This window comes from Sinohyriopsis cumingii, chromosome 4, assembly GCF_028554795.1.
Source record: "Sinohyriopsis cumingii isolate HCF-2022 chromosome 4, ASM2855479v2, whole genome shotgun sequence".
NCBI classification, from domain to species: Eukaryota; Metazoa; Mollusca; class Bivalvia; order Unionida; family Unionidae; genus Sinohyriopsis; species Sinohyriopsis cumingii.
In genome coordinates this window covers 22,586,568-22,730,746 of record NC_142964.1, presented here as the reverse complement: position 1 = coordinate 22,730,746, position 144,179 = coordinate 22,586,568, and the positions used below count along the sequence as shown (strand labels likewise).

The following is a 144,179-nucleotide window of genomic DNA, read 5'->3' as shown; positions in this document are numbered from 1 at the left end:
GAAAAAAATTAAAATTCCCAAAAACCGTAGCGACGATAACAGGGGAGATTTTGTATGAATCAAAATATAAATCAAAAGGAGCTTCGATTAAAATTAATGATGATAACGCGCATGCGTGGACTAACGCAGCAACAATATTTCCACGAGATCGAACTGTTAAATACTATCGCGGAGATATGTTTGATTTTATTAACGAAATAAGTAAAAATGATCCTGTGTCAGTATGGTTGTTTCAAAGTTCTGAAAACGACGAATCAGATATGGAAGAAAAAAGTAAATTTGATCAATTTGTAAGACCGAATGGTGTTATTTATCGAACAGATCTTCTCCACGAGAAAATTAAAAATCTTGCGCTGCAATATACTGATGATACTGACGAACTATTAAGTAACTGTTTTACTGTTCCGTCAGTTGCGGCTCATTTTGCTAGAAAGAAAAATTCGTGGAAGCCAACTAGATTTGATTTTCTCAATGATATAATATCGAGTTTTGTCGAATACGGGCACGGTGGACTATGGGATATTAAATACGATCATAAAGACGTTATTTCAGTTGATATCGTTGCATGTTATCCAGGAATTTTTCTCAGATACGGAGATTGTTCTGTATACTTTAAAATATTCGGTCATCCGACACACGAAATGACGTGAGTATCGATAAATGGACCATTACCGGATTTTGACCTGACTGGATTTGCTTGTGTCGAATCATTCGAGTTTGCTAAAGATCTTCATACGATTTGTTATGTTTGGTTCCGTAGGCATTTTTCAGAAAAAATGTGGGCACCAATAGTACTATTACGGTATATGCTTGATTGTGCGATTTTAATATCGCTGATTGTAAGTGAAGCAATTATATCATATCGAAAACAAACCGAAGTTTGGTTACCACAACAAAAGGAATATTCCGATGATGAAAACCCCGATAAAACAGATTACGAGAATAAAATCGCAAAAGATCTTGGCAGAAAAATAATTGGCAAGTTCACCCAAGGAGGATCATATGATCATAAAAGACATTGTACAAGATTGATCATGGACGATGCTAAGTTAGATTTCATAATCGCTGATACAACGAATACAAACACGTTTATAAGTCTAGAAATAGCTTTCTTGCCAAATGGAAATAAACTAGGTACAATTGTGGGCTATATGGACAGTGAGTCACCTCAATATACTCATTTAACATCTTCATTGTTAGCATACGTTTCGATAAATTTATTATTGATGATAAATAAGGTTTCTAAGTTTGCTGTCAGAGTCGCTACAGATTCGTTTTATATCAATAAAAAATATTCAGGACTGTTAGAAAAATTAAATATAGACACTTGTGCATCGTGGGGTTCGTGGAGAACAAAAAAGGAAAATATATTTAATTATTTCGAATCCGCTGATGTTGCGGTTAAAGATATTTATCTGATAAAATCAGGCAGAAATAATAAGATATCTTCTGCACCATCAGTATACGATCCAATAATTAGAAATAAAACGGTTTATCTAAACGGACCTGGAAGTTCTGGTAAAACCACTCGAGCGATCGAAGTATTTCAGAATTCAGATATGATCGTGCTAACACCTACACACAGACTCGCGCGAGAAATGAAACAACGAGGAGTACAATCATGTACTTATCACAGCTTTTTTCGATACAAGGGTGACGCATGGACACCTGATAGAATGGGAGAAAAATATATTCCGAGGATTATCGTTTCGGATGAAATATGTACTGTGTCGTTGGAAGTATTAAAAACATTTCCCGATTGGTTATTAACAAGAAATACTGCTGTGATAATGTGCGGCGATCACGGTCAACCACCACCTATATACGGACCATCTCCACATGATTGGCTGAGAAATGTTGTTGCTTATTACGAAGAAATAAATGATGATCATAGAGCACTTGATGCAGAATTAAAGGAATTAAAAAATTAATCAGACTACAACCGAATAAAATTAAGTGTGAGGTAATGCGCGAGATAATTTCAGAAACACCCATGAACGACTTTCTACATACGTGGAGACCAAACGATTTGATAGTTGCAAGTAGAAAGATAGTTCGTGATACACTTCAACGGGAGTTGTTTCAGTTACAACGAGAGAAATTTCCAACGTTGCCAGTTTCGTTATGTTATCGACCAGCAGATACGCGACGGGAAAATATTGACTTTGATATACCAGGACAGGGGAAACAGAATCTTGTGTTGAATCATATTGTCGCAGTTGATATTGATTTCGTTGAAGATGCTCTACGTGCTCATAAATCCCAGTGGACGCTTGGATACGCGATGACGATTCATTCATCTCAAGGATTAACTATCACTAATACAGTTGTTTGGATCGTTGATGATCGTATCGAATGGTCGAACTTAGTTTATCTTGCAGTGTCTCGAGTTAGAAAAATATCTCAACTGCGAAGAATCGTCATGGACTCGTCAATGATCAATGATGACCTCGACGGTGATATAATAAGAACAAAATTGGCTGGTTATAAACAAAGTGAAAAAAAAACGCGATTTTGATCTTGATGTTGAATTTATTAATGCGCTGAAACAACAACAGAATAATCATTGTGTAAGTTGTAATTGTCTAATGTTATGGCGGTATCTGAAAAATGATCCAAGACAATTTACCGTAGATAGAAAAAATAACAATCTTGGTGGTACACGAGAAAATACTATGTTGACCTGTCTTGAGTGTAATCGACGTCAGGGTGCTAGTTAAGTGATTTGGGTGGTAACTGTGTGTCATCGGGAATTATTTGTAATTGTTCACGTACAAATCCACATTGAGGAACAGTTCAATCCAGTCTGTAGATTGCGGGTCTACCAGTGGATCTTGTTACGCTAGATATCTTGTGCGTCGTAATACTCCAAATAGGATCAGTCGCTCTTTTTTTACCACCTTCAAATTCATTATTTAATGCAGTTATCACATTTGGTAATATTGCAACCTATTCACGAGATCTCTTGTCTTGAATAAATTCCTTCGCATACTGATATCCAAATAACCGCTCAGCGAGTGTTCGATTAAATCGTTCAACAATTGCCTGATCACGATGAATTGCAATATGTCCTCGTCGTATTTTGACATTATGTTGTTTCATCAACGATGATACTGCACCAAGAAATTCTTTACCAGGATCAACCTGTAATAATTGTGGCCATCGTAAACCACCTCGCTGATAAATTCGTTCAAACGCATCGGCTATTTCAGATGCTGTCTTTGCTGATAATGGTTCTGCATCTTTATATCTACTTGCAACATCAACAACAGTTAGCACGTATTTGTATGTTATTTGACGTCGACCAATTTTAACGGTATCATGTGGTAAAAATAATATATCAGCCTGATGAACTTCATAACGAACACTAACATCAAAATGTGCAAAGTGAATTTGCTTAGGTGGCGGTAGATAAATTTGCCATATTGCTTGTTTGGATAACCATTTTGCGCCTGTAGAGTACTTGACTTTTGTTGCATTAGCGAGTTTATTAATTGCTGCTTTACCCCTCCAGTATGCAATTGGGGAATAATAAATCGATTCCATTTATACATTACCAGCCCCTAGCGCTAATTTACCTTTCATCGCGGATCTTAATAACCAGTTAGCTAATGATTTTGTTATATTTTTATTTTTATAGAATTTAATGAATGAATCAATTTCACATCTGCAATATGTCTGTCTTGTAGGTTTTTGCTTTTATAAGCTACATCATGAACATGACACGCTTTATCAATAGCATTTATTGGTTCCTCGCCTGGTTTTGGTTGATCCTGATTATCAAGCCTGATATCAAGTCGGGTTCCAGGGCCACAGTAATTATATCCTGGTAGATGTTTTTCTCCAGAGTATTTAGCCCAGAGAGTGCCTGGAAACATTGACATTAATTTAGCAATACCACTTTTTTCTGTTACGTACTGCACATTTTCCACCATGTGCTATTCTCTCATTTTTTGTTGTAACCGTGGATAGATCATTAGTTGGGGTTTTAGTTCTACAGCGTAAACAATATAGATTCATATGTTTATATAATATGGATATAATGGATTTCTCAGCGACTCGAAAACGAGAATCTGTCAAACATCATCCTGCGTTACCGAACTCGATTAGGATGATAATAATAGGACCATCTGGAAGTGGAAAGACACAGCTGTTACTTAATCTTATAATGAGATGGCTAAAATGGGATAAGTTGTATTTGGTAGCCCCGTCTGTAGATGATCAACGATGTTACTTAAAGATTTTAATGAAAACGCAAGATTACTGGACAAAGATAACGATGTTATCAGGTTTATAACCGATATTGATGAAGCACCATCTGTCGATTCTATTGATGGATTTATTAATAATTTGGTTGTATATGATGATATGATGCTGGATAAACAATCAAATCCAGCTAGAATTTTTTCTCGAGGTAGGCATAAAAACACAGATGTGATTTATGTTACTCATCGATACACACAAATACCAAAAGTGATCAGAGACAACTGTAATATTTTAGTTGTGTTTAATGGAGTTGATACACATACGTTGCGAAATATTCATCAAACTTGGTGTGGCGGTGACATGGATATAAATAAATCTAGAAACTTTCTTTCACGAGCGCAAGCTACTCCGCATGGATTTATGACAATAAATTTACATGATCCCAGAACACGATATCGAATCGGGCTTGATAAAATATTTGGATAAATTAATAGCAGCAGGAAGGGCGCGACCACATATATGTTAACAAAGTACAAACTTTTTTGTATGATGTTTTGTTTTAAGCAAATTATATTTCAACCAAGTGGTCTGTTCGCCTTCCTGCTGCTGACCCAGTGGAAGCGATGCGCCCTACATCCGGTATCGATGTTTGTGCCCCAATATCCGAATAGTAAATAGCGTCGTTTGCCGTATTTATAATTTGGAAAATCATTTGTGCTCTTTGTAGAAAAGATATAAATATAGATCGCAAGATGAATCTCATAGTCTATTTTAGGGAAAAAATTATTTAATCGAATAATATTTGGTGTTTCTATTCTAAAAATAAATATTTCCGCCTTGTTCGGGGTGCCTGATGACTGGGTTTTAGTCACCTTATAGATCAATATTTTAAGGACATATTTCCTAATTATATAATATGGTGTCACCTTGTGTGGCTGGTCCTGATGGCATTGGGTTTTTAGCCACCTTATAGATCTAATTTTGGGTTGTTACTCTAGTTTCTAGTTAGTTTATGAGTCAATTTGTTGCTGCATTGTGCAGCGGGCCCTGATGGCTAGGATTTATGCCACCTTGTAATTTTTAATTTTGTTGGCCAGTCATAATTAGTATATTTTGAGCTGATTCGTCATGTCTTAAGTAATGATAGAACAGACAGATGTTAGTATGAATGATCGTTTCTTAATTACCGATCACTTATTGCATTGCTTAACAGTTTGTACATTTGGACAGATCAAGGCGGCGAAGTGGGTGATAGGTGCAAGTGTAGCATCAGCCCGCGCACTGGCGGTACTCGCCCCTATTCGGGCTGTAAACCGTATGCTACTCCCGCCCCCAATTTCCCGCCCAGCCGCACTAAGAGGGATGTCCGATAATGCACAATCTAATGTTGTATGAATATTTATTGATTTGTCCTGTTTCTGAAACTGTGTCTTAAACTATATTGCTTGTGTAATCGCCCTAAGTGTCCGGGCTGTCTGAGTATATGGATTTGGTTGGCTTATAATTTATTGATTTTGTCAATTTCCTTAAGGAAGATTAACATGGCATCAATTGTTTGATTGGGGTTTGGGTTGGTTTGGTAAAGAAGTTCGGGGTAGGTATATGACGGATTAATTTTCTTTAATGTATTGACCAATTTTTTAATTTGTTCGTTATATTTCGGGCATATATTGAAAACATGCCGGAGGTCTTCATCAACGACGCAATTGGGGCATTTTGCTCAAAATCCACAATTAGCCAGGACATATTTCCCCATACTGCTTGCAAGTAAGATTTTTTTCCTGTGTTGATTCGGTTAATGATCCGTTGATGATGTTTGATGTTGGTTTTCGGTGCTTTGGTATTGTGACTCACTGTTCTTTTAATCGAGTATAGCGTACGTCTTTTGAGGTATGTATCCCACTGTGTTTGCCATTTAGAGACAATTGTTTTGGTTATCATGCTGTTCAATTATGGGAAGCTGTAATCGATGTGGGCTGGTTCAAGTTCGCTCAGTGCGTTATTTGCTGCTTGATTGGCCTTCTCGTTGCCTGGGATGTTTATCTGTGATATAACCCACATGAATTCTACAATTTGGTCTTGTTTTTCCATGTTGTTAATTAGCAAGTAGGTTTCTTTAAGGAGGTTTTTACGCCGCTTTGAGTTGCCTGTTTCCAGTGTTTTAAGTACACTAAGTGAGTCGCTTATTATTAGCATTTTCTGAATTTTCTGTTGATATGCTATCTTTACTGCTTCGAATATAGCCCTGAATTCTGCTGTGTATATTGAACATTCATCCTGAAGTCGGCTTCCTATTTCGTTATTTAGTTCCTGGATAGTGATTGCAGCAGCAGTTATGTCTGGGTTATTTGATTTAGACCCGTCTGTGTATGTTTTGACAAATCTTTTGTAAGAATTGTCTAGTATAGTGAGGATCTTTGATCTTATTTCTAAGGGATGTTCTTCTTTGGATCTGAAGGTTGTTGCTAGGGTGTTAACAATTAGTTGTTTCCTTGACCATGGAGTAGGGTCTGGGTATCGTATTATTTCATATATTATATTTTTTAAGGGGTGGGGGGAGGAGAATATTATTCCCATTGTTTTTCCTTTTGCTAGTTTGAACCCCCATTTGTCGGCCCATTTGCCAATGTTAGTTTGGCTGACTTGTAGTTCAGTTAATAGTTGTTGGCTGCGTGGGTTGCCCACTTTCCATAAGCCGCTGTCGTCAGCAAATTGCGAAATATCTATTTTGCTGAGATCGACAGAGCGTTCTAGATCGTTTATCATGATGTTAAATAGGGTCGGACTCAGGACACTTCCTTGTGATGTGCCATTCTCTAGCACATATTCTTCTGAATAATGCGCCCCTATTCTGGTTCTGCTGTGTCTGTCTTTTAAAAAAGTTTTATTACATTTATGCATGTTGCCATTGATTCCATAATTGTTCAATTTGGCAATGAGATCATCAGCCCAAACCAAATCGAAGGCTTTCTCAGGGTCTAAGAAGATAGCTATGAGGTGTTTATCACATTTTCTTTTAGCATTAAAAGCTAGTTTGATACGAGACTCGAGCCTTATTAGTTGATCTAGGGTGGATCTTTTATTGCGGAAGCCACTTTGGTTTTGTGAGAGAAGATTGTTACTTTCAAGGTGATGTTTGAATCTGTTGTTTATCATAGGCTCCATCACCTTGCATATGGTATCAGTAAGGGAGATTGGTCTGTAGGCCGAATGACCTGTATGGCGAAATTTATTGAGGGCTTTCTTTTTTTCCTTGATTATATTTTTGCAGTCGTCGTTCCACCATGGGATTGGTTGTTTAGCATTAGCGGTGCTTTTGGTTCCAGTAGTGGGAATACTTTGAGGGACGGCTGCATTGATTTTTGGTTGTATAGCTGTTCCGGCGAGCAAGGAATTGAATGAATGCCAGTTGGCTTTGTCCAGTCTCCACTTGGAGACTTTGGAGGAAGTGGCAACAGGATTGGTGAAATTAATAGTAATAATTATGGTGAAATGGTCACTGCCCAACGTGGAATCTCTATCTACTTCCCAATTAGATATATATGCTAATCTGGGTGTGCAAAGTGTAAGATCAATTGCCGATAGTGATCCATCCTCTGGTGAAATTCTGGTTTTAGTACCATCATTAAGTACGAATAGATTATTGTTGGTGATCCATTCTTCGGTTAATTTGCCTCTCTTGTTTTGATGCATTCCTCCCCATCTTTTGCTATGTGCGTTGAAGTCACAGGATATCATGTATTCATTTGTTGTGCTGATGAGCTGGGCATAGTTAAGGGGGGAGACGTGAGGCATTAAAAAAATTGAATACAAACTGTCCACTAAGGTCGAGTACCGGTTGATACTCAAGGGGTGTACGGGTCGTTTGTGGCTACAGGGTGTTGTTGAAATGATGTATTTGGGAGTGAGTCACTGACAAAGATGGCTAGACCACCACCTTTTAGCTCATTATCTCTCATAGTGAAGTTGCTGGCTGAATAACTTGCGATTTTTGGTATATTTTGTTTTATTTTTTTATATGGATAACTGTTTCTTGAATGACTATCAAATCATTAATTCCGGTTTATTAATATTTAATCCCCGGCTCTTCCATTGCCAGCTTACTAAATTCTTTTTCCTAGTTGTATCCATTTCTGTTGTTATAGTTAATTATGTTAGAATGTCCAGACTGGAGACCGCACCGCTTTATATGGCACAAGCGCGGACGCAAAAGTAAACATCCCTGTGGTGTTTAGGGTTGGAACGCTATAGCTTATCTCATCGTGAGAGAGAGAGAGAGAGAGAGAGAGAGAGAGAGAGAGAGAGAGAGAGAGAAAGAGAGAGGTCAAAGAGCATAAATTCACAGGGTTCATTTTTAAAACTAACCACCAACAATTATTTTTTCATAATATTTTTTTTTCAACCAAGCATTAACCAACACATAACATAACAATTCATACAATATAAAAAAAAACTATTTTTGACAAGGTTGACAACGTTGTGAAGTCAAATTAGACTTCCACTGATGGAGTTCATTTGGCCTTGATGTTGGTCATAAAACTGTCTATCTACTTTGTCATCGTTTCTAGAAGAGTCACGATCAAGTCTTCCATAGCTTTCAATAGTCAAGAATGACTTCTCTCAAACTGTTGACTTCAAGAGTGTTATCGAATTCGGCATACAAGTTGACGTTCACCGTCTCGGTTAGAGCTTCTGCAAACTGAAGTTCCACACGAAGTTGGCCAGAATTTATAGGGTGGAAATGTACCTCGTCGCTGCTTTGGTCTGGAGCGAAATCAAAGGCCCACAAAGCGTAGCCTCCTGCATAATCATCGTACGAAATGCCGTAACTAGTGTTGGTCCCTAACCGTCCTGTTTCTCGTAGGCCCTAAATCTCTGCTATTTTGAACAATACATTTATGCCTGTTCTCAGGAAGGCTTCTTTTGGTTATATTTATCGCTGAATATATTTTGGAGAAATCTTCTCCGTGCGTCAAAGCGGCATCTTTCAAGGCATGCATTCCTCGCAACACCATGGGTTTCAAAAAGGGGGCTACCAAACGAAACACCGATTTCAGCACATCTCTTAAACCATGTCTTCGCGGTCGAGCGAATCCTCGGTACAAAGGATACATGGCTTACAAGTCGTTAATGGTGGGGCTTTCCCTTTGGTGGATTTTTTTTTTCTTCTTTCCCAGATATCCTTTTCTAGGAATGTTGACACTGTCGAAATATGACTTGCTGACGGTTAAATAACGAGGATATACAAATACGCGGTGAACATGATAGATGTTTCGACATCCTTCGTCATTAGCCCCGACAGAATCCACTTTGAAAGGAATGATTCGCAGTAACGTTACGCAGGTGTTTCCCATCACGTTGTACCTCACCATATCGGAGTACACAAAGATCAAATTTAGTCCTTGGTTCAGTTCTACAGGGCTCGAAAAAAACTCGCAAAAGTCAAGATGTTGGCGATGGGTGGCATGAGTGGACTCTTGATCATCTTGAGGTCTCCACCCAAAATGTCAAACAATTCAGGACAAAATGTAAAGGACAACGTTTTGGCATCCTGAAATTTCATCAGCAGGCGACGAGCAACTTTATGATACTCGAGGGTGACACTTCGTTGGGATTTGTTTAAGGCTTTGCCAGAAAGCGCCTTGAATATGTCAGCAATCGTGTCCACCAGATGTTGACGCGAAAATAATAGCCTCAGATAGTTGTACCGCTATCGCTGGACACTTGTCGTTTCATAGAGGCATCTACAGCTTCGTTTTCATTCAAGTATTGTTGCACTTGGTCATTCAGAACTTCGACCTCAAAAGTGTTTTGATTTGTGTAGGGTGAACCATTTCCATCAAAGCCACTTCCCAATGGGCTTCTTGATCCATTTGGATGGTCTGAGGTAATTTGGCCGTGAAACAGCACAAAGTATTGTGGGGAAACACATCCATGGAACTGTCACTGGGTAAAGTTAAGAAAAATTGGTTAATCATAATTGCAGAGTTCTGCTGTCCGACGAGTCACTGGATGTCAGAGGAGTGTCCAAAAGAGGATTATGGTGGTTGTTTTTTTGGTGACTGACGTTGGACGCAAGGCTCCCGTTGTTACCGTTAGAGTAGTTCATGGAAGGATTGGGGAAAAGGGAACCGATGCAGCTGCTCAGCAAAATGGTTGACAATTGTTTGTCTCCTTGTTGCAAACTTAAATTGGCAATGACAGCACCAATGACACAATATACCACAAAGATATGGCAGAAAAAGACGATTTTTATTTTAGCCACACGTTCTCCACACTACACCAACAAGGGTTGCTTTTGTAGATCTTGTAGTGAAGAACTGGGAGAAGGAGTGGTCGCTGTGCTAGTCCAGGTTGTATTGAAGGGCATTCTGTTCACTTCTTTTTAAAGTCGATGACTTGCGAAGCGTCGATCCAAGAATCAAAACTGGGAAGATATTCTTTCCAACGTACTTTCTTTGTTCGAGAATGATTTCGATGTCGTACACTTCGTCTTCTTTTTTGATCACGCGTTGTAACTCGGAAAACAAAAAGGTTCCTTTTAATACTTCTCCGTTCATGTCTTCAAATTTATAGGAGGCAGGATTTCGGCCATGCACTCGTCCAGTGACACGAACCAATTCTGTGGTCCAGTTGGGTAAGTAACCTTTATCGAAAGTGCGTTTGTTTCTGCCAATGCGTACCCGATATCCCGTCGTGAATACTTTACTTTTCTTTGGAATAGCCAGTCAGAAACAAACCAAACAGGCGCTCAATGGCGGTCACTTCGTTGTCAGGAGTCACTTGGAAGGTGGGGGGGGGGCATATCCGATGATCCGATGGTAATATTGATTGTACGCTTTGACCAGGTGCGGTAAGACGTCGATGTACTTGAGAGTTATTTGATGCGTAAAATATTTCCACATGCGTCCTTTCAAGGTGCGTTGAAAACGTTCCACGATGCTGGCTTTGGTTTTGGGATTCTCGGTGGAGAAAATATTAATGTCTCGTTTCTTTAATTCTTTTTGAAAAACTTAGTTCAGAAATTCTATGCCTTTCTCTGTTTGCCATCGTACAGATTGACGAAAACTTTCTTTCAACACCAGTTTGAGGGCTCGCACTAACTCATTGCTCGATTTGGAAGTCAAAGGCACCACCCAAGCAAATTAGGAAAAGACGTCGATAACACAAAACAAATATTTGTAGCCACGATCGTAGGTGGCCAAATGACAGACATCGGCTAAATCGGCTTGCCATTGATGATCGATGTCCTCCACTCGGGTGCGATTTTTGAAAAACTTTCGTCGAATGGATTTGTATAAGGTGTACGTGGCTTGTTCTTGTAACCATCGTTGCACGTGAGGTAAATGGACATTTTTAAGTCGGGTTATAGCAGCACGATACAATTTCTGAACTCCTCCGTATCCCGCTGGATGGATCGTAGTAAATGCTGGCTAACACATTTTTCATCGCCCTTTTTGTTACCCACTGTTCACTGATGCTACTCTGGATGGGAGAGGTGGTGTTGGTTTGGAAGCGGCCTTTTTAACTTCTGTCGAAGGAGGAGTAGACAGCATCTTTTTAACCAAAGCTTTGAGTTCTTCTCGTTGATGTGTGGGAGAAGGGGTCAGCAACGATCCTAAAACCTTACTAGGGATGGGAGCCGCTGACGGTGTTTGAAAGACTTCTCGTACGTCTTCTTCCTCTAGCATCCATGTGGCTGCATCTGTCTAGGTCACTATGGGTAGTGGTGGAGGTGATGGAATTTTCATTAGGGTCATAAAATCTTTCAGAGTCGGTCGATCTGTTTTCGTCTAAAGCTTTCTGGTGAAAAAGTTGAAGTCGTTGAAACACTTGAGGTACCATTGAGCTTTTTCCGTGTCTGACAAATCGCTGCGATCTATCAACGATTGCAATTCGTGTTGTAACTGGGAGATTTTTGTCAAATGAGGATTTGGAGGTAAATGCGGGGCCCGTTGGTCTTGCCAATGATGAAATTTCATCCATCGTTTGTAAGTCAGTTTTCGTCGTTTCATCGGATTCCAAAGGTCACGTCTGAAATCTTTTGACCCCAAAGGTTTCTTTTATCTTCTTGGTCTTTTTTATCTTGCCCCCATGAGTCCTCCCAGCATCGTTCCCAATAATCCTCTGAGCAAGGGTAATAACAACATGGGCGAAATTCCTCCGCGTTGTGCCAACATCTTTATCTTTTGACGGATGAGTAATTTCTTCTGGATCATTTGGCGAAGAACATGTCGATTCTTTCTGATGTTGAGACAAATGCATCGTGCCTTTCAAGACATTCAGGCAACATTCACAAAGGTATTGACGTCGTCTTTCGAGGATGTTTGAATGATTTGTTTTCGCATGGGTGGAGGGGCTTTGGGCAAAACGGAGAACACGTCCCAATGTTTGGCTAAACGAAGAGGCAGTCTTTTTTTTTTTCTTCTTTCCTTTGGGGTTAGAAAAGAGATGACTTCTGGGGGATAACATCTTTGTTTGTTCCGGAGCACAAAAACATTGATACATATCGTCTGGTACAGGTATTTTATATAGTGGAATGTGTCGCCATTGTTTGTCGGTCCGTCGTATCATCTACACGGCAGGCATCGCTCGTAGTGGAGGGGTACACAACGGACTGTATCGGGACAGTTCTTGCTTAGATAAATCCAGTAAACTCTGTAACATACCCGATCTCTTTTGGACTTTGATTTTGGGGTACTTTGTTAGCACCTGCTGAAGCAGCTAAAGAGGTGGAGGGTTTCACCGCTGAAGGCGAAGTTCCTGGAGACACCGATTTCCACTTTTTTCATCAAATTAGGAAAGATGCGTGTCAAATCGGGTTTGGCTGGCATCTCCAGCAACGGAGAAGTGGAAGAACCTGAGGCTACTGGAGACGCGATCACCGTCGATGCAGGTCGTGGCTTGGGGATGTAAGGTTGCGTCCTGCCCGAGGTGCCTCTCTTATGGGTAGAAACTGTTTTCTGTGATCATTTCTGTGGACTTTCCTTTTTCTGGCATTATGACCTGGTCTTGTCACAACTGCTGTTTTTCTTCTGGGTACGTTTGGGTCGGGGTGGCTTTTTGCTTGGGGATGACTTTGGGGGCATTGGGGTCCCATTTTAAGAGGGAGCGAGTGATGACACTTTCTAGAGAATCGCTACCTCCAGGTTTCAAAATGATTTGCTCTTTGGTTTGAGTGTCGATGCGGGGATCTGCCGGTTGCGTCAAGACTACTTTGTTTCTCTCAAAAAAGCGTTTGGTTTCATGAGGAATGTGAATGATGCCTTGCAGTAATTGACGTGCTGTCACCGTAAACCATCGTAAGACCTCTGAGACTGGATTCAAAGACACGAGCACGTATTTATTGAATTATTTCGCGATTGATACCTTACAAAGCACAAATCAATTTGACGGGAAGATGAAGCCGAAGGATGTCATATTAACGATGTGTGAGACAGCCCAAAAGTGTCAGAGGTTTTTATAGATTTTTTTAAGTAAATGGGGACGTGTACACAACGGGTCCTCCGTCTTGGCACCAGTGGTGAAACAGATGGTACGAAATCGCAAATAATTGGTGATCGTGGGTTTTAAATCCGCGAGTAAATAGGCGTGAGGGGTTTGAGTGGCATCGTCGTACGCATGAGTCAGCCAAGGAGTTCCTAACTGTTTGGCTAACATTTGCACTTGTGATTTGTCGCTCTGAGTTTTAAACAAGACCACGTAATTACGATGGATGGGCTTTACTTTGCTGAAACAAATTTTTGGTGATGTAAATGACACTGTCATTACGGTGATGCCCTTGGCACGTAAACCACAGTTTAATTCCATCTTCGTCTTATCCTAACATGTCGTCGAAGATGACCAGATGGGTTTGACTAGGGTCAGACACGATCCCGTCGTCTTCCCCAGGAATGCCTTCCACAAACACACTGAATCACCTTGACTTTCTCGCAGGAGACTATACGCCGATTGCCACTCTTTGTAACAACACACGATACGTTGAGGTAGACGATCGATCAAATGATGTTTATTTTCGATCAAACGTTTGACAAATTCGGTTTTGCCTGAACCGCTTGGTCCAGCGATTAACATGTTAAAGGGATGGCGAAGATACAAGGCCTCTCAACTGGCACGATCTATGTCTTCGTCGATGACTTTGAAAGTGAGGGAAGAGGGAACAAGAGACAAAAGAGGTAGCCATAGTGCAGGAAATGTCACTTTTAAAACGAAGACAGACAAGATACGAGTTTTTATACTCTTCCAGGACATGTTTATTTCAAAAGAATTTTAAAATGGAACACGAAAGACAAAAATACATAAAGGAAAAAGGGTTAAGTACATCGATAAAATACACATTAAAACGATCAAAGTGTTTGTGTGTGTGTGTGTGTGTGTGCGTATGTGTGCGCGCGTTCGTTTGTGTGGATGTGTGTTTGTTTTTTCCTTAACAAAAACCTTATTCCTAAACACAAAAAATAGTGATTGTTTGTGGGGTTTTCTTTGTGTGTGTGTGTTTGTGTGCGCGCGTACGTTTGTGTGTATGTGTGTTTGTGACATGTCTATGTCTCTGTCTGTGTCTGTAACCCTGTCTCTAACCACGTCTCTATGTCTATGTCTCTATTTTTTCCCTAGAGTAACGTGTATTCAGCTCTTGCCACACTGTTCCGCCCGTTTGAGGTCAGCCACTTGCAACATTGTTGCCAGTGTCCAGTACCGTGACGTCACCATGTTCAATTCATCTTGTCCATAGACAGTATCAATCCCTTGTCGTTGTGTTCAATTTCCCTTGTCCGTAGAGTATACCACTCTTGTTCAATTTCCCCTTGTCCGTAGACAGTCCCAATCCATTGTCCCTATAGTTTCCTGTTAAATTCCCATTGATCCTATAGTAACCTATCCATGTTAGACCCTATAGGGCCAGACCCCTATTTTAATATAGAAGTCCCATAGATCCTATTTCGCCCCCTTTACTACTAATATATACCCTAGAAGAAGAAAGGGAACTACGAGGTAAGATTTATGCGGTTGAAGTAGTAAACCTCATTTCAAAAATTAGCTTATATGAACCTAGAATTAGAAATGCATGATACGAAGAGAACGATAGTTTGAAACATGACATTCCTATTAAAAATGAGTCAAACAGAGCAAACTTAAAATAATTGCTACAATTTACTTGAAATACAATAGCACAAATCTATGGGTAACTAACAGAGTTGGACAAAATCTTCAGAGAAAATATTAATAAAGCTTAGGAAAAGATTGTCTGACATTTGTTAAACGATTACGTTGATCCAGTGTTTCTTGACAAATTTCGAGGGAAAAAAAAAACATTTGGCTACGGTGTCTTTAAAAGACTGACCAAATTTAAAATTGGTGACACGGGTTATTATGATACGTTTTGAAAATGGGCTGTCTGTCCATTTTGACAAAGTTTCCAAAATGGTGTCTAGCGTTTTATGAAAAGTGATGAAAATTGGTTACAGTTGCTCAGCAAAATAGCATCGACACAGTTTTATTGTTTTAAAAGATCGATGGTCACGCTTGACTGGTATAGTTCTTATTTTTATTTTAATGCGGGTGCCAGTACTAGTATCTCTGGATGACTGGTTCTTGAACATGGTGGTAGGTCACATGTTAATGGTCTAGGTTTGTTTTCAAACACAATAAAACCGTTTATCTTATTAGCCGAAAAATCACAAATCTCACCAAATTAGAGGGCTTAAATACAATGAAACAAATCTTTATTTGATTTATCTACTAAATATGGTTAATAATTTATCGTAGAGTGTTATTTTGTACAAGATGATATAAGCAGAGCAACACAGTTCACAGAATATAGGATACAGTTAAGTATCACTGTGAGCAGTCTAAAATTTGTTGCCATATCTTCAGGCCCGGCCCTAGGGCAAGGCGAAGGAGACTACTGCATTGGGCCCCGCGCTTTCAGGCAATGCAACTTTTTTGCTTGGGGCCCCGCGCTCATCGCTTGCTGCCTTTGGCCCCGCACATCCTAGGGCCGGGCCTGCGTTTCTTGTGGTTAAATGACATCAAACTTTATTTGTAGCAGCAAGGTAAATCAAGACCTATTGCCTATTTGTACGAGTGTCGTCCATTCACGTAAGGTCAGCGTTCAGTCGGGATAGAATTACATCATGTTCAATTCATTCATATTTATCTACATATTTTTGTATTTAAGATACATACGCAAACTCTGTTGGCAATAAAGAAATACGATTACATACGTTATTTCCAACTGTGTCACCACAACCTTTCGTTATAACAGTCGTAACTATGTCAATTAAAGACGTACAGAGTATTTGTTTAAAGTGTCACTCTGCAGTACTGTTATTCTCAGACACTATATATGACTTAGGGTAGATATGTACGGTGAGAGATGGCCTGGTTGTGCTGTAATTGTGGCTGAGATGCTTTATTTAAAATGAAGTTTTATTGATAGTGTTTTACAATTTTTTTTATATTAAGTTTGAACGTTTTCGAAAATACCGAATTTAATGCCATGCAGGATATCTGTATTTTAAAATGCATCAATGGAATAGATAATGCGGTCGGGGTGGGTGGGACTAGATATGGTGATGCAATAGATTCCTATTTTGCATTATTGCAGCTTTAAATATTGACATTTTTAACTATCTTTGTTATAACAGAAATAATATTTTGTTAGTTACGGTGTGTCTGGAAATCTGGATAGGTCAAGTATTAATATTTGTATTACATGAAATACATGCGCAGAGAAAATATCTGTATCTTAAATCACTGATTTGTTTTGACAGGAGTTATTCGATTTATGAAGCTATTTACTGAGCAATACTAACATGAAAAATGTGATCTGCATTAAGCAGCGGCGGTTTTAGAGCTGTGCGGGACCGATGCTAAATGAGGATAGTGAGCCTCCAAAATCTAATTTTGATATCAACTGAAAAAATGATGTGAAATATTCATAGAAAAATTCAGGCTTGTTTTCAAAATTAAATTTATTTTTTAAATAATCTGTTTTAATTATAATCTGTTTTAATCTAACTCCAAACGTTTTGGGTCCCCCTAGCTTGCGGGTGCGGTGCGATCGCACCTTTTGCACCTCGTAAAGATCGCTATTGCCTTTAAGTAGATTCAAGGTTTACCTGCTCGCTATAAAACACCGGCGATCTTCATAGATTTTAATCAAAAATTATATTGCAAAACTCTTCTTGGAATTTTATATTTTCCCTTAATTTAGTCAGGTATTGATACTTCTTTAGTTCAGGATAGATATTACTCAATATAATACAATATTAACATTTTTATGTAATTTTGTGGAAAATAGTGTACGTTGCAGACGGACCAAATATATGCAAAATGCAGCCAATACAATTACAATCTTAGGAAACAATAATTAATATATGCTCCGCGTAGTACACCTTTATAAACTCCTCCCGTATTAGTTACAACATAAATCAACTGAAGTAACTCAGTGTGTACAGGCTTAAGGTATAATTTTAGAGTTCAAGTTTTAACCTTCTGCTTACTTATAACTTGAAATGTATAACTAACTGGTCAAAATATGCAGTGATCTTAGTCTGTTTATGACCTGTTAGGCTGCTGCTTAAAGTGGGGCCAATACGAGAGTATATCACAATAATACACATGCAGCTCTGAGAATTTTGAAAGACGTATAACGCTCAGTTCACTGTCTTGAATATTGCTTGCTGTTGACGCATGCAGCTTTTCTTTATGGAAATACAGCTAAATCTGTGTATAAAAAGAGAAATAAACTGACGGCTATCAATGATCGTTCCTGCCAAGTAGAGTTTTTCATTGTTATGTATATCTGTATTTTTTGTAACTCCCGGCACACGATTTTATTTCATTTTTATAATTCTTATTCATGGCTGTAATGTGTACAAAATATCTTTAGTTAAGCTTGACCTACTTGAGTTTAATCTGTAAAGAGTATAATATTGCATATGCTTAATAAATAGATGTTTACGTATGTGTTGAAAATTGTTAATAATAATCCTAATAATTCGACTTAAATGGCGCCTATGGCGTAGTTTCTCAATGACTGGTGGGATATCGATGTTTCCAGAGAAAGCCTGTAAATTCCCAATGGTTGCGCTAGGTCACGTGACTGCCGAATTCGAAGCAAAATCAATAGTGTATTTTGTCACGTGGGGTCTATTGCGAAGTATGGCGCAATATAAGGCGTATCTAAGGAGAAAATTAAGCAATCAGATTCATTCCGATTTTTTTAATCATTCACACTTTTTGTGTTCCTGATGTAAGTCTGCAGACTTGTTTTATGTTGTACTTAGATATTATTCGAGAGGGAAAAATGACGTTTATTTGGACTGTTCATTGGAAATTTTAAAAAAATTGCTCATTATATGGACTATAATATTATTCTGGATTTGTTATAAATTATTCGAAGGAATTCAGGATAACGCCATCTTGACAACGTCACAATTCTTGGAGGACCAGTACATTTCCGTAACTGAAATTTATAATGAACTTTTCATTCATTTAGGACTTTCAAAGATTTGTCTCAAGGCTAGTTTTGGATTCCCTCCATAATACTAAAAGTTCCTCACACATGCTTTATTTATAATTTTGATAATTAAATTGTTTGTTAAGTTTTATAATACTTATTGGCTTTGCTTCCTTTCTGTTACTTAAGTTTGTGACCATAGAGTCGTAACATTCATCATCATGTGATCCTGAATCTTCTAGTTTAAGATTATCAAATCAAATAACATGAATCAGTTGCATAATTTTGCAGGTGTGACAATTTACTTATGTCGGCACAGATATCATGCAAAAGATTTAAACATATACACTATATATTATTAAAATGTAAATCAAATAAACATTGTTACTACCAATCGTATCTCTAAAGTTTCTGAATTACTTTAATGAGCTTTTTGTCTTCGTGGTATGTCATATAAGAAATAAAATGTTTTTATTAAAAAAAACTAAACATATGCCTGATGTTTTAAAGCATTATTATGTATTTCTTATTGAATATATACTTGTTAATTCTTGCGAGCTTAGATTCTGACCAAGCATTCTCCAAAACTTGCCTTGCATAAATATATATATATATATATCTATTGAATTGCCCGCTTAATTCCACCCACCTGACCCCTTTATCTGTTCCATTAATGCATTCCAGATTCAAGTATGCACAATGACATAAAAATTGGTTTATTACAAAATGCTGAAATTTAATATAAAATAACTGTAAAGCACAATTTATCAGATTTTCGTTCAAATAAAGTATCAGAGAGAGAGAGAGAGAGAGAGAGAGAGAGAGAGAGAGAGAGAGAGCATAACCATATGATTTCGCAGTCTCTCATCGTATCCCGAAAAAGCCTGTTGCGACACAGATTGAAATAACTAATTTAATGATATTTCCTTATTATCAACGCATTTTTGCATTCCTTCCGCCATCTTGCTTTCTCAACCGGGTATCGGCCATTTAACGGTGCATGATTGGGCCAGGATGCGCAGCAGCATGGGGGACAGACTTGGGGTTTAATGTAATTGCTGTAATTGAGTAAGATATTACAGTTAGACTGTATTTGTATTTGTATCTGAAATGGAATATCAACGATATGATGAAATTGTGTTTGTAATTGAAGGTCTAGATTTGTGTAATTGTTCAATTACGAGTCAGTTACAGAGGCAAAGATTAATGTATTTATTTGTTTTTTGTTTTTGTTTTTTAAAACAAAAAATATATAATGAAAGTTTATTTAGTGTTATTAATATTTAATTTGCATTGTTGTTAGTTAGTTTTTTAAATTAGTTTTATTTTATTTTATTTTATGCTATTGTAATGTATCTTTGTATGTTGGACTTAACTTTCTCCAAAATCGAGTTTGTTTTCTACTCGACTTGAATTATTGATTTTTTTAAATAAAAAATATTGTATTCTGTAAACAACTAGTACATAGCGAAAATATTCTCTATGTTTATTGGTTTATTATCAGGATCATTATTAATTGAAGTAAATATGTTTATTTGGGTCTGGGTCTAGGTTATTTAGATTCCCGTACCATTTTCCTGGTGTGCCCGACATTGTCCAGGTTATATATTATAATTTTAGCAACTGACTTTCTAATAATAACTAACTTTTATTTTGTAAACATTAAGAACTTTCTAGAAGGTTATTTTCCATCAGGTAATATTTTTTAAAAATAAATTGTTAATTGTGACCTGAGGTCTAGTAGAGGACCATGTAATTTTGTCACTGGAATGATTATTCATTCGTGCTTAAGATCTAGCAGAATCAGTTTGTTTTATGGTTGTGTTCAGTGTTCGTTTGAATTTATTTAATAAAATTATTTAATTCAGTTATTATTTTCTCTGGAAATACAGAGTGCTCATAAAAAATAATATTCTTGGGCAGAGACATTTACTGGGATTTATAGTGAATTCGAAGCTGGAATTATATCACTGTGTTTCCACAAAAGACAGTTTCAGCATCATCTTTATAAAGGTTGCCAAAGATACATCAACTCGTCAGCGTTGGACTTAATTTGAATTTCTATTAAAGTTTATTCAAAACTTTAAATTATTAGGGCTTGTGTCTGTAATTCTATGAATATTTTGGGATTTAATTCGCAATACCGTAATTTTTTTTTCTTTTTCATTTTCACTTTGTAATCTAGGGAAATAAATATTTTGTTGAATTTTACAAAGCTTGTTGCTCTTTTCTGTTACGTATTCTGAGAGCATTGACTCGTAACATTAGAAACATCAAGAATAATTTAGCTAAAAGTTGAATGTGTTGAAATACTAAATCAGATGAAAATTGTTCAGTTACGAGTCAGTTAAAACAGCAAAGATAAATTAGCTTTAATTCCAAACAAACTATATAAAATTTGGAAAATATACATATTTGTCTTAACCGGAAGTGTTATTAGGCTTAAAATGTAGGCATTAATATACAACAAGCAATAAGACTATGGATTTTTTGTAAGAAAACTTTGGATATGAATGAGAGCAGAGAAGTTTTTGGAATTGAGCATACATACATACATACATACATACGTACGTACGTACGTACATACATACATATATACATACATACATACATACATACATACATACATACATACATACATGACTTATGGGCACCAGAATGTTTATCAGTATGTTGTTGTTGTTGTGGGTTTTAACGCCATTTTTCAGCACACGATAGGCTATACATGGCGGCCAGTATTAATGTTGGAGGAAGAACCCGGGAAAACCCCGAAAAGAACCACCGACCCACGAGAAGCAACTGGCAAGCTTTCTCGCATAGCCACATTGGCTGAATCCGCAGTATGTTGTAACAAGATTATAAAAAATTGTAATGTTTCACAGACACAATAAGCATTTTATGTAACTGGTTTGCATATGTTTACTCCTTATCATATATCTCTTATAAATTATGTCAAGTTTGCTTATAATGTATATTTTTGATATAACAGATGCATAAAATACTCAAACCATAAAATACTCAAACCAAAATTATTTGTCTTTTTTTGGTCTCATTAGGAGAAAGAAGTAATTCTATTTGTAATTGACAAAAATAATTGTAATTGTAATTGAACAGTCATGACTTCGAGTAATTGAAATTGTAATTGAACAGTCATGACTTCGAGTAATTGAAATTGTAATTGAACAGTCATGACTTCGAGTAATTGAAATTGTAATTGAACAGACATGACTTCGAGTAATTGAAATTGTAATTGAACAGTCATGACTTCGAGTAATTGAAATTGTAATTGACATTCGCAAGCACATCGTAATTTTAGTTGTAACTAACCAAAGCAATAGACACAACTCTGACGGGATGCCAGAGTACCAGGCTAGTGTTGGGTCAATGCGATTCTGATCTTTCTCGCTATTCATTTCTTTGCAAAATAGATGCATAAAATTACCATCTAATCTATTAGGATTATCTTGGCTATTGTATTTGACCGTAGGAATAACCGAGATGTTACAAATTACACCCCCCCCCCCAAAAAAAAAAAAAAAAATATCAGTCGTAACTTCTCGGGCAATACTTGTTTTGCAAATAGCCAAAGTGGTCAGAAATGAAAACTCGAGAAATTGGAGGTATTATCCGTAGGGTTGATCTCAAATTTGCGAACGGTGTCTATCCATCTGGACATAGAACACAATTAATTTTACTATATGTTCTCTACATTTGTTTCTCAGTACTGACCTTTCCACTGTGTGACAATCAATACAAATCATATGTTAATCTAAAGATGATTTCACGGTGAAGTTCTCGTCAAAGGCTGACCTGCTCTTTTTTGAGATGCTAGACTGTCAACATACCAGCATGTAAACAGAACACAGATTTCACTTCCGGATCATCACCAAGGCCTTATTACTCACTGTGCACTGTCGCCGAAATACACACAGACAACAACACCCTGAGCTCATATTCTCAAGAATAAACAATTACTTTTAAATCCCTACCAAAAAAGCATAAATAAAACTCTTCTATCACCACCAAACTGAAAGAGGGAAAAATGGTCTAAAAATAGACAAGAACTACATTGGGTACTGAACTGGAAGTACTAATTGCGACCCGATTCCATCTGTTCTGCGCCATCTTTCATGGCATTATTCATTTTCTTTGATTCAAATGCGTGCAGTAGTTAAAGATCTGTCCCTTCCATGTATGTAAGTCAGTATTAAACTTAATGTTGATAAATTCAATATGTAAAGGCGATCCATACTTCAAAGGCAGAAAGCCTCGAACAAGATAAAAATAAAATAAAATGTTAAAAAACCAACCCCTAATTCTGGACCAATATAATATGGTGGTTATATATTCAGTATCCGTCTTAAATGATTTTTCAGATTTTGTCTCCATGCCAGATGGAATTTTGATAAAGAGCCAACTTTGTTTATTTTTTTCTTCTGATTGTTACTTTGCTGTCTTTTTTCTTCATTCTATATAAAAGTTTCCATTTTTTTAAATATTAGTCCATAAATATAGAATTTGATGATTAGACAATTATGCTATACTTATTGGGAAAAGGCATTCTACGATTATTAAACGAGAACAAGGAAAATAAAAATAATAATAAAAAATAATAATAATTTTTTAAAAAACGAAAATTTACGAAATCACGAAGTAATCATGTCGTATCAGTTACGGTTATTCGTGCTTCAAGAGTTATTTATTTTTTCATCGACACAACCCAAACTATACTGAAAATAGGCACCCTAGTTGGTAGTCTGATAAATCCACCAACCCAATCCCTCATCTGTGTTGATAATGATGGATCTTGTGTGTGGGGCTCATTGATCGGCTTACCTATTTGGGCCTTCCCACAATGATGCACTTCATTAACCCCAGCATGTATATTCGCCGTTGATCAAAAACCATATGGAATTTCACATTGTAATGTTTTAGTGCAACTTTTTGTCCCATTTCTTGTGATCTGACATTTTTGGTGATTTTTATTCAACAGATCAGAATCTTGATGTGTTTCATTTAAAAAATGTAAGAGATCCATATCAATTAAAACGGCGAATTTTTCCGGAGGGAGGTGAAAGCAATTTCTTATAAACAACTTAAATACCGTGACACAGTGATGTACATTACGAAGCGTGTTCATTCACCGATGATAATGTACCTATTGAGAAGTCATTCAGCTGTGTAACTGCTGTTTTCGTCATAGCAATGTCTGGTTATAAGGTTTAAACTTTAATTTGGACCAGAATTTCCTGTTACGGTTGTGATATTTCAGTAGCGGGTAAACAGCTGATTGTCCCAAAATGGGTGGTTGCTGCGCTTCTCAGGTTGGTATCTCATGCATAAAAAACATTCAATCTCTCTCTTCCCTTCTTCTTTATTTCCTCTGTCGTTTAGATTATTGAATGTTTGTGTATGGATATAGGGTACCGTTATCGCCATTAATTGGTTGGGTTTAATCAGAATGCCTTCAAGTTAAATGTCCGTGGACAGTTGAACAATGCGCAAAAATTTGGACCCCCAAATGCCATGGTAAATAGTTGAACCGCATTAACCAAAGCTTATGTCATGAAGATTTTCATCATGTTAGTTGCGGTGATCCATGGTGTCTTCAAGCTTACATTTGGACTCAACGTTTGCAGTACAGAACGTCAGTTACTTGACAGTGTACGAAGAAAGAATGTATCATAGCAAAATATACCTGTTTGCATTAAAGATTTACTTATGAAAGATGAGATGTCTCCTATGTTAAAGCTGGGTACCAAACAACATTTTTAACACGGTATACCGTGGTATTACTGAATATACAGTGATATGTACCATAGGGTGCCAGAATTATGCTATCGGTAGGGACCAACAATTTTAATGTTCTGAATAGAGGCCAACACCTTCTCCATAAAATAATTCCATCTGTCAATACCTGAAAAAAATATCACAGAATAACAGAATATTATACCTATTACATTATTTGAAAAAAAAATTCTTAAGATAAAAGAAATGTTGCAGTTCAAAATAAAATTGCAGTCACCCCCTCACTCAAATGACATAACGGTAGATGAATTTTCTATGTGTACGTTAATTGTTGTATAATAAGTTGTAATCACACTGCTCCATTGGCCTGAGTGGTTAGAGTGTCCACCTCAGATGCAGGAGGTGGCAGGTTAGAACCTTGGCTGAGTCGTACCAAAGACATAAAAATGGTACTCGCAGCTGCCTCGCTTGGCACTCAGCATTAGGAGGTTAGTGTTAGAACTGGTCGGCCTGGTGTCAGGATAATGTGACTGGGTGGAACATGATGCTACATGTCTGCGGCATGATGCCCCAGAGCTGGACATTCCTATAAACTGCCACACTGCAGAAATCATAGCAATAAGACTGAAAAATTGTTAAAGCTATTTTAAAAATCCAAATCACACACATTATGTTGATATTAGAGAACTTGTTGATAAAAAATAGGAAGTGTTGTCACTGAAGCCTACAATTTACTATGTACATATTTGATATAATAGGCACAGAAACTTTGGGTGGGATGCCTACTCACAGGCAAGATATATATCAGAGAGAGCAAAAAAACATCCATTAAACGTAAAACACCCTCAGTGAACTAGAGAATGTCTAGTGGACTTAAGAAATTGCAAATTATTCAAACTGATAACGGAAGATACTTAGTCATACAAAGTTATGTACTTCACTTATTAAGATATGCTAGTAAATAACTAAAACATGACTTCTTTGTTTTTAAATCTGAAATAGTTTCAAAAGTGGCACTTGGCCTGGATATCATCACATTTGGACACCACTTTTCCATACATGATACATGTTAAACATGATTAAAGGATCATAAATGTAATTATATTTGTAATATTTAAAATTAATTTATGACAAATACAACTGTTCTGTAAAGAAAAAATAATTTTTTAAATTATTTTGTCATAAAAATGAAAATATGCTGTAAAAAATTAATTCCTAACAAGATTACTTGGGAATTTGCACATATTCATTACTGATGGAAACCACTGATGTACCCGTAAAATGGAAAAGTACCATGTATATACCACAAGAAAAAAATGACAGCTGCAGTAAACTGGTGTGATATATATATATATATATATATCTTGACAGGGTGTCATTTATTAATATTATGTAGAACACATAGGCTTATGAGGTGCACCCTAGGGACATACACTGTACTTGGAAACAGCAAGCCTTTAAATCGGCCACTTTACACAGCTGTTGTTCTGATGGTATTTGTGGGGCATGTTTTAGAGAAACTGGCAAATAAAACGGCTGTGTGATTTATCTGTCTCACATTGCAACTATGTACTTAGAGATATGACATGTGTTATATAAAATATCAAGAAAATCACAAAATTTGGACAAGTTCATGCTTTTATGTAAGATGGTGTTTGATATTTTGAAATGTTTTCATGCAAATGACAAGTACTTAAGAAATTTATGATTATGTCATTTCAGAGGAGGTAAATTTCCATAAGCATGAATGTTCTGATTAAAGCAATAAGAAATCATTACTCTGGATAGATCTGAATAGTTTCATTTGTCAGAACTGATTCATAATCCAAGTATCCTTTGACCATTCCCACCCTGTGTTTTAGATTTAGACAGATATGTCTGTGTAGTATACATTGTATAGTGGAAATTCACCAGTTATGTAGGGGTGATGTCTATGTAACATATCACAGACAGCCTTAGTGATTCTATTATATTTGGGTTACAAGGGTATGTTGCAGGTCTGTTTGTGTCCATTGTCACATGGGGCCTGTCAGTTACTTGAAAGTGATTCATGTCTGTGCAGAGTGACTCTTGGGCAATGTCAATTATCTGAGGAAAATACACCTCTTTTAATTTATAGTACATCTGTCTGTTGCATATCATCATCAGCTAGTTGGTATGTGTTAGTATGGTGCTGACCATCTAAAGGATCCCTTCATTTAGCCGATGGTCTCAGATGCATGTCAGTGGGTTTCTGTAAGGTACCTGTGCCTTTTGCTATGTATCTCTATATTTCTTGTAAATTTTTGTTCATGACTTTAAATTGTAGTGATTAGTTCTCAAGAAGGTATTACACAAGTGGTTTTGTACTCAGATATGGCACCTCTGTCTGTGTGGGTTCGAGTCTGGCTCGGCCAATGTGGATATGTGAGAAAGCTTGCCGGTAGCTTCTCATGGGTTGGTGGTTCTTACTGGGGTTTTCCCAGGTTCTTCCACCACCATTAATACTGGCCGCCATGTATAGCCTATCTTGTGCTGAAAAATGGCATTAAACCCTATAACAACAACAACTCGGATATGGATTATATTTTAAGATGTTAAGCATGCCTGCATATTGCATAGGATCTTTAAATAGCTGTCAAGTTTCTAATAATAAACATGTTATCAAGTTTAGTGTTATTTATGGTTGGTTAGTTAAAGTCAGGTGGTTGAGTACAGTGACATGGGTCACGTGAATAGCTACTGTGAAACATGAGATTGAGTAGTAAGGTCTGTCACATGGGGTATATTGCATCATATAGTCGTAATAGACTCTTGGTGGTAAATATAAGGAGAGAAATGAGCAATTAATTCATTCTTATTTTGGATTCTTATTTCCTGTTGTGTTAAAATCAGTCTGTGGATGTGTTTAATGTTGTGTTATTTGAGAGGAAACATTTGTTTGGATTATTCATGGGAACAACAAAGTGCTCATTGGACTAAAATATTATTCTGGAACTATAGTGAATTATTCAAAGGAGTCCTGGACAATGCCATTTTGGTACATCAGGGCTGCTGGAAAACAAGTATATTTGAGGTTTTGAAATTAATTTGGAATATTCCACTCTTTGGACTTGAATAGAAGTGTTTAAGATTATTTTGGATTCAGTTCATAATGCTGTAAGTTCCTGTTAAATTTTCATGATATAACTTTGGTAATTAAATTATTTGTTAAGTTTTACAAAACTTTTTGGTTTTGCTTGTATTTGTTACTTAGTTTATGACCATAGAGTTGTAACACTGTCAGATATTTTTAATGGTAGTGATGAACTCATGTGGAATAAACTAAAATTCTTTTAATACCCATTCAGTTGACTGACAATGATGCGTGTCTGTGATATGCATTGTCACCTGGGACCAGTCAGTTGCTTAATGGAGGTGCATGTCTCTTGAGCTTATAATTGTCTATATATGGTTATAAGGGTGTCTGTATGGTTATAATTGTCTTAATATAGTTATAATGGTGTCTATAACTTAATAATTGTCTCTGTCTGGTTATAATTATCTCTATATGGTAAGGTTATAATTTTCTCTATATGGTTATAATGGTGTCTATAAAGTTATAATTGTCTGTATATGGTTATAATTATCTCTATATGGTTATAATTATCGTTGTATGGTTATAATTGTCTCTGTATGGCTATAATTATCTCTATATGGTTATAAATGTCTCTGTATGGCTATAATTGTCTCTCTTTGGTTATAATGGTGTCTATAAGGTTATACTTGTCTCTATATGGTTATAATTATCTATACATGTATATGGTTATAATTATCTCTGTATGGTTATAATTGTCTGTATATTTTTATAATTATCTCTGTATGGTTATAATTGTCTCTATATGGTTATAATTATCTCTGTATGGTTATAATTTCTCTATGGTTATAATAATCTCAGTATGGTTATAATTGTCTCTGTATGGCTATAATTGTCTCTGTATGGCTATAATTGTCTCTGTATGGCTATAATTGTCTCTCTATGGCTATAATTGTCTCTCTATGGCTATAATTGTCTCTCAATGGCTATAATTTTCTCTCTATGGCTATAATTGTCTCTTGAGATTAGTTTTTGTTATTAAAATCATTCTGGTATCAAACCACCTTTTGGGTCCCATCAATAACCCCAAGATTATGTAAGTTTGTACTTAATATTGCTTGGGTCCCATCAATAACCCCTAGATTATGTAAGTTTGTACTTAATATTGCTTGGGTCCCATCAATAACCCCTAGATCATGTAAGTTTGTACTCAATATTGCTTGGGTCCCATCATTAACCCCTAGATTATGTAAGTCTGTACTTAATATTGCTTAGGTCCTATCATTAACCCCTAGATTATGTAAGTCTGTATCTTTACTTAATATTGCTTCAGGGTCAGTTGGTGATTGAATGGTGATCCATGTTTGACCTTGTGGTACTGATGGTCTATCACATTCTTGATGATGCTGTATAACGTAATGCACTAAAAGTCTATGTGGGATCCCAGCAGTATCCATACCAAATAATATACACATGCTGCTAACTTTGGTGGATAACTTGCCATTAATCAAAGGTTTACCCTTCACTAGATGAAATTTTTGCATACAAATTAGATTGCTCCCTACTCCAAATATGGAAAAGTAACACATGGCTAACTGCGAATTACATCCCAACTTAAAGCTAGGTCAGTAAATAGCCCAGTTTGCTGTCTGTTTCCAGCTAGGTCAGTAAATAGCCCAACTTGCTGTCACTGTTTCCAGCTAGGTAAGTTAATAGCATGGCTTGCTGTTGCTGTTTCAAATTAGGTCAGTAAATAGCTGGGTCTGTTAAAAGTCCAGCTTGCTAACTTGTCTACATACTCATATTGAAGTAGTACTGAACTGAATGTCCAATGTCTGGCAACTGATAGTTAGCTAATATTTACATAGCTGTTAACCCACAGTGGTTTCAGACATGCATCACCTCCACCCTAATTTAGTATTATAATTTTAAATTAAACTTTTGGGAAAGTTATGTCATTTCAGTATCCTCTGTAACCACATTTTTTTACATACAAACCATACTTTTGAATACTGTCCACTTATCTACCCTTGAGGTTCTCATGGATGCTTTTTCAATTTAAAAAAGGAATACTATTTCACAAAGCCTAAAGATCATGTGATTTGGGTTTTAAACTTAACTTTAAAGTTTCTTCAGCCATATCACTATGATGTCTGCATTGTGGCAGTTTATTTTGATGTCTAGCACTGGGGCATCATGCTGCAGACATGTAGCATGATGTCCCACCCAGTTACATTATCCTGACACTGACCAGTCCTAACACTAACCTCTTAATGCTGAGCGCCAAGCGAGGCAGCTGTTATTACCATTTTTGTAAGTCTTTGGTACGACTCGGCCGGGGATCGAACCCACGACCTCCTGCATCTGAGGCAGATGCTCTAACCACTAGGCCATGGGAGCAGTCGAATCCAAAACAGAAGTTTATAAAGAAATACTATTTCACAAAGCACTAAATTGTACAGTTAATACTTGTCAGATCAAAGCAATTATATTACATTTACAAACTATGGTAAAGAATAGAACTTAGGGAAAGAGAGGGAGATTTATGAAAATTGATCTGGTTTTGCCTCAGAAAACTTGGCTATTTTAGCTACCAATCACTCTTACATTACTTATGCATTATTATGATTCTGAAGCCATGTCAATTACATTTAATTTCATGTGCGTATCCCTTTGATCTATAACATGCCATTCTAATCAAATCATCTTGTGCCCAAATTGAAGCATGCTTAAAATGGCATATGCAATGTGACACTAAAATTTCACCAAGAATTTGGACCAGTAATAAAATAAAACAATTTTAGATGATAATTCTTTCTTTGCAACTTTCTGCTAACAATAAAATGATATTTACTTCAAGATTGTATCCTTAGCTTTCTGCTCAGTGTGAACTTGTTATGTATTGACTTCAACTAGTGGTTACTTGAGATGGAGAACTATGATAGATGAGAGAAATTGTTAGAGAAATTCATCTTGTTAGCCAACTTTTTTCTGAGTATATGGATAACAACTAGTAGGTGTTTAGCTGCTGTTTTTTTTTTATAAGGGATATTTTTCATTTTTAACTGCATTTTTGTAGAATTGAACTTATGATGTCATATTTTTTATCATCATCTTGTTCATTACATCAGGTGTCTTGTGCAGTATATTGTCTTTATATTCATTTTTTTTGGTAGAATTGAACTTATGATGTCATATTTTCATTACATCATACAGTACGTCACGTTCAGTAGATGGTCTGTGTATGCAGGTTTCACTACCATATGTACTTACTTATAAGTTGAGTCAAACTGCAAACAAAAAAGATCCTATTCTGCTGTAGCATTATTTCCATAGCATAGAAAAAAACATAATTTTTAGACCCAATTTTTTTAAACAAAAAATTCGCCTGTTCTTGAAATCAGATTTGTGTCCTGGACATTTTAATTTTGTAAAATACCTGCTCAAATAAGTCATGTTTAATACATGTACTCCCTGTCTCTATTTTTCATTTTGTTTGTATTAGCGCATGCCTTTTTTTCTTCATCTGAAAGATAGATCCTTTGACGTACCTGTCTGTCAGGCTATCTATATCTTGTTTCTAAAATTTTGTTTTTGTTTTTCAGTTTGCCTGCTTGTGCGGCCCCAGTTCATGCGGACTGTGTTGTAGATGCTGTAAACCAATCAATGAGTCAACAGGAACACGGATAATGTACACGCTATTGACAGTCCTGACATTTATTGTGGCATGTCTGATGCTGTCGCCACATTTTCACGGTGTTTTGATGCACAATGTGAGTACAACTGCTTGTGTTAAAAGTACCATATTTAGCTGCATATAATGCACACTTTTTATAACCAAATTATCTTATTTTCAGTCAGGGGTACACGTTTTATGCAAGAACTAAAAGAATTTTTTTTATCCAGGCCAGGAAGGATGAAGACATTAACTGCGTACATGCGTCACATTCACTTCTTGTGAAATGTTAATTCTGCTGCATGTTGCATTGTAACTAAATTGTTTACCAGTACTAGCCTTGTTAAAGAAATAAATGATTCTTACAAACCTTAATTTTCTTGTTCTTTTATTGCTTAGCAGAATAAACTTGTTTCTTTCACATCTTTTTGTATCTTGTTTTTCTAAAGTTGTGCAAAATGCCCCGTGGCAGCAGAACAAAGATGATGATTATGATATCAGTACTGTAATTGTTGAGTATTCCATAACTGTGAATCAAATACATATTTTCTTCATTTATTCTTGGTTGAATTGAAATATAATATTTCAATTCAAGCAGTGTTAATATTCACATCAGAGGCATGTTATGGGGACATTTTTGGTGACTACGTTTTGTCTGTTACGGTAACATTGAAGCATCGTGTAACAAAATAATCAGTTAATTTATAAAGTTAGAAAATAATTTTTCTTCTTTGGAAAGTAAGCTTAGTTCTTATTTTTATTTCTCATCTTAAATTATTTGCTAGGTCTTGGCACCGTGATTACATTGTCTCAGTTTGACCTTGTAATCACCACTGGCTAAGCTTTGATCTGCTAACATAGTTGCACTGCATCTGTGTCTGGTTAATTTGCAACGTATTTACTGCTCTTCGGAAAATAAGCGTGATTCTTTGTTTGAATAGAGTGGGCATTATTTAATGGATAGCTTGGTGTTGTTAAAGGTGGAGAATGCTTTGTTGACTTATTGTGGTCTTTCAGGGTAATTGGTGCAGGATAGAGTTTTGATACGCTAAACATGCCAGTAGTCACTTTGCTTTGTCTAGGTACTGGTAAATTTGCAATTCATTTACTTATCTTCAGAATTATACTCGGTTCTTTGTTTTCTTTATCATTTTAAACATAATTTCATACTTCTTTGTTACAGTACAATGAACCATGTTTAAATGACTCATTGTGGTGTTTCTGAAGGTAAGAATTAGCGCCACCTACATCTTTGATGTGTCAAACATAGTGAATCACGATAATCCAAATAAGTGTAAATTCTGGACCTGGACATTTAAATACAATTGCATAACAGTGACTGATTGAGACTGATAATGATAAAGACGAATTTAAGGGATTTGATGCAATAGACTCGACTCCATCAGCAAGGCAAACCATACAGTAGTCCTTTTAAGGGGCCACCCATATCTGCACTTTTAGTATTGCCACTTTTTTCACTCACTATTCAAATGGCAGACTTGTTACGTTATGAAAATGGAGCAGAATTATCAAGATTTAAACTATTATATCACATTCGAATTATAATACAGTTGTGTAATACAGATAAGCCAAGAGCAAATAATTTTTGTAACATTAAAAATTACATTTTAAACTTTATATTTGTTGCAAAATGTTTTGGCACAGTTTTCTTTTAAATATTTTTGTAATCAATATTTGTGTCCATGTAAGTATTTGGTTTAAGGTTTAACAGCACATCACCACATTCTGGCTATCACAGGCTTGCAGTCCAAGGGATAAATGATGGAAAAATACCATAAAATTTGCTGCCATTATTTGAAAGTAATGGATGACGTCTTTTATTTTAAAACAACAATTACGTCATTACGTAACGTCATAAATAAAATTTGCAACGCTCTTCCTTTTCTCTATTGTTTCTACCAAGTTCCATTATTATAGAAGCTAATGCTGACAAAAAAGGGCAGACTGCGAATGGTCAGCATGACATTTTTTAATGAGTTATAACCATTGTTCAAATCCCCAAATAACTTTTGGATCGATTGGGTATTTCACTTATAAAATTAAAATTGAGTGAAATTAGATTTGTACTGAACTAATTGGGTATTTTTAGCTTTAAAAGATAATCATTTAAAATTTAAAAATACCTAATGATTTTTGATTATGTTCTCAAGCTCTGTCATTTTCTCTGCACACATACTGTCCTTGGAGATACTTTCTCCTTCGAGGACTTTTGTATATTTGGTGTACCCTCATCAGACAAAATATTTTTCACTTTGTGTTTGTTACAGTGCATACATTTCAGCCTTTTGTTTGCATCACTTGCATCAATTTCTTCCAAGCATGGTATTGAGTTTCTCCACAGATCAAACATTTTGTATGAAACCTTGTTTCCATCTTGTTTTTGTGATGATTTAATGGAGTTTGCAACAAATTTATCAGTTATATTTGAGAGAATACTTCTAGCCATTGATATTGATGATGGACTGTCATTTGGCTTGAAAAGGCTAAGAATTGTTGAAATTTTCAATAGACTTTCAGGCTTTGCAGGTTTCCTCCTTCGTTTTCCTGGCATTTTTAGTGTTCGTCTGATATTACCTGAAAGCATGATTTAATGCTAGGAATGGACAAGCAAGCACCCTGTCAGTTGGGACAGTAGAAGTTAGACTGTTTTACCATACATGTGTATGTCTTAAGCATGTACTTTTTTTAAGTTTATTTTATCAACAGAGTAAGTGGTACCAGACAATAATATTAGACTGGATGTTGTTTATTTGCACAAATGTATCTTCAGAGACAGATCTTTTGAGTGAAACAAGAAATTCTTGCATATGTGGTACACATTCGTGAAGAAAACAATGGGTATTTAATGGTTGTATTTGAGTGAAATGCAGATATGTGGCTTATCTGTACCTTGATTGAGATGTCAGGGGGTCATTTTATGTACCTCTACCCACTGATAATGATCAAAATATGGAGACTGGTTAAATTTTGAAAGACAATGGCAGCAGCAGTTGTGGTGGGAGAATGTTCCCCTGGTCTTGCTCAAAGTGCAGCACTGATTATAACACCAGATCTGGTTTGCTCAAAGTGGAACACTTGTTAAACAATTAACCTAATATTAAAGATCTTAGATCCAGACCTGGCACAAGGACAGGTTATAACACTAGATCCAGATCTGGCTCAGAGACAGGTTATAACACTAGATCCAGACCTGGCTCAAGGACAGGTTATAACACTAGATCCAGATCTGGCTCAAGGACAGGTTATAACACTAGATCCAGATTTGGCTCAAGGACAGGTTATAACACTAGATCCAGACCTGGCTCAAGGACAGGTTATAACACTAGATCCAGATCTGGTTTGCTCAACTTGGAACATTAGTTAAACAACTAACCTAACAATGAAGACCTCATATCCAGACCTGGCATGCTCAAGGACAGGTGCAACACTGGTTATAACACTAACCTAATAGTAGTGAATTGTTGTGATCAAGATCTGAAGGTCATAACACTGAACCTGAGGCTGATATTGAGTTTTCTCTCACAGCCAATCAAAATTGTCATTACAAATGTAAAGTTATGCATGATTGACCACTGGAAAACCACACAGTATAATTTACTGCCCATTAAAAACATTTGGTTGTCCAAATAAATATTTTTAAGGTTATTCCAGTAAAAAATGTGATTATTCAGTTATTCAAGGATGCAGGTTTGTATCCTACCATTGGATCACCTCTGGACTGTTACCATGGCATGTCCAGAGCAAGGCACTTTACTTAAGATTGCCCTGGCACTAAATAAAATAAATATGCTTGTGTTGCTGGTCTGTGAAATAATAAAGCAATGTAAACCAATCTATTAGCATTGGATTTCTTTCAAAATTATTTGAAAAGTGAGGTTAAAAATACCTGTTTTGTAGATAGAATATTGATAGACCATTTTATATTGATTTTGAATCTCTTGATTGCCCAGGTTTGATTTTTTTTGTGGTGCCAGGTCACTGGGCAATGAATGTTTCTACCCCCAAGTAGCTTTTAGCAGTATGTTCTTGAGACAAGAATCCAGCCACTTATCTATTTATGAGAAAAAATATTTCCAATTAATATTTTTAATATTGATAATTTGTTGAATTTAAAAATAGAGCTGTCAAATAGATTGTTTTTGCATCTAAAATTTGCAGTAATTAAAATTTCTTTCATTCTTATGCAGGTGTCAGGCTTCAACGAGACTTGCGTGAGCCTTGGCTTGGATGCCGAGTGTGGCAAGCTGACCGGTTACAAGGCTGTATACAGGCTCTGCCTGGGAATGGTGACTTTCCATTTCATTCTGATGTTGTCAACACTCTGTGTCTTTAACAGTAGTCAGTGCAGAGGACATGCACATAATGGGTAAAATCATTTAATATAATAATTATTTGCTTAACAACTAATAACCATTTTGTACCTGACATGTTTAGGCCATAGAAAATTTTAGACACTTAAATGGTCACATTTGTAGCAAGGAATCTGCTTAATATGATTGGTATACACTCTTTAAAAATAGTAGTGATACAGTTGTTTTTATCTCAGCTGATTCAGAACCTGAAGCATGTTACTGTATGCAAAGATCTGATATCCATTAGCAGTTGTTAGCTATATCCATACCAAGAAGTCTGTCATCCACTAGCAGTTGTTAGTTATATCTACACCAAAAGGTCTGACATTAATTAGGAGTTGTTTGTTATATCTATACCAAAAGGTCTGACATCCATTAGCAGTTGTTAGTTATATCTATACCAAAAGGTCTGACATTCATTAGCAGTTGTTCGCTATATCTACACCAAAAGGTCTGACATCCATTAGCAGTTGTTAGCTGTATCTACACCTAAAGGTCTGACATCCATTAACAGTTGTTAGCTATATCTACACCTTAAGGTCTGACATCCATTAGCAGTTGTTAGCTATATCTACACCAAAAGGTCTGACATCCATTAGCAGTTGTTAGTTATATCTACACCAAAAGGTCTGACATCCATTAGCAGTTGTTAGTTATATCTATACCAAAAGGTCTGACATTCATTAGCAGTTGTTCGCTATATCTACACCAAAAGGTCTGACATCCATTAGCAGTTGTTAGTTATATCTATACCAAAAGGTCTGACATTCATTAGCAGTTGTTCGCTATATCTACACCAAAAGGTCTGACATCCATTAGCAGTTGTTAGCTGTATCTACACCTAAAGGTCTGACATCCATTAACAGTTGTTAGCTATATCTACACCTTAAGGTCTGACATCCATTAGCAGTTGTTAGCTATATCTACACCAAAAGGTCTGACATCCATTAGCAGTTGTTAGTTATATCTACACCAAAAGGTCTGACATCCATTAGCAGTTGTTAGTTATATCTATACCAAAAGGTCTGACATCCATTAGCAGTTGTTATTTATATCTATACCAAAAAGTCTGACATTAATTATGAGTTGTTTGTTATATCTATACCAAGAGGTCTGACATCCATTAGCAGTTGTTAGCTATATCTATACCACAAGGTCTGACATCCATTAGCAGTTGTTAGTTATATCTATTCCAAAAAATCTGACATCCATTAACAGTTGTTAGTTATATCTATACCAAAAGGTCTGACATTAATTATGATTTGTTTGTTATATCTATACCAAAAGGTCTGACATCCATTAGCAGTTGTTTAGTTATATCTATACCAAAAGGTCCGACATCCATTAGCAGTTGTTTGTTATATCTACACCAAAAGGTCTGGTATACATCAGCAGTTGTTTGTTATATCTATACCTGCTTTGATAAAGTCATAAAATGTGGCATTTGAGTGTTGTATCTATGCCTATACTACTTGGTGGAGGGTCATGACACTTTGCAGACAATTTCATCCAGAGTTGATGGTCCCGCATGATATGACATACCTTAGTCATCCACTATGGCCAGCACTCTAGCCCTCTTGATTGGAAGGTCACATGGACATGGAATTTTCACTAATAGACCAATTATTTAATGTAGTTGGTCCTAAATGAAAATGGTGTTGATCTCACATCCATCATAACCACCATTGTTATCACTACTCCTCCTGAACATATTGTCATACTGACAAGGAGTAAGCCCCAAAGGACAATGATGCCAATCTGACCATAAACATGGTGACAGTGTTGGCCATCTTGTTATTGGTGTGCCTCTTGAACATCAGGTCACATCAGCATGGGTTTCTTATTACATGACTTCTTATGATATCTAGTAGATCAAATCAGCATGGGTTTCTTATTACATGGCTTATGATATCTAGTAGGTCACATCAGCATGGGTTTCTTATTACATGGCTTCTTATGATATCTAGTAAGTCACATTAGCATGAGTTTCTTATTACATGGCTTCTTATGATATCTAGTAGGTCACATCAGCATGGGTTTCTTATTACATGGCTTCTTATGATATCTAGTAGGTCACATTAGCATGGGTTTCTTATTACATGGCTTCTTATGATACCTAGTAGGTCACATTAGCATGGGGTTCTTATTACATGGCTTCTTATGATATCTAGTAGGTCACATTAGCATGGGTTTCTTATTACATGGCTTCTTATGATATCTAGTAGGTCACATCATTGTGGGTTTCTGATTACAAGTCTAGACTTCTTTTGCTATCTAGTTGGTCCAAAATGAAAATGAGGCATATTCATCATTAAAAGCCTTGCTACTCCTCTTGAATGAATGGGATTTCAGTATAGAAAGACCTCAGAATTATAAAAAAAATATCGCCGATTTTGTCTCATAAAGTAGCTTCAGTGCGGGCATCTTGAAAATTTTGTTTTTGCTTCTCCTTCCAAATAGATGATTGTATGAACATGGGGTTTTTGAGTGGAAGCTTTGTTTTTATATATAGTTTGTCCAAAGTGAAACTAGTGGCAATCTTCACAATCTTGTTTTGGCTTCTCCTCATGGATTGGTAGTCACATCTTCATGAGGTTTAACTAAATGAGGTTGTGAAATAAGTACTTTGTCATCTAAAAACAATGCTGATTTTATCACCCTGCATAGCCACTATGACAGCCATCATGAAAAACCACTTTCATTACAACACTTCATGTAATGTGTAGTTGGTACCATATTAAACTTATACTAATCTAACTTCCTTGTTTTCTATCATAAAAATCTTTTGATGGCTACTTCGCCAAAATGGATGGTAATTCTGATAGATTTTCACTTGAACTGTGAAAATATGTAACTGATTTTGAAGGAAAATGTACTGATCCAGTCTCCAAATGGCAGCCTCACAATCCATAATGGCTATCAAAAAAATCTTGTAATTACTATTTCTGGAGAAGGAATAGTAATGTTGTCATGGGTTTCTCACTTAGACTCATCTTGTACTATGTAATTGAGCCATAATGAAAATGGTGCAGATCTGACTACCAGCATGACCATGGTATTGTGAATAAATCTGAAATCAGATCTATTTGGCCTTGGGTCAAGTCCAAGGTCAATGCTTCCATTTTTGTTCTTGATCTTTAAACTGATGAACTCTTTGACTTGTACATGTATACCATTTTCGGTGGTAATCTTACTGTGTTTTTTCCAGTTATCTGTACATCTCATTTGTTCTTATGTTGGTACACGGAACAGTTGATATTGCTATTAATTGCTGTGACTGTGTTGGTCTTTTTTCGTATGGCTTGTCATTTATGCTGCAAGAATGATGTACCAGACATGAGACAATGAAGGTGCACAGGTATTGATATTGTGTATGGAAATAATGTTGACTGGACTTTGTATTTAGTTGCTTATCAGTAAACAAGGTTGTAGTCATTACTCTGACATTGAATACAAGGTTACAGTTCTTGATACATTTGTTAGCTTAACTGAGGTCATGGCATGGTCTTTTGTAGAGCTGGAACAAAAGATTGAACATTCAGATTAGAATATGTTTCTGTGAATATATCAAACAGAAAATTGGTATTGATTATATGCTAAGTTACCAGTTGTTTTGAATAAAATCTTTGTGAAATGTAAACTATGCAACTTTGAATTACTTTGCAAGGGAACAACTTCAAACCTGTTAAATCACCTGATATTCAAACTCTGACTCACAAGGTAAACATTGAACATGCCTTTATATATTCTCTAGACATTTTAAAAAATTCTTAACCATTGTTGGATACTCCTTTGGCCTGAAGCAGTTGTAATCTGTCCTACATACTATTACCACCTCCACCTGCTGATTGACTTACTTTGGAAAGTTATCTCCAGTATATTTCCACATTTATCTATTATTCAAGTTTTGAAGTCATTACACAGCTTTGGAATTACCAGTATGCTTAAATGGTAATAGAGTTCTTTTCTTTAGTTTTTTTAAAGTCAGTAATGCAGATGACAACTTTATATCACAAAGATGTACCATAAATACAGACTTATTAGTCATGGCAAACTACAAACAACAAAGATCCAGATCTGCCATAACATGATACTCCAACAGATCTGGATCTGTTTTGTTTGTTCTACTGATTACTCCAAACAAACTGCACCAACCCATATCTGCTGCTCGTTATGCAATGGCAGATCTTACTCTGTACAGTTTGTAGTTGGATATGAGTTATGAGTGAGTATATACGGTACTTGGAGCACTTTGGAACAGAACCATTTAAATTGCTGAGGTTGAAAATTTGCAGTAAAGCTTGCTACTCTCTGTATTTGCCTTGTATTAGTACAGAGCTATAGTGGTCAGTGTTTGTTTTAATTTGTGCTGGGATTTATGTTAGTTTTTCTTCCCTCTGCCTTTTTGAAAATGACCCAACTCTTTTGATGTTCCTTCTCACCCAGGAAACAAATGGTCTACTTGGCTTTAGCAGGGAACTAGTTTTCAGTTACCTGGACCAGGTATAGGTTGTAATATACTGTTGCAGAAGTCACAAGGCCATGTAACACCTATTGCAGTTAACATCTTACATTCAAGATCATGGTAGACAAATTTTTAAAATCCTTGGTTTTCTCTGGTTAACTAGCTTTGAAATCAGGATGTGTAACATTATTTTTTTGGTTGCCTCATAAATTAGTGCAATTTCCAGTATTTCTGAACTGAAAATGTTTCACAGACATTTGTCAGTTATATAGTTAGCCCTAATATAATAGAGTACTGATAGGAAGTTTACAGGCTTATTTCTGATGGAGACTTGTTGTCCATCAGCTTTCTGATGACTGACCAACCCTTATATGATCTTGAATCTGATTATCAGAGCTTCTGAATATTCCTGTTTATTTATTATCAGACTTGTATCAGACCTGGTATCTAAGTTTGTCTCATGAGGATATCTGATGAATTTTTATGAGCCACACCTATTAATTAATCAAGTTGTTTTGCATCAGATTGCACAAGCCAAAGAGACACACATTAATGAGGATCCATGTAGATTAGACCTGCTGTCTAGTAGAGAATCAAACATGCAACTGTCTGGTCATGAATCAAGTGCTTTAACCACTGGGCCACTACAGCTTCCATGAGTGGTCATCTCAGTGGTTTTCACGTTCTCATTCCAATGGTGGGGCCCCAGTGGGACAAGGATAGACCCAGAAATTCATTCTTAATGCACAGAATAACTCCCCTTAGAATGCTGAGTAAGTCTATTTCTTAAAGGGTTGGGCTGCAAATGATCGCTAAGATAAAATTCAGGGCCTGATATCCAGCAGCAGGGAGATCGAGTGGTTATGTAAACTATTTATCTTTTTTAATGCTGAGAAAGCGATCATATATGTTTATTATTTGGTTGAGGAAAAAAACTAAATGGCACTTATATTAATAGACAATGTATGAACTGTGTGCTCCAAACTTTTCTTTAGCCCTTTGCAGTTTCAATGTGTGTATTTGCATTCACAAGTTAACATATATCAAACATTCAGGTGAACCATATCAGGCCCATTTTTCTAATAGCTTGTTAGATTGATGACACACACAAGTAGGATTAGATTTTTATAATATCCAGTTAGTGGATTTATCTGAATGATGTCTGGTTAGTAACTATTATATTCTCTCAAAAACATAATAATTATGAATTTAAATAAACTTAGCTTGCAAGTATATATATATATATGGTATTTAAGTTGAGATTAATGATTTCTTATCCATGGTACTAGGTTCAAGGTCAGAGGCCATGTCAGAGACCTTTGTACTGCAACAGACTTTTATTGTGAATTCCAGCAAATATGATTTAGCCAGTAGAGTATCCACCCCATCTTCCTATGTCAGTTTCAGCTTATCATTTTGAGTTGTTGGTTACATGAAAGCATTCTGTTACAGTAGATTTGAATTTAGAGTTCAGAATGTTTATTTGCCTGTGAATTTGTGTTTGCAAGATTCTTTATAGCAAGTAATTATTTTTAAAAATGCTATGCTACCTAAGCAGGAAAACAGTAACCAGGAATGACAGACAATTTTAGGACTACATAGCAATTTAGGAGTCAAATATGTTTTATTTCATTTAGATGGCACTGTAGAAATTAGTAAAGCTGTGGCCTTAAGAGCAATGAAGCAGCACAGAAAGATGAATTACAAAATGTCCTGAATGTTATATATTTTAATTATCCAGATCTGCAGCCCTTTGTAGCTTTTCTCTTTTCTGGGCATTTAATCCCTAAAAGCTATTCTTCAATCCTAATTTCCTTGTAATTTCATAGTTGGTGTTAGTGTATTTTCTAAGGGTTAAAGTTTAACATATATATACTCAGATGTGTATATTAATAAAACTGTTTTTGTAATTCCTCAGATTTGTATATTAATAAAAATGTCTTTAAATGTACATGTGACCAACCTGTGAATAAAATTCAGATTTTTTCTTTGGTTACAGGTACTGGTTCTTTAAAATTTTTGCTGTGATAGGATGTTGCATTGGGGCATTCTTCATACCTACTGAATTCTGTGTTTGTAAGTAAATATTTACTTAGCTGTTTGTTTTTTAAATTATTACTTCATACATGGGACAAGACACACAGGAAAGTTGCAGAGTTGGTCTGGAGTTTCTACTTGAAATCAGGAGAATTTTGTCATTATCCTAATTTTTAGCATACAGATGGAAAAAAATGATAAATGTTGAGCAGAGTTCATTTGTATATATTAAAATATGAACATCATCTCATCACATTGTTTTGTACCATCATTTTTAGCCTTACTGCCTGGATAGTATTTGTGGCAGTCATCGTCATTGTTGATCTAAACACTTTGGAGTGTTCACATTGGAATCTGGAAATGTTAGTACAATGTTACCAAGTCCACCATGAAAGTTAAATTGTTTCCTACCATTGGGTAGATTCAGTTTGCTGACTGACTTCCAAAACTGTTGAAGATTGGTGCTGTCTGGGTAGAATTTTGGAAGTTTTTCTTTAAAATGACATTATAGTAATGGCAGAAAACATAATCATGTCCCTTTAAACTTGGCTTCAGCCAATGAAATTCCTGTTTTCTTCCATTATTGAGTTTTATGTGATAGTGTGATTGTTTAGATTTTGGTGTTTTAGTATTCGTAGATAACACATAAAAGGAGTTCTCAACAAATTTTAAATACTGAAGCCAAACTGACCTGTTTTATGTCACTTGACCTTTTTTTTAGTAATAACTAATCCAACCATAATCCATTGACATTTTGAGTGCTTTAGTGATGACTAAGCCATTTATGTCTTTATTCTTTTCCAAATTACTTCTGATGACACATAGTGTAATGCATCTCAACAAACTTTAAAACACCGTAGCAAAACAGACCCTGCCAAAAGAATCCAAGTAACTTTAATTGTTTTATGCTGCTTGAGCTCTTTTGTAATCCAGCAATAATCCATTTACATCTTTAGTCCAGTCACATAATATAATCTAGTTAGTACTCTTAGGTTAATATCTATCACTGCAGTTTCATGCCCGCCCCAGTTTCAGCCACTTTACATTCATGTAATCACAGGAAGTCTTTGCTGTAAATACACTGCATTGGAGCCAAGGTGTAAAGAAAACAAACAGAAAACGTCCTGTTCCAGAATTTTTTTAATAACATTTTTTGGATAGACGGAAGATTTCAACAAGTGACATGAAGGGCAGGAGATACCCCTTGTATTGGGAGGAAAATCCTATGGGCAGAAAGATATCATTGTATATCACTTAGATGATTAGAATTGTTCATGTTGCAACAGTATTTAAGCCTGTTTTTTTAAAATTTGTATGATACTAAAAGTGCACCGTATTTACTTACTTATAAGTCAAAGTCAAACAACAAAGATCCTGATCTACCATAGCATAATGCACCTAAATATCAGGAGTCTTTATTGTTTGTTCTACTGATTATTCCTAACAAACTGCACAGACCCAGATCTGGGTCTGTGCAGTGCATTTCTTATTGGTGAGTATAGACAGGATATTACCTGGACATGTATATTAGCTATTGCTCTAAAACAGATCATACAAACACTGTTAATTCTTTAGTGTGTATAATTGTTCTTATAATTCATTAAGCATGAAGTATTTAAAATCAACTAGGTACTTTTAGATACATTCAACGATGGTGACTATAAATTTACTGTGTTTCACATAGGATAAAATTAAGGATATTGTGTGGAATGAACTATACTAACATCCAACTTCATGAATATTAATGGTATCATTGTTTAATATTACCAGCAGTAGGGAAATTGCATTGCTGATGCTGAAGTGCTTTTTCCTCAGTTTTTGTTTCACACACAGAGAGAGGAGAGAGGCAGGCATAATGTATTTCTTTGCATTTAACACAGGTTACAAAAGTATCATTACTGTTTACCCACAGACATCAATGCTCCTTCGTATTAATTATTACTACAGATGCCAGGTACATAGAAGCCTGGTTGGTAAATAATCACAATTGGCAGCGAGCATTAAACTCCTTCTTTGAACTTACCGACAGGACATCAAAGATAAAGATTATTTTTATTACAAAGCAAGCCAACCTCAAAAGCCAACTTGGTTACTTTTTTTTTTTTAAGGATATCAATACAAAGGTTATTTTATTGCAAAGCAAGCCAACATAGGAAGTTGACTATGGATTCTTTTTAGTATGCTGATTTTCTTTTGTTTTGAAAATACAAAGACAGTCTAGATAAGGAATCAAAACTTGGTTCCTTTTCACTGGTATTCACAGGAATTTTGAAAAAACCCTGAAAGAATCGAACAAATTTTAAACTGACACAATATAGTGCTTCATACATGAACATTAATGACCCACTGTCACCCAGAATATTTTGAGAAAATAAAATCATGTGATGAATTTGTGAAGGCCAGAAGAGAAGCAGATGATATCGCAAATGAGAGGGAAATAATCAACTAATATTGCGACAACTGCCATTCACACATGACAGAGTGTTAGGTGCAAAATAACCATCATTGAATTATATCCAGGTTTTCTGTATGACAGCATCTTGCAAATAAAAATCATTATTTGAAAACACATTTTCTTGAGTGCAAGTGACAATCTTTTTGCCAGCACGGGTTACAAAAGTATCATTACTATTTACCCACAGACATCAATGCTCCTTTGTAGTAATTATAACTACAGATGCCAAGCACATAGAAGCCTGGGTGGTGAATAGACACAACTGCAAGTGAGCAGTAAACTCCTTCTTTGAACTTACCAACAGGACATCAAAGCCAAAGGTTATTTTTATTACAGAGCAAGCCAACCTTGGAAGCCGACTTTGGATAATCTGAAGCCGTTTTTTTTTTAAAAGGATAGCAATAGAAAGGTTATCTTATTGCAAAGCATGCTGACCTCAGAAGCCAACTATGGATTCTTTTAAGTGTGCCAAATTTTTTTAATTATTATTTGAATATACAAAGATGGCCAAGATATGGAAGCTAACTTTGGTTCCTTTTCAATTTTGAAAATAAAATGAAACACTGGAACATTTTTTAAATTTACACAATATAACACTTCATGCATGGACATTGATAACCCAGCATTGCCCAGAATATTTGGAGAAAATAAAATCCTGTGATGAATTCATGAAGGCCAGTAGAGAAGCAGGTGATTTTGCCAACAATATGATCATTAACATGGATGAAACTCTAGTGTACTTTGATCGCATTCCTGGATGGACTGACAATAAGATGGGGATCAAAAGTGTGAGAATTAGCAAGACTAGTGCAGATGTGAACAAATCTGACTTTTGTCCTTGAGTTTCCGCTTCAGGTGATGTGTTGCCTGTAATAAGTTTTCACAGTATGAGAAAGCTAAAAAATATATTCATGCACTGAAAGAATGGACCATATGCATACTGGAGAAGGGTTGTGTTAATGAGATGTTGCTGCAGTGGATAAAGAGTTTTATCTCAAGAACAGTTTTATATTTTTTACAATAAAATATCAGTTGGAATGCATTTTCTGACATGTGATTTTTGAATGATTTAAAATGTGTCCCACAATTTATGACTCGAAAAAAAATGATGTGTCCCCGAACATACATTGCACAAAAAAATTACTTTTCTTTTAAAATTAATTTATAATGTCCCAACAAATATGGTGTCCCAACATTTACAGTAAATAGGTACTTCAGAAGTCTGAATATCATCAACCTATTTTTCCTGTCACATAATGCTTAAGAAATTTGAATGCCACAGACCTAGATCTGCCATCACATAATTGCTTCAGATGTGTGAATACCATAGACCTAGATCTGCCATTACATAATTTCCTCAGTTGTGTAAATACCATATACTTTGATCTGCCATCATATAATACTTACGATGTGAGAATACCATAGACCTAGATCTGCCATCACTAATTCTTCAGATGTGAGAATACCATAGACCTTGATTTGCCATCACTAATGCTTCAGATGTGAGAATACCATAGACCTAGATTTGCCATCACTAATGCTTCAGATGTGTGAATACCATATATCTAGCTCTGCCATTACATAATGCTTCACAAGTACGAATGTTTGCTTTATCTTTTTCTCTTTCACTCATTTCTCAGCACAAGATAAGCTATGCATGGCAGCCTGTGGAATTGATGGAGGAAGAATTGGGGGAAAAACCCCAATAAGAACCACTGACTTACAGGAAGCTACAGGCAAGGTGTCTCACATACCCAGAAGTATAAATACCATGTAACTAGATCTGTCATCATGTAATGATTCAGATGTGTGAATACCATTGACATAGATCTGCCAGCACATTACCACTGCCTCATGGGAAGCTTTCTCACATACCTAGAAGTATGAATATTGTAGACCTAGATCTGTTGTCATGTAGTGCTTCAGATGTGTGAATACCATTGACATAGATCTGCCATCACATACTGCTTCAGAAGTGTCAGTATTTGGTTGTTTGGGGTTTAATGCCATTTCTCAGCACAAGAAAGGCTATACATCATAGCCTGTACAGCTGGTGGAGGAAGAACATGGGAAAACCCTAGTAAGAACCACCAACCCATGGAAAGCTACTGGAAAGCTTTCTCACATACCCAGAAGTATGAATAATGGACCTAGATCTGGCATCATGTAATGTTTCAGATGTATGAATGCCATAGACTTAGATCTGCAGTCACATAATGCTTTATATGTGTGAATACCACAGACCTAGAGATCCCATCACATAATGTTTCAGAAGTATAAAATCATAGACCTAGATTTGCTGAAATTCTTGAGTATTCATGGTCTGAATCTGATATGAGCAGCGTGGTTTCGTTTTTCAAGTGAATGATTAGAAAGATTTTTTTTAAAGTTTAAATTGTCACATACTACTTTTCAGTATTACAAATATAAAAATATATCAGATCCTTTGCTCATGTTTAACACATGTTACACATAACAGTGTGTTTTCAAATGGGATGTTATGAAAGATTCAGGCAAAATCCAACTTTTTGACAAATTTGGATTAATAAAAATGTAATTTTTTAGTTATTTACAAGTTGTTAATGTGTCAAGTACATGCATCCTTTGTAAAACAGAATCATCCTAAGATTTTGTTTTCTGTTTGATTTTTACATAATATCTCAGTTCCGATAAATATTTTCTTGTTGAGTAAGTGTGATTTTTGTTTAGTGGCCCTCTCTGATAAATATCTTGCCTGAGTGCTGATATCCCACTTAAAGTTTCCCTCCATTTATATCAAAAGTGTAGCAGCTGCTAGTAAATTGTAGGCCACACTATCAACACATCCTATTTTCTCAACAAGTTCTCTAATATCATCACATTGTTTTTCACAGAGTATCAGCTTTAGTTAGAGTTTTTAAATTAGAATTTGTACAAGAATTAGCATACACTTAGTAAATTCATCTACTATAAGGTAGTGACCATTTAATTTTTGGGGGAGGCAGGTGACTTGAGTGTGCTATGATTTCCCCTTGAGCAGAGATATTTTCTTTTCTTTTATATCAAGATAATTATTTTTTTCAAATGATAGATTAATATGGTCTTAGTTTGCTATAAACCAGAGAAAGATATATTTTTCGAGCTACTGACTGGTGGAAATTTACACAAATGTGGCAGGCCCTTGCCCCATAACGTTGAAATAAAGGTAACTAATTTAATTGTAGTTTACCATGGTACATATATAGCTGTGTGTTCAGAAATACCACTGTACAAAATGTTTGGAGTTAACCCAGTTTACTGTTCATGATTTCTCATATGGAACAAATTGCATACATGAGGTGGTATTGTACAGATCAGATATAGGTCACCCATACCTGACTTGTATATACATCTTTGCATTGCATATATGAGGTGGTATTGTGCACATTGCATATAGGTTACACATACTTGTGAATACATCCTTGCAATGCATAGATGAGGTGGCATTGAGCAGATCGCATATAGGTCACGCATATCTGACTTGTGTATACAGCCTTGACCAGATGGTATATGTTGCTTTGGTAACATCCACTAACATTGAACACATTCTTTTGATTGTATCATCTTCCACCTTGTGAGATAATAGGTTTTTGATTGTATCATCTTACACCCTGTGAGATACGCCGCTTCATTGGACTAGTGGTTAGAGCATCTGCCTCGGATGCAGGAGGTCATCAGTTCAATCCCTGGCTAAGTCATACCAAAGACTTAGAAAAATGGTAGTAACAGCTGCCTCACATAGCACTCAGCATTACAAGGTTAGTGTTAGGACTGGTTGGCCTGGTGTCAGGATAATGTGACTGGGTGGGACATCATGCTACATGTCTGCGACATGATGCCACAGTGCTAGACATCACTATAAACTGCCACACTGCATACATTGTAGCGCCATGACCGAAAAATTGTTAAAGCTACATTAAAAATCCAAATCACACACACCACCCTGTGAGATAAAAGTCTTTTTCATTGTATCATCTTCACTTTGTGAGATAAGTCTTTTTACGTTAATCCAGTTAAGGAACATTATGATGGTGTTACAGGAGAAAATCATGGATGTTTCAAGGGGATCTGGTTTAAATAGCAAATTTCAACTCTATAATGATACAATTTTATATTATTTACCTTTATTTTCTATTTCATATGCATTTTTGAGTTTTGGCATCTTTACCTTCTATTTCCTTGTAGTATTTCATGTTTATGTTTATTTGGCAAAACTTAAACTTCCTGAAGTTTTTGTTTGATACTTTATGTTTCCAGTTTTAGAAATTTAGCTTTAGTCAATATTTTGTAGCAGTTATTGTGCTGATATGCTGTTAGACCCTAATATACACATTTGTATGTACATAACAAGAAAATGAACTTTGTGGAGAAAAGATGAGTATCCCAATGTTATACAAGTCAAATGCAGAATACAAGTGTGCAAAGAGAAGGTTCAGAAACCAATTAAACATGACAAAAGAAAACACCCACTCATTATATATGTAGTCTCCTTCACACAAGTACAATATAAATTTTCTACTTCAAATACATTCCCAATCACATTACATTAGGAATATTAGCATGCTACCTTGTGAATCTAAAAGATAAAAATCATCTTTTTTTTGATCTCATAGAGACAAAGGGCATTAACTCTTACCCATTATCACCCCTTGCCACTGCCAGGTGTTGCCCGTTTTTAGCTTCACTGCTGTACTGATAATATTGTATATTTTGCCTCTGACAATCCAAGCTGTTTTAGTGGTCAAATTGGACCATCCAACTTTCATTTGGATTTATTGTGTGGGACAATCATTCTTCTGCAGGTTGTATACATTATTTTTGTAATTGCAAATTTGAATGACTTTTTCACCTTTATGGAACTTTCTTTATTTAAGGTCACATTACACCACACTTTTATTGACCTCTTGTCATTTACAAGTTATCGCAACACTTACTATTTTAAAAATCTAACCTCCCCACTACCTACAGACAGTCTACCTATGGACGGCCACTTCCTTTAAGTTCAGGCTCACTGGATCTCACTATTCCCTCAGACCAATTAGGTGATCCAGTTCACTTTGGAGGGGCTTCAGATTTAATTTATCCTAACCCCTCCCCTTTCCTCCTTTCCCCTCCTAACAGACATACTGTCAGATCTTGAGAAGAATGCCTTTCTACAACTTTAGTCACTCATAAAAAATCGATGCATATTTACACGTCCCTATTCTCCTCACGTCATGGAAATTTCTCCATTTTGCTTAGCGCAACATGGTTTATCAGTTCAGAGTCCTACCCCTTTGGCCTCAACATCAACCCTTGGGTTTTTACCAAAGTTATGGATTGCATTGACACCCTGTTCCAATCAGCTTCATCTACAGTGGCAGCAGCATACCAGGATGACATCCTCCAGAAACATATGGTAAGTTAAATTCATTTCAAAGACAGTAGTGATCTTTTCTCGCTTTTAGATCATCTAGGTTTTCTAGTGAACTAGAAAAAGTTCAACCTCCATCAATCCCAGCTTTTTGTTCATGTGGATATGGAGTTTATCACCAACCTGAATCTGGTATGGCTTTTTCTTGTTCGCATTAGCAGGATCATCAAACTCATCAATTCCAGTTCCAACAGGACTTGGATTTCAGCGAGAGAGTTCTTGCAACTCCTTGGATTATTCATTGCAGCAGCAGACTTGATCCTGCTCGACCATCTTTTTACAAATGATGTTGCTGGTTTAGTGGCACCCCTTTTCAAGTCATGATCATGCCAGAGATACAATAATTCCTGTATCAATGGTGGAAGCCAGGCTTGCTGAACATGGGGATCCTGTTGGAGAAGCCCCAGGTGGAAATAATGGTATGTACCGACGCCAGTATGTATGGTTGTGGTACCCACCTGCTGTTGGACCTCACTACCGTCAGCGGCATGTGGGAGCCAGGGTTTACAGCCTCTATACATCAGTCTTTTAGAAATGAAGGCTGTCATCAAATACCTCTCACTTCTGGAAGGATCAACTCTCAGGTAAAACAGTCCTTATTCTGACAGCTCACTGGTGGTGTCCTACCTACTCAAATGGGGACACCAGATCCACCAACCTGTGTGTTCTATCAGCAGTTTCCATGTTGGTGCCACAATCTCCATATCAATGTACAAATCAGACACATTCCTGGCAAACTCACTGTCTTGGCTGACACTCTGTCCAGAAGGTCAAGTCCTTCAAAATGGAATGGTTTCACCATCAGTTGGTCTTTACTTGGATCTGCACACTTTGGGGCACACAATGATCAGTCTTTTTGTGGCAAGGTGGAATTACCTTTGTCTCTCTAGTTCCAGACCCAGAAGCTTTGACCATGTATGCTTTGTCTGTTAGTTGGGAGGGGTTGTAGGCATTTGCTTACCCTCCCACAGTCCAGAAGTTTTGGGGTCAGAAATGCAAGGTGATTTTTATAGCCCCTCTCAGATGGGACCAGTCCTAGGTTACCGATATACTCAATCTAGCAATTGATCTGCAAAGGAAGATTCTGTCCAAACTGAATAATCTCAACCACAGTCACAGCTGTTCCATCCCTGTCCAGACCATCTTCTTTATTGTTGGTCTTTTTTCTGAACGTCTTTGCGAGACAAACAATTTAGCAAGATGGCCTTCCCATAGGAAGGCTTACAAGGGAAAGTGGCATGTTTCAATCCAGAACTGGTAGATTTTTTTCTCTGGCTTGTCAAAGAGAAACAGTTGGCCCCAATTACTGTCAAATGCTACTGCTCCATGATACCAGCCACATTCTGGCATCATGGTAGATATGATTTCAGGCATAATAAAGTGCTATCTGGTCTTATAGCCAATATTGATCTCAGTTGACCAAAATCCTTCTCTCATTTCCAAAATGGCATCTGCCCTGGGTATTAAAATGGCTCAGTTTGACCCTTTAGCCCACACTTTGCTCAAATTACTGTCATACAAAACATGTTTCCTGATAGCAAGGTGAATGAGTTACATGGGCTTTCCATTGAACTATCTTCACTTCAGATTGGATGGTGTGGTGGTCCTCTTGACACAACCAGGTTTCCAAGCCAACAATAGGTTACCATCGGTCAGTAACAAGAGTCATCATTTGCCATGCAAGACGCTGTTTGCATACTCAAGCACTTGAAATGCACAGAGACAAGCCATGGCATGCTCAAATTTCCCTTTCTTACAGTGAAAGCTGAGAAACAGGATATCATCCGATAAGCCCATGCTTCATGGCTGATATGGGTTATTGTTTGGCATACTCTGAGGTCTCACAAAGGTCTTACATCAAAATGGTGTTGATCTTATATCAAAAATGGCTTAAACAGGAGCTAATTTTAAAAAGTAGTATTGCTGAAAAATATGCGTGTGATTTGGATTTTTAACATAACTTTAAATTTTTTTTAAGTCATATTGCTACATTGTCTGCATTGTGGCAGTTTATAGTGATGTCTAGCTCTGGGACATCATGCTGCAGACATGTAGCATGATGTCCCACCCAGTCACATTATCCTGACACCAGGCCGATCAGTCCTAACACTATCCTCTTAATGTTGAGCGCCTATTGAGATAGCTCTTAATACCATTTTTTTAAGTCTTTGTTAGGTCTCGGCTGTGGTTTGAACCTGCAACCTGCATCCAAGGGCTCAAAAATACCAGATTATTTCAACACTCATTAGTTAAAAGAAAGAAATTGCCAGATCTTGAATTCCTTGGAATTTTTGTCAGTCCCTTTGAGTGACTTATCTCTACTGGTCATAGACCAGAAGAGCTTATGGGGATGGCCTATTCTCAAACATCCCTCATCTGTTAGCGCAAGTTTGTTATAATGAATCCTTCTCAGACTAACTACAGGGATGATTGTTATCAAACTTTGTACACTAATTCATCACAAGGTCGTGTCAGTCCTAATTCCTGGAAATGGTTATCCTGATGGTAAAATCAAGATGGGGTTTTCACTAAAGGATTTCTTATTATGATTGGTTGTTCCATTAATGAAAAAGGTGCTGATCTGAAGTTCAGTATAAGTGCCTTGGTCACCATAATGTTGAAAATCTTGTTTTCCTTATCTTTGAGAACAAAGTAATATCAACATATTTTTTTTCCCTAAAGACCTCTTATGATATCTAGCTGGTTATAAATGAAAATGTTGCCACTTGAGATCCAATATGACCAGCGGACATTGGCCATCTTGAAAATCTTGTTAATGCCACATATGAATGGATAGACATATGACCATTGTTTTCACTGAAAGACATATAACAATATCTAGATCCCAAATGAAAATGGTGCCCAGCTGACATCCAGTATTTTAACCATGGCAGCTATCATCAAGGTCTTGTTGTTGTTACTCCTTCTTCATAGATGGTCATATAGACATGGACTTTTGACCAAAAGATTTCCGGTGATATTTAGTTCACCCAGAATCAAAATGGTGCTGATCTGACATTCATTATAGCCATAAAAGTAGCAATCTTGAAAATCTTGGATCTTGGATACATCCATTGTTTATAATTGTCACTGCACAGTGAACAAAATGTTTATCAATAATGATATTAATATTAAAAGACATTTGTTCAGTATAATTCTAGATTATTAGTTGTCAAAGAATGTGATGTTTTCCAATTGGTAAATACCAGCCTGAAATCCTGTACCTTTTGGTATTATCAGTAATGACAACATTGCTTAGTGACAGTAAACCAGTCTACTTCCAAATGTGGGATAAGACTGTTTGGACAGTAATGAAAACATTGATTGGGGGCAGTAAAGCAGTCTAGTTCCATATGTGGGATAAGACTGTTTGGACAGTAATGAAAACAGTGCTTGGGTGAAGTAAACCAGTCTAGTTCCATATGCAAGATAAGACTGTTTGGACAGTAATGAAAACAATTGTTGGGGGCAGTACACCAGTCTACTTCCATATGTTAGATAAGACTGGTTGGACATTAATGAAAACAGTGCTTAAGGGCACCAGTTTAATTCCATTTGCGAGATAAGACTGTTTGAACAGTAATGAAAACAATGCTTGGGGGTAGTACACCAGTCTAGTTCCATTTGCAAGATAAGACTGTTTGGACAGAAATAAAAACAATGCTTGGGGGCAGTACACCAGTATAATTCCCTATGTGGGATAAGACTGTTTGAACAGTATTGAAAACAATTCTTGGGGGCAGTACACCAGTCTACTTCTATATGCGAGATATGACTGTGTGGACATTAATGAAAACAGTGCTTGAGAGCAGTGCATCAGTCTAGTTCTATATATAAGATAAGACTGTTTGGACAGTAATTAAAACAATGCTTGGGGGCAGTGCATCAGTCTAGTTCAGTATGCGAGATGAGACTGTTTTGACAGTAATGAAAACATCGCTTGAGGGCAGTACACCAGTCTAGTTCCATTTGTGAGTTAAGACTGTTTGGACAGTAATAAAAACAATGCCTGGGGGCAGTGCGTCAGTCTAGTTCCATATGCGAGATATGACTGTTTGGACAGTAATGAAAACATTGCTTGGGGGCAGTACACCAGTCTAATTCCATTTGCAAGATAAGACTATTTGGACAGTAATGAAAACAGTGCTTGGGGGCAGTACAACAGTATAGTTACATATGTGTGGATATGACTGTTTGGACATTAATGAAAACTATGATCGGGGCAGTACACTAGTCTAGTTCCATATGTGAGTTTACTGTTTGGCCAGTAATGAAAACTGTGCTTTTGGGCAGTACACCAGTCTAGTTCCATATGTAAGATAAGACTGTTTGGACAATAATGAAAATTATGCTTGTGGGCAGTACACCAGTCTAGTTGCATATGCGAGACAAGACTGTTTGGACAGTAATGAAAACAAATGTTTGGGGGCAGTACACCAGTCTAGTTCCATTTGCAAGATAAGACTGTTTGGACAGTAATCACACAAATCTAATTGATGTCTGGATGACACCTGCCCATTTGCACCATCGAGCCTGGTCAAGTGCACTATGTTGGTATTTACTCAGTTAACACAATAAACAGATCAATTTATCATTGAAGGGAACACCAACTCATGAACACTTTTTAATTGTTATGCTAGCCACTGGCAGTAATTTTCCAACAGATTGGTATGCCTGTATTCTAGTGATTATTTGGTAAAATCACTGAAAGTTGGATAACTGATAGCATTAATTTTGATCCCTGTATTTCTCCCTCACTTATTCTATCCTGCTTAGAAGGGAAAGTGACTTCACTCAATTTTGAAGCTCTAGAATGGTTTCACATGATACATATTGCATTAGAAAAATGGGTTTTTAGTTCTATTTATCAAAAGCAACTCAGAATTGTCCACTGTACTTGAAACTCCAATTAAGGAAATAAAAATTGGAATTGTGAAGGTGTACAAGCGGTGTGGTATTGAGGGTGCATAAGACCCAAACTATTTATTGAATATACTTGTAAAATTGAGGGGAAAAGCCTTCCATTACATTGATTTGCCTTTAACAGTGGTTATCTTAATGTTAAAAGTCATTCTGTTCTTCATGTCATGGAGCAATGAAAGTGAAGAGGCAGTTTCAATTAATGGTCTTTAGTTAATGGATCTAAGAAGATGTAACCGTGGATGTGGAAAAGACAAAGCTGATAGGTCTCCTGCAGCTTGTTGACCTGGGCCGAACACTGTAAGGATTCTCCTACAGTTTATTAGCCTAGGCAGAACACTGCAGGTGTCTTTGACAGCTTATTGACTTGGGCAGAACACTGTAGGGGTTTCTTTCAGCTTGTTGGCCAGGGCAGAAAGCTATAGGATTCTCCTACAACTTCTTTGTGTGGGAAAAACATTGTAGGGATTCTCTTACAGCGTATTGGCCTAGGCAGAACACTGTAGGTGTCTTTGACAGCTTATTGACCTGAGCAGTACACTGTGGGGTTTCTCATACAGCTTGTTGGCCTGGGCAGAAAGCTGTAGGAGTCTCCTACAGCTTATTGGCTTAGGCAGAACACTTTAGGTGTCTTTGACAGCTTATTGACCTGAGCAGTACACTGTAGGGTTCTCATACAGCTTGTTGGCCTGGGCAGAACACAGTAAGGGTTTCCTACAGCTTATTACGCTGGGTAGAACACAACAAGTAGTGTAAATTACTTGCTAAATGTCAATTTGCAGATGTCTTATTTGTCTGTTGCAGATTGGATGTATGTGGGTATGGTTGGAGGATTCCTGTTCATTGTACTGCAGCTGATACTTCTGGTCGACTTCACACATGCATGGAATGCTAAATGGTAGTACTGATTCAGCTTTTAGAGCCATCTTGATATGAATGTGTCTCTGTCAAATTGTCTTTGTCTTTCTGTTTTTGTTGGTGTTTATTTTGATATAAAAATGTTTTAGAAACTTGGTATTCATAAGGCTTATTCAGCGAGGAAATTTCTATTCCTTTTCTCATTTTAGCCACACCTTAACACACAGGGAGCATAAACAACAGTTCACTAATAGCATCACCATGTCATTTCAATAAAATATACTTATACAGATTCCAACCTGGACATTCAGACACTTTTTAAGTTAATATGGTGAATACAGGGAATCATATAGTTTATCCCTTGTAAGATCATTTCTGCATTTACATGTGTACAGACAATTCTAATTAATTAGGTACTGTAAGGGGCTTTGTATGTGTGCCATAAGTCAGAGGATATAATGTTAAGATCATGTCTGCCCATCCAGTAACAATTTAATTTCCATGAAATAACTTGCATTCTACTTTATGTACATTGACCAAGCTTTGATGTTGGTTTGTTCTATAGGAGATAAAGATCCCAGGTTATTGGGGGTTAAAAGTCAGAGGTTACAGGTTAGTATTATTAATATGTACATATGTATTGCAGTGTTATATTGAGACATAAATCACAGCTTTTGTATAATGAATCACATTTTTGTGTGAAAAACTGAAAGCTCAGAATCAAACATCAATGTCCTTTGACATAAAAGATGAAAATTATTCAATAAATACAATATGCCACATGTTGCAGGCAGCACATGGTATAATCCATTATTGGCAAATTTGATTAATATCCATTGAAAACTCATACTATATCCTATATTTCTGATTTCAGGCTCGGCCTGAGGACCGGAAAGAAAAATAGGTGTGGCTATATAGGTAAATGGTGATCAGGGTTGGCTGAAATGCAAAGTTTTAAATGTCTGGAAAGATTTTGATGTAGGCAATGCTGATTATAATTATACAACTGTACACTGAATAGAAAATCTATTTTGATATATTGGTACACGCTCCATAAATCATGACCATTAGAGTGATGGCTTAAACCATAATGATTTCTCGATGTGTGTACATCAAAAATAATTAGGAACATGGAGGCCCAAATTGAAGAATTAAAACTACAGTTACATGCTATTAAGTCAGCACAGGGGAGGATTAATTTTAGTAACCTCATGTGAAACAGAAATTCAGACAGACTCCCAAATAAAAACAATGTCAGATACTCAGACACAGACAATCCCAATACCAGCCAAAAGAAAATGTAAAATGACCATTAACAACTGATATCCAAATTTATCCTGCATTGCAAACAACAGTACCCCATGAGTCACACTTGGAACAACAATAATTGTACACCCATGGCTCTCAGCTCAGACAAGTCTGTTGCCTGCACTAACAAATGCATTTCTTAGTGCTCAGACAAATGTGTCAACATCAGCTCGATTAGGTCAAACAACTGAGACACCAATTTCGGCACACCTTCCTCCAAGAGATGTGTCTGAAATACAAACCTGAGTCCAACACATGAAATCACAAGCCAGAAAAGATAGGACTCTAATAATTGGCTCCTCAGTATTGAAAACTATAATACCAAGGAGACTTCTTAAAACATATGTACAGACTTTAAGAGGTGCACAAATCGACAACATCATGGACAGAATAATGAATACAGACCTAACCAAATACAACCAAATTATTATTTTAGTAGGTGGAAATGATGCCAGTGATGGAAAGTCACTAAATCAAATCAGAACAGATTTTGAAAGTTTACTGTATGCTGCTAGGTAATGCAGCCCAAATACATGTAAAATAATGATATCAGGACTACCTCCTCGTGTGTACACCAAGGCGAAAGAAATCAGTGATCTGATAATTGACCTATGTGAAGACTTCAACCTACAGTACATTCCACAATACACATCTTTCTTTCTTCAGAACCAGGATGTCAACCTTAGCCTCTACCACAGAGACAAAATTCATTTAAGTAGAAAAGAAACCTCTCAACTATTGAGAAATATTAACATGTATGCTCCAGGCATAGTGAAGAGTACTGTTTCTACTGTGGAGAAACTGGACATGTGACACAGGTATGCAATCGTGGCAAGCAGATTGAGTGCCTCAGATGCCATAAATTTGGACACAAACAAAGACTCTGTCAATCAATGTATTATACATACTAGGAAGTTGGCAAAGAGGGCAATGCCAGTGCTTCATTTATAACAAATCTAAATGTACCTAGTGAGACTCTTGACTCAAACTATTCAATGGACACTATTATAAATGCAAAAGTTAACGGATTTTCAGGGTCTGTTTGTGACTTTGAAGATGCTAATATATCTGAACATTTAAATATAGAAATAGGATGTCAGAATGATAAAAGTAGTATGGAGACAATCTCAGTGAGTACCCATTGCATGATGACATACATATAATTGATATGTAACTAAATACACAAGGTTTTAACATAGGTCACTTAAATGTACAAGGTACAGTGGGAAAAATAGACCAGATTAAGTTAATGTTGTCTTCATGTTTTTTAGGACTCACGGAAACCAAATTAAATGCTAACCACAATGATAATCTATTTCACTGTCAAGGCTACAATAAACCATTGTGCAGGGACAGAGAGACAGCAGGGGGAGGTCTTGTTGTATACATTAGTGACGTTGTAAATGCAGAAAGGCGACATGAATTGGAGTCCCATGAAATTGAGAGTATCTGGGTGGAAATTTCTCAAAATAATGCAAAATCATTCCCAGTTGGTTTCATTTATAGGCCACCTTCCTCCAAAGCAATTTGGAATGATCACTTTTTGAAACAAGTGGAAAATGTTCTAGCACAGGAGAAAGAAACATATATACTCCGCGATATAAATAAGGATCTTTTCAGTACTCAAATAAGGAACAACTGGATGGAATTTATTGAATCATTAGGTCTAGTTCAGCTGGTAAATGAGCCCACATAGGTAGCAGAAAAATCAAGCACTCTTATTGATCACATTTATACCAACCTACCAGACAATGTGGCTTGTGTTAATGTACCAAATGTTGGTCTTAGTGACCACTATCCTACTTTTTTGACAAGAAATGTTAAATGCAAGAGAAACAAGAAAAATGCACATAAAACTATCACTTACAGATCGTTCAAAATTTTAATGAAGAACAATTTCTCAATGATCTATATAAAGTTCCATGGAATATGATCCAAAATTTGGATGACATAGATGAAGCCATGAGGGTGTGGACTGACTTATTTATGGATGTAGTATCTAAGCATGCACCACTGAAAGTACATCGACTAAAGAATGAAATCCGACCTAATTGGCTATCTACTGAAATCCTAGACACTATGAAAACACTAGACTAATTCAAGGCTATGGGAAACCATGCACAATATAAAGTATGGAGAAATTAAATAACAAGTATGATTAAAAAAGCTATAAAAAACTTATTATCAATCATTGCTTGAAAATAAAAAGAGCAACACAAACTCCATTTGGAAAGTCTTCAATGAACTCAGTGGAGGAACACACAAAGATCAGACAAATAAAATTCACTTCTGGTAAATGACACCATAGTTACTGATGACACTGACATTACAAATGTTTTCAATGATTTTTTCACCAACATTACCACAAAATTACAAGAACCAGTGTAAGAAAACGTTAATGAACTGAAAAAGTTCTGCAGCAGCAAAATCTCAAAGGAGGTATGTTTCTCTATTCCACCAGTATAAAAAAACTTTGTTAAAAAATGTCTTAGTAAACTTGATACCAAGAAAGCTACAGGACTGGATTAGATTGGTTCATGACTCATTAAATCTTCTGCCTCTGCTATTTTAGATAGCAAAACATTCATAATCAATTTAAGTATTGCAACCTCACCTGTCCCCAAAATATGGAAAACTGCAAATGTAACTCCTATTCACAAATCTGGTACTAAGGATGACACTGATAACTACCGACCAATCTCAATACTACCAAACTTGTCAAAATTAATTGAAAAACATGCCTTTGACTCATTCATGTCATATTTAACCAAACACTTGCTGTTACACCCTAATCAATCTGGCTTTAGACAGAAACATTCATGTGAGACTGCCTTGATATCCCTAACTGATAAATGGCTTCAAGCACTTGACCAAGGTAGAATAATAGGAACTGTATTTGTAGATTTCAGGATAGCTTCTGACATGGTAGATCATGAAATCCTTTTGAAGAAACTGAAAATCTACCAATGTGATGAAAGCACAGTTAGATGGTTTACTTCATCCTTAAGTGAGAGAACACAACATGTTTATATAAATAATGTTCTGTCTGAACCTGGAACAATTAGAGTACCACAATGCTCAATTCTAGGTCCATTACTATTTATTTTCTTATTAATGACCTACCACTTTTACTAAGGGACTCAATATTATCTGCAGATCTCTACTCAGATGACACAACATTGTCAGACATCCAAAACACAAAGCAGGAACTTGAAATTTCTTTATAGAATGACCTAAACAATTTGGACAACTGGTGCACATGCATTGGTATGGTGTTAAATACTGGTAAAACTAAATTATTACTTATCTCAACACAGCGAAAAAGGACAAATCTTGGTAGTGATGAACTATGTCTGACTTGGAAGGATAAAAATTTGCAAATGGTCTCTCATGATAGACTATTTGATATTTTAGTAGATAATAACCTATCTTGGACTGAACATATCAAACATCAGTTAAAAAAAAAGTCAATTCAAGTTTACGGCTTCTCAGTAGGATAAGACATTTTCTCCCTGAAAGGCACAGAAAACTATTTTATAACAAGTTACATACAACCCTATTTAGACTACTGTAATATATTATGGGGTAATTCAAATGATCAAAACATAGCAAAGCTGGCACATATTCAGAAAAGAACATTAGGACTAATGTCAATCCAGAAAGAAAGCAAGGAAAATTTAGCTGGTAAGTTAAAAATATTACCTATTAAAGACCGAATCTGTTTGAGAAAAGCCAAATTAATGTACAGGATATCCCATAATAGTGCTCCCGAAAATTTACAATCACTATTCCAGTATAGGCTACCTGGCAATACTCCCCACCTGCGATCCATGTCTACCAAACAGTATAAAATTCCCAAACCAAAGGAGGAATTATTTTTAAAAAAAGTTTCCAGTACTCTGGAACTTTGCTCTGGAATATTATTCCAGTTGAGATTAGAAATGCCCACTCTATTTCCTTCTTCCAAACCCAATATATCCAATGGCTTCAGAGATGCAGGTAAAATAAATAAATTCCTTTGTATGAGGGCCTCAAGGTAGATTAGTTCTTAGGTAATTGTTTTACCCTCTTTAAATAAAGTTATTATTATTATTAGGCTTGGACATTTTATAAAGTAGATACAGCTGCAAATTTTTTGCCTTTGAATGCTTATTATTATTTCATTATGCTTTATTGTAAAGTTTTGTGTTATTATTTTTATTAACTGCTGATAAGGGATATGATAAAGGCTCAAGACTTCCACAACTCAATATTTTATTTTTAGCTCACCTGGCCAAAAAGTCTAATGATTTTTTATTATATGGTGTTCCATCCAGTGTGCTTCATGCATTTATTCTATAAAACCATTGAACTGATCTCAGTAAAACTTGGGAGAGACCTTTCGGGTTTAAATCCCAATCTTATTTATACAAATGATACCATTCCACCATCAAATATGGCCACCAGTAATAAAAATTGTAAAACATTTGAACATATTCTCAAAGATCACTCAATAGGTGTTGACCAAGTCCGAGAGAAAGCATCCTGGCATGAAGGTCTTATTAATTTTTTTTTTTTAAATGCTGATCTACCATCAAATATGGTTGCCATTAGTAAATAACATTAAATAAAAAATAAAACTATTTCTTCTCAAAGACTGCAGAACAGAATTTCTTTGCCACCTACCTTTGCATTTAGCTTTTATGTTGATGTCAGCCAAGTGAATAATCTCAGACCCACTTGGACCTCTTGTTTCAAGTTTGAATCCAGTTTCAGTCACAACATGGCATATCAGTGTGACAGTCAACGTTCATACCAGTAAAACTTGCTTTTGTTTCGCATCATTGTTTAAATGATGTGTATATTTCCATTATATATGGTGCATAACAATGTTGCCTATTCTCACTTTTCATTAAAATGTTTCGCATGTGTTTATGTTTAGCGCTGACTTGATTGTCAAAGTCTAGCCAGAATTGGCAGATGAAGGACACCATATGTGTTTCTGATTCCTTTATAATGATTTACGGACTTTTTATACGATAATTTTAGCCAGATACCAAATAAAGAATTGGTCATTGTAATGTTGATAATATATATAGATAGACAAAAAAAAGAATTATCTGAGTAGTCTTTTATATTCAGTACATGTGTGTCAAGGTGTTTTATTACAAAAGCCTGTAGCATGGTGGATAGTATTTAACAGCCCAAAAGTAGCCTAGCAGTTACTTAAGAGTGGAAGTTTGATAATTAGAATGATAAATGATAATTTCAGAATCTGTTTTAGAAAGGTATCAGACTTGGGTGTCATATTTAACAACCCCAATCATAGCCCAGTAAATAACAGTGGAAATTTGTTAATTGATTGATTATTATCTGTAAATACTGAGTTAACTCTGAAATAAATAATTATTTGAAAAAATAGCTATTTCTGGGGATGGAACACTATACGACTAGTCCAACACTGCCTTGTATTCCTCAATTGCTGTAATGATCTGTCTTCAGCAGTTTATTTTTGCATCTCTCTCTCTCTCTCTCTCTCTCTCTCTCTCTCAGGAATGTGAGGATTCAGTAAATTGCATTTTCAGTTTAATTTTATGTGATAATAAAAATAGCTTCAGCTATTCTGTTTTTTTTACATCTAGTCTGCACCTACTCACTTTTTTAGCCACATTCATTAATCCTTTTCTTTCACTATTTGTTCCCTAATTGTCACTGTTATTTTTGCGCATTAATTTTGCATCTTTTCCAGCTCATGTTTAATTCTAAATAATGATAACTTATATATTTTGTTGGCATTAGTTTGTTTCTATTTTAAGATGATGGCTGTAATAATGAATCAGCTATAATTTATCTTTGCAGGTACCCTGCTTTGTTCCACCCTGTTTTACATTGTGGTAATCGGCGGTGCTATTTTACTGTTCTTTAGCTACACTCGTTGGAATGGCTGCACTACCAATAAAGTGTTCATCGGCGTAAATGCAGGCTTGTGTGCAATACTCACTTTTATCACCCTCCTGCCTGTCACACAGTCACGTTAGTAAAGCACTTTTACACTCTACCTTTAGACTATCACATTGTCCTATCAGTGATACAAAGATGTTATATACACACACACACACACACACACACACAAAGTAATTTGAAAGAGAGTTATATATTGTTACAAATTCATCACGTGTAAATATTGATGCAGTGTTAGCATAGAAACTTGTGTTTGGTTTGAAGCATGAAGATTTTGATGTTAGTAACCCTCTTATGACATTTGGATTTGAAATTTTGCATTAATGAATGACTAAGTTTAACTAAATTTTGTGTATTTTTTATCCTACAGGCTTTTCATTTTAAAATTGGAAAAGAGTGGATCAAACTGATTTGGGGGGAGGTGTTGTTGAATACTACAGCATATCCGGTATAAATTGTAACACAATATGGAGGTATAAAAGACCTGCTTAGGTCTTTTTTATCCAGTCTTAATACTTTTATTTTCTTTTGAGTTATGATTTAAGCTACACTGATTTTATTTCTTTTCTTTATTTTGCAAAAACTAAAAATAAATTTTGAATGTTTCAAACCTTATACTTTCTTGTTGCCATAGTGCAGAAACAGTTTGACTTCAGTGTTTGTCAGTTTTCAATTACAGATGTTTGCATGCTGAATGTTTTAAAGCATAAAAAGAACAATTATGTAAACCGTTTGATGTACTTGGAGTGTTTGCCTATTTACATTTCTGAACCTTTCACCACCTTAGTTTTACCCGTCCACAAGTTTTACATTGCATGTTAAATGGATATGTTTATTTGTTGAAAAATATGGGCTACCAAAATTTATACTAGTCTGGCTACTTTAGTTTCCCTTTTGTTAGCCCATCAGACAATCATACATAATTAATTTTCCCCCTCTGTAAAGTTTTTGTGCAGCCCCATAACTTCCAAACAAGGGACACTGTTCTGCTGAACCCTTGTGTTTGTGTAGTGTTCATGTCTGGAAGCATGCAGATTGACTCATGCTTTAGTAGTTAGTTCACTCGACTCAAGTCCATGTAAACTTTTGATATTGCTTTTTTCTAATTCATTGTCACGTGTTTTACATCATGCATTGTTTTATTGTGCATTAATCAACAATTGCACCCCCAAAAGCTTTTAGTCTAGGCAGATTTAAATGAAAACTGTTGTGAGAGCTTGAATGTACAAGATATGTGGTAAGAGAATTTGATCAAACTTGGTGTGTGGGTTAGCATGAACAAGATATGGAGTAGTTTGATGAGGAATGACATTTATGCATACTTACCTGCTTCAAGATAAAAATGAATTTTTGGCATTAGCATTTTTAATATGCAATCAAAGCAAACAAAAACTGATGTTTGCTTAAGGTAACTTTTGCCATGTTTTTAGCATGTTCACTACCTGACAGAAAATAAAACTGAGAGAAAAAATTAATTGACAATTTTACAGAACATCTAAGTGCATATACCTTAGAAATTCCTATTTAGACAACACTGTATGACACCATTTCATTTATTTATAGACAGAGCCTTATGTCTAATGTTAGATTTCCATGAAATGATTAGCATTAATGATATCTGGACATTTGATCATAGGATGATTGATCATAACCTGTTAAAGACAAGGACTAGTGATCATATAACATTTACCTTTTTGAAATATTCCACCCAATTTGATTAGTAATTAACATGAAAATACAAAGCTGGTCTGCTTTTAACTGAAAGGAGCATTACAACAAATATGTCACAAGTCTGAGATTAAAAAAAGTCAGTACTTAATTTGAGGTTCCCACAGAAATGCTTGTGGACATAACTGTAACTTAAGGTTAACATTTCTTAATGTTTAAATTTTTTATATAGTTTTAAAGTTTTTAAGTCTGTAGTTTAACATTCAGTCTGTCCAATAAGACTAATTAGAATGTTGTCAAGCCCATGAGCAACATTCATAATAAAAATTGAAGGAACATATGAGTTTTGAAGTGAGGAAAAATGATGTGCAGAAGATTAAAATTCTAGAGGCACTGTTGCAGTATCAATGGACATGTTATATGGTACTGTAGTAAATATTAATTATATATGTCATATGGTACTGTAGTAAATATTAATTATATATGTTATATGGTACTGTAGTAAATATTAATTATATATGTTATATGGTACTGTAGTAAATATTAATTATATATGTTCAGAGCTATTATCATGTGTGATGAACTTAAATTCCTTGACGAGCTCAACTTGATCTTCTCAAATTGTCAGCAATGGTTTATGCAGCTGTACCTATGACCAATCATTGTATGATCAACAGTCCTATATATTTAATATCCCACTTTTTAAAATCATGTAAACATAGAAACATACAATTTTGCCTTTTTATATTAACATAATGTTTAAATTTTTCATTATCATAACATAGCGATATTTTCAGCACAACTCGATAAATAAAATAATTTGCCACCCACTACTTAGCAACTTGAAGCATGTGACATGCAATTTGGGACTTTCAGAAATACTTTGTTGCTCTACATCCATTAGCACATTTGTTATTGCTACACCTCATAAATTAATTCAAGAACTGCCATGAAACTTTATGCATGCATTCTTCCAATGGTCTTGTTGGTCCTAAATGAAAATGGTGTTGCTAGGATTTCCAATATGGCTTCCACAATGGCCATCTTGAAAATCTTGTTATTGCTACTCCTACAGACTGGAAAATCATATTGTCATGTTTTTTTTTCACAGTAAAGCTTCTTATGATATCTAGTTGGTTCTAAATGAAAATGGTGCTGCTTGGGCATATTATTATTTCTGCTTCCTCTGAACAGTAAGTCATAGTGATGTAGGGTTTTCACCAGAAGACTTAAATGACCTAGCCTAAAATGTCCTCACCATGGCAACCATCTGCTTTTGCTGCTTCATCTATTTGGAAATGTCTTGTCAAAATAGGGTTTTCACCAGAAGACTTATATTGTCTAGTTTGTCTTCAGTAAAAATTGTGCTGATCTGGTGGCCTCCAATATGACTGCGATGTTGAGCATCTTTAGAATCTTTTTATTTCTACTTGTCGTAGATGCATAGTCATATTGACATAGAGTTTTTGGTTCTAAATAAAAATGGTGCAAAGATGACATAAAATATGGCCACTATGGCATCCATCTTGGAAATCTCTTTATTACTAATCCTAAACAGAAAGTTTTATATAAATGGGGTTTTCACCTGAAGACTTCTTATCATGGCTAGTTTGACTTAAATAAAAACTGTGTTAACCCAACCTCAAATATGGCAGCCATCTTGCAAATCTTGTATAACCCTTTACCTCATAGAGCATAGTGACAAAGTGCAGCTCGCTATACATAGAACACAGGTTATCTAGTTGACCGCATACGCATAGCTTGCCTGTGAACTATTAAGCAATGTAGTGTATGTTACGTTTAACAGCAATTTTAACCATTTTATATTTTTGGTACACATCTATTACATGTGGAACAATTTAAGAGTAAAGTCCGATTGTTATAGCTGTGTAATTATTTATCATGGAAGAATTTGTTATGTGCTTTAAAATCTGGAGAGAATTCGTTCACCATCATGTCAGTGAGGCCGTGTGACCAACCGTAGAGCTTTTCATCTGTGTCTACATCACTAAGTCATCTAAATTTGATAATTTATAAAAACTAATTGCAGCCTATATCAATATCAGAGCCTTTACCTAGGTTATTGAATCTTTCATAGTTGTGATTCTAATCATGAAAACTTCGTAAGTACTGAATGAAATCCGCGACCGCCATTTTGGAGAGTGGAGATTACGACCCAGTTACTTTAAATAGCAGATATCGACCAGTACATAAATAGTGACCACATGATCTGACGTAATTGTCATGCACAGAAATTAATGTAGTATCTAATAAGGGGTTTTCCCCGAAGTTGGCACTACGAAAACCGGTTTAAAATGGCTGATGTTTACAGCAGACGTCAAAAGGCGCTTCTATGGTACTTTCGTAGAAGCATCAAAAGTCGCTTCGATGTGACTTTTGTAGAGGCGTCCAAAGACGGTTGTATGAGGTAAAGGGATAACTCCTAGATGGCTGTATCAATATGGGGTTTTCACCAAAAGACTTTTATGATATCTAGTTGCTTCTATTGAAAATGGTATCAATTTTGCATCCAATATGACTGCTATTATGACATCTTAAAAATCTGCAGGTGTTCTGGTCTGATGAAAGGGATTATTACAATAAATGTGAGTGTTCTGAAGAATTTAATTCTGGGTGAAAAGAAGAGGAATTTTACTTACCATCCACATACAGATGTCAGTCTTTGTAAATATATTAATTACTAGGATGTGGCCAAACATCCAACGAAAGATAGATTATGAGATAATGCCTTGTCCGATTGATCTCTGTTACCAGAAATGTCAACAACAACAAAAGTGGATATCTCACAACATACAGTACTCATACTAGATGTCAAGATAAGCAGATTATGATATAACAACACACTGTTTAGATTGTTTGTCAATATAGACAAAGAATTTTTTACATAACACTAGATAAATTTCAGTGCATTTTATATCAAGTTTGCGGCTTCCTTTCATGGGGCCTCTGAATTTCTTCACTCCAAACCAATGGTTGTATTTACAAGTTTAAACAGCCAACAATGTTGCAAATAAAAAATAATGGCCAGATGGTATATTGTGCCGCCAATAAGGAAACAGAATCCAAGTTTGCGACATTGGCAAAGCCCTACACGGTCCCAGAATAAATGTTTTACATGTTTGTTTTTCACTCTTTTAAGAAGAAAACACTATTTTTTCGTGTACGAGGAAAATACATATAACCTTTCAGGCGCCATGACATGATCATCATCTGTTATTCACACATGATCTCTTCCCCCAAATAATAATAAACTTTTTATGGGTTTTTTTTTTGTACTTTTTAGAAAGAATATTATTTTGTGTGTACAAGAAAAATACATATATATGAAATTTTGGGAGCCACACCATGACTTATATCCGAATTCATGTTATAACGGAGCACACTATAGTGGGGTCACACTGTACCATGTAATGCATTAATTGCTGGTGCCTTGAAGAAATCAGTTTATATTTCACTCTCTCACTCTCTTGTTTTTGAGTTTGTTGGATCCAATTTTCAGTCAGACAACATATTGAAGCCCTTGAGGAAAACTTGTTTAAGTTACTGTTTGGCTTTGGTGTGATAAGTACAGGTATGTTTTCTAGACATGGTTTACTCTGTTTACATAGTTTTATGTAACATGCCATGGTGTGTATATGTTGCAAATTCAACACAGTTTGATTTGTTTGTATAAGATTTGGGACATATGATCTGGGTAAAAAGAAAAGTTAAACCATAAATTATGAGACAGGAAAAAAATATTTTATCTTGTCCCAAGATATTTGGTAAATATGGAATTTATTCTTTTAGAATAAAGTTGTGAAAAGAAGGATCATTGTGGGGACTTTACAAATCTGTATTACAAGAGAAAATCTGTTATTAAATTTTTTAGATATTGAAGTTGAGTATAAATAGTTATATTTATTAATTATACTATATTGTTTCCAGGTAACCGTAATGCAGGACTGCTGCAGTCTTCGGTAATAAACCTGTATGTTATATACCTCACCTGGTCAGCCCTCACCAGTGAACCACCAGAAGAGAGTAAGTTTGCCACAATCTTAACAGAATACAGTAAATTTATAATGAGTTTAGTTATACTGAAAACTATGTTAAAATGGGCAGTTTATAAATCCATGACCATATTTGTTGAGTCAGTATTAATAGGAAGCAAGACATGGTAGACACATTTCTGCCAGTGTTGGCATTGTCAGCAGTTTCGTAAAAGGTTTTGAATATTGTTTTGAGCATTGCTTTGATCATTGGCTTGACATACAGGCCCTGGCTGAGATGTCTTGATATTACTAATTTATACAAACAATTGGAAGACATGTAGAACCAGATTTTTAAAAAAATTGGTTTTAACAAGCTTGTATGCAAGTCACAAGTTTTAACAGGTTTGTAAGTCCTAAATTTAACAAGCTTGCATGCAATCACAAGTTTTAACAGGTTTGTAAGTCCTACATTTAACAAGCTTGCATGCAAGTCACAAGTTTTAACAGGTATGTAAGTCTTAAATTTAACAAGCTTGTATACAAGGCCTAAGTTTTAACAAGCTTGTATACAAGTCCTAAGTTGTAACAATCTTGTATGCAAGTCATAAGTTGTAACAAGGTTGTACACAACTCCTAAGCTGCAACAAGCTTGTAAATCCTAAGTTTTAACAAGTTAGTATACAAGTTATATGTTATAACAAGTTAGTATGCAAGTCCTAAGTTTCCACAAGCTTGTATACAAGTCTGGAGTGCAGAATTACTATGCTTATTATGTCATTTTCTGTTATTTAGCCAATGCTCCTAGGCTGTTTTGCACAATTTTCATTAACTTAAATCATGACACCATTTATTTAGTGGCAGAGATGAAGCTATTTTTAGGTCACACTGATGTATTCTATAAATACTAGTTACGTGGCCATGCCAAGATTGTTAACATAATTAAGATCTTGATAGCCTAGTGATGATACTAATAATAGCACAGTGACAATACCAATGAGAGCCCAGTGGCTTTACCAATGAGAGCCTAGTGAGAAAACCAATGAGAGCCCAGTGACAAAACCCATGATAGCCCAGTGCCAATCCCAGTGATATGTGACAATACCAATGATAGCCCAGTGACAATACCAATGAGAGCCCAGTGACAAAACCAATGATAGCCCAGTGAAAATGCCAGTGATATGTGACAATACCAATGAGAGCCCAGTGACAAAACCATTGATAGCCCAATGGCTTTACCAATGAGAGCCCAGTGACAAAACCAATGATAGTAGCCCAGTGCCAATGGCAGGGATATGTGACAATACCAATAATAGCCCAGTGGCTTTACCAAAGATAGCCCAGTGACAAAACCAATGATATCCCAGTGGCTTTACCAATGATAGCCCAGTGACAAAACCAATGATAGTAACCCAGTGCCAATGGCAGGGATATGTGACAATACCAATAATAGCCCAGTGGCTTTACCAAAGATAGCCCAGTGACAAAACCAATGATAGCCCAGTGATTTTACCAGTGATAGTCCAGTGGCAAAACCTATGATAGCCCAGTGGTGAAACCAATGATAGCCCACTGACAATACCAATGATAGCCCAGTGGCAATACCAGTGGTAATCCAATGACAATACCAGTGATAGCCCAGTGCCAATGCCAGTGATAGTTGGCAATACCAATGATGGCCCAGTGGCTTTACCAATGATAGCCCAGTGGCAATACTAATGATAGCAAAATGGCAATACTAATAATAGCCCAGTGTCAGTACCAATAATAGCCCTTTGTCAGTACCAATGATAGCTCAGTGGCAATGCTAATGATAGCCAGGTGACAAGACCAATGATAACACAATAACAATACCAATGATAGCCCAGTGGTGAAACCAATGATAGCCCAGTGGCAATACAAATGAGAGCCCAGTGACAAAACCAATGATAGCCCAGTGACAATGCCAGTGATATGTGACAATACCAACGAGAGCCCAGTGACAAAACCAATGATAGCCCAGTGGCTTTACCAATGATAGCCCAGTGACAAAACCAATGATAGTAGCCCAGTGCCAATGGCAGGGATATGTGACAATACCAATAATAGCCCAGTGGCTTTACCAAAGATAGCCCAGTGACAAAACCAGTGATAGCCCAGTGGTTTTACCAGTGATAGTCCAGTGGCAAAACCTATGATAGCGCAGTGGTGAAACCAATGTACCAATGATAGCCCAGTGGTAATCCAATGACAATACCAATGATAGCCCAGTGCCAATGCCAGTGATAGTTGGCAATACCAATGATAGCCCAGTGGCAATACTAATGATAGCAAAATGGCAATGCTAATAATAGCCCAGTGTCAGTACCAATAATAGCCCTTTGTCAGTACCAATGATAGCTCAGTGGCAATACCAATGATAGCCAGGTGACAACACCAATGATAACACAATAACAATACCAATGATAGTCCAGTGGTGAAACCATTGATAGCCCAGTGGCAATACCAATGATAGCCCAGTGGTGAAACCAATGATAGCCCAGTGGCAATACTAATGATAGCAAAATGGTAATGCTAATAATAGCCCAATGTCAGTACCAAAAATAGCCCATTGTTAATACCAGTGATAGCTCAGTAGCAATACCAATGATAGCCCAGTGGCAATGACAGTGATACCCAGGTGACAATACCAATGATAACACAGTAACAGTACCAGTGATAGCCCAGTGGCAATGCCAGTGATACCCAGGTGACAATACCAATCATAGCCCAGTGGCAATACCAATGATAACACAGTAACAGTACCAGTGATAGCCCAGTGGCAATGCCAACGATACCCAGGTGACAATACCAATGATAGCCAAATGGCAATACCTTGATGGTTGGTGACAAAGATTGGAAATGTTTGCAAATTTTGATACTTTTAAAATGCTAAATGTGTGTAGACTGTGGGACTATTCAATTTAAATGTGAATAATTCAAATTTGTATGACTCAGTAAATTTCTTAAAAGTCTTTAGAATTGTTACCTTGACATGCCCATCTTTGTGCATAAATAATCTTATGTGCGGCATGTACATGTTTGGATTTTGTGTTGTAACTAGCATCAGATTGGATGTTATGTTGTCTCAGTCACTGTTTGTCATGGCACCAGTCCACAGTACTCATAATAAGCATTACATATCATGAGTGAATTTTGATGGTCCCCAGAATTTTCTTATAAAGAGCCATTGCTGTAATTATTATTGATTAGTGTGGATTCCATTTAATTGTATTGTATTTAATTGTATGGGGTACCAGTATTTTGTTGGTCTCTATGAACCATAAACTTGAAGTCTTTCAAATATTCCCATAATAGGTGATGTCTGTTAGGCAGATGCTGCAGAGTATCAATTGATGAAAATGATTAACATGAAGATGGTAAGCTCTCAAAGCAAAGGCGTGAATTCAAAGTTGCATAGAAATCTTAAAATACTCCTGAAGATAAATTAATTCACTGTAATTTAAGGTCCATACAGTTTGATAAACACCCCAGCAAACAGAGTTTGATTGGGAAGCATACTTGATTCAGCTTGTCCATCCATCCATCTGTCTGTTGATCACTCTTTTATTTACATAATATCTCCTGGACCCATAAAGGTATCTTCTTGAAAACCTAGGGGATTTTGTCTCATGAACAGAAACTGTGTCTTGTGGAAAATAGTCTGTTGAACATTTTAAGAGCCCCCCATTATAAATTTTATCTTTCCATTTGTCACATTCTTCCAGTGAATATCTCCTGGGATATCTTCCTGAAACTTGCTATATGTTTGTACCAAGGCAAGAATTTGTGTCCCATATAAGATTTAGCTGTCAGATCAGTATGTGTTTTAATTCAGATTGTTTCCATCCATCTATCACACTTTTCAATTAATATATCCAAAAGCATCTGTCATGGTTTAATGAAGAGTGTAGATTGTACGAGACATTACTTTTTGAGTAACGGAGAGACAATTCTATAAGCAGTATTTTTTGAGGAAGGGAATACCATTTTATAAGCAATACTTTTTGAGTAAATGAAGAGACTATTCTATAAGCAATACTTTTTGAGTAACGGGAGACTATTCTGTAACCAATATTTTTTTTTATTAAGGTGCAGACTATTCTATAAGCAATGCTTTTATATTAAGGGGAGACTATTCTATAAGCAATACTTTTTGAGTAGAGGAAGACTATTCAGTTAGCAGTACTTTTTGAGTAAGGGAGAAACTATTCTATAAGCAATACTTTTTTAGTAAGGGGAGACTATTCTATGGACAGTACTTTTCTAGTAAGGGAAGAACATTCTGTAAGCAATACTTTTTGAGTAAAGGAGAGACTATCCTATAAGCAATACTTTTTCAGTCAAGGAAGACTATTCTATAAGCAGTACTTTTCTAGCAAAGGGGAGACTATTCTATAGGGAATACTTTTTGAGTAAGGGAGAAACTGTTCTCTAAGCAATACTTTTTGAGTAAAGGAGAGACTATCCTATAAGCAATACTTTTTGCATAAAGGAAGACTATTCTATAAGCAATACTTTTTGAGTACGGGAAGACTTTTTTATAAGCAATTTTTTTTTAATAAGGGAAGACTATTTTATAAGCAATACTTTTTGAGTAAGGGAAGACTATACTATAAGCAATGTTTGAGTAAGGAAGAGACTATTCTATAAGCAATGCTTTTCTAATAATGGAAGACTATTTTATAGGCTATACTTTTTTAGTAAGGGAAGACTATTCTATAATCAATATTTTTTTGAGTGAATAAAGACTATTCTATAAGCAATAATTTTTGAGTAAGGGAAAACTATTCTATAAGTAATATTTTTGGAGTAAGGGAAAACTATTCTATAAGCAATACATTTTGAGTAAGGGAAGACTATTCTATAAGCAATACTTTTTGAGTAAGGGAGAGACTATTCTAAAAGCGATATTTTTTGAGTAAGGGAAAACTATTCTATAAGCAATACTTTTTGAGTAAGAGAAGACTATTTTATAATTAATATTCTTGATTAGAGGAAGACTATTCTGTAAGCAATACTTTTTGAGTAAAGGAAGACTATTCTATAAGCAATATTTTTTGAGTAAGTGAGAGACTATTCTAAAGCAATACTTTTCAAGTAAGGGAAGACTATTCTATAAGCAATACTTTTCAAGTAAGGGAAGACTATTCTGTAAGCAATACTTTTTGAGTAAAGGTAGACTATTCTATAAGCAATATTTTTTGAGTAAGTGAGAGACTATTCTATAAGCAATACTTTTTGAGTAAAGGAAGACTATTCTATAAGCAATATTTTTTGAGTAAGTGAGAGACTATAAGCAATGCTTTTCTAGTAAGGGAAGACTATTCTATAAGCAATACTTTTCGAGTAAGGGGGACTCTATAAGCAATACTTTTTGAGTAAGGGAAGATTATTCTATAAGCAAGACTTTTATAGTTGGGGGAGACTATTCTATAAGCAATACTCTTCTAGTAAAGGAGAGACTATCCTATAAGCAATACTTTTTGCATAAAGGAAGACTATTCTATAAGCAATACTTTTTGAGTATTGAGAGACTATTATATAAGCAATACTTTTCAAGGAAGGATGAGACTATTCTATGAGCAAATAACATATAACGCTTGGACTTCCATTTAAACATAGATGTCAGTCTCTGTTCCTTTTGTAGAATATGATAGTGATATATGCAGAATGCTCTTTATTTCTATGTTTATTCTTACTGAAAGGTCAGGATCATGCAAAAATTTATGTTATTTGATACCGAACACAATCTAGGTCGTGATCAGGTAGTTTGAAACGTTTACATAATTGGATATCCTTTACCCAGATCTTCCTCAAGTGTTTTTGTATTCTCCTCTTTGGTCTTACCTACATATTATTTGCCATATATGTGACAGGTGAGTAAATATACATTGTCGTGTGTGGTACAATCACGTCTTAACTTGGAAGTTTATTTCAGGTTATGTAAGTGCTTTTAAAGAGTTTTCAATAATTAACCCTTGTACTAAGAATTTTTCTGGCCCATAGAAAAGCTGTTTCTTGCTCATCTGCTCTATTTGATGTGTGGTTAAATGTCAGACTGGTTAGGTCTTTTTTAGAGATTTTGTGTAAGATACATAGGTGCCAACCCTCACGAATTTGGTGTGAATTTCTCGACTTTTTGAGCGATTCACGGATTCACGCCACAAGCCAAAAATTCACGAATTCTCCAATCCTTAATTATTTTAAATCTTTAATAAAATAACCGATTTCCTGTTAAGCGCTAGTTGTGATATTCGCAGTTGCCGAAACGGTCTTGGTACTGGTGGTCGCGATATTAGTAGATCTACAGCCGATTAGTACAGTTGGCCCGGTAGCAAGCATTTTAGCCTATTTTAATCTGTATAAGAGTAGCTTTACAAATGCTTTTGAGAGAAACTTGGGCCTAACCGGAATTTTGCTCCACGCATGCATCACCAACACTGATTTGAGATCCGTTCAGCATTGCATGTAAGATCTTGAAAAATCGCATGTAAGATCTTGAAAATGTCTTCACCACCAAGGAAAAAGAAATGTATTACTCAAAAAATGAAGTTTAATTTGGAATATATCAAAAATTGGCCATGCATTCTGCCATTAAACATTGATATTCATCATGCTTTTTGCACTCAGTGTGCCATTGCAGAGATGATGTGAGGAAGCACGTCGGTTGCAAAAAACACGTAGAAGTTGGGAAAATTAAGAATTCGCAGATTTCAGCTCTGGAATATTTTAAACCATTGGCGGAAGACCTGCAAGCTACCAGCACTGAAGCATTATTTGTGAGTTTTCTTGTCGAACACATTCTACCTTTATCAGCTGGAGACCATGCTAAACATTTGTTCTGACAAATGTTCCCAGACTCGAAAATCGCTTCCAAATTTTCCTGCGGAAGAACCAAAAGTGCTGCAGCTCCTGTGCATTCCTCACAGCAACAGTGACAGCAAAAGAGTATTTTCTGTAGTGAGGAAAAATAAGACAGACTTTAGGGCCTCCTTAGCTGCAGAAAATTTGTCAGCAATTTTAGTCACCAAGATCAACCAGCAGGCAAGAAGTCTGAACTGTTTAGAAAACAAATTTGCGATGAAGCAGTTGAGGAAGTTCAAGTCTGCCACAGTATCATGTCTTGATAAATAAATATTTCTCCATATATGTAGTGTTTTAATTTTATATTGTGAACTTGATATAGTGTAGTATTGATGGTCAGAGTGGATGGAGTGGTCAGAGTGGATGGAGTTACTGTCATGGTATTTTTCACGAATTTATGTCCAAATTCATGACTTTTTATCCCTATTTTCACTAATTTTGAGCCTGGAAGGTTGGCAGCTGTGAAGATATTGTTCCATGAGGACTCAAATTCTGTGCAATTCACAAATGTTGGTGGCAAGTTGATCTCAAGACCTTACAGTTTTGCCTTTGTGTTTGTACTGTTGGATGTAGTCAGCTACTTTTTTCTAATTTGACATGCTTGGATAGGATTTACCTTTTTTCTTAATTGACATGCATTGATAGGATTTACCTTTTATCAAATTTGAAATGCTTGGATAGGATTTACCTTTTTCTAATCCTTTTATCAAATTTAAAATGCTTGGATAGGATTTACCTTTTTCTAATTTGATATGCATGGATAGGATTTACCTTTTTTCTAATTTGACATGCTTGGATAGGATTTACATTTTTTCTAATTTGACATTCTTGGATAGGATTTACCTTTTTTCTAATTTGACATGCTTAGGTAGGATTTACCTTTTTTCTAATTTGACATTCTTGGATAGGATTTACCTTTTATCTAATTTGACATGCTTGGATAGGATTTACCTTTTTTCTAATTTGACATTCTTGGATAGGGTTTGCTTTTTTCTAATTTGACATGCTTGGATAGGATTTTCCTGGTCACCGTGTAAAAAACTAGTCTGGCTATCAAGTAGCAAATGCTTTTTGACATTGATTGAACAGTTCATCTAGTTTTCTTTTCTTGCTGTTAGTGACATCGCTTTTAATGTCAAATTTTGTTGAAGTGCTAATGCTGTCCCACAGAGACTAGATAGAAGTGCTAAAGCCATCCCACAGAGACTAGATTGAAGTGCTGAAGCTGTCCCACAGAGACTAGGTAGAAGTGCTAAAGCTGTCCCACAGAGACTAGATAGAAGTGCTAAAGCTGTCCCACAGAGACTAGATAGAAGTGCTGATGTAATCCTATAGTGGCTCATTGTGCTTTTCTATGTATATATGGGATCTAGTAAATTGACATCCTTCAGAGAGTCACTTTTACTTCCAGTTTAGTGAAGACTGGTTGAAAAAACTGTCTGCAGGAAAGTGGAGGCTCTCCCTCCAATCTGCTGGAATGGTCTAGTAAAACAAAGCAAAACAGAAAACTAGATGACCCAGTTAGTGAATGCCAAGAAGATAAGCATTTGCCATTTCCTGACCACATGCACCCTCAAATATACTTCCTCTATACCATATATTAACACTTTATTTACTCACCTGTCCCACATGTGACCTCAAATACACTTCTACTGTACCATATATTAACACTTTATTTACTCACCTGTCCCACATGCAACCTCAAATGTACTTCCTCTATACCATATATTAACACTTTATTTACTCACCTGTCCCACATGCAACCTGAAATATACTTCTACTGTACCATATATTAATACTTAATTTACTCACCTGTCCCACATGCAATAGATAATATGTAGGTGAGACCAAAAGGGAATTTCAAGTGAGAATAAAAGAATACCGTAGGGTTATGTGCAAAAAGACGGATACCCAAGTATCTAAACACTTAAACCTGCCTGACCACAACCTAGATTGTTTTCAGTATTAAATAATATAATTATAATAATACAATTATTTTGTTTGACCCAGATGTTTTATTAGGAAAATGAAGTGTAAAAATAGAGAATATTTTTAGATAAACCAGTAACACGCTCTACAATAGGGATATGAATTGACATCTGTCTTTAAATAGGAGTCCGGCATTTTGTTTTATTTGTTATTTTCCTACCATGATAAAATGGATGTTTAGATCCCATTGTTTTTTGCTGGAATTTTTAACTGACATAGAGGAGCTACACTCTTCCCATAACCAACCTTGCTGTGAGGCTGATGTCATATACCATAGCATCACCTTTTATCATAATGACAGCAAAGGTCTACAGCAGGAAGGAAGAAATAAATAAAGATATAGAGAAATACCTGATTGATCATCCACCAATGATGAGCAAATATTCTGTAACAGTAACTAAAGGTTTAGGTCAACGAAATTAAAGATATCACTCCAGGTAAACCCACCTGCATATATTACAAACAATATAGGGAGATAATTCATCACTCATCTGAATGATGCTGATTCTTTGAAAAATGGAATAATCAGTATGCTAATAAGGTAATTTCATTTGAGAACATATTCAAACCAACAATTGGTGGACAATAGAACCAATGAAAATTCAAATGAAATCATCCAGTTCAAACCAATGCAGCTTGCTCCATCGATATGGTCATTTTTACCATTGTCAGGTGGGAAACAGATATTGTGTATGTAAACCCTGTGAACGGTCTAACAGTCCAACAAATAACCAGGTTACATCAGCAGCATGATTCTCCATAGATTCCTAAACAACTATGATCCTATACAACTCCGCTGTGGTTTTGAGCTCTTGTTTTCATATTTTATAAATATTTGCTGTCGCTGACAGAATGTAATTTTTTTTATTACATTATTACATACTTAAGTGTGAATAATAGAAAATTATTAATAAAATATTTTTCAAATTTTATTATTTCCTATATTTTTATATTTGAAAAATGTATATCAAATATATTTTACATGTGAACCTAAAAGACTTACTTCATTCCATGTGACATTTGATTGTGTGTGCATATAGACGTTATACTTGTAGGAAGAAAAACGGGCAGTTTTTGAGCTTAAATAGAATCTGCATTACCTTTCAGGCATTGAAATTATTTCCTGCTGAAGATATTTGACTTGCCACCATTTGCTTCTATACAAAGTTGTGTCCATTTAACAACTGTGAAAACAGTGTTAAAAATCTCAATTGGACTTGCTTTTGCTATAAAAATGGATAAAATGGTTTACAAAATGTCAAACATTTAATTTATTGCAACATGTTAGACTATCCCAAACCTACCATTCTCTCAGATCACTGATATTTTTTATCACAACCAAAATAAATGCAATTGAAATTGAGGTGAACTTAGAAAAAGGAGTGAGGCCATATGCAGAAGAATCAATTTAATCTTCAAAACCATGATTCAGAAGCAAGTGTGGCATGTAATAAAATTAAAATTTTCATTTCCTGCATGAATACCAACTATATTTCATTTTATGGTACAAAAAATGTCATTTTAACCTATTGCTAAATATTATATCTTCAGTACCATGCAATGAAATATATCTGGTACTGGTGTTAAGTATATTTGATTTAATTTATATTTGATTTAATTTAATTGTTTGTTTGTTAGTTTTCCATTTTTTTTTCCATTGCATGTTTCTGTAATGTACCATATTTCTTGTATTTTTTGTACCTTTTAATTTTTTGTACACAATACAGTTATCAAAATAATAATTATTTCAGTGTATCATAATTTTTCGTACATCACTTTGTATTTTTCGAAAAAAATCCATGAAATTATTGGACATAAAATTTCTACTAAGAAGATTTATGTTTGCAAAAGAGATCAGATATAGTATATTGCCATTTTCTTTTTACAAAAATTAATAATTAATTGTTGGTAAAAAAAATACAATGATTGATGCATAAGCAGGGGTGCCCACAGCACAAATCAAGGGGGTCATGTGCCCCAGCCCAAAACATCAGACTGCAAAAATAAATATATATATATATATATATATATATATATATATATATATATATTCCACGAAGTTTAATCATGCAAATGAAGCTGAAAATATGTCACAAGATTCTGTTCAAAATGCTTAGCAAATGTTACCTTTAGTTTCAGACTGCTTACTATACTAACTCTCCTGGCCGTGACTGACTGACCTCTCCCCTCTGCTTGCAAAAAATCCTGCAGGCACCCATGTGCATAAGCTCTCTTATTGTCATTACAGTATCTACTGGTGTTTATTAACAAATGGACAAAGGACTTCACAGACCATACCTTTAAATATTATTGTTAATTAGTCCTTATTAAGTCCATTACCTTAACAAAACACCATGTGCATTTTAAAATGAGTTCAGAAGACCTTTGATGTTTTCTTATCCATCTAAAATTACATCTCAGTACATGCTAAAGTGAAGACCTCAGACCATTGGTCAACTAGTTTTATTGTTTCATTATAGTCATAAAGCATAAAATATAAAAACCTAGTCATTTTCTATAGTAAATATGAAAGTCACGAACTCCATTAAATCAATTTGTATATATACATATACTATCTTTTAAGTACTTGTTCTGTTTTGACTTGGATATAATTAACGTTTTATTGCAAATCTATTCTGTGATATACCCCACTATTATCTTTATTGGCGAGTTTGAATGATAAGTAATGCGTATGATTGCTTGTCCTTATAATATCTGCTGTATGGACAACGGCTTCAATAGCACATTGACAGATTTTCATTTCCCTAAAGAGAGCCTCAATTCCCTACTGGCAGCCTCACTGATTTGACCTCTTCTGTTGATTCTTGCACTCAATGTGGTTTCAACTGGAATAACCCAAAGCATGTTTAATTTCCATGTAAATAACACTGCATAGCCACATGGTTGTTGTGACAATGTACATCTTAATTAAAATAAGAATGAATTGTTGATTTAGCAGTGTTTATTGATAATGGAATATAATAGGGTCTTAATACATGATTATCACAATTGTCAGGTAACAGTCTATTTTTTTCTCTTTGCAAATGCTACAAATAAAAACCACCCTGAATAAATAGTCTTGTACACTGAAAAAATTTTGTTTCATCTCTCCCTCTCTCTCTCTCTCTCTCTCTCTCTCACATACGCGCTCATGCTCACATGTGTTAACTAAAACGTGATTTCAGGTTCTTTATTTTTTTTTTTATTGCATTTTGATAATGAGATTATTGATGCTGTAAAAGTACAAGTTGCACTTTATTTCTTGACAGTGTGGTCTCATATTGTTGCATACAATTTACCAATAAATAATACCCATAACTAATACATGTTCAAACCATCTTAATCATTTTGCCAACATTACACAACATAACAGCTACATATGCTCTAAATGTAGACGAGCTTGCACACTGAGACATAATCCTCTCTCTCTCTCATTCACTAATAACAACAAAAATATTTGAGTACTTTTATTTTTATTGTAATTAGATTCTTGAGTTGAGAGCAGAATGAGACAGAAAATATACGTTTACTTTGTACATTTGTATCATTAGGTTGTCGAGTAGTGTGTGTTCCGTAGAACTTGTTCCGGTATAATCCGTTTAGTTTTCGTACATGGTCAGTACCACCAAATGATAATTATTTATTTTACATATAATTTTTCATACACTGAAATTAATAATTATTTGTTCATGTATGAAAAATAACATGAAATATGGTAAATTTGTTTACTGGATTTGGTATTGTCTAGAATATAGTTCAGTTCTGACTGATTTTTTTAAATTTTTGATGTAAACAACTTTATAGAGACATTGTATCTATTGCTGACCTAGTTCCTGGCCTTGATTCAGAAATCAGTGACAGTTGTAGTAAACAGTTTCTTTTTTTTTTTAATTCTTTCTCAGAGTAAGATTCATAAAGTGTAATCAAGACCATACTTGGAGTATGTGACAAATAACATGTGTTTATTGTTACAAACTTTTGGTTTTCCCAGCAGGATGAACTCTTGACCTCGATCTGAGAATTTGTTTTGCATTGTAGTTAGACTTATTATTAATGTTTTGTAAATATACTTTTTCCTTGCATCATATGATGCCTACATTGCTTGCGCGGCACATGCATGATACATGTTACCGCACACGACTGTAGATAATTATTTGGATTTTCAATAACTCTATGATGTTGTCTTAGTCAAACATTACCGTGCCTCTTGTCTCTATAGTCAACCACTATACTGACATTTCTCTTTATAGTCAAACACTATAATGACATTTTTCTTGTAGTCAAATACTATAATGACATTTCTCTAATAGTCAAACACTTTCCATTCACCAGGTCAACCATTCCTAACACTAACCTCTTAATGCTGAGTGCCAAGCGAGGCAGCTGTTAGTAACATTTTTGTAAGTCTTTGGTATGACTGGGCTGGGGATCGAACCCACGACCTCCCGCATCTGAGGTGGATGCTCTTACCACTAGGCCACCGGAGCGGTGTCATAAGCCATACACACTTGGTGAATTAAACCAAAAGTATGATAAAACAATGCAAGCATATAATATAATATTGAACATGTTTTGCAAAACTGAACATTAATTTGAACTGAAAATAATGTAACTCACCCAGCTCATTGGCTCAAACTAGGCAAAACATAATGGTGATCCCACCCCGACAGCTAAACATACAAAGAGCTTCCCTCTAATGGCTGTCCCAGTCAAGATCCCTAAGTAATATATATAGTCACATGCGGTAACATATATTATTCACATGTGACACAAGCAATGTATGCATCACATGATGCAAGGAAAAGGTATATTTACAAAAATACTATGGTGTGCCAAACATGTCACCTTAATAATACTGGAATCTGTGGTGGTCTAGCCAACCATATCAGGTATTTCATTACAGAAGGAATTGTCATTCATGACTTAACACTTGACAAGTCCAGGTGTTTTATGTTGTGTCCAATTTGGGCTTAATATTTTATTTTCTTCAAATTTTTTGGAATTCAAGTAATTGTTTTCCCTGGAAATACTAGTGCTCTAAATTTATTCTTGGACAAGGACATTATCAAAATTTAAACAGAATTCAAAAACTGGAATAATATTTTCTGTGATTCAACAAGAGACTGTTGACACTGCAGCACTTTCCAGGTTACAACAAATGTCATCATCTTCCATTTTGGATTTCATTGGGTTTCGAACTCAGTTCATTTAGGACTTTTTATTACTAGGACTTCTAATTTTTAATTCTTGGATTAATTTTGGATTTGATACATAAAACTGTAAGTTCTTTTTCTCATTTTTACCTTGTTTTTCTAGGGAAATAAATTGTTTGTTAAATTTTACAAACCTTGTTTTCTTCACTCTTTTCTGTTATGTTTTATACGAACCTAAACATGTAACACTAATGTAGGAAGAGATAATATTCTCTGTATATGATTTTTCAATAAATAAACTGAGAGAAATGTTTAGCCATCATCCCTCCCCATAAAACCGAATATATTTTATTGTTGTCACTGATGACAGTTGAATCCGTACTGTGTTAAATGATAATATCATTTGAACTGTGTGCATCAGTTGTTTGTGATATTATTGCCTGCTTATGTGATATGGTCCAAAAAATGCTTGTACCAACTGCATTGGTTGCTTGGAGGAAGGTATATAAACCTTGCACAGACAACACTCATTGGTCAGTTGAACCAATATACTAACTTTTCCCACGAGTGAGTTAAAAGGATAACAATCAGTCAGTAACCAGCTGTGACCAGACAACTCCAGCATCTGGTAGGGAATGTCTCCACTTTCCTTCAGGAGGTATTGTGTAAACAGTTGCTTACTGACAGATCTAGTTGGTTATCATTGTTATAACAAAGTATTCTTCAATTGCTTACTGACAGATCTAGTTGGTTATCATTGTTATAACAAAGTATTCTTAGTATAAATTTATCACTGGGGCTCAAGGAGGGTATTTATTACAGGAAGGAATTCTGAAAAACAGAATTCATTATGGTAAGGGACCACAGTTTTCTTTTAAACTGGAAGGTTAACAGAAGTATGTAACAACTGTAACTATAGTTGTTGTCATGTCAAATGTCATGCTAATGCATGGACAGACTGTTGACATAGTTTTTTTTATGTCAAATGTCTTGCTAATGCATGGACAGACTGTAGCTATAGTTGTTGTTATTTCAAATGTCATGCTAATGCATAGACAGCCTTCAGCTATAGTTGTTATGTCAAATGTCATGCTAATGCATGGACAGACTGTAGCTATAGTTGTTATGTCAGATGTCATGCTAATGCATGGATACACTGTAGCTATAGTTGTTATGTCAAATGTCATGCTAATGCATGGATAGACTGTAGCTATAGTTGTTATGTCAAATGTCATGCTAATGCATGGACAGACTGTAGCTTTAGTTGTTATGTCAGATGTCATGCTAATGCATGGATACACTGTAGCTATAGTTGTTATGTTAAATGTCATGCTAATGCATGGACAGACTGTAGCTATAGTTGTTATGTCAAATGTCATGCTAATGCATGGACAGACTGTAGCTATAGTTGTTGTATGTCAAATACCATGCTAATGCATGGACAGACTGTAGCCATAGTTTTTTTTATGTCAAATGTATTGCTAATGCATGGACAGACTGTAGCTATAGTTGTTGTTAAGTCAAATGTCTTGCTAATGCATGGACAGGCTCTAACTATAGTTGCTGTTATGTCAGATGGCATGGTAGTTGCATCAGCAAATAATTGTACTGCTTTGCCAGATGATTTCAGATATGTAACATTGTTGATGTTAACAAACTGATCATCATTTTTAAGTGTATTTGAAGGTCCAAAATGAATTTTCATCAAATCCACTCATTTGTAAGGGTGAGGTTTCATATATATGTTATGCAGCAGTAATTAGCTGTACACCTAGAGTCAGATGTTCTTTTTCATAAAGAAAGTTCTTATTTTCTGCACACACAAGAGAGACACCCAAACAACGAGCCCAAAACAAGATTCATACTCTTTATAGATGGCATTAATTTGTAGCCCAAAACGATAGCAGTAAGAAAATAAGGTGGTAGGTTTATTTTCATGCATGTCAAAAACAGTCAAGATGATTTTATATTCAAGAGCATTAGACTCGTGCAAGTTTTTGGAATTTTATTAAGACTTTTTGTTTCAAAAGCTAATTATGTTTTGTATTTTCTGTTTTGACAGTTTCTGTTATTGAAACCTTCCAAGTACAAGTTTCTCGCCAGATTGCAGAAGAAAAGGGTACTGGTAAAACTGTTGAAGAGGTATGTATTATTTTTAATTTTCTACCACAAAGACATAGAGTTTTTTAACATACATCCAACCTAATGTAAGCTCACTTTTTTCTCTTCATAAAGTGAATTGTATCATGGTGTGATATCCATCCATTTGCCTTGTTTGGTTTCTATACAAATTTATGTTAGTTCTTTATCATGTACAGTGACCAGGCAATGTAGATGGTTTGCATTTTGGATATGGGAAAAGCCTGTTGATTTGGGGTTTCTGCCCTATAACTTGAACTATAGATCACAGATGTGGATCAAACTTTCAGAATGGCTTACATTTGGGCTGAGGAAGAGAAGGTGAAAGGTCATGGGCACAGAGACTGAAAGATTGAAAATGGTTTCCACAGGGTAACTTTTATTCTGGACCATGTATCTTGATTAGACTTTGTGGATAGGTTGCATTTGGAGTAAGAAAGAAACCAATTAATTTTGGGGTCATGACTGTAGTTCTAGACCACATACCATGATGAGATTTTGAGGATGGCTTGTACTTAATGTAAGGAAGAACCCTATTGAATTTAGAGTCCTACGGTGAAAGTCATTGTAACTCAGAAGAAAAGTGATTTCTGCACTGTAACTATTGTTCTAGATTAAAAAGTTCTCAGATCAAACCTTGTGGATGGCTTGCACCTGGAAACTTATGGACTCTGTGATCTAAAGGCCAGAAGTGAAGGTCTGAGAAGAAAATAATGGTTTCTGTTTATTACATTTAGTTCTAGACTGATTGCGTTGGCCAAGCCTTGTTGATGGCTTGCACATAGGGCAGGATAGAAAACATTATTTTGTTAACAAATGTTCAAGATCAAGGCTATTCTCACACAAACTAGGAAAGCATTTCTGGAAAAATAAATTAAACATCACATAATGGCACCAAACTTTTAAGAGGATTTGATGATTTAGGAAGAAATGAGCCTCAGAGTTTGGATTACACAGCCAAAAGGTCAGGGTCACTATGATTATAATAAAGACCATTGGTTTTTTGGTATCTTTTTTTTCCTCAATAAAATTAACTTACAGTTTGCCATTTGGACGAGGGAACAACCTATTGATAATGGTGTTAAACAGCCAATATCATGGTGATTGAGACCCATTGGTCAGTACCGTCCAGAAATAGTCCTACCCTTCTAGTACCAAAATTCAAGACTATTGGTTTAATGGTGTTTTAGCAGGGCAGATGGGAATTTTGGGAATTTTTGAACCTGTTTAATTCCAAGCACTGTGTAACAATTATGTCCATATTTTGGGAAAATCCTTGACCAAAACAATTAACATACACAGTGTTTAACATTACTTATGCAAAGGGAGTGTAAGCCTTGGAATGAATTGGTTTGAATCTAAACATAGCCATGCACAGATGTAGTTGAAATCACTTGCAATAAACTTGTTTTTCCAGTGAGACTCACTATATCCTCATTTAAATGCATGGTTGAATTGTTATTTAAAGCAAATTAATGGAGTAACATTTGCAGTTTAAATCACTAAATGTCGGCCAAATAGAAACATAGGATTTTAGATGTTTCTGGTGGCATGCTCTTGCTAAATTCATTAGTATAGGCCAACCTTTGCACACTTATGGAATGTCTTATCCTTCGTCTGTCATTCCAGTGCATTAAATCAGGTTAAATAGCAATCTGCAGAATCAGCTCCTTTTGGTTACTGGCTATAAAACAGAGAAATTCTTAACCTTTTGGTTACTGGCTATAAAACAGAGAAATTCTTAACCTTTTGGTTACTGGCTATAAAACAGAGAAATTCTTAACCTTTTGGTTACTGGCTATAAAACAGAGAAATTCTTAACCTTTTGGTTACTGGCTATAAAACAGAGAAATTCTTAACCTTTTGGTTACTGGCTATAAAACAGAAATTCTTAACCTTTTGGTTACTGGCTATAAAACAGAGAAATTCTTAACCTTTTGGTTACTGGCTATAAAACAGAAATTCTTAACCTTTTGGTTACTGGCTATAAAACAGAAATTCTTAACCTTTTGGTTACTGGCTATAAAACAGAGAAATTCTTAACCTTTTGGTTACTTTCTATAAAACAGAAATTCTTAACCTTTTGGTTACTGGCTATAAAACAGAAATTCTTAACCTTTTGGTTACTGGCTATAAAACAGAGAAATTCTTAACCTTTTGGTTACTGGCTATAAAACAGAGAAATTGTTAACCTTTTGGTTACTGGCTATAAAACAGAAATTCTTAACCTTTTGGTTACTGGCTATAAAACAGAGAAATTGTTAACCTTTTGGTTACTGGCTATAAAACAGAAATTCTTAACCTTTTGGTTACTGGCTATAAAACAGAAATTCTTAACCTTTTGGTTACTGGCTATAAAACAGAGAAATTCTTAACCTTTTGGTTACTGGCTATAAAACAGAAATTCTTAACCTTTTGGTTACTTTCTATAAAACAGAGAAATTCTTAACCTTTTGGTTACTGGCTACAAAACAGAAATTCTTAACCTTTTGGTTACTGGCTATAAAACAGAGAAATTCTTAACCTTTTGGTTACTGGCTATAAAACAAATTCTTAACCTTTTGGTTACTGGCTATAAAACAGAGAAATTCTTAACCTTTTGGTTACAGGCTATAAAACAAATTCTTAACCTTTTGGTTACTTTCTATAAAACAGAGAAATTCTTAACCTTTTGGTTACTGGCTATAAAACAGAGAAATTCTTAACCTTTTGGTTACTTTCTATAAAACAGAGAAATTCTTAACCTTTTGGTTACTGGCTATAAAACAGAGAAATTCTTAACCTTTTGGTTACTTTCTATAAAACAGAGAAATTCTTAACCTTTTGGTTACTGGCTATAAAACAGAGAAATTCTTAACCTTTTGGTTACTGGCTATAAAACATAAATTCTTAACCTTTTGGTTACTGGCTATAAAACAGAAATTCTTAACCTTTTGGTTACTGGCTATAAAACAGAAATTCTTAACCTTTTGGTTACTGGCTATAAAACAGAAATTCTTAACCTTTTGGTTACTGGCTATAAAACAGAGAAATTCTTAACCTTTTGGTTACTGGCTATAAAACAGAGAAATTCTTAACCTTTTGGTTACTGGCTATAAAACAGAGAAATTCTTAACCTTTTGGTTACTGGCTATAAAACAGAAATTCTTAACCTTTTGGTTACTTTCTATAAAACAGAGAAATTCTTAACCTTTTGGTTACTGGCTATAAAACAGAGAAATTCTTAACCTTTTGGTTACTGGCTATAAAACAGAGAAATTCTTAACCTTTTGGTTACTGGCTATAAAACAGAAATTCTTAACCTTTTGGTTACTGGTTATAAAACAGAAATTCTTAACCTTTTGGTTACTGGCTATAAAACAGAGAAATTCTTAACCTTTTGGTTACTGGCTATAAAACAGAGAAATTCTTAACCTTTTGGTTACTGGCTATAAAACAAATTCTTAACCTTTTGGTTACTGGCTATAAAACAGAAATTCTTAACCTTTTGGTTACTGGCTATAAAACAGAAATTCTTAACCTTTTGGTTACTGGCTATAAAACAGAGAAATTCTTAACCTTTTGGTTACTGGCTATAAAACAGAAATTCTTAACCTTTTGGTTACTGGCTATAAAACAGAGAAATTGTTAACCTTTTGGTTACTGGCTATAAAACAGAAATTCTTAACCTTTTGGTTACTGGCTATAAAACAGAGAAATTCTTAACCATTCTTACAGCTGCATAGTTATTTTTCACCACAGCAAGGTATGTCCAGAAAAAAAAAGTTGCAGATGCAATTATTGATGTAGAAAAATGGTTTTGTGCAACGATCTAAAACATCATTTGAAGTGATTCTGGAACTATGGCATATTATTATCCATGTTATTGGCCAAATTTCATATTTCCTGTTAAAGACAGGGTGTAAGGAATGATCTGCCTTGGTAATTGATCAGATAACCCAAGTTTTAAATAAATGGAGATGATCTTTAACATTGTGCATGTGTAATGTACTGTTTCTGGTATTCTTGTTTGACTTGGCCACATCCTTTGAAATTACCGTTTTTTAGATGAGATAATATATTATAAAGAATTTCTTTTAAGATATGTTGAATTGCAGCTGTGACACTTTTGTATGTTTTGTTTAAAGTGCCCTGTTTTGATGTGAAAATAAATTGAAAGTTAGTCAACTAAAAGAATAGTGCATACAAAATAATTGCTGCCCTTTAAATTAGCATCCATCTTAATGCTTACAACAAAATTCTTGTGGATATAAAACATTGAATACACTGTGTGACTTAATAACTGTGTAATTATGGAATATTAAACATTAAAGACTGTGTCACTTAATAACTGTGTAATTTTATAGAATGTAAAACATAAAATACACTGTGTCACTTCATACCTCAAATTTTTTTAGAATATAAAACATTAAAGACACAATCTGTCACTTCATTTCTATGTAATTTTATAGAATATGAAACATTAAAGATACTGTGTTACTTTATCCCTGTGTAATTTTATAGAATATTAAACATTACAAACACTGTCACTTCATACCTTTGTAATTTTATAGAATATTAAACATTAAAGAGAATGTGTCCTTCATACCTGTGTAATTTAATAGAATATTAAACATTAAAGACACTGTGTCACTTCATACCTGTGTAATTTTATAGAATATTAAACATTAAAGACACTGTGTCCTTCATACCTCTAATTTTGTAGAATATTAAACATAAAAGATACTGTATCACTTGATACCTGTGTAATTTTATAGAATATTAAACATTAAAGACACGGTGTCACTTCGTACCTGTGTAATTTTAAAGAATGTTAAACAGTAAAGACACTGTGTCACTTGATACCTGTGTAATTTTATAGAATATTAAACATTAAAGACACTGTGTCACTTGATACCTGTGTAATTTTATAGAATATTAAACATTAAAGACACTGTGTCCTTCATACCTGTGTATTTTAATAGAATATTAAACATTAAAGACACTGTGTCCTTCATACCTGTGTAATTTTATAGAATATTAAAAATTAATGTCACTGTGTCACTTGATACCTGTATAATTTTATAGAATATTAAACATTAAAGACACTGTGTCACTTGATACCTGTGTAATTTTATCGAATATTAAACATTAAAGACACTGTGTCACTTGATACCTGTTTAATTTTATAGAATATTAAACATTAAAGACACTGTGTCACTTGATACCTGTGTAATTTTATAGAATATTAAACATTAAAGACACTGTGTCCTTCATACCTGTGTATTTTAATAGAATATTAAACATTAAAGACACTGTGTCCTTCATACCTGTGTAATTTTATAGAATATTAAACATTAAAGACACTGTGTCCTTCATACCTGTGTAATTTTATAGAATATTAAACATTAATGTCACTGTGTCACTTGATACCTGTGTACTTTTATAGAATATTAAACATTAAAGACACTGTCACTTGATAGCTGTGTAATTTTATAGAATATTAAACATTAAAGATACTGTGCCCTTCATACCTCTAATTTTATAGACCCTTAAACATTATAGACAATGTGTCCTTCATGCCTCTAATTTTATAGAATATTAAACATTCAAGAAAATGTGTCCTTCATACCTCTAATTTTATAGAATATTAAACACTGAAGACACTGTGTTCTTCATACCTCAAATTTTATAGAATATTAAACATTAAAGACACTGTGTCCTTCATACATCTTGGGGCCCTGAGTGGCCGAGTGGTCTAGACATTGTTTCCTTCATTATAGACAATGTGTCCTTCATGCCTCTAATTTTATAGAATATTAAAACATTCAAGAAAATGTGTCCTTCATACCTCTAATTATATAGAATATTAAACATTAAAGACACTGTCCTTCATACCTCAAATTTTATAGACTGTTAAACATTAAAAACACTGTGTCCTTCATACCTCAAATTTTATAGAATATTAAACATTAAAGACACGGTGTCCTTCATACCTCTAAGTTTATAGAGTATAAAGCTTACAGATAGTATATCTATTTCACAGGCCCCACCAGTATTTGTCAGTGGACCTGGACAGACGTTTACATTTCTAAACAACACTTTGTGTCGACCCAACCCAGTAGACCCCCAGATGGATTTGATAGCAGCATATGCAGGGGTTCTCATCATGTTCATCATGGCAGTGTATGCCACGTAAGTATCATTACAAGTCACACTAGTAATACAGTGGCTCCTGATTATCAGGGTCTCATTTTGTAGGTATCACTACAAGCCACATCAATAATACAATGGGTCCTGAGTATCTGGATCTCATTATGTAGGTATCACTAAAGATTCCATCAATAATACAATGGGTCTTTACTGTCTGAATCTCTTTTTGTAGGTATCACTACCAGTCCCATCAATAATACAATGGGTCCTTATTGTCTGAATCTCTTTTTGTAGGTATCACTGCAAGCCCCATCAATAATACAATGGGTCCTTAGTGTCTGAATCTCTTTTTGTAGGTATCACTACAAGTCCCATCAATAATACAATGGGTCCTTAGTGTCTGAATCTCTTTTTGTAAGTATCACTACAAGTTCCATCAATAATACAATGGGTCCTGAGTATCTGGATCTCTTTTTGTTGGTATCACTACAAGTCCCATCGATAATACAATGGGTCCTGAGTACCTGGATCTCTTTTTATAGGTATCACTGCAAGTCCCATCAATAATACAATGGGTCCTTAGTGTCTGAATCTCTTTTTGTAGGTATCACTACAAGTCCCATCAATAATACAATGGGTCCTTAGTGTCTGAATCTCATTTTGTAGGTATCACTACAAGTTCCATCAATAATACAATGGGTCCTGAGTATCTGGATCTCTTTTTGTTGGTATCACTACAAGTCCCATCGATAACACAATGGGTCCTGAGTACCTGGATCTCTTTTTGTAGGTGTCATTACAAGTTCCTCAATAATAAAAAGGGTCCTGAGTATCTGGATCTCATTTTGTTGTTGTTGTTGTTGTTGTTGTAGGGTTTAACACCATTTTTTAACACAAGATGGCTAAACATGGCGGCCAGTATAAATGGTGGAGGAAAGACCTGGGAAAACCCTGGAAAGAACCACTGACCCACAAGAAGTTACTGGCAAACTTTCTCACATACCCTCAATGGCCGACACAGACAAAGGTGAGATGGCAGTAATCCGTAATGGTAAGTGCTTTAGACCACTCAGCCACTTGGGCCCCCTCTCATTTTGTAGGTATCACTACAAGTCCCATCAATAATTCAATGGGTCCTGTGTATCTTAATCTCTTTTTGTTGGTATCACTACAAGTCCCACCAATAATACAAAGCGTCCTGAGTATCTGGATCTCTTTTTGTAGGTGTCATTACAAGTTCCATCGATAATTCAATGGATCCTGTGTATCTTAATCTCTTTTTGTTGGTATCACTACAAGTCCCACCAATAATACAATGGGTCCTGAGTGTCTGGATCTCCTTTTGTAGGTATCACTACAAGTCCCATCAATAATACAATGGGTCCTGCGTATCTGGATCTCTTTTTATAGGTATCACTACAAGTCCCATCAATAATACACTGGGTCCTGAGTATCTGGATCTCCTTTTTGTAGGTATCACTACAAGTCCCATCAATAATACAATGGGTCCTGAGTATCTGGATCTCTTTTTGCAGGTATCATTACAAGTTCCATAAATAATACAATGGGTCCTTAGTGTCTGAATCTCTTTTTGCAGATATCACTACAAGTTCCATCAATAATACAATGGGTCCTTAGTGTCTGAATCTCTTTTTGTAGGTATCACTACAAGTTCCATCAATAAAACAATGGGTCCTGAGTACCTGGATCTCATTTTGTAGATATCACTACAAGTTCCATCAATAATACAATGGGTCTTTAGTGTCTAAATCTCTTTTTGCAGGTATCACTACAAGTTCCATCAATAATACAATGGGTCCTGAGTATCAGGATCTCATCTTGTAGATATCACTACAAGTCCCATCAATAATACAATGGGTCCTGAGTACCTGGATCTCTTTTTGTAGGTATCACAAGTTCCTCGATAATACAAAGGGTCCTGATATCCGGATCTCATTTTGTTGTTGTTGTTGTTGTAGGGTTTAACACCATTTTTCAGCACAAGATGGTTAAACATGGTGGCCAGTATAAATGGTGGAAGAAGAACCTGGGAAAACCCTGGAAAGAACCACCGACCCACAAGAAACTACTGGCAAGCTTTTTCACATACCCTCATTGGCAGAGCGCGAGACTCAAACCCACGCAGACAGAGGTGAGATGGCAGTGATCCGTAATGGTGAGCACTTTAGACCACTCAGCCACTTGGGGCCCCCTCTCATTTTGTAAGTATCACTACAAGTCCCATCGATAATACAAAGGGTCCTGAGTATCTGGATCTCTTTTTTGTAGGTATCACTACTGATTTAATATAGTAGAACATGTTCAGTTTGGCTCCTGAGTATCTGGTCACTTTGGATGCATAATTTAATCATCCTTACTTTTTTGGCACAAATTATCTGATATGACTTAATACATCCAGCATAACTTTTGGTCCCCTTCAGGACCAAATTATTCATTTTCATTGCATGGTTAAAAAAAGAAGGCTGATCAAAGAAATCCATTTAAAAAATGTTAATGGAGTGATCATATATGTTAAGGAATGCAGTTTTCATCCGAGTCGTTGCATAAAGCACATCATCTACTTATTATTTTCCCTTATTGTCTTTTCAGAGTGATTACTGCTTAAAAACATAAAAATATGTAGGATGTAGTATGTTTTTGTGTGAATGCATTTAGCAAGATCACTTTTAGTGGCCTCAGCAAAGCAGTTCAATTGTTGGCATTTAGGCCAAATTTATCAGCAGACTGATCCTGCCATAAGAACATTGCATGTTGCAAGTTTGTGCATTGGATCGAAATAAGCTACCGTATATACTCCCTTATATCTACAAACTGCATAGACCCACATAATGCTCTGGCAAATCTGGGTTTATGCTCTTATGCAGGAGTTTATTCAGTAAATTAAGCAGCATAGATCCTGATTTGCCAGATCATTATGCAGTGGAAGATCAGTCTTTGTTGGTTGCAGTTGGACCCAACTTCAACATGAGCATATATGGTATGCTGTCAGGAGGAGTCCAGATGTTTCATGCATGATTGAAATGATAGTACTTAATGACTGGAAGAACATATACAGTCATATACTAGGTTTTAATTCTTTTTTTGTGGGGTACCAATTTTGGGGGGATTTTATGGTTACTCCAAACAATGGGTTTAAACATTTTTTTATTGGGTACCAATTTTGTGGGATTTCATGGTTACTCCAAACCATGGTTTTGAACATTTTTTGTGGGGTACCAATTGTTGGGGATTTGATGGTTACTCCAAGCCATGGGTTTGAATATTTTTTATGGGGTGCCAATTTTGGGGATTTCATGGTTACTCCAAACCATGAAAGTGAATCACATGTGATGCCAAAGGACTCCCACCATTTTTACAAATACTTGCTTAATGATTAAAAATCTGATTTGTATGGTGATTGATGTTTAAAAAAATGTTAAAATCTTTTACATGTGTTTCTTTTTTATTTTAACCCTTTTGAATAAATGTATCAAACAATTGTAAAGCATTTTATATTGTTCAAGTTTACATGTGTGTATCTATTAATGTTCAGGTCCAATTGCTGCCTGAATTAATGTATTTTAAAATCAGTAAGGATAGAGAGATAAGAGAAAGAACAAAAACATATTCCAGTACTAGTATTATTGAAAATGAAAGAAGAAATAAATGATCTGCATAAATTAGATATAATGATTATTTACATCGTTCACTCATTCATTCAGGTAAAACATATGTTGAATCACATTTTATCCACTTGTTTAATTCTCAAGGTTGCAAAATTTTAGAAGTATTACTTTAAGCACAGGTACTAGATATATATTTTATATTTTAATGATATATACTAATTGCAGAACATTTGTAAGCCTCTCACTTCACTGACTTTTAGACAAAACCACTGAATAAATGTCATGTTAATCAAGTCGCCATGATTAGAATTACACAAATCTAGCGTTCTCAAAGGCCACTTATAATTAGATCCGATCTCAGACGTATTCTTATGAGCCATAATTTATTTAGCATGAAGTAGTCTTAAGTTTTGATATTTGAAGGTCCACTGATAAATCTTCACGAGTGATGGCCTCCTTTTGCCCTCATGGTCTCGTGAGGTGAAACAACATATTTAAGTACTTATTAAAATATCTTTTCTTACAGAACCAGGAAAATTGATACCCACAAAAATAAATGAAGCCATGGTAATTGAATGTACTGACAATTAGTCTTGGTCACTAAGCTGTGTCACTCATTCTAAGAGACTTGATTAGCATCTTGATTATGGTATCATAAGATTGTGTTTTATGGTGCTTACAGCATGCCCCATTAAATTTTGAAACATGCAATTGGTTCCAAACCAGGGATTAAAATACCCATTAAAACAAATTCTTATCCAGAGTTTTGCATATATTGTTGTGCCATTAAACACCAGTCTAGGGTAGAGTGCTGTATATTTTGATGTGTCATTAAACACCAATAGAGTTAAACATATGTTGATGTACCATTAAACACCAGATGAGTCTGGTCAAGAATGCTGTATATATTGATGTGCCATTGAACACCAGTATAGAGTTATGCATATGTTTTTGTGCCATTAACCACCAGTCTGGTCTAGAGTGCTGTATATGTTGATGTGCCTTTAAACACCACTCTAGAGCTTTGTGTATATTGATGTACCATTAAACACCAGTCTAGAGAGCTGTGTATGTTGATGTGCCATTAAACTCAAATCTAGAGCTTTGTATGTATTGATGTGCTATTAAACACCAATTTAGAGTGCTGTATATTTTGATGTACCATTTAACACCAATCTAGAGCTTTGTGTATATTGATGTGCCATTAAACACCAGTTTAAAGTGCTGCATATGTTGATGTGCCATTTAACACCAATCTAGAGCTTTGTATGTATTGATGTGCCATTAAATACCAATTTAGAGTGCTGCATATGTTGATGTGCCATTAAACACCAATCTAGAGCTTTGTAAATATTGATGCACCATTAAATACCAATCTAGAGAGCTGTGTAAGTTGATGTGCCATTAAACACCAATCTAGAGCTTTGTATATGGTGATGTGCGATTAAACACCAATCTAGAGAGGTGTGTATGTTGATGTGCCATTAAACACCAATCTAGAGCTTTGTATATGTTGATGTGCCATTAAATACCAATTTAAAGCTTTGTATGTACTGATGCACCATTAAACACCAATCTAGAGTGCTGCATATGTGGTGCCATTAAACACCAATGTAGAGTGCTGCATATGTTGTGCCATTAAACACCAATCTAGAGTGTTGCATATGTTGTGCCATTAAACATCAATCTGGACCTTTGCATATTAAACACAAATCTAGCACTTTGCATGTTTCTTTGCAATCAAAGGCCAACCTAGAACTGTGCATATGGTGATGCCCCATTAAACACCAATCTAGGACTTTGTATATGGTGATATGCCATCAGACACCAATCTAGAGCTTTGCATATGTTGATTTGCTATTAAACACCAATCTAGAGTAAATACCAGTCTAGAGCATTGCATGTGCTGATATGCAGTTAAAAACCTAATCTACATTTTTGGATGTGCTGATATGCTTTTAAACACCAAATCTACAGCATTGCATGTGCTAATGTACCATTCAACACTAATATAGAGCATTGCTTGTGCTGATGTGCTATTAAACACCAATATAGAGCATTGCATGTGCTGATGTGCTGTTAAACACTAATATAGAGCATTGCATGTGCTGATATGTTATTAAACACCAATAAAACAATATTCAAATAATTGATGATTAGACAGAGAATGAATCATTTACCTGTCAAGACTATGATGAACTTGCTTTTATTTTTTGTGGCATATAAAATTTGTATGTACTTAAGTTGATGAATTATGTTTTAGTGTTGTCTGTTTGTCAAACCTGCCATATTCCCTGATAGTGTTGGTGAGATTTGGAGACAAAAACAGTGTTTTGAGGTCCCAAGAGGGTCAGTACATGTGAACCAATCAGACTGACGTTGTGTTGAGAATAAATGTATAGAAAATGACTAGAAGTTAATATTTTTAATTAACATATCTCTTTTCTTTGAAGTATTTAACAGTCACAGTCAAACATTAGTTATTAGATATCATCAATACACAGATAAACAAATATTTGCACATACATTTACACACATTGTCCCTACATACTGGCATTAAATTAAAAAAATCACCAAGTTTATGTCTTTAATTAAGAGTTTATTGGTTTTTTTTCTGCTTTTATACCATGATAAACTCAGAAAAAGACAACATTTCTTTATAATTATATTCATTCTTTTATTTTTGTTTTTAAAAGATATTTCCAATCAATTTTAGAAACTTATTTCAGCATATAAATTCTTGTTGAGAGCATCTGCTATGTAGCTATTTATAGAACAGGGGATTCTCCATCTGTAACCTAATAGTTAAGTGTAGGCATAAAATAATTCTGTCAATGCCAATGGTAGGCAATTTAAGGGTTAAAACATTCCACACAGTGGTCTTAATAATTTATCTAAATTGGCACATGTGATCTGAGATGTTCAATATCCAAAGCAAAGAATGTGTTGTTTTGTTTGACATACAAATGACTCTCAGATTTGATGCTTCCACGAATCATGTTTCCTTACCAAGGCTCTTATCTTCTCATCCCAGTAGACATTTTGAGACAGTATACCCAGATCCATACCTTATCATGCAGTAGTCAAGTCTTTAGTTCAGAGGTCAAGGTCATTATTGGAGAAAATATCACAAGATGGGCATTATCATATACTATGAATGTGTCAGGCACACATCCATGAATTAAAATTCAAATAAAAATGCAAAACAACAAAGGAAGCCCTGACAAATACAGTATTCAAATTGTCTAGATGACATAAAATCTAGAGTTTATTTAATTTTGTATAGTATGTGTCAGCTGGATTAGATTTAATTTTGTATAGTATGTGTCAGCTGGATTAGATTTAATTTTGTATAGTATGTGTCAGCTGGATTAGATTTAATTTTGTATAGTATGTGTCAGCTGAATTAGATTTAATTTTGTATAGTATGTGTCAGCTGGATTAGATTTAATTTTGTATAGTATGTGTCAGCTGAATTAGATTTAATTTTGTATAGTATCTGTGTCAGTTGGATTAGATTTAATTTTGTATAGTATGTGTCAGCTGGATTAGATTTAATTTTGTATAGTATGTGTAAGCTGGATTAGATTTAATTTTGTATAGTATCTGTATCAGCTGGATTAGATTTAATTTTGTATAGTATGTGTCAGCTGGATTAGATTTAATTTTGTATAGTATGTGTCAGCTGGATTAGATTTAATTTTGTATGGTATGTGTCAGCTGGATTAGATTTAATTTTGTATAGTATGTGTCAGCTGGATTAGATTTAATTTTGTATAGTATGTGTCAGCTGAATTAGATTTAATTTTGTATAGTATGTGTCAGCTGGATTAGATTTAATTTTGTATAGTATGTGTCAGCTGGATTAGATTTAATTTTGTATAGTATCTGTGTCAGTTGGATTAGATTTAATTTTGTATAGTATGTGTCAGCTGGATTAGATTTAATTTTGTATAGTATGTGTAAGCTGGATTAGATTTAATTTTGTATAGTATGTGTCAGCTGGATTAGATTTAATTTTGTATAGTATGTGTAAGCTGGATTAGATTTAATTTTGTATAGTATCTGTGTCAGCTGGATTAGATTTAATTTTGTATAGTATGTGTAAGCTGGATTAGATTTAATTTTGTATAGTATGTGTCAGCTGGATTAGATTTAATTTTGTATAGTATGTGTAAGCTGGATTAGATTTAATTTTGTATAGTATGTGTCAGCTGGATTAGATTTAATTTTGTATAGTATGTGTAAGCTGGATTAGATTTAATTTTGTATAGTATGTGTAAGCTGGATTAGATTTAATTTTGTATAGTATGTGTAAGCTGGATTAGATTTAATTTTGTATAGTATGTGTCAGCTGAATTAGATTTAATTTTGTATAGTATGTGTCAGCTGGATTAGATTTAATTTATATAGTATCTGTGTCAGCTGGATTACATTTAATTTTGTATAGTATGTGTCAGCTGGATTAGATTTAATTTTGTATAGTATGTGTCAGCTGAATTAGATTTAATTTTGTATAGTATGTGTCAGCTGGATTAGATTTAATTTATATAGTATCTGTGTCAGCTGGATTAGACTCAGTTTTGTATAGTATGTGTCAGCTGGATTAGATTTAATTTTGTATAGTATGTGTAAGCTGGATTAGATATAATTTTGTATAGTATGTGTAAGCTGGATTAGATTTAATTTTGTATAGTATGTGTAAGCTGGATTAGATTTAATTTTGTATCATATGTGTCAGCTGGATTAGATTTAATTTTGTATAGTATGTGTCAGCTGGATTAGATTTAATTTTGTATAGTATGTGTCAGCTGGATTAGATTTAATTTTGTATAGTATGTGTCAGCTGGGTTAGATTTAATTTTGTATAGTATGTGTCAGCTGGATTAGATTTAATTTTGTATAGTATTTGTGTCAGCTGGATTAGATTAAATTTTGTATAGTATGTGTGTCAGCTGGATTAGATTTAATTGTGTATAGTATCTGTGTCAGCTGGATTAGATTTAATTTTGTGTAGTATCTGTGTCAGCTGGATTAGATTTAATTTTGTATATTATCTGTGTCAGCTGGATTAGATTTAATTTTGTGTAGTATATGTCAGCTGGATTAGATTTAATTTTGTGTTGTATCTGTGTCAGCTGGATTAGATTTAATTTTGTGTAGTATGTGTCAGCTGGATTAGATTTAATTTATATAGTATCTGTGTCAGCTGGATTAGATTTAATTTTGTATATTATCTGTGTCAGCTGGATTAGATTTAATTTTGTATAGTATGTGTCAGCTGGATTAGATTTAATTTTGTGTAGTATCTGTGTCAGCTGGATTAGATTTAATTTTGTGTAGTATGTGTCAGCTGGATTAAATTTAATTTATATAGTATCTGTGTCAGCTGGGTTAAATTTAATTTTGTATAGTATGTGTCAGCTGGATTAGATTTAATTTATATAGTATCTGTGTCAGCTGGATTAGATTTAATTTTATGTAGTAATTTTTTATTTTTTTTTGTACACAGGGAAGAAACTATAGAGTTGAACAAGTTTGAATATTCCCATTGAAATTGCTTGTGAAACGTTAAAATTTTTTCCTTTCAGAATTCAGACGTCAAGTGAATCTCACAAACTGGGTGTAAGAAGACTGCCACAGGCAGTATGTAACACTTTAGATTATTTTATTATATTCAAGATTAATTTTTTTTCTTTTTCAAATTCCTTGAGATTAAATAGTTGAATAATAACAGGACCCATAATCATGAAATTGTTTGAGCACAAAATGTGACTCCAAACTGACACCTTCTCTGACGGTGTCTTGACTATGAAACCATGTTACCGGTTATGAACTTATTGGTGTCATGACTGTGAAGCCATGTTTTCAGCCATAAACATAACAGACTCCTGAAAATGGCATAAAATAATTTTGGGATGTTTTGCAGGGTTTCTTGTATTGCCCAAATAATTGAGTGATGCTGTCCCAAATGTCTGTCTTTATAATTGCTTATTTATTGACGTATGATTTTAGCAATATTGGTGAGCATGTCCATTCTTGACAATTACAATTATACTGTAGTTGATAATTTCTCATGGATTCAGTTAGATTTTTCCTATAACTAATTTAATGTAAAGTGATCCTGGTTAATATACAATTTTCTGTTGTAAAATACAGTGCAGTGCATGGCTTTATTTTTTATTTACTGGGTGTCAGTTTTTTTAGATTTTGTCGTTGCTGTAAACCACAAATTTAAAGACCCTAGATAATAAAAAATTATTAACAATGCTAATTTTGTCAGAAAAATATTTAATTTTTGTGAAACCACATAAAATGATACCACAAATATAAACAAACTCATGGTACATGGTGTAATTATTAAATTTAATATTTTAATATTTGTGTAGGCAGTAGCATCAATAGAAGGACCATGTTGAAGGCTATGTATCACATTTGAGACATGATCATCTATGTAATACTGGTTTTTCCTATCATTTTAATACTACTTATGTTTTGTTCTTTTCTTCACAGACAGAAGACACATTTGACTGCTGTTGCTGCTGCAGAGCTAGACATAGTAAGTTCTATTCTAATGCTGATGCAAATCTAACTTGACTTTTTAATTGGTTTCCTTTTTTGGACACAAAAATTTCTAATATACCGTTAGAAGTACTGCTGCATTTGCAAGATAATTGAAAAGTTTGTGACATAAGTCTGCTCACAATGACTAAATTTTTAGACATGGAGGGATAATCCCTCCATGTATGTGGCATAGTATTCACCTTCTGTTACTAAATAAAGATTCTATTACTAATCATAGCAGGGGCCCTGAGTGGCTAAATGGGGTAAGATGATTGCCTTTACAGATTAGTCACACATCTCACCTCAGTCCACAAAGGTTTGAGTCTTGGCTCGGTCATAGTAGATATATGAGAAAGCTTACCTTTGGCTTCCCATGGGTCATTGGCTTCCTAGGGTTTTCCCAGGTTCTTCCTGCACCAAATATATTGGCCACCATGTATAGTCTGTTATGTGCTGAAAAGTTGTGTTAGACCAACAAAAACAAACAAACTTATAATAGTAACAAACTATGGTCTTACTGAAATTATCATTAGCAACAAAGTATAGATATACAGGTCTTTCATGGCAATTTGATATCTTAAGGGAGGCAACCCAAAGTTAAGAGATTTTAGATTTTGAGGATATAAATGTGTTACAATAAGGATAAGAGTTTTAAGATTTTGAGGATATAAATATATTAGAATGGGGATAGGAATCTTAAGATTATGAGGACATTGACATGTTAGGAAGGGGATAAAAGATTTTAGATTTTGAGGACGTGTTTGAATGGGGAGTTTTGAGATTTTTAGGACATAAATATATTAGAATGGGGATAAAAGTTTCGAGATTTTGAGATGTCTTAAACATTAAATGACATTTAAACGTATTTTAGTTTTCAAAGAACAATTACAATACACAGCATCTGAACTACGTTTTACAGATAGCCTGGGTAATGATACAAAATGTGAACAAGTTGAAAAATTAAATCCACTCATATCTGTAAGAATAATTGAAACAGATAAAATATAATGCAGGGCTTTCCTTGTCAGCTGGGAGCCATGTGATTTACTTAGATCCTTTTAATTTACACCCAGCTACTTCCCCGAAAACCCTCGTTTACTTTGGAAACTCACCCTCCAACTTTAATGGAAGGTCCATTAATGATACAGTCCTCAATTCAGTTTTGATCTCCAATTTATGCTTCATAAATATAATTGAGAATTTAAGTTTTAAAAATTTTTGGACTGGAAATCAAATTACAGAAGCTGTACTTGCTATGTCAAAATGTCCTGTTTGCAGGACGCTGACTTCAGCCACTGCTCTTTTCTGTACATGAATGTATGACATTTAATGTTGATGTTCAAGAGATAATGGAGAGTTTTTGTCATTTTGTTTAAATTCTAGAAGCAAACCAGACATCAAGACTGCACATGACTACCAGAAACTCACTTTTGGGGTGGAGGGAGGAGTTGTTTAAATTCTAGAATCAAACCAGACTACAAGTTACCTCCAGAATTTGTGAATAGTGTCATCTTTGATCTGATTGTTTTCACATAGGTGAATATATATAAATGTCTGCAAAAGGAAATGCCATTTATATGTACTTTCCAGCTACATTTTACTAATTACCTGTGCAGCAGTATTGTTTGAAGTATTGCAATTCTTTCATTAAAATCGTAGTCATAACTGTAGTAATTTTTTAGGGGACAACCCGTCTGAGAGGGGAGGTCAGAAAGTCATCTATAATGAAGCAGGAGGAGTGATGTACAGTTATTCCTTTTTCCATTTCATCTTTTGTCTTGCCAACCTGTATGTGATGATGCAGCTAACCAACTGGTACAGGTTAGTAAAAAAGTTTTTTTCTTGCCAGCTACAGAGAGAAATAATTTTTGCACTTTATTTTGTTCAGTGTTAATTATACAAAGTGTTAAAATATTTCCTATGAAGTACTCAGATGGAGGTATATAAGGTGGTAATTGAGACGAAGGTAACTGGAAAACATGTAGGAAGTGAATGACCTTGAATTGTGGACTGTTGATTGAACCATGAATAAATAATGAATCTGGGGATTGAACTACAGTAGAACTTCAATTATCCATCACCGTATTAACCGTCAGTCTCTGTTAACTGTCAGGGTATTGTACGTCAAAACATTAAAAACAGGTACATGTACATATGTAAAATCATAATTAATGACCCGGTTTATTGTATAATACTTTGAATGCACATATTCTATTATCCATCTATTCTCATATCTATCATGGTATTGGTCCCGCACCCTGATGGATAATCAAAGTTCTACTGTATTTATAATTGGAAATAAACTTTCATAATTCTTTTTGGTTTAGAATAGCAACTATTAAAATGGTGCCATTCACACATCCAACATTGTTGCAGTCTTGAGTCTTGTAATCCCTACTACCCCTTAAAAGGATTATCATATCAACATGGGTTGTTATTGAAAGAGTTTCTATGATGTATAGTTGGTTCTAAATGAAAGTAATGGTCATGCAGACACCCAATATGGCCACCATTGTGTTCAACTTCAAAATGGAATTTGTGCATCTGATATCCGATACGGCCAACATTGCAGCCATCTTGAAAATTTTATTAATGCTACTTTTCCTGACATGACATTTTATAACAAAAACTTATGAAGACTAGTTGGTACTAAATATCAGTGGTGCCCCTCACAATCTAAATCCAGTCCAACATGGTTTCTACTGTTGCATCTTGAGATTCTTGTTATGGCCAGTTCCCCTGAAAGAGGATTATCAATATGGGGCTTTTACTAAAGATATGATGCTGCATGCCTATGGCATGATGCCCTGGTGGTAGACATTACTATAAACTGCCACACTGCAAAAACATCATAGCGATATGACTGAAAAATTGTTAAAGCTACGTTAAAAATCCTAATCACACACACACACACAAAGACTTATTAACATGCTGCATTATTAATTTATACATTTTTGTTGTGTTTGGTTTTATCTTGTCCTTTCAGTGAAACCTGTCAATGAAGTTAAATAAATCCAAAAGTTCAAGGAAGAAGAAAACATGCACCAGTTGTGCCTTGCATGTACAAAATGTACTTTGTCATTACCATGCAGTGTGTGTACCATATGGTCCAAGAAAGTATGGACTACAGTTTTTGCAAAGTCAACCACGGCAAAGAAAGAAAATGCGATCTTAACACAAATTTTAAATTCCTACTGGTAATTATAATACAGTATGAGAGTGTACCCCCATTTTTAAGCAGCACAGGTGGCATAAGTAACCAACCCCTCCCCCATGTCCAAGTATGGCCTTCAGGTCTGTATGCATGGGGTCTTTTCAGGTCTTCAGCTTCATCTTTCTACATTTACACAGAGATCGTAATGATAGATCTGCCTGTCCTACTATATACAATTTCAATTATGGGGACATTAGTGATAGAAGTGTCCATCCTGCCAGGTCTATGGATTCATCTCCCTACAGTTAAGGAGAGATCTGTCTGTCCTAACATACATATGGCTACATACAAATAGTATTGCTGGGATATTAGTTATAGATCCATTCATCTCACTGGGCATAAGGCTACACATATTATGACATGGATTTTAGAGAAACCAGCACCAACCGGACTGTACCAACCATACTTCTGGCAAACCAGCCATCCATACTGGTATTGTATCATCATTGCCACAGGGAATGGTTTATCCTGAAATGGAAGTAGACCACGAACAGGAGACTTCACACAGTGACTGTGAAGATAGTCAAAAGCAGCATGCTCACTCCAATCCAACTGTGGAGAGGATGAGTTTTACTTTTAAAACTGCTGTCGAATAGATATACCAGTTGATGCTGGGTCTGGAAAGTCCTCCACCAACTACCATCACCCATGGTAAGCGAAAACATTGGTTGACATCAATAATAAAGTCTCCATCCCTCAGGCTGCATCTCCAGTCAACAGACGTGAAAGAGATTAATGATAGGCTGTCTGGAGATATCTATGACTCTGGCAATGTTATGGCATTCTTTTCTGAAAGTGGAGTACCAGTGACTTTTTCATTGTGCTGTTACAAGATACATTCCACCACTGAACACCCAGCATTAGATAAAAATTTAGTGGTGGTTGACATGTCTGCCTCACTTTTTTATAATGTGTATTAAATGTGTTTCTTATCACATCATAGTGGGTTTGGAATATTGTCACCACACATGGGAGCTGATGGCCCAAATTGCTCAGATTGTCAACAGATCAGCTCACCATTTTATGGCAGATGCATTGACTGCCTCTGCCAATCTTGAATTGATAAGTCACAAAACATTGCTAAAGCTTCATCAGGCTCTGACTTTGTTGAAGAAGTTTAGATGTGGGTAAATAACGAAATACCCCCTCCAACTTGCTGCATCGCCTGTATTGTAATTATAAAAATCAGTTCTTCTTGCCACAATGGAAAGCTGATAGGCAAGTCAAAAGAGATTTGTTATATCCCAAGTGCTTTTCAGGCCTCAGCCTTATGCCAGCAGACAACAGCTGAATCAGACTAAAAGGTACCCATACAAGGAAGGTAAGAAATCAAGTTTCTCCTTTCCCATCACCCACAGACAGTCTACACAGGATCATCCTATTACCACAAAAAGTGAATGGGTGATCCAAGTCACTTTGGAGAGGCTTGGGATCTTGTTTATACAGACCCCATCCTTTTTCTTCCTTTCATCTTGTAATGTGTGCAGTCAGATGGGGAGAAGGACAGTATCAGCAAGAGATACAGTTGCTCATTTACAATCAGGCAGTGGAGATTATACAAAAAACAACATTCTCTGGGAACCTATTCATGGTTTTTCCTTACCAAAAAGACCATTGGAAAGTTGAGGCTGATTATAGACGAGTTGCCTCAACAAATTCATTCTGCTGCCAAGTATGAAGATAAAAATGGCAAGATCTTTATCACTCCTTGTCAGAAGGGACAAGTATGCTATAATCTTCGATCTCAAAGATGCCAACTTTCATATCCTTATTCAGCCACTGCCATGAAAGATTTTTTGGTTTACCAGTTTCAGGTTATTCTGTTTTGGTGTAAATATCGTTCCCTGGATCTTCACTAAATTATGGCTGTGTCATCACCCTATTCCAGTTGACTTCCTTTACAGGCAGCTGGTGTATATGTGGATGATCTCCAAAAAAAAACAATAAGCTTTGTTCTGGTCAAGGGCAGAAACAATCTCCTATCCCTTTTGAAAGCTCTCAGTTTTCTAGCAACTGGGAAAAATCAGACCTTCACCTATCCCAAAGTGTTGTCCATCTGGGTATGGAGTTTGTTACCAGTCTCAATCCTGTACATCTCCCTTATGTCTGTGTCATATGGATCATCGAACTCATGAAGTTCTTTTCCAGCAGGAAGGGGATTTTAATGAGCTCCTTGGGTTATCCAGTGCAGCAGCAGATTTGATCCCACTGGGCTGCCTTCATATGCACCCATTACAAATGACTTTGCTGGATTAATCGCTCAAGACAGGGATTCATCTAAAGAAGCCCCGACAGGAAGTGAAAGTATATACAGATGCCAGTATGTATGATTAAGGAGCCCACTTGTTGCCAGACTTCAGTATGGTCAGCAGCAAATGGGGACCATGCTTCTTCTTATCAGTCTCATAATAAAGGTTATCATAAATGCCTATCAGTTCTGTGTGAAACCTGTCCTGATTATTTTGGACAACATAAAAAAGTAGCATCTTACCTCCTTAAACAAGGGAACTAAATCACAGAACCTGTGCATACTGGTTTGGCAGTTTCTTCATTGGTGCTGCCAACTTTAGATAACATAAAAATCAGACACATTCTAGGCACACTCAATGTCCTTGCCAAAAAGGGTGAAATTATCTATATAAAATGTTCCTTCCATCCATTGGTTGTTCATCAGGTTTGTGCGCTTTGGGGGTGTCTGAAGATCAACCTTTTTGCGGCAAGGGCCCACCTTTGTCTGACCAGTTCCCAAAACAAGATGCTTGAGCCCTGCATGCCCTTAAGTCAGTTGGGAGGGTTATGGGATGATCCAGTGATCCTCATGATACAACCAGGCTTTGTAGCCATGAACCTTCAGTAAACAGTCAGAGCGTCACCGTATTAACTCTCACACACCATATTAACTCTCACATCCACATATAAGTTGAGAGCAGTAGCAATGCAAAATTCTGTAACACCAAAAAGAACTACTTGAAGCACACAGAGACAAGTTGTAGCAACCACAAATTACTCTCCACCTGAAGGCACAAAGGCAATATCCAACCTCCCCCTAACTCATTCTTCATGGCATTGTGAGCTATATAGAGTCACCTCGAGAATTTCAGGTCATGAAATTTAGAGCAATCTCTGCAGGCCTCACATTCAGATGCAGTATTTATCTCCGAGACATCATGTAAGCTAGCATGCAGAGTAAACCTTTACGAATTTACATCTTAGAGATTTAGCTCTGCAGAGACAAAACCTAAATCTGGTGGTTCCTGTGGCTGTGGCCCAGATGATCAGTCCATATTAAACCAACACAACCTCATAGCTTCGCAAGATATGTCAGTGAGTTTTTAGAATAAAAAGATTTGAATCATCTTCTTCACCTGAGAGATTGGTCACAGTTCATGTAACCATAAGCTGTGTTGCGTTAAGCATGAGAGTGGGTTATTGTTCACTCTGGCAGACCTGCCAACCCTTATAAATGTAATTTGATTATAAGTCTTACAGAAATTACCCTTAGAATACCAACTTGTGGAATAAAAGCTAAAATTATGGAGTTGTGATTGTTATGGTAGATATTCACATATTGGCTTGTATCTGTTTGATTCAGATCCTGGTTTCATATTACATTCAGTGGAGATTGTCAAGGAATGAGAATAACTTTACAGGAGTACATCATTTGCTTTACACTGCACATATTTTTTCATGCAAAGTGTCAGCCTGATCAAGCTGCAGCATATAGAATTTTCTATAAAGAGCATCTAACTAATTGTGTGTTCAAAATGTAAGGGACAGTAACTGTCATAAAAAGTTTCAGTAAAAGAGAATTAAAAGGAATATTCAGATTCTTGGAGGAGGGAACAAGCATGAAGGACAACACTTATGTTTTTTGGACATCATGTATTGATTTGAGTATGTTTCCTGGTGAGAGAGATGATTGAAATTGCCACTTGAAATTGACAGGAAAAATGATAAGGATTGAGAGATAGCAAGAATCCATTGAGCTTCATAAGCTTTGGAACTGCAGTTTCTGAAACTGTACTTAAGTTCTGTGTTTACTTTTCAAACTTTTTAGTTGGAAGCATCACTACATCAGTCGCTAATCATGCTTCTGAACTTTTTAAATGCATGTTTTCAAACTTGATAATAGCAGTACATGATATTTTTAACACCTTTCTGAAAATTGGTCTAACATAGGGAAGGAAATTGACCGCCTTACTGAGAAAGTCTTGTTGGCAGGTCTACGTACAATCTTTCCTCCATATATGGATACCTCTGATATAGGTAGGATGCTCAGCATTCCATCCTCCTATTACTTATTTTCCCAGCCTTCTTGTGATTAGGGAATGTATTCAAAGGTGAACTCACATTACTTAAAGACCTTCCCATCCATCATGCTATGTAAGCAGGCTCATTGGTAGTTCACTCAGCGGGGCCCCAAGTGGCCAAGTGGTCTAAAGCGCTCTCCGTTATGGATCACTGCCATCTCACCTCTGTCTGCATGGGTTCAAGTCTCGGATTTAGCCAATGTGGGTATGTGAGAAAGCTTGCCAGTAGCTTCTCGTGGGTTGGTGGTTCTTTCTGGGATTTTCCCAGGTTCTTCCTCCACCATTAATACTGGCCGCCATGTATAGCCTATTGTGTGCTGACAAATGGCGCTAACCCCTACAACAACAACAGTTCACTCAGCATAAAATGGCATTGCCTTGTGGTAGCAAGGGGAGGTAATGGGCAAAGGTTAATGCCCGTTATGTACATGATATAGATAGAAAAGACAAATGATTCTGTTTTAAGAGGGCTGGATTCAGGAGGTAGGGGGATGTATTCTTGGAGAAATATAATTTACTAGAAAAATTTGCTGTTTCTACTTCTACCAAACAGATGGCTTTGTAAACATAGGATTTTCACCAATACACATCTTGTGATACCTAGTTGATCCTAAATGAAAATGGTGCATATTGCACATCAAATGTGGCTATCATTATGGGTGTCTTGAAAATCATGCTACTCCCCCTGAATGGATGGTCATATTAAAATCAGTTTTTCATCAAAGGTGCGCTTTACTTTACAGATATTATGAACTTTGTAAGGTGAAGTTATTTACGTTTGCAACATGCACAGTGGGAAGACTGTTGGTATACCCCTATATTACTATAATGTACTGTGGCTGAAATTTCTTTAGATATTGTACTGTGGAAATTGTATATAATCTAAGAACACAACTATTAAAAGTGACTGCTCCCTTGTACTCAAAAATCAGATTAAATTAATCAAAAGTACACTATCTTTAGCAGTTATTAAATTAGAGAAAATGAATTTGGCCAGACTAGACAATGCCAATTTCTGGAAGTACAATGAATGAATTACCAAATATATAAAATATAAAAAAAGTTATTGGCTCTTTTTTTCCTTCAATTTACCTCTGAAGTCCATGAAAGTGTAAATGACCAAGTGGAGCTAGCAGTTTTTTGAAAATTGCATGTCTGAAGTAAGACCAAGCTGTATACCCTATAACCCACATTATACACTTCACTCCTGCACCAAAATAAAGTAAGATAAACATTTTTATAACAATACCTAAGATATACAGGGTCTTTTTTAAGTAGCCAGTGTAACCATTGAGGATCATCTAACCCTATGCAAAATGTGAAACTGTAGAGCACCACCCAAAAGACATCCAGTAACGTCTGATTAGTCATAAATGAAATGGTGCCAATCTGACACTCAATATGTCCACCATGGCAGCTAATTTAAAAATTGTGTTTTCACTGAAGAATATGAAAAATAGTGTCAACACTCAGCAGTTAAAGGAAGAAATGGTAATATCTTGAATTCCTGGACATTTTTTTCACCCAGCAGACCATTGGTCCCTTTGAGAGACTATTGCTCTATTTTATCAGCAATCAAAATGTTTAATATTAGTATCCATCAAATTAAAAGAACTTTTTTTATGATGATATATTGAAGATTTCATTAATACTGCCCTCTGACTTGTTATACAAGTGTCCATGGTATTGTGGTTCTGTTTACTTAATCTTTTTCTAGTTCAGCTGTCATAATTTCTTATTGACAGGAAGAATAAGAGCAACCTTGGCGTGTTCATAAAGCAGTATAATATGGCTGTCATGCAGTAACTTTTTGTTTTTTCCAGACCACTAGGATCAGACATCAATAAGTTTGGCCTGAACTGGGCAGCTGTTTGGGTTAAGATGGCTTCCAGCTGGACATGTGTCTTCATCTATGTATGGACATTATTCATGCCCAAATGCTGGCTTGGACGGGACATCACATTTTCACCTAGCTATACTGATGGCCAGCGAGCACCTGAAGAAACAGATGATTTGAATCCAGGGGAAGTGATTGCATCGAGAGAATCTGTTCTGTGATCCATTCTACTATAAAAGCTGCAACAAAAAAGACATCCAGTAATATTTGTTTTTAACAAAGTTTGGAAGGATTGTTGATAGCAGCATTCAGACATGAATGATAATTTACTGGAAGTTTATTTTAATTTGTCCTCATATTGTTATAAATTTGGTGCTTTCTCTCAAGCAAGGTAAACTTGCAATCTGAAGTTTACTTATTCACACATTTCATGATGTTGATGTTGATAAAATTTAGAATGTATGTTACAAAGAACACGTGGACATAGAGGTTCCTTTCTGAACAGGGTAAATGTAGAAGCTAATGTGAGGTCTCTTGAAGACAAGTGGTTCTTTAATACATGGAAATACCATTTGCAGAGATGTTTTGTTTTGTGATAATGTGCAGAAGATATCAGATACAAGTGCACTTATCTTCACATGAATTTTTTTTTGAAGACCAACCAAATTTAATGTTTCCCTTTCTGATATATAGTTTATGCCTTTACAGTTATCTGCAATTTCTGAAATGGGGTCGGATTCTGTAGTCATTTTGGTAGCAGTATTTTTCACTGTTACAGAAGAGGCATAACTTGGTGTTAATTATTGGCTTAAATTTTTCCAGATAAAGGTAATTGTTAAAATAGATTAAGTGAAGAATTTGGCTTGGTCGTAACAGATTACATCTCTTCCTCATTATAACATGGTCTTGACATATTACAGTTCTCCCTCATTATAACATGGTCTTGACATATTACAGCTCTCCCTCATTAAAACATGGTCTTAACATATTACAGCTCTCCCTCATTATAACATGGTCTTGACATATTACAGCTCTCCCTCATTATAACATGGTCTTGACATATTACAGCTCTCCCTCATTATAACATGGTCTTGACATATTACAGCTCTCCTTCATTATAACATGGTCTTGACATATTACAGCTCTCCCTCATTATAACATGGTCTTAACATATTACAGCTCTCCCTCATTATAACATGATCTGGACGTATTACAGCTCTCCTTGATTATAACATGGTAGTCGGGGTCCAAAAATGCTGACCATGTTGTGTAATATTATAATAAGAACAGTGTTTTGTACAAAACTACAGTATATTGAAAAACGGTGTTACGTGACAAACTGCAGTATATTGCAAAACAGTGTTACATTCTGAACTGCAGTATATTAAAAAACAGTGTTACATACCGAACTGTGGTATATTAAAAAACAGTGTTACATACCAAACTTCAGTACAGAGGGAGTGATCAGTTTTTAAAAAAAAATGTTTTATACGGAAATTAAGATGATACTCTTGCTTCGTGTTTTTGTTCAACCCATATTCTTATACATTTGAATGATTTTAGTCACGGGGTACACATTGGTACTGCAACATATATGTGATCATGTCATAATTAAGTTCATTATACTAAGGGGGAGCTGCATGCAGGCAGGCAGTGTAATGTTATTAGACAAACATGTAAACCAAAAATCATTCTAAACAAAATTGACATAGATTGCCCCTTAAGGTTGAATTACTGCTCCAAATATGAGGGTTGTTCCTATTTTTATATGAAACATTAATCAGGGGAACCATTTGTGTAGTCTTAACTCTTTTATTTTTAAGCTGCTTCTATTTGGATTTCATTTTAGCATTTTTGATTCTTATTAAAAACTAATTTCTTTAAAACAGCCCATTATTGTAGAAATTTTCTAGCTAATATTTTGTATTTGTTGTTTTGGAAGGTAGAAATGAGATTTCTGTTCAGCTTATTTACCTCATATTTGAAAAATAATGATAGTCTTTGATTTGTGCCAATATCAGTTATGTATATTTTTGAACATGTCATATGATGTTGAGGACTTCTGATGTTTTCAATTTAATGATGAGTTTACATTAATCTGGATTTAAATTTTTTTGTCATCTTTCCTCTATACAGAGAAAACTTCTAAAAACTGAGAAAACAGCAAAACTGTAAATCAATAACTTCAATGTCAATCTTTCCGATACACGGCATTGCCTATATAACCTCTCATTGAATCATGGCATTGCCTATATAACCTCTCATTCAATCACAACATTGCCTATATAATCTCTCATTGAATCACGGCATTGCCTATATAACCTCTCATTGAATCACAGCATTGCCTATATAACCTCTCATTGAATCATGGCATTGCCTATATAACCTCTCATTGAATCACGGCATTGCCTATATAACCTCTCATTCAATCACAACATTGCCTATATAATCATTGAATCACGGCATTGCCTATATAATCTCTCATTGAATCATGGCATTGCCTATATAACCTCTCATTGAATCACGGCATTGCCTACATAACTTCTCATTGAATCATGGCATTGCCTATATAATCTCTCATTGAATCATGGCATTGCCTATATAACCTCTCATTGAATTACGGCATAAATTCTTCATATATTGTACAGTACAGCCTGTTTACTAGCCCTCAGAGGGCAGAGAACAAAAATTTGACTTTGGTGTGGGGTGAGGATTGGGGCTACATAAGGAAGGGAGGTATGTGATAGTAGCTTTTCATTGCACAATAATGGCTATATGATGCCACCTTAAGGTCCATTTACAAAACCCCTGAAAATAATGAAAAAAATTAAAAGTAAACTTTATGGATTATAAAGTTGTTAAGGGGAATTTAATACTTGGCTGGGTTTGCAAAGTACTTGTCAGGGTTAGAAGCAGACTTGAAAAACCTTGAAAAATTTAAAGTTTCATTTTGATCTTAGAAATCTAAAAATAAAACAACAAAAAAAATCAAAGGTAACCAGAATATAAAGAAACCCTAAAAACTTTTTAAAAAATAATGAATGGCTCTGCCCCGACCACACAATGTTTTTTTTCAGAGAATTTTTCATTTGGCTAGCCTAGCAGTTAAGAATTTCTTAGTACTTGCAGGTATTTATATTTTAATTATTGATTTTCACAGTATATTTATTTTCATTTTATTTAGAAGCAAAACGTACATTATTAATTAAAATATTTAATAAATGTTATTCTCACTATATAAATAATCTCGTAACTGCTTTGTGTGTTGAACCACAAAACAATTAAAACACCATTTAACATTTTTAAGTTATGTCAGTTATGTTGGGATGAGTATTTAGATAAGGAAGGACTTTGGTTTGACACTGATTGGAAGAGTTATGACTTATTATTTACTGAGTTTTGATAACTGACACCACATATGAAGTACATAGATTTAACTATCTGATCATGTTTCAGTGTTTATAAATATTACTTCAAACATTTTTCTTGACCCGAATAAAGATGTCTTTATTATACAAAAAAAAGTACTGCAATACGAACAAGTTCAATTCACCAGTACTTATCAATTACCAATCAGCAAAAGATTAATTTCAGTCAGAGGTGTCGGTTATTCTTTGGCAAATGTTTGAAAACAGTATCTGTCACAGAGCATTATGGGCATTATCAATAGTGCATACCTCAAGATCTTCCATGTGTGTAAAATCAAAAACATCTTTTGGTATGTACACTGAATTGTCTTCCAAACTACCAAACTCAAAAAAAAAAAAAATTTCATCTTTAGTAGTCACTTACTAGAATACAAATATTGGATCCTCAGTTAAAAAAAAAAATGGATCAAATGTTCGTGTTATTGAAGTTCTTTTTAGATAATGCACTGTATTCTCCAAATAGTGTCAAATACTCAAGTTCAAGTCCCTATAATCAGATATGATATTTGGAAATTGCATAAATATAGATACAAATCTTGGCATGTGAGTAGAGGAGTCATCTTGGCATGTAAGTAGATGACTCATCTTAGCATGTTAGTAGAGGAGTGGTCTTAGCATGTGATTAGAGGAGTCCTTCTAGAATGTGAGTAAATGAGTCCTCTTAGCATGTGAGTAGAGGAGTCATCTTAGCATGTGAGTAAAAGAGTCCTCTTAACATGTGAGTAAATTAGTCATCTTAGCATGTGAGTAGAGGAGTCATCTTAGCATGTGAGTAGAGGAGTGGTCTTAGCATGTGAGTAAAGGAGTCATCTTTGCATGTGAGTAGAAAGGTCACAACTACAACAGTTTTGAAGTTTGATGATTTCTGCCTAATTATAACTAAAGTTATAGGACATGTTTTAACTTTGAATATGAGCTTTATGCTTGATTTGAGAATATTGGGCCAGTTTCTTAGTTATAAAAACATTCTCATTTTGAAACTCAGACACAACTAAAACTTCTAATTATATCTGACTGTTTAGTGCCAAGACATAGCCAATCAAATATTAGAAATTGTAGCAGGAACTAAATTTCAGCTTTGTGACTTGCAGACCACTTTATTTATAGTTTTGCACTTTGCATGCCTAACTCCATCTTAAGTTTTTTTTTAAAAACTTGTATTAATTAGTGTAAGGAAGAGTTGACTGCCTTATTGTAACAGAATTTCCCTCACTCAAGTTGGAAAACTCCACTTCCATTAGATGGAAAACTCCTGAAGGTCCAGAACAGAAAGAGCACTGACCCACTCTGACCCTCACATCATAGGCCCAAGTACAGTAACCATCGTCTTGTCTTGGACACCATTAGTTGCATTCAGACTGCTCAATGAAGCATTGCCTTTTCTCATGTTCTAAGATGCATTATCAGATTCAGATCTGTTTTTAATCCTGTTCAAGTGATAATAACCTCAGTCCATTGTAAATTGGGTCTTTGTAAGCTTGTATTAGATTTGAGGTATTTATTATGCTGTTGTTATCTAGTGAGGCTCAGATTTGTTATATCCTTCCTCATCATATGGTGGTAGGGTAGGTAAGAACTATTCGTATTGCCATTTATACTTTTGCCCAGTATCATTAACTTAATATTTAATTTTCAATGCTTTTAGTGTAAGTACTGTATTCCCACTCATATATGGAATTTTTGTGACAACCTCAAAAACTATATATATATATATATATATATATACTCAGACGTGTCTTAACAACAGTCACCTTTACTCAGTGGTGACCTGTTCACAACAGCCATTCTAATTCCTATGTAACCATCACCTGCATCTCTCAGTCAATGGCCAGGTGTTTTCTTACCAAGCAGTGGTTCTTCTGGCCTCGAGTGGTCACTAGAGCATACCCACATTAACCATCATGTTGACAATCTAAAAAGGTGTCAATATGTTAAATTCAAAAGCAGGGCAGTTTTGATCATTAGCTTAAAGGGGCAAAGCAATTTGTATACTGGGGATGGTGTGAAAAGTTGTGTGATTGCAGCAGAAATGAAAGTCAACTTTTGTCTAATTCTGACAAGATGTATTCTGATATCTTCATCCATTAGCCTGTGAAGGAAAGCCAACTCTGTAGAAAATAATTTGTATTGGAGAAAAGATTAAAGTTACATCCCTTTTCATTAGGGTCACCAATCATTTTAAATGTTCAGAACATGTCTTCATAGGGCAGGTGAATGGGTGACAGTGAATAGATATCAGGATTCATTATTCCTCACAGGTCTCTCACATAAGCTGACCGTCTTGATCTTGGCAAGTTGAGCAACTGACTGATCCAGATATTGTTTTTATATTGTTAACAAACTATGATAGGTGTGTATGTTTAAGTAAGTGTTATAGGATGAATTAAAGTTATTAGGGTACAGCAATCTTGTGTGTAACCTAAATTTGGAAAGAGCAACAAGTACCCATAATTGTGATTATTTTTTACAGTGCACATACAACAATCTTAATTATAATAATAATAATAATAATAGTTGGTGCATGGAATTTGCTCAAAACCAATTTTTAAAGGTGAAACTATGACCAGCTTTCACCTGTGTGCAACATCTAGTTTTGTCCTTTTCTGAAGTGTGGCCACTGGTGACAGATTGAATATATATATATATATATATATATATATATATATATATATATATATATATATATATATCTCTGTGTGTGTGTGTGTGTGTGTGTGCATGCATATGCCAAGAATCAACGCACAAACAAGAGGACTAGGGATGCTGCCAGGGCACACAAGTATACAAATCATGCATCATTTTAAATGAATTTACTCTCTTTGAAAGCAGTGATGCACAAGAACTTCCACAAATTAGGACAAATATAAAAATGCACTCTGTGCAGTATACACTTTTTATTCAACTGTTAAGATAAACTGAGTTAACAAGAATATTTTTAAAAATTGAAAAGTAAGGATACTTATATGATCAAAATAACAATTGTCCACTCCACAGATGTAGGTTAATACACAAGGGTCCTTTTAAATATGGTTAATTATGTATAACATAATAACATGTGTATTAGAAGGGTTCTGCAGAAGATGCCCTTTGCTCAGATTTGTGTATGCATGAACTTTGGTCCAGAAAGTATGACTCAAGCATGAATGGGTTGGAAGATCACTGATTCTTTTAACCAGTTTTCAGGTACTGGTCACCGGTCATTAGAGTCCCATAATTGGTACTGGTCATTAGAATCGCATAATTGGTACAGGGACATGAATTTGGTTGATTACCTACACACACCCAACATGCATGTTACTGAGCAGTTGATCAGTCCTGTTGCTGACATGGAGTCAATGTCTACTCATCAGACTAGAGAAGGGAATCAGCATCCACCAACAACCCCATTCCCTTAGTTTCCTTTTAAACCCTATGATATGTATGGCATCCACTTCAAGGAAGTTAATTAAGTTAATCTTTCTGTTACATTTATGGTGACATGTATGCCCATACCTTGGCTTCAGAGCAGTACTGATGTTGTGGGTCATGGACCCACATCGGATGCTTTTGCTGAGTGAACAGAAAACTGGGGAGCTGGTCTTCCAACCCCCCCCACACACAGTTGGAGAAAGACGAGAAGTATTCTAATCCTTATGAAGAGTTGCAGGATAGGAATACCCCTATCCCCAGGTCTTGGGGCCCCAGACGGCTGAGTGGTTTAAAGCACTCACCTTGACAGGTTACTGCCATCTCATCTCTGTCTGCATTGGTTTGTGTCTAAGGCTTGGCAAGTGAGGGTATGTAAGAACGCTGTCAGTAGCTTCCCATGGGGGTCAGTGGTTTGTATCAGTGTTTTCCCTGGTTCTTCCTCCACCATTTATATTGGCCACCATATATAGTCTGTCTTGTGTTGAGAAGTTTTGTTAAACTCAAAACAACAACAACATCCCTCAGGTCTCCTCCTCAACTTAGGAATGCTGGATTGATAATCCTGTCTTCTCAGGGTTGAGTGTAGGATGAGGATGTGCTGCATGTGTTGGTGGACTCCGATACTTGAGTTCACTGAGGAAGAAGGCAAGATAGTTTCTCCTCCCTTTGTGTCCCCTGTTTCCTCTCACCTGTAGAATCATTTGGCAAAGGCGGAAGACGTCAGTGCATGCTTTGTTTTTGGCCATGTCAGAGTTCCTCCACCTCTGAATCACAGTAAGAACCTTTAGGGCAGCTCATCTGAAGGCAGAGCTCATGGATTCCAGGACTTGAGGGACCAACAACACAGGCCCCTCTCTTCCACTACTGGTCCATCAAAACCAGATGAAAAACACTGTCATCCTGACTGCCCCTCTGGGCTTTCTTCATGGACATTCAGGATACGCATCTTCACATTCCAATTTTTCCATCTCTCAGGAAATACCTCTAGTTTTCCAATTTTGGGCTATTGCTACTTCATGGGCCTATCTAACACATTCATCATTGTAAGGTGTTACGAGAGCCACATCACAGACTACTTTTCCTTCCAACTTTGGTCTTTGCCACACCAGAGGAAAGGCATATTTTCCTTAGGCTCACAAGTTTGTGGCACAAAAGTTGCCTGATCGTAGAGAACACTCCTGCAGTAAGTTTGAGTATATCACTTTTTAAATCTGTTTTTGAGGCCTGCTGCACTTGCAAATTCAACAAGGCATTAGTGATCGCTAATATATTATTGTTATTAAATTGTAATGGGTGGGTAAACTAATTTTAATAATGTAATACTGACGTGTCATTATTGCAAGATTCCCCCCCCCCAATCTGCTCTGATATCCCACAAGTAGTCTGGGTCCTTGTAAAAGAGGAATTTTACTCCCCCCAAACCCTGCTCTGATATCCCACAAGTAGTCTGAGACCTTGTAAAAGAGGAATTTTACTCTCCCCCCAACCCTGCTCTGATATCCTACAAGTAGTCTGAGTCCTTGTAAAAGAGGAATTTTACTGGTTTCACTGCGTGTATGATGTGAGGGCAAACTGGTTCTGTGTTCTTTCTCTTCAAGACATTCTGGAACTTTCCATCTAATAGGAAGATGGAATTTTCTAATTTTGTCCTGGTAAATGTAAGCATGGCAATAGTGACAGGTAAGCATTGCATTGTTAAAATTGATCAACCACCCCTCACAACAAATACATTTTAACAGGCTGTTCTTTATAATGAGGTTCTCAAAATCATTGTACCTTAATTTTAAACATTTTAGTGCAATATGGTTGGTTGTTATATTTTAATAATTGGTTGCACTGAAATTTCAGTGGATTACTGTATATCTGTTAAATGTTACTGCTCATTAGACTAGCACTTCTTTTAGGTACCCTTGTCTGTTCAAACATCCATAAGACTCAGGGAGAGAGTTTTGAATTTGTGCAAGGTGATACATTTTTATATTACACTTATGTTTCTTAGTGCCATTCTTGTTTCATGTGTTTGTATTGTTTATTCGGAAGTACTCATCTTTCATTTGTATAATGTACCATCTCATTGAACACCATGGCTATTGTTTGGGAGTACCCATCTTTAGAATTTCACTTGTATAATTTGCTGTCTTTGGAAGTACTGATCTTTTTAGGATTTCACTAAGCTCATTAAACACTGGCTTGTGTTTGGAATTACTAAACTTTAGAAGTTTTCATTGTATAATGTACTGTTTGATTAAAGACTGACTAGTGTTTGGAATTACCAAACTTTAGGAGTTTACATTGTATAATGTACCGTTTGATTAAAGACTGACTAGTGTTTAGAATTATTGAACTTCAGGAGTTTACATTGCATAATGTACCGTCTGATTAAACACTGACTAGAGTTTGGTAATATCCATTTTTAAGATTTCTTTTGTATTATATATCATCATGTTGGAAGCTGGCAAGTATTTGGAATGGGATACAATTTCAGGATCAGTCTGAAGTGTTCTCTAACTAATTGATAATAGTAATGATTCAATAATTTGTCCACATGATATATTTCATAAGGCTGTTGTTTAAATAGACGAAGTCTGAAGCAGCATGTATTTACCAGAAATGGATTTCAACCTAATTCAATCATAAATTGTAATGTATTGATTGGCCATTTCATAATTGGCCATTTCAGTCAAACTGAATAATCAGCAAAGCACTATCTGTGACATGTTTAAGTTATGGATGCAGTTAGCCTCTGATGGACTGGTGGCCTGTCAAGAGGTTGAGTCGTATACACTCTTTTTCACTGTGGAAACTAGAAGTAGATCAAGCTGAAAATGCATTAGCAGTTAACATTAATTGGCACTTAGGTCCACATTTTACAACAACTTATCAGTTCATACACATCAATTCATACACATCAGTTCATACACCAGTTCATAGATGTCTGTTCATTCACATCAATTCATACACATCAGTTCATACACATAAATTCATACACATCAGTTCAGTCACATCAATTCATACACATCAGTTCAGTCACATCAATTCATACACATCAGTTCATACACCAGTTCACAGACACCAATTCATTCACATCAGTTCATACACATCAGTTCATATGCATCAGTTCATAAACATAAATTCATACACACCAGTTCAGTCACATCAATTCTTACACATCAGTTCATACACCAGTTCATAGACATCAGTTCATTCACATCAATTCATAGACATCAGTTTATATGCACCAGTTCATAAACATCAATTCATACACACCAGTTCATACACATCAGTTCATACACCAGTTCATAGACATCAGTTCATACACATCAATTCATAGACATCAGTTCATACACATAAGTTCATACACATCAGTTCATATGCATCAGTTCATAAACAAATTCATACACATCAGTTCATACACATCAATTCGTACACCAGTTCATACAGATCAGTTCAGTCACATCAATTCATATCCATCAATTCATACCCATCAGTTCATACACATCAGTTCATATGACATGTTTTTACCTAACAATGCCTCTCTTTGGAAAACTGATTCTTCATGTGCATTGTCAATACACCCAAGTGACTGCCTTAAACTGTTAAAAAAAAAAAAACAGTTTGGTTAGGAAACACCTGGCCATTGATTGAAAGTTTAAGACATTACTTGAATAAAGAGATTTAATACCCATTGCTATAAACTGTTTTTAGCATGATCCTGCATGCAGAAGGATTTGTACTCTATTTTTGGCATCAATGGTCCTCATACTTTGTCATTGTCATCATCACCACCATTATCATGATCTGTACTATACCTCTGGTATCATTGGTCCTCATGTTTTATCATTGCCGTAATCACCACCATTATCATGATCTGTACTATACCTCTGGTATCATTGGTCCTCATGTTTTATCATTGCCGTAATCACCACCATTATCATGATCTGTACTATACCTCTGGTATCATTGTTCCTCATGTTTTATCATTGCCATAATCACTACCATTATCATGATCTGTACTATACCTCTGGTATCATTGGTCCTCATGTTTTATCATTGCCATAATCACCACCATTATCATGATCTGTACTCTACCTCTGGTATCATTGGTCCTCATGTTTTATCATTGCCGTAATCACCACCATTATCATGATCTGTACTATACCTCTGGTATCATTGGTCCTCATGTTTTATCATTGCCGTAATCACCACCATTATCATGATCTGTACTATACCTCTGGTATCATTGGTCCTCATGTTTTATCATTGCCGTAATCACTACCATTATCATGATCTGTACTATACCTCTGGTATCATTGGTCCTCATGTTTTATCATTGCCGTAATCACCACCATTATCATGATCTGTACTATACCTCTGGTATCATTGGTCCTCATGTTTTATCATTGCCGTAATCACCACCATTATCATGATCTGTATTATACCTCTGGTATCATTGGTCCTCATGTTTTATCATTGCCGTAATCACCACCATTATCATGATCTGTACTATACCTCTGGTATCATTGGTCCTCATGTTTTATCATTGCCGTAATCACCACCATTATCATGATCTGTACTATACCTCTGGTATCATTGGTCCTCATGTTTTATCATTGCCATAATCACCACCATTATCATGATCTGTACTATACCTCTGGTATCATTGGTCTCATGTTTTATCATTGCCGTAATCACCACCATTATCATGATCTGTACTATACCTCTGGTATCATTGGTCCTCATGTTTTATCATTGCCATAATCACCACCATTATCATGGTCTGTACTATACCTCTGGTATCATTGTTCCTCATGTTTTATCATTGCCATAATCACCACCATTATCTATATTTGTTCTATACCTCTAGCATTATGGTCTTTATCTTTTGTCATTGTCATCATCACTACCATTGTCTTTATATAATTAAATCCTACTTCATGTAAGTTAGTATTCTTATCTCCTATATCTTGTTCTTAACTGGACAGAAAACTTTATATCATTATGGGTGCTACATTGCTGTGATATTAGTAGGTCACTGTGACAAGGTTTCATTGACAAGGCTGATTTTGCCTATTGATCCTTAGAAATGGTGTTTTTCCCTGTCTTGGTGGGGGGGGGGGGAGAAGGGTACCACACAAGAGATTGGAATAAAGATGTACTATCATTATACAGTGGACTACATGTTTTAAAGTTAAATGTTTCCTATTCAGTATGTTTTCATTGTCTTTGGAAAAGATTTTTAAAAGGATTACTGGGAGCAGAACTTGGGTAGATCATTGTTTAGAAAAAGGCAATTCATGATTTTATCTTCAGTATTATCTTGGGTATTAAGCCATCAGAAGTTACTATTTTTTCATTTCATTGGGTGATTTAGTGGTCATTTACCCATCAGAAGTTACTATTTTTTCATTTCATTGGGTGATTTAGTGGTCATCTACCCATATGGTTCTTTCAACAAAATAAAACAATGCATAGGGACAAGGCCTGAGTTAACCTAATGTTTTCACTGTCTGGAAACAGAGGTCTGACCATTATGCTATGGATTGGAAATACGATTTTATGAGTAAATCAGTTAAATTGGATTTGCAGCAAAACTTTAAAATGTTGTGTAGTATTACATAATATTTCAAATTGTAATGTTATAGCAGGGTTAGGGACCAGTTGGTGTAACTAAGACCAACTTTTGGTCCCTCTGTTCCTTTAAACAATTCTTATTGGACAAGGTTTATGTGAACTCTTCAGGTGACATGGGTTATTCAGGTATATTGTAGTTCAAAGGAAGGGGTATGGTCTTCATCACATATGGACATTGGGGGAGGGAAGGGTCATAAAAGAGGTTTGAGGAGGAAAAACAAAACTGGATTAATGAAATACATATAAACAAGGTTCAACAAGTCTCCACTATACTTTTATTCCAGATACAGTATTAGTATGCGAGTATGAAATATGGAATGCAATCTTGTAAATAGAGTAACCTTCATGAAGATTTGCTTTTATTTTATTTTTAAATAAACCTTTAGGCATTATGTATTTGCGGTATACATGTTGAATATTGTTTTATATATTCTAGTATTTGCATCAAGATTTATTTGCAAGCTGGGTATAAAAGTTGACTTTCATTGTGTAATTTAATTTACTGATTGATTTGAAATTTGTGTTTGTGTCCAAATGAGATCATGTAAATTAAAATGTTGCAGATTGGTTTATTGAATTCCCCTATAAACAGTTTAAATAAACTCTTGTAGATGCATTTGATGGCCATGTTACTTGTATCTAGGATTTTGTCTTTATTATAAATTCTTCTTCTTGCCTTTAAAAATTTAATTTTTACATTGCTTGTTGTAGAATGGATTTGCATTTAATAAATACATTGGTATGTGTAACGCATGTCTGCTATGTTCATGACATTATGTGTTCATTACATGTACATTTTACAACTCGGTCATGGATACCGTTTACCATCTGAGTAATTCTCACCCAGCAGTGAACAGAATCATCTGATAATGCACCAGAAAATCAGTCTTCCCACTTTGTAGTCTCATTCAACAGGACCTGTTGCAGAGATCTGAGGTCTTTTCCAAATGATGGGTCTGCCAAAGATTGACTGATTGCTGGCCCATTTTTAGCTACCATGCAGAACTTTAGCCAATAAAAAGACATGAAACCAGTTTAAGGGAAAAAAAATGAGGCTTTTTGGTGTAAACGTTAGAACGAGGCTTTTTCCAAACATTTGGAAAAGTGATTTGATTGGTTAATAAGATGGTATAACCATGGAGATAATGAGTTGATATCTTGTTTGAATTAAAAACATAGACAGTTTCATAGGCTGGATTGAGCAGGACCTCCTCAATATCAGTGTCTGTTAAGAAAGTGATATGTTATAAAATCCTTTTAAGTCAACAATAAAATTACGGACTGTGTGAAGGCAAAAAGTAGGTCGATAGTAGGTTTCAAACAATATGAATGTTACCTGGTGCTACATCAAACTTTGTATTAATATGATTAGCTTCAATAATAAATAAAGAGGGTTCCTTTTATTCATATTAATATGAATGGCTTCAATAACAAACAAAGGGGTCCCCTTTAAATGAGCTTAAGTAATTGTATACCATTCTTTTCCCCATTAATGTAAATAGTATGCCATCAACACTCCCTCTAAGGATCCACTCCTCTAGTAATATTGAAGATGCTGCCATGTTGTCAGATGGATTTTGTAAGGTGGGCAGGTGCCACCCGCTAGGCTGAGTTCTGGTTAGTATCTATGTAATTTGAGTTCAATATTTTGTTTAGTTTTATAAAAAGTTTTATTTCTTCCAAAAGAATCTTACAGATAAAACTGATTGTATATTATGACTTAGATGACATCCTTTTTCAAGGTATGTAAATCCTGCAGGGTTATATCAATTTATTTACATTATGAAACCCAAGAACTCTTACAAGTGAAGGGAATGCATAGTGTTTGCTTTGTTAGAGGAAAATAATGATGCTAAATTATTGAAGTCAGTGTACAAAGAACTTTCATGTCCATTTTTTGAGGACTGCTGCGGTGGCCTAGTGGTTAGAGCATCCGCCCCGGATGTGGAAGGTTGTGGGTTGAACCCCAGCTAAGTCATACAAAAGACTTATAAAAATGGTACTAAAAGCTGCCTCACTAGAAGATCAGTAAGAACAGGTTAGTGTTGGGACTGGTGTCAGGATAATGTGATGGAACATCATGCTACATGTTGCCTCTCTCTCATTTTAAAGTGCCACACTGCAGACATCGGAGCAATATGACAGGAAAATTTTTAAAGCAATGTTCAAAATCCAAAACACACACACACACACACACCATTTTTTGAGACATTCAGAGAAATACACTTTTGGATGTAACTTCAGTTACCATTTATTTGAAAATTAATATATATAAATTGTGAGATGGGGAGATATATCTTTGTTGTTTAACATCAAAACAAAATTTGACGAAATGTCTTCTATCAGTAATAGAACTCAATGAAACATTATTACCAGTACATTGTGTAGTGGAGATCTTGTGAAGCCACATGAGAATCTGGTTGAATGAGACTTCGCTTTTCATTTAACGGATTATTTTACATAGCACATTATGCAACAGTCTACACAGTCTATTTTTGTATTTTGATTGCATAACAAAAGGGTAAATGTTATAATCAGTTTTGTATGCAGATTTCAAATCAATGTGAGCTGGAAAACTAACATCACAAGCAAGGTAGATCTTAAGATTTGTATATAAAAATATATATTTTGTTTATATACATTATGATCATTTCTGGGTATTTTCTGAAGTTACTGCAGCATCAGAAAAAATAGTTCTAGCTGCTTGACATTAAAAATTTTGATGTAAATCACTTCATTGTAATATCATCAAAAGGAACCATTGTTGGATATAATTTCTGGACCAATAAATATTTTTGAATAACCGATGACATGGCCTTCATTAATATAGTGTATGAATACACTTTAAAGTGGAGTCCAGCTGCAAACAACGTAGACCCTGATCTGCATAATGTGGTGGCAGAACAGGGGCTAAGTTGTTTGTTCTGTTGTTTACTCCTAACAAAAGTATATAACCAGAACTGACTGCCAGTGCATCATATGGTGGCAGATCTAGGTCTGTGCAGTTTGCTATTTTGCATGTCTTCATCAACTTTTTCGTGGGTTTTTTTATCCATCAAAAGTGTATGATTCTTCATAAACAATATAAAACTTAGAAAACTGCACAGCAGTGGTAAAAAGAAAGCACTGAATGATGGCCTGAATGCAGACCTTTAAACCCAACCATGGTGTCCTCTATATATTGAAATTAGTGATCAACATGTGTAGGAGATTATGTTTCCTGATGGAATGGTGGTTGACGTTTTAATGTTATATGCAAACCCATTTAGGTTTATGCTTGCGACAGAATATTTTGGCTCGCTGTTTGTATATTAATGACAGGTCTTTATTATTTCTTAAAATTGGATAATAAAACTCGAGAATCACAAGGTCGTTCATGAGTGCAACTTTTATACCTAATTATTTGGCTAGTGTTATAAATTTCCTTAAAGATGAGTAGACATGAGTACATTGCTCGAATCTGTTTATCACGAAACATGTTGTGCCTGCCAGATTTGCTTTTCATGTACATCCTGGCACCTCAAACGTCTTCTGATATATAACCTGTTTTAATTCGACGTAGGGTGTGTCAGTTGAAGATATTATAGCTGGTACGTAGGATGTGTCAATTGATAACGTTATAACTTGGACGTAGGATGTGTCAATTGATGACGTTATAACTTGGACTTAGGATATGTCAAATTGTTTACGTTATGACTTGGACGTAGGATGTGTCAGTTGATGATGTTATAACTTGGACGTAGGATGTGTCAATTGATGACGTTATAACTTGGACTTAGGATGTGTCAAATTGATGACGTTATAACTTTGGTCTGGCTTTGTATTTTTTTACATTATGATTTTACCCATTTTAGTTCTACAGGTCTTAGATCAGAAGACTTTATGGGATGGCGTATTGACCATCGTCTGTTGTCCGTCCATCTTCCATCCACCACAGAATAACACTACTCGCCCATGACTATTCGGAGGATGAAAATTTGCATAAAAATTCATCCCAAGGTATAGCTAGTGCTAATAATTATGGTTACGTCCAAATATCAAATTTAGCTACCACCGCAGCCATCTTGAAAACCTACTTCTTCTGAGCATACATACATACATGGTGTTTTTACTTTTTGTGCTGTCTGGTTGGTCGTAAATGAAAATGGTGCCCATCTGATATCCAATATGGCCAACATGTAAGCCGGCTGAAAATCTTGTTATCGCAACTCTTCCTGAATGAAAAGGCATATCAAGATGGAGTTTTCACCAGAAGGCTTCTTGTGATTTCTGGTTAGTCCTAAATGAAATAGTGCCATTCTGACCTTGAAAATGGCTGCTGTTGTGGTAATTTTGAAAATCGTGTTTCATTACTCCTTGATAGATGATGATATCAACATGAAAAGACATCTTTGATATTTAGGTGGTTCTGAATTTAAATCCGATATCCAACGTGGCTCTGTCAGCCATTTCGAAGGTATAGTGATTGTTTCTCCTAAACGGAAACTCGTGTGGTCAAGGGGTTTTCAGCTGAAAATTTTTGTTATAATGCCTGGTTGTCTTAAATGAAAATGACATTGAATACAGAAAACCTGGGGACGACGAGTGGCCAAGCAGTCTAAAGCGCTTACCGTTACGTATCACTGCCATCTCACCTCTGTCTGCGTGGGTTCGAGTCTCAAGCTCTGCCAATGTGGGTATGTGAGAAAGCTTGCCGGTAGCTTCTCGTGGGTCGGTGGTTCTTTTCGGGGTTTTCTTGGGTTCTTCCTACACCATTAATACTGGCCGCCATGTATAGCCTATCTTGTGCTGAACAATGGCGTTAAACCCTATAACAACAACTACAGAAAACCTTGTTATCACTATTCATGCTGAATGGATGGCCATATCGATATCGAGTTTTGAACAAAATACTTTTTAAGATGTCTAGTAAATCCTAAATGAAAATGGTGCCTAGCTAACATCCAGTCTTTAAAATCGTGTTCTCGCTCAAGGATATCAGAGATGACTGCGACACTCGGCGGTTAAAAAGGAAACGGTCTTATCTTCTATTTCAAAAAAATTATCTTCCGCCAGTGAAGTGACCGTCCATATAAAGTGACTCTTCTGTGCCATTATATTTGTGTCTTTTTAAGAAGTTTTGCAAATTCTTTACCTTTCAATATTTTTGTCTCATGGTTGCATATTCAATTTTGGTTCAAAATGTTTGTCTTCCTTTGGATTTTGGCTAAGGTCCTGCCTTAATCATTGTTGCCACCTAGCGTTTGCATGGCAAAATATACTAATGATTGTGTTGATGTGCCATTATACCCTTGCACATGTGGTATCTGAAAAGCTCAGAATATTTTGCTATAGCCGTTTTGTTTCACTGCTCCCGTGGTCTAAGTGGTTAGAGTGTCTACCTCGGACGCGGGAGGTCGCGGGTTCGAACCCCGGACGAGTTATACCAAAGACATAAAAATGGCACTAGCAGCTACCTCGATTGGCAATCGGTCGGCCTGGCATCAGGATAATGTGACTGGACTAGGTGGGGCGTGATGCTAAATGTCTGCGACAAGATGCCCCAGTGCTAGACATCCCTATAAACAGTCACACTGCAGACATCGTCTTGATATGACTGAAAATATTGTTAAAGCTACGTTAAGAATCCAAATCACGCACACACACAAACACACACACATTTATTTCTTTGAACATGTCAATCAATGTAATGCCGAATGGTAGACAAAATAACGTTATATAAAATGATCTGCATCTGCAAGTACAACATGCTGAACACGTGCAGATATATTTATGTGTTATAACATCAGTAAATGACAGTGACCTTAATATTTCAGCAAAAGAAAACAAATCTGCTGATGAACAGATAGCATACGTTAAAAATCTGGACGCTCTTAGGGTACTCTCTGATTAATATCAAGGCGGAAACTTGGATAAAGTTTGCAGATGTAATTCTCGGTCATGTCGTACATCTTTAATATGGTTCATTGTGTTGACGATGGTCGCAAATTAATGGAAGATGATCCAAAATCTGGAAGATCGTTGCCTCTAATTGATGAGCGGGATAAGCATCTGTTTGTTTTTGGGGTAATTGGAGTTTTTTGTTTTGTTTTTATTGAATCCTGTTATGAAAGGTTTCTTGTGAGGCAGACGATATCAAAGCCTTATGCGGATGGAAATGCAGATTTGCAGAATATGAATAATATACATAAAAGTGAATAAAACGTGCATTTAATAATTGATAATCGGACCTAACAAGTTATGCGTGTGTCTGACGAAATTTCTCATGAATAGTTTCAGAACCTTTCCGAAATATAGTATATGAAAGCCAGAACTATCATACGAGCCCATACATTAGTGACTTCAAACATCCGGTGAAGTTTTGTTACAGAAACGGTGTGACGCAAGATTGTAACGGAATTAATGTGCCCGAATTTTTGTTTACATTTTCTGTCGAACGTTTGTTTAACAATAAGTTATAATTGATGTTACTGATCATTATTGTAAATTTGTTGCAATGCTGAACTTGTTATTTGATCTTGATGTGCAAAATAGGATGATTTCGATAGGGGCTAACTTGAACCGCATTACAACTCATTGCATTAGCAGTAGGTCGATTGGTCGATCGATTTACGTCGGAATTTACTTGTCACAATATTTGAACTTTCAAAAGAGGACACTCTGGAGAGTGGGTGTCTGTATCGGTATCTACCAACTTACGTTGTATGTGTTAATGTGTTATATATAGATTATATGGCGGAAGAGAGGGGAATATATCTGAATTTGCTTGATAAAGAACGAACAGGGTAAAATCTTGGGCATTTTAAGATATTTCAAGCACACGGTCCGACGGAAATTTAAGGACCGAAAATGAAGACATGTCCGGGGAATAAGAGGACGTATTACAACCCCTTTGTTGTTCATTTTACTGAATCACACGTGTGAATGTACAAATAAGATTATGGGTAAGAATGCACACCACGGACATTGAGATGACAAATTAATTAATTCTAAATTCTTCTGTATAGTTTAAAGAGTTCGACTTGGTTACTGCAATAGGTAGCCATAAGACGAACAAGCATTGAAAGGCTAGCTGAGGTCATGTGATGCGAACAGGTGTCTGTAAAAATTTGTGTAAACAATACAGTGGCAAATAGCTGTCATAGCGGCAAATTATTCACTGAATCTAACTTTTTATAATCATTATGCAATACTTCTTTATAAAACTGCTGCTGTCTCCCACCACGCTGCTCAATTACAGTAGCTCAAAACACAGGCTCCACTTCTACTCTTTTGTCAAACTGTGTGTTTCAAAAGATACCTTATGAAAAACAACCTCCTTTTATGGTAGCAGCATAATATATTCAGGGTCAAGTGATAAAGATCTACGAGTTTATGGACAAGTGTTAATGAATATTGTATTTGGTGGTGTTCCATTCTCTCAGACTTTGATTATACCCAAATGTATACTTGGACAAGCTTTTGTAAAACATTTGGCCAGTAAATTGGCCACAAGCACACCACCATTCAGATACAGTATTCTGACATACAATGTTTAATTGGTGGAGAGCTTTAAATGTTATGTAGCGTTGTGGCAAAATATACCGTTACTATGCATGCTAACACTTACATGTGACTGCCAGTCACGATACCAGGAATTGAGCACCTTACAGACATTGGGCTTGTTGAACCAAACAGAGAGCTCTTTCAGAAAGAAAATATATATCTTGTTCCAGGCATTATTGACAATGACAAAGACATCATCTTGCAGGTCGTTAATAAGAATGACTCATATATTAGTGTTTATTCAAATATGAAGCTGGACACTTGTGAATCAGTACTGAAGAAACAACAGAACATTTATCTGTTCGAATTCTTACATACAATTCAGATGACGCTCCAGACAATGTGCCTGAGCACCTGGAAGAGTTGTTGCAAAGAAGTTCCAAACATTGGAGTAATGATGAAAAACAAGATTTCTCAGATCTACTCATTAAGTATCAGGATGTTTTCTCCATGACGATCAAGGATGCACTGCCAGTGTTGCACCCCATCAATACCCTTCACGCCTCCCCTATACGCCAACACCAAGGAGACAAACAGTTGTCTCCCCATGTGCCATGATACCTGGTCCAGTAAGATCTATTCATGTCAGCTACTTATGCATCAATACCTCAATTCCACTGTTACCACTGCTACCATTACCAACCACATTCCAGTTAAAAACACCACCCCCGTCATCAATCCAAGGAGTAAGCAATGAGACTATTCCTGCATCAAGGAACAGTACAACCTACTTGCAGAAGGTATCTTGGATCTGGCCTCATTGCGCGACCAAATAATATGACAGACAAATCACGTACAGCGTCCCCTCCGCATGCATCTTTATACAATAGGACTGCGAAGTTTTTGGATTGGGGGTGTATGTCACTAATGCCTTCAGCCAGGCGGAAGTAGTAGGGTGATGCAGTTATCAAAGTGCCAAGAGAGTCACGTGTGTTGCCACCCAAGAGGTATGTGGGAGTATGCCTCCATGATTTTGGAGTATTCAACCACCAAGCCATCACCAGTATATGAACACAGAGACACCCTACTGGACAAATTTAACATGTTGAGCCTTCCTGGTACATTTGTCATATAACAATGGAAGAAAATCTGATTGCCAGGAAAGCGCAATATTACAATTGCGAGCCCATAAGATGTATTTCCGTTGGAAGCACATCAAAAGAGGACCCATCAATAGTGAAGTTCTTAAAAATCTATAAGATGTTATGTATGTTTAATTTATATTGTGTGCTTGACCTTTGTCCGTGATTGAACATAAACGTTTCAGCCTACTTTACTCTTGTCATTTGTAAAGATATTTACTTGGATTTAAGTTCAAGAACTATGTTTTTCCCAGGGAAATTATATTGTCTACCTGATTTTCGTCATGATATTTACTTGAATTTAGGTTCAAGACCTGACTTTATTTATAAATTGCATGGAATTTCCCATATGAAATGACCCACATCCAGCGCATTTTATTGTGTGAAAGGTCATGTGACAGTCGTATATAAAGACTTTGGTAAACAAGTATTTATTCCTGTTTAACAGCATTCTTTGCAAACCATTGATCAGAGTTTATAGTTGTATTTAGTTATAATTTGAGAGGAATCATTTAAATTAGTAACTTATTTGACTATAACACTACTTCGGGATTATTGATACTTTGGATAATATCATTGTGATGCATCAAGACATTCAAGAATTTTGCATTCGTTCGAAATATTATATACTTTTGGACTTGTGACATAATCTTTAGGAACATTTTGGATTTAATTTGCAATACTGTAAATTCCTCTTAATGTTTCATTTTATAGCTTTCTGGGAAAAAAAATGTATTTGTTGAATTTGCTAAATCTATTCGTTTTGCTTCTTTCTGCTACATAGTTTAAGACCATAGAGTCGTGTCATGCTCCCGCTCTCATGCATGACCACAGAGATGTCTCCCTCGAATTTCTGATAAAATTAATCTCGCAAACAGGAGTCGAAGATTAGATAATGACGATGGTGAAAACGTTATCATGTAGACGTCTACAATACATAACCGAACGCGTGACCCGACGGTTTACCAATTAAGGTGAGCAGCGGGGGGGGGGGGGGGGGGCGAATCGGACATTTTGTCCAATCGTCATTTGGCTTAATTAATACTTTCTGCACTCAGCGGATCCGGTGTCGTCAGCGCCCGGTAAAAAAAAAACGACGTCGTCGTCGGGGGTTCGTCCAATCGTCATTTGGTTTAATAAATACTTTCTGCGCGCCGATCCCAGCGTCGTCAGCGTCCGGTAAAAAAGCGCGACGACCGCGTCGATGTCATTGCCCCCCCTGCTGCTAAGAAGTTATTTACAAGTTAACCGAATATTTGGTCAAGTCCGATACGATATCGTGTCCGAGGATCATGTAAATTTATCGTTACAAATCCATGTGGGGTCGACTGAGCATGACTAAAAAAGTTTCGAAAACCATTAAAGTCCATGTCACCGCCGCACCATGTCTGCCAAATATTTCGTAGCGTGTGTGTATCAACGCCGTTGAATACAGCAAGAATATTACAGTTGTCTCTGATTACTTTTGGAATCTGAGTGTATCGTTGAGTGACATATATCACGTCGGTGTTTTTATGCCTGCCTCTGGAAAATATCCTAGCTGGGTTTTTTTGATTGTCTAACATAACATCATCGTACACGACTAGATTGTTAACGTCGCCATCAATATCATCAATACCTGGTGCATCATTGATATCTGTAATAAACTCAATAACATTTTTTTTCAGCGATCGCTGATGCATTCTCGTTAAAATCTTTCAACACCTCGTAGCATCGTTGATCATCTACGCTAGGGGCGATTAAATACAACTTATCCCACTTCATCCATCTCATTATTAAATTGAGTAACAATTGCGTCTTGCCGGATCCAGATGGTCCGATGATAATCATCCGGATCGAGTTTGGTAACGCTGCAACATGCTTAACTGGTTCTCTTGTTTTAGTCGCCGAAAAATCAATTATATTCATATCTCTATACATAAATTATGGATTTATATTGTGTGAAGTGTAGAGTGCGTACTGGCACAAATGATATGACAACCGTTACAACAAGAAATAACAGATCGGCACTTACTGGTAAGTGTGCACGATGCGGTACAAAGAAATTTAGATTTATTTCTGCTAGACCCGGGGATCCTTTAAAAAAAAGCGAGGAGGTGATATTGCAGCCAAGTTATCAAAACTCCCCGGAACACCGTGGGCAAAGTATCCAGGAGAAAAGCACCTCCCAGGATATAGCTACTGTGGCCCTGGAACACGATTAGATATCAGACTCGATGATCAAAATCAGCCCAAACCCGGTGAGTATCCAATAAACGCTATCGATAAGGCGTGTCATGCTCATGATGTTGCTTACTACAAAAGTAGCGATCTGCAACAGCGTCATATCGCGGATGTAAAATTAATTCACGCGTTAAATGCTATTCCTGATAAATCATTCAAAGAAAAATTGGCTTCATGGTTGGTAAAATCGGCTATGAAAGGTAAATTAATGATTGGAAGCGGAGCTTCTCGCGCTGGTAATTGAAAACGCTAGCGTTTATAATAACAGCATGGAATCCATCTATTATTCTCCAAGAGGATACTGGAAGGGGAAGGCCGCAATTGGTAAACTCGCAAGCGCTGCAAAGGTAACAAAGGCCGTTGCGGCTAATTGGTTATCCAAACAGGCTATATGGCAAATTTATCTACCGCCACCTAAACAAATCAACTTTTCGCGCTTTGATGTCAGCGTACCTAATGAAGTTCATCAGGCTGATATACTATTTCTGCCGCATGACAACGGTTACAAATACGCGCTAACCGTAGTTGATGTTGCGAGTCGATACAAACAAGCGGAGCCGTTAAAAACAAAGTCAGCAACTGAAGTAGCCGATGCGTTTGAGCGGATTTACCGAAGGGGTCCTCTGCGCTGGCCAAATCTATTACAAGTTGATCCTGGTAGTGAATTTCGCGGCGCTGCTTTATCAACGCTGAACATCATAGCGTCGCGATACGACGAGGTCATACTGCGCTACATCGTGATCAGGCAATTGTTGAACGATTCAATCGGACTCTTGCTGAACGGTTATTTGGGTATCAATACGCGAAGGAATTCATCCAGGAAAAACGATCTCGTGAATGGGTCAAAAGATTACCAGGCGTAATTGCAGCGTTAAATAATGAGATTACCCGAGCAATCAACATGAAGCCCAGCGACGCGATTAAAAAAAGTGTATACCCGGAAGATCAAAAATAGATAGCGTTTCCAAGCCGATTCTCGGCGATGTCACTGTTAGATATCTGTATGAACCAGGAGAGCTTGAAGGCGGTAAAAAAAGAGCTACTGATCCTATTTGGAGTGTTACCACGCATAACATATCAACGATAACACGATCAACTGGTAGACCACCGATCTATAGACTGGATTCAACTGCTCCACAGCGGGGGTTTACACGCGAGCAACTACAAGTGATACCTGACGATACTCAATTGCCCCCGCGTGGTCTTAACTAGCGCCGTTGCGTCTATTGCACTCAAGACAGGTCAACCTCACATTACCACGGATATGACCGAGACTGTTATCGATCCTATCCACGGCAAATTGGCGAGCGTCTTTATCCGAATAACGCCAGCGCATTACACAATTGCAACTCGCGCAGTGATTATTCTGTTGTTGTCGTAACGCAATTATTAATTCGGCATCAATATCAAAACGCCGCTGTTTTTTTTATCCTGTTGGCGGTAACCCGAGAGTTTTCTATCAATGACGCTAGCATCAATAATGTCATCGTTGTCACTGGCTTAGTCAATAACAATTCTTCGAAGCTGATTTATCCTCCGTACTCGGGACACTGCAAGATAGACTAGATTGGACCATTCGATGCGATTATCAACCATCCAAACAATTGTATCCGTGATAGTCAATCCCTGCGAGGAATGTATTGTCGTTGCGTATCCTAGCGTCCACGGGGATTTATCAGCACGTAGCGCGTCCTCGACGACGCTGATATCAACGAGCACAATATCATTCAGCACAAGAATTTGTTTTTTTGTCCCTGACGCTGTCGGGCCCGGGATTTCAACTTCAATGTTCTGCCGCCGTGTGTCCGCGGGTCTATAACATAACGGCACTGGACGCGTTGGAAACTTTTCCTTATGCAACGCAAACAACTTCCGCTGAAGTGTGTCTCTGACTATCTTTCTACTCGCTACAATCAAATCGTTTGGTCTCCATGTTTCCCAGAATTCATTTAACGGCGTTTCCGGAATCACCTCGCGGATTATTTCACATTGAACTCTATCCGGCTGTAATCTGATTAATTTTTTAACCTCGCGCAGTTTATCAACAAGTGCTCGGTAATCAGTATCGGTTTCTTCATAATAGTCCACAAAACCCTTTAACCAATCATGTGGACCCTCGCCGACAAATGGTGGTGGTTGGCCATGATCGCCGCACATTATCACCGCTGTATTCGCGCGCAGCAACCACTCAAGAAACATTTGTAAAACATCTAACGAAACAGTACATATCTCATCCCAGATGATAACCTCAGGAATAAATTTTTCACCCATTCGATCAGGAGTCCACTCACCGCCGCTGTATCGAAAAAAGCTGTGATAAGTAACGGCGTCAACATTTCGTTGTTTTATCTCTCGCGCTAGTCTATGGGTCGGTGTAAGCACGATTATACTTGCCCGCGTTCGAAATAATTCAATTGCCCGAGTCGTCTTTCCTGACCCGCCACAGCCGCTTAAATAAACTGTTTTATATCTACAAATTGGATCAGAACACGGTGGTGCATTAGACCATTCTGATAGATTATCACCGCGTAAGTAATTATTTTCAACGGTGACATCTGCTGACGGGAAATAATCGCGTCGTATTTCATTTTTAATTCTCCATATACCCCAACTCTCGTCCGGACTAGTAAACTCGGCTATGTTTCCCTTATACTTTACGTCTATGTAAAATGAATCAATCGCAACTCTAACCGCGGTGTCGGGAAATCTATTTATCATCGAGAATAAATTGATAGCGGCGTAACCCAGCATAGACGCCCTCAAATGTGGATATGCCGGGCTGTCTCCATCGCTGTAGGTAACAACTGTACCCAACCTTGTTCCATTGGACAAGAAAGCTGTTTTGCAGTTCACGTATCTATTTTTTGCTACTGCTTCCTTGATTACGAAATCATATTCTGCGTCATCTATAATCAGCCGTGAGCAATATCGTTTGTAGTCGCAGTTTTTTCCACCTTGTGTGAACTTACCGATTATTCTTCTACCGAGATCTTTTGCCTCGCGGTTTCGTTGGTTGAATATCTTTTTGGACCATTCGATGATATATTCCTCGTCGGCATCAATGTGTTTTCTGGATTCGTCAATTATGCTATCTAGACGCTCTGGTTCTGGTAACCAGACTTCAGTCTGCGCCCGATATGATATAATCGCGTCACTGACAATCAACGATACAAGCATGCTACAATCAATCATATACCATAGCAGCGCTATTGGAAGCCAACTCTTTTCAGCCATGTGTCTACCGATCCAAATATAACAACAGCGATGAAGTCCTGCTGCGAATTCAAATGATACTATGCGAGCGAATCCGGTTAAATCAAAATCAGGCAGTGGTCCATTAATAGCAACACGAGTCATTTCATGTCTGGGGTGTCCAAATCGTTTAAAGTACTCAGCGGCGGATCCATACCCGAGAAAACTCGCTGGATAACAGGCAACCATATCAACGGAAATCATAGCGTCGCGGTTGTATTCAGTGTTCCATAGTCCACCGTGATAGTATTCCAAACAACTGGATTGTACATCCGGTAGAAATTCCTTGCGCGTTGGTCTCCACGCATTTTTCCTTGCTGCAACATGAGCCGCAACCGATGGAATCGTAAAACAATTTGTTAGCAGTTGTTCATCATGCTCTTCAAATTCCATGGCGGTCTTTTTCATTTTGTTGTGAAACGCTTCAGTGCGATATAATTCACCGTTTGGTCTTACAAACTGATCAAAGGTATCCACATCGTTTTCAGCGCTGCGAAGTAACCACACTGACACAGGGTCGTTTTTACACAAACAAGCAATAGCATCAAATAGTTTCCTCTCCGCGAGAAAACCATCCTCTCCCAGGAATTCCCCCGGGATATACTTTACTGTTCTATCCCGTGGAAATATTGTGACCGCGGGCGTCCACGCGTGTTCGTTATGATCAATAATTTTGATTGGGGCTCCCTTTGATTTATACTTTGATTCGTATATTACTTCACCGGTTATTGTTGTAACGGTTATTGGAAATCTCAACGACGTTTCTAATCTCGCTATGTCGCTGATGGTTGCTCCTCGCTTGCGCACTCTCTCCTCCCATTGGTTTATTTTGCTACGTCGTAAATCGGTCAGTTTATTTCCTCGACACGCATTTGTAAAATGCTCTATTACTCGTTCTGCTACACAATTTATCCCCGTTGACTGTTTCATCGGCGCTAGTTTTCCGATATCAGGTTTCTTATTTAACGGGTATATTCCATAGACAACTGCTGTTTCAGGATACGCTCGTTCATAGTATGGACTGTCAATTCCGGTTAACAGCCCTGGCTTGGAGTCGCGGCTAACAATAACTGTTTTCTTGTCGCTGAGAACCGGTTCAAATTTATCACGTATGATCCAATTACCTGATTCCACCCGGACAATGAATTTTACTCTGAAGAAATACTTTTTACCGTCAAGTTGTGATATTATCGTTGCTGCGCGGTTGTCGTTCATGGTAGCATCAACAACACCATCAATTCGAAATGTTGACCAACTATGAGATGCACCATCACGCTTGAATTCATTGATACAGTCGCGTATTTTATTCAACAGGGTTCTATCGTTTATTAACGCTTTTGGTGCGTCCTTGAGGACTCTATCGAGATTGAACTTAATATTTTTCCAGGGCTTAATTGCTGCTAGTTTCTTGAACTCCTCCTCCATATAATTAAAACAAGTATTTAAATAAAAGAATATAGTATAATGAATCACTGCAAATGGTTGATGATTGGGTCGACAACCCCGTGCAATAAATCATGTAGAGGTGAATTCTGCGGGTATCATTTACAAAGCGTTCGTAATGGTTCAAATGGCCCCCTCCCGTGCTTGGTTTGCCACGTTGGTGTAAGAGGAAAATCACAGTTGTGTATCAATTGTGGCGGCAAACGATACAGGGAACTAAAACGCTATTATGACAAGCGAATAAAAAACGCCGTCATTGACCCCACCGCTGACTCCGTCAAGGACAAAATCATCAAAACTCCTCAGGACTACATTGAAAGGTTTATAATTAAACCAAATAATGAATTAGACAAGTAGTATTATTATACAAATGAACCAAGAATTTCAGCCGTATCCCGTGCTTGTTAATTACGAGGCATCTCGCGACGGCGTTGTTAGAAACCGCAGACTGAAGAAGCCGGTTGGTACCGTAAATAATCACGGGTATTTGGTGTTTGGTGCCGGGAAAAAAAAACTATTACGTTCATAGAATAATCTATGAAGCGTTTAACGGATTGATCAACGACGGTCTTGTTATTGATCACATTGATGGATGTCCTCAAAATAACAGACTGTGTAATCTGCAAGCCATCTCTCAAAGTGAAAATAGTAAAAAAGGCCAAACTGGTAAATGCTCAAAGCAAGCAAGGGGTGTCAAATCGTTTGATACATCAACGCACGAAGAAAAAATATTTCGGTCAATGAATGAGGCAGGAAAATATTTCGATATTTGTATGCCCTCAGTACGATTTGTTGCAGAAAATATAACTAAAACAGCGATCTCAAAAAAGACGGGTCACAGAATTCGATTTTCATATATAACATCAAAGGGAGATAACTCGTTTTGTGATAGCGTCGCATGACAAGAGTTACGTCCCTTGAAGTCCAATTAATGTTACGATTAATTAATCATTTTACGATGAAAACTAATGAAATACACGCTGTTATCTAACAGCTGTATTCTTTTTTTAATGTTTTATTCAAATATTTGGTTTCATTTTGAATGCTGTGAAACACCATTAATAAGTATTCAAGGATTTAACGATTCAAGGGAATTCAAATTAACACACACCTTGTGACTGACGCGGTTGTATTAGTCACCTTATATATAAGACGACTCGTTATAAGCTTGGGGCTTTCGAAAGCCGATTCGATCAATCAAAAACTAACCCACGCACTTGACCCGGGCGTGTGGTTGTCTTTTGTTCACAATCATGCAACCGGGTTAATTTAATTGGGTTGCTTTTGATTGATCGAATCGGCCGTAGAGTTCCGCCCCGCCGTTTTATGTTTGTGCTGTCTTGTGCCGTCCCATCATCCATCAATCATTTCATTGTAAATATATCCATCCTTAATTAAGTAACCGATGGGCCTCTCTGACGTCATAGGGCGCCAGCGGGGTTGCCAAACGGGTGTGCCGTCCAATCATAATACTCTCTGTTAACACGAAGATGCGGTGGCAACTTCATGTTATACGAGTCCATAATCACGCACATATTTCTCTAGGCAGTAAAGATGTTAACAGCACCTTTATGCGCCTAGAGTTCATTTTGTAAAACATTTTTTTTTATATTAGAAATAAAGATGTTTATAAGAATATGAATATCGAAGACATCAATAATATATTAACCGAGATTTCAAAATTAAAAAATCAAGGAATTGTATTATCTGATAAGCTTGATAACCAAAAAATATTGTCCGATTATGAAATTATTAACGAGCAATCAAAGAAAGGTCGATATACCTTGCCACGTGAGTATTCTTTTATAAAGCGATTACAATATACGATCAATGAAAACCTGTATGGCAATGACGTAAATGCATTTATTGGATTGTTTACTACCGTTGAAAAAATACGACAAAAACTCGGACAGGCTTTTGAACGGCGTCGAGAAATCTCTAATAAAATTAAAAACATTAAGAAGATTCTAGACGAAGAGGCTGTGGAGGAGAGAACTCTCAATTGAAATCACCGATTATACTCGTGTGTACAAGTAAAACGTTAAAACAACATTTTTTTTTTGTTGCTATATACGTATGCAGGTATATTTTCTCCTCCAAGAATTCTTATCAATCTGGATTTTCCTATACAACTATGTGCGTACTGATTACTGCGACATGGTGTTATCATCTAACCACTAGTTTAAAACCCTCCCCGTGATTTCCCGGATTGCGTCGTATACTTTGACCTGGTAATTGCAATGACGTGTTGGGGTTTTGTATTATAAAATTAGAAGAATTTTATTTATAATAAATGGTAGGTGAATCACTTACAACGAGATTAGCACGTGAAAGACTAGCAGCGCTTAAAAAGTTTATACCGTTACGAGACAGAGTGAGAGAGAAACTTCAAACGCGGCAACAAATGCAAACTGATTTTGCTGTTGGAAGCGAACAACTCTTTGCCCCGGTAACTAAAGCGACCAAAGATGTTACGGCGGCAACTGTGCCCGTCCTCGGTGCGCTTGAAAAGATAGCGGCAGAGACAGAACAAACAAAAGAGTCTCTGAAAACACTTCCTGCGAAAATAGCGGTTGCTACAACACACCAACGGAGGGAGAGGCCGCCACCACTCGCTATAACGGACCCACAAGAACCTTATGTTACAATGGCCGATGAAGAAGAACTAGGCGCCACCGCAAGAGAACCAGAAGAAGAAATACCGGAAGAAATACCGAAAGAAATACCGGAAGAAATAGAGATAAAGGAGAATATACCCTCTAAAGTACTTACAAAGAGCACAATAGACACAATTAGAAATCTTGACTACGAAGGATTAGTTAATTTTACTGCCATAAATTTTGATAAGGATTCACGAGAGATGTATATCAATAGCGATTACGAGAAAAATATAAAGTCGTTAAAGGACTGGACAAGAATAGTGTATTTGGCAAGTAAACATAAAAATGTATTACCACCGCGTGATAATAATTATATAATATTCCACAATAAAGTAAAAAGTGAAAGACCAAAGCACGGAAAAGGATACTCCGTTGGAAACTCTTCTGGTTTCAACGCTAGCGTTACTTGTCCTGGTAATGTTCTCAGTGATATATCACGGCTGGAGGTATTAATCGGAGGGAAACGAGCCGGAAATAACTCTCCGGAAATAATCAATGAGGCCGCTGATATTTGCAGGCGGTTATTTGCCGGTGGTATCATGGACATAAATGTATATCGAACGCTCATAGACGAACTCGTGGACCAAGGTCATTACAGCGATTGACCAATCACTGGTGATCAATCACTGGTGATCAATCACTAATTGGAAAACACTGGTGTTTTTATAATAAAGATGATTATACACTACAACCATGATAAACCAGTCAGCGTCTACGTGGTAAACTCACGATTGCCTGTATACCGCGCGTGGTACGGAGACGGTCTCGGTAGCACCATTGCGGGGTTATTTACAAGAATGGCTCCAAAAGTAGCGCCGTTAGCTAAACAATTAGGAATGAAGGCTATTGATGTTATTCGTGATAGGGGTATTAGTGCTGTTGGAGATGTTGCCGGAAGGGCGTTTTCTGCAGCACGAGATAAACTAATGTCGTTGGTGAGAAAAAGAAAACAGAAACCACCGGTGATGCCATCAACGACAGTGATGCCTGCAAATGTCAGTAAAGTAATAAATAACGCCGTGGAAGAAAAACTAGAGTCGTTGGCGGCTCTGGCAAAGCCATCCACCGATGCAACAACCAACGCGCTCATGAACGCGATAGCGGGAAGTGGCTTAAAGAATTTACGACGAAAACGACGTTGATGAATTGCAATTGAAAACATCAACATGATAAATAATAAAATGTTTGCGCGAACCGCTGATCCCGCGTTTGATATGGACGCCCCAGTGCGCAGGGATAATTCTGTCCGTGATTATCAATTTTATTCCTATCAACCACCACAAGCCGACCTACGATCGCGAATTGAACTTCAAGTCCAAGATACCAGTAAATACTTTTTGCCGTGTGAAGCGTTTATCGAAATTGAGGGAGAACTTGTAACAAATGCTGCCGATAATGCACCATACGCAAATGACGGTCGTGTTCGAGTTGGTTTTGTCAACAACGGTATCATGGCGTTATTTGAGAGTGCCAGATATCTTATTGACGGGCGAGAAATTGAATCAATAGAACGCGAGGTTGATGTTGCAACGACGATAATTGGGCTAGCAAGATATTCTGATGATTATACAAGATCGGCGGGCCCATCTATGATGTTCGCGAAGGATACCACTAATAACGCTGATCACTTTCAGTACGTTAACGTGCTGATGAAAGAAAATACCGTAGTTGATAATCAAGCTGAAGCAGTCAATCCAGACCGCAGAGTAAAACCAGACGCTGATTTCACTGTTATAAAAAGTACTAACGATAATTTTAATCTAGGGTTTGCAACACGAGTAGCAACATTACAAGGACAACGCCGACAGTTTTCATGCGCGATTCCACTCCATCACATATTCGGATTCTGCAGAAATGTCAGAAAAGTTATCTATGGGGCTAAGCATACAATTGCGCTATCGCGCAGGGGCGATGATAACAATGCAATATGGCGTGCTGCTGGTGTCGCTGCCGGTAAAGTCGTTTTAACTAAAATAGCATTGTGGATGCCGGTGTTGACTCCATCAGTTACCACGGAAGCACGATTGTTATCATTTATGGAACGGGGGGGGGGGGGGGGGGGAAATCGTTGTTGAGTTGGCTAGCGGTAACAACTGATGTCAAAGAGGATAATGTCGCTGATACATTTACATGGCACCTGGCATCAAAACAAGGCGTTTCAGCCCCGCGTCATATATTTGTTGCGTTACAGGATATAAGACGATTGAATAATCAAGAACACAGTCATATGATATTTGATCGATTAGGAGTCAGGGAGGTTTCGCTGAGAATAAACGGACAACAGGAACCATCCGAGGATATACAGCTTAATTACGACAACAACCATATTGCTCGCGTGTACCATCGGATGCTGTCATATATGGGTCGTGATCAAAACGTTGACACCGGTTTGCAAATATCACAACTTGATTTTAAAAACCTGTATCCGATTTATTACTTTTCGCTGGAACATCTTAATTTAACGAGACAGTCCGTCGTTGATATACACTTCCGAGCTCGTATAGCCCCGGGTGGTGTTAATTATAGAGCGGTTGCTGTCATTCTCAGCGATAAATCAATGCTGTTGGAAGGTGTTGGTGGACGAATGAGAATCGTTGATGCACCAGTGGAAAACATGTAATTGAAAACATAAACGCGTTTACAATAAAAATGTCGTATAGTGTTGTCGGTATAGAGTTGACCGATGGTCAAGTCAAGAAATTACGATCAAAGTCGGCTAAACAATGTGGAACCACAATAACGCTGAAGCCGTCACAGATGGCAGGTGGTAATCATAAGATATCGTTAACGGCGCGTCAAATAAAACATTTCAATGATGCGATGAAGAATAAAAAGGGTGTTCAAATAGATTTTTCGGCCGCAGCGATTAAAAACATGGAAAAGACCGGTGGGATATTTCCGCTGTTAGCTGCGATTCCAGCGTTGATTGCCGCGGCGGCCCCAGCAGTGGCGAAGGCGGCGGCGTTAGGAGCCATTGGTACCGCGGCAGGAATGGCATTGAAGAAGGCAACCGGGAAAGGCTATAAAAAAAAGAAACGAGGACGACCCGTAGCCGGAAAGGG

At 36.1% G+C, this 144,179-nt stretch overlaps 1 protein-coding gene across 1 annotated transcript; it reads left to right on the top strand.

Annotated features, from left to right (window-relative positions):
• The first annotated feature begins 23,589 nt into the window (after positions 1-23,589).
• Positions 23,590-125,719, top strand: LOC149800805 (serine incorporator 5-like). Its single transcript, XM_089954797.1, has 14 exons — positions 23,590-23,994; positions 31,079-31,246; positions 35,358-35,536; positions 41,987-42,063; positions 55,635-55,728; positions 56,563-56,606; positions 62,835-63,008; positions 68,553-68,648; positions 84,686-84,765; positions 90,788-90,936; positions 100,112-100,166; positions 101,034-101,079; positions 102,767-102,905; positions 110,432-125,719. Exons 1-14 carry the CDS (start codon positions 23,971-23,973, stop codon positions 110,664-110,666), a joined length of 1,560 nt encoding a protein of 519 aa, XP_089810923.1. The 5' UTR covers positions 23,590-23,970; the 3' UTR covers positions 110,667-125,719.
• The last annotated feature ends 18,460 nt before the right edge of the window (positions 125,720-144,179 follow it).

What these genes read in the sequence shown, in the direction of transcription:
- LOC149800805 (XM_089954797.1), top strand. Translation starts at nt 23,971, where the DNA reads ATGGGTGGTTGCTGCGCTTCTCAG. An exon ending in ACGGTGTTTTGATGCACAAT is followed by an intron (nt 31,247 to 35,357) that starts GTGAGTACAACT and finishes ATTCTTATGCAG; the next exon opens with GTGTCAGGCTTCAACGAGAC. An exon ending in ATCATGGCAGTGTATGCCAC is followed by an intron (nt 90,937 to 100,111) that starts GTAAGTATCATT and finishes TTTTCCTTTCAG; the next exon opens with AATTCAGACGTCAAGTGAAT.